Below are 139,925 nucleotides of genomic sequence, written 5' to 3' on the forward strand. Positions count from 1 at the left end.
GGTCTCTGCTCTGAGGGCAGCTATGCACACGGATCCAGGAATGTGGCCTTGCACATCTGAAATTTCTGCAGCCACTGCCAGTCATCCCAAGCCCACACTGTGATGCAATCCCACCACCCAGTGTTTGTTTCTCAGCTCAGAACCGGTGCTCCACCATCTGCAGCTACTCTGTGAACGCCACCAACCACCTTAAATTGGTTGTCCCAATGTCCCACAGCAAACCATCTTCCAAGGAATCGTCATGTTCCCTACTAGTTCAGTTCTTCCTGTGGCTCCGCAGATACTCCATGCACCCTGTGCTTGCAACACCCATGACAATAGTGCAGAGCTGTGCAGGCTCCAGGTTTCTGTCAGAGTTGGTGGACAGTGAGAAGGTCCGTGCAAGCACTCCTGGTGAGTACACGCACCACCAACACCAGGAGCCAAGTGCGGGGACAGTGTGCCGATGTACCTGAGTCACATAAGTTTGTAGTGGAGACGTGGCCTAAATTTCCGAGTGCCAGAAGCTGGGACTGGACAACAGGGAATGGATCACCCTACATTGCCCTGTTCTGTTTATTCCCTCTGAAGCATCTGGCACTGGCCACTGTCAGAAGACAAGATACTGGGCTAGATAGATCACTGGTCTGACCCAATATGGCCGTTCTTATGGAAGATGGTTGCAAATAGGCTGTTCCATGTAATGGGGAGGATGCATGAAGGGACTGGAGAGGGAGGAGCTTGAGTAGTGGCAAAGGCTGTGTGAGTTTCATAGATTCATAGATACTAAGGTCAGAAGGGATCATTATGATCATCTAGTCTGACCTTCTGCACAACGCAGGCCACAGAATCTCACCCACCCACTCCTGCGAAAAACCTCTCACCTATGTCTGAGCTATTGAAGTCCTCAACTCGTGGTTTAAAGACTTCAAGGAGCAGAGAATCCTCCAGCAAGTGACCCGTGCCCCCTGCTACAGAGGAAGGCAAAAAACTTCCAGGGCCTCTTCCAATCTGTCCTGGAGGAAAATTCCTTCCCGACCTCAAATATGGCGATCAGCTAAACCCTGAGCATATGGGCAAGATTCCTCAGCCAGATACTACAGAAAATTCTTTCCTGGGTAACTCAGATCCCACCCATCTAATATCCCATCACAGGCCATTAGGCCTATTTACCCTGAATATTTAAAGATCAATTAATTACCAAAATCACGTTGGTAGCAAGGAGCCCAGGACTGGGTAGCATGAGGGGGGCTGGGATTGAGGAGCACTGGCAGATTTTGTGGAGGAAAGGGGTAGCTGAGGGCTGGGATAGTAGGTTGTTGCTTACTAAGACCTTGTTTCGCCCCACTGTACTCCACTGGGCTGGAGATAGAACCCAGGAGTCCTGACTGAAAGCCCCCTCCCACGTCAGTTTTTGACATTTACTCCTGATCTACTCTCTCTCTCTCTCACTCTCCCTCTCTCTCTCACACACACACACACACACTGCCCCACCGGGGCCTTGTTTTTTCTCCCGTCCCCTTCCCTGCCAAAGGGAATTTTTGGCCTGCCAGGATGGAGGAGCCTGGCTCCAGGTGGGCATCAATAGCTCCAGCTGCTTCTAGCCAGCTGAAGGAGCGGCTCAGGAAGTTGGATGCACATCATAAATGGGAGCTAGGGCAGCGGAGCAGGGGGAAACCTCACATCCCTCTGCTGAACTGCCAGGAGGGGTGTCATCCATCTCTGAGTGCCTGTTGATCACTCCTTCCCCCCCGCTGCCACCATTCTTCCCTGCCTTAACCTCCCCTTATCTCTTACAGCAATGCTGACTTTTAAATCACCATAATTAGGTTTCAGAGTTAACATAATTTGTATAAATGGGACAATTTGCCTCCTGTCACTCATGGCTTCACATTTCTGCTCAGGCTGCCCCAATACACTTGGAACACTCCTCTTCACCCCTCTCCACACACACACTGCCCGCATACCCTGTCCCTGAACCCGCCTGCCTCTGAGTTGTAGTCCTGGTTGGTTTCAGGCTGTGTCAGTTGCGAGCAGAGGCCTTGGAGTTGGATTTTATTTTAGGAAGCACTACCTGGTGCCTTATTCTCTGCCCTTACTTACAAGGAGTAGAGCTACTGCAGTTGGAGTAAAGTGTTATTCCGCTTGAAACTTTAAAGCTCATCATTAGTTTTCAGAGTTAACAATGCTATTCAGATGAGCTGGGGTGGTTCACACCTGGTAGAGTAATTGGCTCAGGCTCTCTGCAGACTCAGGCAGCTGCTGCTACAATGGTTACGCTTTCCATTTTGGGGTCAGGAGACATAATTTTATAACAAAGGAAAGCTGAGATTCTGGAGCACGATTCTGCAGGGCTGTGACTTACCCACATACACAGAGGGACCTGCTTGTAGGACAAATGAAGAAGGCCAGCGACTCACGAAAGCTTATGCTCAAATAAATTTGTTAGTCTCTAAGGTGCCACAAGTCCTCCTTTTCTTTTTGTGAATACAGACTAACACGGCTGCTACTCTGAAACCTGACATGCTTTAAGTGACCGATATACTCAAAGGCCAGCAGGGGGCAGCATGACTGAAAAGGTGGAGGGGAGGGCGCTGTGTGCTTCTAGGCTGTTTCATACTCACAGACTTTAAGGCCAGAAGGGACCATCATGATCTAGTCTGTTCTCCTGCGCATTGCAGGCCACAGAACCTTACCCCCTATCCCTGCCCAGCCCCGCTCCTAACCTCTGGCTGAGTCTCTGAAGTCCTCAAATCATGGTTTAAAGACTTCAAATTACAAAGAATTCACCATTTGCACTAGTTTAAAACTGCAGTGGAAGGCGAAAACCCCCAGAGTCTCTGCCCATCTGACCTGGTGGGGGGAGGGATGGGAAATGATTTTTTTTGGCTGTGGGGCTGGATGGCTCAAGGGAATGGGACATGGGGCCTTTCTCCTCTAGGGGGCACCAGCTTCAATCCAGTTCCAAGGCCCCAGGGGGCCTTGCCCTTCTAAGCTGGTAAATCTTAGGTGACTCCATATTTTAAACGAGCTTCCATCTGAAATGTGCTCAGCGCCCGGTGAGCCATCCCCATGCGAAGCAGCTGTTCCCCAGATGTCTCACCCCAGAGGCAACTGCGTTTCTGGTCCCTTAAGCCACCAGCCTCATTATCCCTTCAATTATTGGCAGCGAGGATGCTCTGCCCTGGGGTAATCACAAGCTTCCGCTGTTGGGGAATCCACGCCCAGCGACTGATTGAGGACTCGGATATAGCCTGGCTGTTTATGTAGCCGCATGGTGTGGGCAGATACTTGTTAGCTGCCTGCACGTCAACCCTGGCAGCTGGGACACCAGCTGTCCCCTGGTGACTAAGGGCCAAGTCACAGGGATGTGATGCAGTGCAGGAGACTGGAGGGCTGGGGACTAGGTCAGAGAGCTGTCGGCTTGCCCAGCACAGCAGTTGCCCAGCCCCACAGGAGGCTGCATCTGAGTGCCTGGTGAGCCATCCCGGAGTGGTGCTGCAGTGCAGCCATTATCCAGTTGTCCCTCCCCAGAGGCAGGTGCATCTCTACGCAGGGTGAGCCATCCCTGTATGGCAGTCTTCGCTGCAACGCTCTGGCAGCAAAGGGCCAGTTCCCTGTACATAGGCTGCCCCTGGGGTGGAGGCGGGAGTCAATATATTGGCTTGGTGTGTGTGTCCGGGGGAGCCAGTCCTGGTGCTGCCACCACCTCTTGCTGGTGATGGTGAGCAGTTACACCATGGGAGGGGTGGGTGCCATGGGTCATGGGGAGTGTCACTGGGGCATTGCTACCCAGCTGGGGTGGGTGTCAGTTCCCAGCAGGGCTGAGATAGGGCAGCTGCTCCTTTTGGGGTGGGTGGGTGGGGGGTGTATATCTGTCCCTGCTGCCCCCTAGTGGCTGTGCGGGGGGGAGGGTCCACTGCCCCCTACTGCATTGGCAGGGCATATTTGTGTTTATATTCACCACTGCCCCCTAACCGACTGCAATGTCCATGCCATGCCAGTGCTGTGTGTGTTCTCTTCTCTTCTCTTCTCTGGCTTTCCCGAAAGGGCAATTTGCTCTGAGGCCAATAAATAAATCAAGCTATAAAGATTAATTAAAAAGGAAATGACTCGAGAAGGCAGGGCCTTGACTCCAATACCGGTGATAAGAGATAGCAGGAAGATTAGAAAATGTACTGAACTGGAAGTAGAACCCAGGAATCCTGGTTCCCAGCCTCCCCTGCTCTAATCCATTAGATCCCACTCCCCTTCTAGGGCCAGGGTTAGAACCCAGGAGTCCTGTACCTCCAGCTCCTCCTGCACTACCTCATTCCCCTTCCAGAAACCCCAGCCTTGCTCCTCTAACCCACTAGATCTCACCCCCCTCCCTGAGCTGGAGATAACACCCAGGAATCCTGACTCCCAGCCCCACCCTGATCCACCCCACTAGACCTCACTCCCCTCCGAGGCCTAAGACTGGGGATAGAACCCAGGCGTCCTGACTCCACCCTGCCCTGGCCGTGCGAGTTTATCCAGAGGTGACCTCTTCAGCCCCTAACCCCAAATCCGTGACCAGTTTTTCCAGCCCATAAACTCCAGCCACCAAAACTCAGAGAGGCCATGATCTGGGGCCCTGTGTGTGTGTGCCCAGCCATTGTGTGTCACCTGTCCCTGAGAAGTGCAGCAGGAACCTGTGCGCATTCATTCCCTGGCAACTATTCACACCCCCAACCCCCTTAGATAATGTCACATTCTTCACAGATCACTGCTTGATAAAAGCCACTCGAGTGCATTCCTGCCTCACTTATTAAGGGCAGCTAAACCGGCTCCAATGACGCTAACTAGTTACCTATTCACCTGTTCCAGACTTTATGCTTGGAAGCAGATAAGAACAGAGACTTCAACCTAGGGACAGTGGTCCAATAAGGCCCCAGAGTGGGGGAAGACATTAGCAGCTGGCTTTGCAGGGTGGGGAATGGGACATGGGGCCTTTCCCCTCCAGGGGCCCCTGGTTCCAATCCAGACCTAGGCTGGGGGGACTGGCTGGCTTAGGGAGACAGGGAATGGGAGATGGGGCTTTTTCCCTCTAGGGAGAATGGGCTCTGATCCAGCCCCAGTGTGGAGGGCTTGGTTGGCCCAAAGGTAGGGTTGTTAATTTATTCCTGGAGGTTTCATCACATGACGGACTCTTTCATGAAAGATTAATCTTGGATTCTTGGAGATGCCAGGACAATCCTGGAGGGTTAGCAACCCTGCCAGGGTTGGTTGTTGGGGGTGGGGGAAGGATACGGGGCCTTGTCACATATCCCCCCAGCTTTCCTAAAAGTGAAAAGCTCGTATCTAGTTCCCACACACCCCTGAGTCCAATTAGTTGAGTTGAACGGTGTTCATCTCCGGGGAAGGCGATGTTAACAGCTCATTTAACAACACTTTTGCTTGGCTTTCCCCTTACCGATCTGATCTGTGCTTTTGCCTCGTGGGCTTTCAAATTGGCTGGATGCCCTGGAAAACCACAAGCACACTCATCACACCCTTCCTGACCTAGGATAAACCCACCCAGCTCATCACACTAGCAGATTGTTTTGGTCTAGAGGAGAAATGCCACCGCAATGGGGTTGCCCCTAGCGCAATGGTTGCAGTCGCCAAAAGGAGTAGGTGCAATAGATACTGTCAAACTCTAGGGGGAGCCAGGAGAAGGCACCCAGCCTGCTCCCCGCAGCACAGCGCCCCCTAGCGCCACACGGGAGCGTTGGGGCCAGCCCTGACCTCGTAGCTTCATTCACTCCTGTCCCAGCGTTAAGGTCGTTCACACGCTCCAGCCCAAAGGAAGTGGGGTGTGGGGGAGGTCTGATGGATCCCCCTCCCCATGGATCAGGGCTTTCATCCGGAGGGCAGGTGTGAAAAGAGCCAACCCACCCCCTGCTGAGCCCAATTAACACCTTCTTTCCCTGCGCCCAGCCCAGGGGCCGTGGGAAAGGAACTGCACACATCACATACACACCGACACCAGCAGTTCCTCCCCCATCCCCCCCCACAGCATTCACACACACACACATCCCATTCATACATACACACTACATTCACAAAAAGAAAAGGAGTACTTGTGGCACCTTAGAGACTCACAAATTTATTAGAGCATAAGCTTTCGTGAGCTACAGCTCACTTCATTGGATGCATTCGGTGGAACATCCGATGAAGTGAGCTGTAGCTCACGAAAGCTTATGCTCTAATAAATTTGTTAGTCTCTAAGGTGCCACAAGTACTCCTTTTCTTTTTGCGAATACAGACTAACACGGCTGCTACTCTGAAACTACATTCACACACACACGTCCAATTCATACACACACTGCATTCATATCACACACTGCATTCACACACACCCCATTCACACACACTCGTCCAATTCATACACACACTGCATTCATACACAAACACACATACATCCCATTCACACACACACACGATTCATACACACGAAAGCCTATGCTCAAATAAATTTGTTAGTCTCTAAGGTGCCACAAGTCCTCCTTTTCTTTTCACTGCATTCAGACACACACACACATATCCAATTCATATACACATATACTGCATTCATACACACGCACTGCATTCACACATATCCCATTCGCACACATCATTCATACACACACACTGCATTCACACACACACATCCAGTTCATACACACACACTGCATTCGACATATCCCATTCACACACATCATACACACACACTGCATTCACACACACACATCCAATTCATACACACACACTGCATTCACACATATCCCTTTCACACACATCATACACACACACTGCATTCACACACACACATCCAATTCATACACACACACTGCATTCACACATATCCCATTCACACACATCATACACACACACTGCATTCACACACACACATCCAATTCATACACACACACTGCATTCACCCCCCCACTCATATTCACATTGCATTCAAACACACACACATCCAATTCATACACACACACACACTGCATTCACACACACAGATATCCCATTCATACATATACACTTCATTCACAAACACACACACCATTCATGCATACACAGTGCATTCACACACACCCCATTCATCCACACCCCCATTCATACATACACACCTCAGTCACACACGCATCCCGTTCATACATACATGCTACATTCCAGACCCGATTCGCCTGCCCACCCAGCTCCCCCCACTCCCTCCCCACAGCACAGTGCTAAGGGCCCAGCGCCCCGGCAGCCTGGCAGGGCTGCGGGAGGGGACGGAGGGCCTGACTGGCCTGTCAGTAGTGACCCTGCCCCTTCCCCTGCCCATGCAGCGGGGCCCCAGCCTTGGGGTGCTGATGAGGTGACCAGGACATGGCTCACGTGCATCAAGGCAGGAAACAATTTTTCCCTTCCGGCCCAGGAGAGTGAGTCAGCCTCACATTAATGGATTGTGAAAACAGAGCCAGGAATGTCCTGGTTCTCCCCGAGAGACCCTGCCATAACAGAGGTGTCTGATGAGAGTCCCCACAATAATAAGGCGGCATGTGCAACAGAATGAGAGACCCTACAACAATTGAGCAATGTGTGCAATGTACTGAGAGACCCTACAAATATCAAGTTTCAGAGTAGCAGCCGTGTTAGTCTGTATTCGCAAAAAGAAAAGGAGTACTTGTGGCACCTTAGAGACTAACAAATTTATTAGAGCATAAGCTTTCGTGAGCTACAGCTCACTTCATCGGATGCATCCGATGAAGTGAGCGGTAGCTCACGAAAGCTTATGCTCTAATAAATTTGTTAGTCTCTAAGGTGCCACAAGTCCTCCTTTTCTTTTTACAAATATCAAGGCAGTGTGTGCCCTGCAAGGGGAGACCCTGCAATAACAGAGCAGGGCAAGGAGAGACCCTACAATAACAAGGGTGTGTGTGCAATGGAATGAGACCCTACAACAACTGAGCAATATGTGCAGTGTAAGAGGAGACTCTACAATCATAGACTATCAGGGTTGGAAGGGACCTCAGGAGATCATCTAGTCCAACTCCCTGCTCAAAGCAGGACCAATCCCCAATTTTTGCCCATATCCCTAAATGGCCCCCTCAAGGATTGAACTCACAACCCTGGGTTTAGCAGGCCAACGCTCAAACCACTGAGCTACCCATAACAGAGCAGGGCAAGGAGAGACCCTACAATAACGAGCATGTACAGTGCAATGGAAAGAGAAACCCTACAACTGAGCACTATGTGCAGTGCAAGAGGAGACCCTACAATAACAGAGCAGGGCAAGGACAGACCCTAAATAACGAGCATGTACAGCGCAATCAGGGACCCTACAATAAAGCAGCAGCGGCGTGTATAGCGTATAAGAGCCCCGACAATAACAGAGCCGTGTCCTGAGAGACCCTACAATAACAGCGGGGGGGGGGGAGGGTGACGGGGCCGGGGGCGGGGCGGGGGGTGGATCCCTGAGCAGCAGGTTGGGCGGCTTCCCTGGCTCGGGGAGCCGTGAAGAGGGGAGGGAGCGAGCGCCGCGTCCCAGTGTCCCCGCCCGTGCGGAGACAGCGCACCGGGCCGCCGCTCAGCACCGCCCGCGGGACCCCTCGCCGCCCGCCCAGGAGATGGGGGCACCCCTGGGGGCGCTGCTCGGCCTCCTCCTCAGCCTGGGTGAGTGCGGGCGGGGCCGCTCGACCCCTGTCCTCCCTCCCCCCCTCTCTGGTTCCCCAAACCCCGCTTCTGCCTCTCCCCCAACCCCCCTTCTCTGGTTCCCCCCCCTTCTGCCTCTCCCCCAACCCCCCTTCTCTGGTTCCCCAATCCCCACCTTTCTGCCTCCCCCCAACCCCCCTTGTCTGGTTCCCCAACCCCCACCTTTCTGCCTCCCCCCCAACCCCCCTTGTCTGGTTCCCCAACCCCCACCTTTCTGCCTCCCCCCAACCCCCCTTGTCTGGTTCCCCAACCCCCCCTTCTGCCTCTCCCAAACCCCCCTTCTCTGGTTCCCCAACCCCCCCACCTCTCCCCAAACCCCCCTTGTCTGGTTCCCCAACCCCCCCCTTTCTGCATCTCCCAAACCCACATTGTCTGGTTCCCCCAACCCCCCCCCTTTCTGCCTCTCCCAAACCCACATTGTCTGGTTCCCCCAACCCCCCCTTTTGCCTCTCCCCCAACTCTCCTTGTCTGCCTCTCCCCAACCCCCCCTTTCTGCCTCTCCCCAAACCCCCCTCGTCTGGTTCCCCAAACCCCCCCCTTCTGCCTCTCCCAAACCCACATTGTCTGGTTCCCCCAATCCCCCCCCTTTTGCCTCTCCCCCAACTCTCCTTGTCTGCCTCTCCCCAACCCCCCCTTCTGCCTCTCCCCAAATCTCTTTCTCCCCCCTCTCCTCTTTCCTTTGCTCCTTCCTTCTCCAAGTCCCTCTGTCTGTCCCGGTCGCGCAGTGCAGGGTCCCAGCTTGTCCGCCCTGCACGGAGCTGCGGGGCTGGGACCTGGCCAGGTCAGGCAGACTGGGTCTCGGAGCACCCTTTGGTGCCCCAGGGCCATAGATGCTGGAACTAGGGGTGCTGGTTGCGCTGCCGCACCCCCTGGCTTCAAGTGGTTTCCATTATATACAGAGTTCAATGACGCTCAGCACCCCCAGTATGCAAATTGTTCTGGGGAGGAGCACAATATGGGGCTGAAAATCACCTGTGTGGGGGTGGACGGGGGGGGGGTTATGGGTGAGTGGATCTGTGTGATCCTGTATGTGAGGTGGGTGTTTGTGATGGATGTGGTGGTGGTGTTGTTGTTGTGTGTGTCTGTGTGATGCCTGCGTAATGTGATCCATGTGCAGTGGGGTGGGGTGGGGTGTGTTCCTGTGTGTGATGCCTGGATTGTGTTACAGGTGGTATACACTGTGTGTGTGTGTCCGTCCGGTGACATTTGTGCACTGTTCCAGGGGTGGGTGGGTGTGTCGCGCAGTGTGTATGTGCATTTCTGCAGGACGTGTGTGCGTTGTGCGGTGGGTGTGATGCGATGGACACTGTGGTTTCGGAATTCGAGTGAAAAGCACCTGCCAGTTGATTGGCTCGAGGATTTGTACATTCCTGCAGGGCAGGTTTCCCTGGTCTGAGTTATCCAGGTGTGCGTGTGTGTGTGTGTGTGGGGGGGGGGGGATTGTTAATCCTGATTTAGGAAACGGTTTTGTCTGTCTGGAAAGGTTTTCATGAAATCAGAAGCCAGCAGGGCTCCTGTGGTCTGTTCCCAGCTGTTTTGGAGGAAGTGAGCTTTTATGGTTAGAGCAGGAGGGACTAGCAGTCAGGACTCCTGGGTTCTATTCCCAGCACGGGGAGGGGAGTGGGGCCTAGTTGGTTGGAGGAGAGGGTTATGGATGAAAGGCCCCATTGCCAGACCTTCTGAGCCGGCTGGTCCGCTTTGTCTCCTTATACAAACAGTATTTGGGAGACTGCGAAACTCCCTAAGGTTCACCTGAAACTCCCTGTAATCAGACACTGTGTGAAAGGCCCTGAAACCCAAAGCACACCGGCAAATGGCCCATCAGCTCGTGCATTGTGTGAGTGTCTGTGGTCAGCTTGGGTGTCATCTGGGCTGTAAACTAAAGACATGAACATCTGACCTCCCCCTCCACCCTCCCAGCAGGCTGTCTACTCCTAGTTCTGAATGCAGCAAGCAATAGGGCTCTGGGTGGCCAGGAACAGGGAATGGGGACACCGGGTCTTGCCCTGCTAGGGGACAGTGACTCTGATCCGGCCACAGGGTAGGGGCACTGGCTGAGTCTGGGGGGCAGGGGATGGGACAGGAGGCCTTTCTTCTCTAGGGCGTGCGGGCTCAGATCTGGCCCCAAGGAGGGGGAACTGGCTGGCTCGGGACAGGGAGCAGGGAATGGGAGATGTTCCCATGGCTGAGGTACGTGAGCAAAGGTCTGTGGGAGCCTGGCCCCCGTCCTAGGGTTGCACAGAGAACCCAGCCTTCTGATTTGCCCCAATGCCCAGTGCAAGGCTGTGGCTCCCTGGGGTAACGGCACAGAACCTAGTGGAGGTACAGCCTGTTGGTTGGGTTGGGTCATGTCTAATGTTGTCCCAGGGCTGGGCCAGGCTCCCACTGCCCCTGCTAGTGCCTCTGAAGCTGGCCCAGGTTCCTCTAGCAGAAGAAGTAATGAAGTAACCTGTCCTGCAGGTGTGGCTCTATATTTAGCCTCTCTGCTCAGGCTGGAGGAATGTTGGGCGGACAGACAACCACAGATACCTATTGGTCCATGATTGGGTCCCAGGCTAATGCAGGTCACTTGAGGTGGTATTAAATCCGAAGCACCCTCTCTGTGGGGAGCGAAGGAAATGGGTGTATATGGCCCATCAAGCCCCTGGCTGAGGCTGGCTCTTGTGGGCCGGCTGAGACCTGTCAAATTCGCTTCACTGAATGGGACATCAGGTTGGGTGGTTTTAGAGCAATATGGATTCAAGCTGGCTCTCCCTAGAGGGTAAAGGCCCCGTGTCCCATTCCCCACTGCCTTGAGGCAGTCGGTCGCTCTGCCCTGGGGCTGGATCGGAGCCAGCGCCCCGTAGAGGGAAAAGTCCCCGTGTCCCGTTCCCCTGAGTCATGCAGAGCCTTGAGGAGTGAAACTGATAACTTGCCTACTCGCTGAAGAATCTGGAATGACGCTGGCAGACCAGGGCCCTTCCTCTAAACAGGGAGCAGTTCCTGGGAAAGGAGGTGGCACGGGCTGGGAGACGAGGCCAAAGGAAATAACCCTGCCAGGCGGCAGTGACGTGGCTGCCTTGGCCCAGAGGCTGTGCTGTATCACATGGACCGCTCGGAAAAACCCAGGGGCCTTGGTGTTCCCGGCTCAGAAGGTGGCACTCTTCCCTCCATCTGTTGTACTCCTACCTTCTAGCCCTGGTTCTGGGAAGGCAGAGGTATCTAGTGGGTTAGAGCAGGGCGGGCTGGGAGTCCGGACTCCTGGGTTCTACCCTTGGCTCTGGGAGGGGAGTGAAATTTAGCGGAAAGAGCTTAGCTATGACTTGATTGCTATATCAGCATCTTTATTATTGCCTACTGTGTGGGCCCTATCCTGGAAATCTGACAATCTATTCCCCCAGCAGAAATGGAGATGCCCCTTTCCCAATTATCCCCAAGATGCTTCATTTCAGTGGCCCTGGTGCTGATGCGTGTTGTCCTGGGATGCATTCCTGATGGTGCCTCTTTGTTTCCTCCTCTGAACAGGTGTACAGGAGACCTCCGGACAATCAGGTAAAGATCTGTCTGGGAACGTGGCCCATACGGGCAGCCGGTCGCTTTTCTCCTCCAGATCATTTTCCCACAACACCCCCTTCAGTCATGTATTCAGCTGGTGTCATTTTCCTTGGTGGTTATTTGTGTAGCCATGTGTCAGCATCACTAGGGGATATTTGTGTTCAGTATAACCAGCCCCCATAGTGATGGGAGGAGGATTTGAGCCCACCATCTCCTGCATTTAAGGCATGAGCTGCTACCAGTGGAGCTAAGGGAGCAGCTCCCTTGACTTGCACCTATTGTAGGCTCATTAACCTCATATGTGAGCCAGCCGCTAACAGGAATGACGGTGCCCCCAGAGGGGAAAGGGAATGAACATCTGTCCTTCCTTAGGGGTCAGGTCTACATTTAAAAAGTTAGGTCCACCCAGCTACCTCAATCAGGGATGTGAAAAATCCACACTCCTGAGCGACATAGTTAAACTGACCTAAACCCTGGTGTAGACAGCGCTGCGTCGACAGAAGGATTCTTTTATTGACCTAGCTGCTGCCTTTCGGGGAGGTGGATTAAGTACAGCAACGGGAGAGACTCTCCCATTGGTGTAGGTAGTGTAGGTGTAGGTAGCTACACCACTGTAGCGTTTCAAGTGTAGACAAGCCCTTCGTCTGGGTTACATTTGTGTTGGGAAGTTGTGGTGAAGAGGGTCTCAAAACTTTTTTGATGGCAAAAATTGAGTTTTCAACAAAACTTATTTTTCTTCAAAAAAGTCTCTTCTCTACAGAGAATGTAGATGTGTTTGTGGAAAAGCCGAGCAACCGAAACCCCAGAACAAACAAAAATATGTTTGGGGCTGAAAAGTGGGCTTCACGGATTCTGTTCCCAGCTGGGAGTGGGGTCTAGTGGGATAGAGTGGGGGAGCGGGGAGTCAGGACTCCTGAGTTCTAGCCCCAGCTCTCAGAGAGGAGTGGGACCTAGTGGTTAGACTAAGGGGCTGTTTCTGGTTCATTCACTGCTGCTCTGCTCCCCTGCAGGAACGTGTGGATTAGCTCCCATGGGCCGGATTGTGGGGGGCACAGATGCGCAGGCCGGGCAATGGCCTTGGCAGGTCAGCCTGAATTTTCAGGGTGCTCATGTGTGTGGCGGCTCTCTCATTTCCCCCCAGTGGGTGATCACCGCAGCGCACTGCTTCCCACCGTAAGTACAGGGTACAGAGGGGGTCATCTGGGCTGGGCCAGGCTCTGAGTGTTACCGGGGTCGGGGGGGGCTAGTCAGGAGGAGCCTGCACCTTCCATCCATTTCTGACCCTAAACCTGTTTGACTGGGTTTCTGTGGACAGACTCCCAGCTGCCCCCACTCTCCTACCAGAACCAGAGATAGAATCCAGGAGTCCTGACTCCCAACCCCCGCATCTCTAACCACCTAGACTCCCCTCCCAGAACGGGGATAGAATCAGAACCCAGGAGTCCTGATTCCCATATCCATCCCACTCTAACCCACTAGGCCTCACTCCCAATGTGTCTGTGTACCTCTACCCTCCACAACATAGAATCTGCCCCTGAATGGCATGTTTCCTTGTCCCTACACTGCTGCTATCTAAGGGAGATTCCCCATTAGCTGAAGCTTTCTGCAGCCTGAGGTGCTGGCTTCTCTCCTTGCTGAAAGCCTATGTCTCTCTCCCCCACCTTGCAGGGAAAACCCCATCGCCAACTATGAGGTGATGCTTGGAGCCTTCCAGCTGACCAATCTCCCAGCTGACATTGTGGTGGTTGGGGTGGAGCAGGCCATCAAGAACCCCGGCTACACAGATGAGGTCTCTGGCGGGGACCTTGCCCTGGTGAAATTGAAAAAGCCCGTCTCCTACACGCGTAGAATTCGCCCCATCTGCCTGCCGTCCGCTTCCGTCAGCTTCCCCAGCGGCATGACCTGCACCGTGACTGGCTGGGGGAATGTGCTTACTTCTGGTGAGTGAAGGGTTAATACAGCCACTTCGGGGGGGGGGGGGCGAGGCAGCTGGGTGATGATGTCGCACCTGGGGATGGCTCGCCTGGTGCGTGGAAGCAGCTGTGTCTGGGGTGGGGCAGCTGGATAACAGCTGCCAACAATTTTGGAGAGGAAGTGAAGGTGAATAGTGTGTTCAATTGACACTGCAGGGAGGATTTTAGGGCCCTACCAGCCCCTGAACCTCGCTCTGGGATCTGGACTCACATCACTCCCCCCACCCCGCTAAGCCTGGCTTAGAGCCTGGGCTGCTGTGGAGTGAGTCTCGTGGCCCGTTCCCCACACCACAGCGCCCCCTGGTGGCTCCCTTTCCCCCACCTTACTGAGGAGTCAGCTGCCCACCCTGACTTGGCTGATTTCTTTCCCCCCATGCAGTCAGCCTGCCCAGTCCCAAAACCCTGCAGCAGCTGGAGGTGCCCCTGATTGGGCTGGAGACCTGCCGCTGCCTCTACAAGATCACCGCCAACCCAGAGGATCCCCACGTGATCCAAGACGACATGATGTGTGCGGGCTACGCCGAGGGCAAGAAGGACGCCTGCCAGGTGAGCAGGGTGCTGGGTGTCCCTCTGTCCGTGGCACTAAGGGTGGGGCTACTGGGAGTCAACAGGGTCTACTGGGAGTCAGCGCTGGGTACTGTGAGCACTGGCCCAATGATTGGGCTGTAGAATTTCTCTCTCTTCTGGGCTTAGGTGCCACTCCTTGACCTTTGACCTCAAGACCCCCACTTTGCCAGGGTCCACCCACCATGGCTAAGCTTTGTAGTAACCAGCCATTTTTATCCCACTTCACCCACCAATCCCCTTCCTAATGCCATTTCCCTCTCCCCACCCTGTTCTTCCAGGGTGACTCCGGGGGACCCCTGTCCTGCCATGTGGGCAATGCCTGGCTGTTAGCTGGGGTGGTGAGCTGGGGGGACGCATGCGGGTCCCCCAACCGGCCTGGCATCTACACCCGCACCTCGGCCCACGCAGCCTGGATTAAACAGATCATCCCGGCGGTGGAGATGAGTGACGTGCGTGTGAATCAGGAGCCAGTCTCGGAGGAGGGGCTGTGCCCCAACACCACCAGTCGGCCTGGCCCCTATGATGGCATCCAGCCCCATCCTGACTGGCCCCGGCCAATCTCCCCCAACAAGCCATTGGACCACGCTACCTCCCATGTCCTCGCTTCCAGCCTGCTGTTCTTCTGTCTGCTACTTCACGTACTCCCTGCCCTATAGCACCTCTACTCTCAAGGTCAACTCAGTGTGAGACCCCACCCCCCTATGGCAGTCCAGGGGCATCCTGCCCTCCTCCCAAACTCAGCAGGATGGTCCCAAGATTTCAAAGACTTGGTTTCCCTCCCCATCCCCTTATTGTCCCCGTTTGTGTCCCGTGTTGTGCTGCTCTGTCATGACTAGGGCACCAAGCTGGCAGCAGCCCTGTTCACGGCAACGTCATTTCTGCCTCCGGTCCTGCAGACCCCCTAAGTTTGGTCAACAGGGTCCTGCAAACCTCTCCCAAGCCTCCCTCTGGGATGGAGGCTCACGCCAGCCCCTCCAGCCTCGCTCTGACCGCCCTCAAGGGCCCCACTCTGGGAGAATCAGGGCCCTAGCAGTAGGCAGCTCCCCGACCCCTGTTCCCAGGCCTGGTTCTGTCACTATGACACCGCCTAGGGCAGCCTAACAGCTCCCAATCTCCCTCTTCCCACCCTGATTTTTCCAGGGCGACTCCGGGGGACCCCTCTCCTGCCAAATGGGTAGTGTCTGGCTGCTAGCTGGAGTGGTGAGCTGGGGGGATGCATGTGGGGCCACCAACCGGCCCGGCGTCTATACCCGCGCCTCAGCCCATGCTGCCTGGATCAAGGAAACCGTTCCAGAGGTAGAGCTGAGCAACGAGAGCGTGGGTCTGGAGCCAGTCTCTGAGGAGGGGCTGTGCTCGAGGGCAGCTGCTCATCTCCTGGCCCCCTGGCTGCTCTGCTGGGCCTTTCTGAGCCTGGTCCAGGCAGGGTAACCCCACCCTCGCCAACTCCCAAGCGTAGAGATGCAAGGGGGGGGAGAGGAACTTGGGGGCATGGGATCTGCCACTGTGATCGTAGTGACTTGGTGGCAGATACCCCAGCAGAACTGGATTTTGCCCCCTACTTCCCCTCCCCACAAAGCTATTTTCAGGGTACCTACCCGGGCAGCCCCTTGCCTGTGGTTGTCCCCAAAGGATTCTGGGAGAAGGCAGATTGGCCCCAGAAGAGGGGTGCTCTGGGAAACGTTCCCCTCGTCCTTACACCTGTGTCACGCAGAAACAGCTGGGTTCCAGTCCTGGCGTGAGTCAAGCCGATGGGCTCTAACGTGACACATCTGGCAGGAAGCTCTCGGCTCCTCAACGTCAGCTGAACCCCCAGGGCTGGGCCAGGTGGCACCAGCTGAGCTGGTTTTTCCGCCTCTGGAGAGTCACTGAGTGAGGGCAGGTTCAAAGGGATCGGAGCTCATCACACGCATGAGCTAGGGACTATTAGCACATGGGACTTTTGTCTACCTGTCTTTTATCTGGGGCATAAGGCCAGACCTCCTGCTTGTTCTAAGTCAGGGGTGGGGTATGGAAGGGCTGTTTGACTCCAGATGAAAGGCTTCATAAAGAGGGTATTAGCCCTGTATTATGGGAAAGGCTCTGTTGTTTTTTTTAAAAAAGGGTTTTGTGCTGTTCTAACCACTAAACCCTGCTCTCCTCCCAGAGCCAGGGCTAGAACCCTGGCATCCAACGTGAACAGAATGCTGGGAATCATTAAGAAAGGGATAGATAATAGGACAGAAAATATGTTGCCTCTATATAGATCCATGGTATGTCCACTGAATGCATCCGATGAAGTGAGCTGTAGCTCACAAAAGCTTATGCTCAAATAAATTTGTTAGTCTCTAAGGTGCCACAAGTCCTCCTTTTCTTTTTGCGGATACAGACTAACACGGCTGCTACTCTGAATCTTGAATACTATGTGCGGATGTGGTCGCCCCATCTCAAAAAAGATATATTGGAATGGGAAAAGGTTCAGAAAAGGGTAACAAAAATGATTAGGGGTATGGAACGGCTTCTACATGAGGAGAGAGAAATAAAACTGGGATTTTTGAGCTTGGAAAAGAGACGGCTAAGGGGAGATACGATTGAGGTCTATAAAACCATGACTAGTGTAGAGAAAGTAGATAAAGAACTATTGTTTACTACTTCTCATAACACAAGAACTAGGGTTACTAAAAGAAATTAATAGGCAGCAGGTTTAAAACAAATAAAAGGAAGTATTTCTTCATAGAATGCACAGTCAACCTGTGGAACTCCTTGTCCAAGGATGTTGTGAAGGCCAAGACCATAACAGGGTTAAAAAAAACCTAGATAAATTCATGGAAGATAGGTCCATCTATGGTTATTAGCCAGGATGGAGTCCCTAGCCTCTATTTCCCAGAAGCTGGGAAGGGGTGACAGGGGATGGATCACTTGATGATTCCCTGTTCTGTTCATTCCCCCGAGGCTCCTGGCACTGGCCACTCTCAGAAGACAGGACACTGGGCTAGATGGACCTTTGGTCTGACCCAGTATGGCTGCTCTTATGTTCTCCCAGAGCTGGGCCTAGAACCCATGAATCCAAGCTCCCAGCCCTGCTTTCCACCCAGAGCCGGGGCTAGAACCCAGGTGTCCTGACACCCAGAACTCAGTTATAGGAGCCCTGCCCCACAAAGGATGGGCCAGATCTGGCTAAAGCTTGTTTGCTGGCCAAGAGGTTGGGTGTTGGGAACAGTTAATCCAGGGCTGGGCAGTGCTAATACATTCAGTGAATCCGGGTTGGACCCGCTCCAAGGAACCTGCTGGCAGAGTCAGGGAGAGGCACCTCAGTGGGGAGGCACCTGCGCTGAGCTGGCTGGGTGTGGGGAGGTCTTAACTCTTAGGGGAGTGGCTGGGTCAGAGATAGGGAGGCTGAATACCTATTCATTCAGCCCGGAATGAATTTCTGTGTGGCCTCCCTCACTGCCAGGATCCCCCCCAAGCCTGTGCTTCCCACCTGCCTGGATCCCAAGCCCAGCCTGTGTGCCCCAGTGCTAGGATCCCTTCCTGATCCCCCTTCCCCAAGCTTGTTCTCCCCACACTGTGCACCTGCCAGGATTCTCTCCCCCCGCCCCCCCCAGGGCAATCCTGCTAAACTGTGCGCCATACCCTCTGTTTTTGTCATTTGTGACACGCATGGGTTGTTCACACTTTTCCTTTTTATTTATGAAAAATACACACTTCTTAAAACAGAAAAAAATATACCTGCAGGCAGCGAGCAGGAGCGCAGGGAAGCCGTGGGGACGGGCTTGGGGGCTGTCGGCACCAACCGTTCCCCCACGCTCCAGCCCCCCGGCAGCAACGCTTACTTTCACCTCCAGCTGGTGGCACCAGCCTCGGGATTGGAGGAGTGTGAGATCGGTGCTGACAGAAGAGGCCTGAGACAGGATCCTCTGTGTATCCCTAGACTGGGGTGTCCCAGCCCTGGGAGAATCCCATACACGTCTGCCCCATGCAGTGCTTGGCTTTGTGGGGGTTCAAGAACTGAATTGAGACCAGCCAAACTCAGCAGACATCCCCACGTCCCTGCTTTTCCTCCAGTCCCTTGTGGGAATCCCAGGATCTCTGGAATCGGAGATCAAGGAGGGATCCCAGCAGTGGAGGAAGTGGGACAAGAGAACTAGGACAGAGATGCCAGAAGCAGGAGGGGCAAGTGGCAGAGGGAGCACTGGATGGTGAGGGGAATCCTGGCCTGAGGAGTGCAGGCCAAAGGGGCAGGTCGGGGGGAAGAACCCCAGCAGCAGGGTGGCAGCCAGGGCGTAAAAGGTTCCAGAGGGGACTCAGCTGAGATCCTAGTGGGGAGATGCCCACATCAAAGAGGCCTAGCAGAAGGGGCATCATCATGGCCAGAGTGGGCTCTGCCTGCAGCGGCTGGGGCACATCAGTGGCATGTGTGTATGGGGTGGTAAGTCAGGGCTATGGCATTCTGCCCCCCCCCCCCACGAGACCCTGGCTCAGGGCAGGAGGTGCAGGGTGGCAGAGCTAAATGTACATTAGAAGGGACTCACACACTGCCCCTGCCCTGTTCTAGTCTCCTGCTGCAGCTGTCCCCAGTGCCACTTCCCTATCTTGCAAGCCCAGGGGATCAACTGGGCAGGGAGTGTTTGCCCACCAGAGAACACCCAGTGCCATCCTGTCATGTTAACCCATTAGCAACTCTGGGCATCTCTTCCCCCCCCCCCAACAGCTGAGTTGCTCCTCCTGCCCCAGATTCAGATGCTGGCTACCCACCCTCGCCTCTGAAACAGCCCGCACCCCCTGACAAATTAGCCAGTCCACCAAGGTGATATTGACCAGGGTGCAGCACGCAACTGACTAGCAGGGCAGCAGACACTGGCAGTAGTGCAGGGAACCCCCTTTACTAGTGCTGTTCGGGAGGGCAAAGCTCAGCCTGGGCCGATTCTGCCATGCAACGCTCAAGGGGAATGAGATGCGACAGGACAGGACACAAGCCCTGCTCAATCGGCGCTGGTCTAATGAACGACACCCGGCCCTCCCAGCTGGTTGTTTGCGCCGGTGCTCTGTGGTCAGGCAGGGTGCAGACCAGATCCTCATACAACTGAGGGGTCATTTGGACTCCTGTATCCCACCGTTCCTTCACTTCTTGGAGATCTTGGCCTGCTTGTGTTTGGGGGGTGCCCACTTGAGACAGATGGAATCCACTGAGGAGGGAAAAAGGGGAGGGGGTGAGTTTGACAGAATCTATGAACATCCCCACCCTCCATTGCTCTCAGGCCAGAAGGGCCCATCCGCTCTCCACTCAAGCACCAGCCAGCAACTCTCAGCCTGTTACCCACCCCTGTGTCAAACCCAGTGACTAAAGCACCCTCAAGAAAAGCCCCCGGTGTGGACTGGAAGCCATTAAGGAACAGACATTTCACCACTGCCCTGGGGAGTTTATGGAGGGGATGGCATGACACTGCCTGCATGCAGCCAATCCGCGACTGCTAGCAGCAAATATCCCCAATGGCCGGTGATGGGACACTACATGGGGAAGTCTCGGAGTTACTAAAGAGAATTCTTTCTGCCTGGTGGGTCTCACTTACATGCTCAGGATCTAAGGGATCATCATATTTGGGGTCAGGCAGGAATTTCCCCCCAGGTAGGATTGGCAGAGAGCTGGGGTTTTCGCCTTCCTCTGCAGCATGGGGCATGGGTCACTTGCTGGTTTAAACTAGCGTCAATGGTGGATTCTCTGTCGCTTGAAATCTTTAAATCCCGATTTGAAAACTTCCGTAACTCAACCAGAGGTTAGGGAGCTATTACAGGAGTGGGTGGGCGAGGTTCTGTGTTCTGCGATTTGCAGGTGAGACTAGATCAGGATGGTCCATTCTCAGTGTAAATTGGTTCCAAAGGTTCATATCTGCACTGTTAAAAACTGCTTCCCTATTTCAAATTGGAATGTGTCTGCTTTTAACTTGCAGCCCTTGGTTCTTGTTCTGCCTTTCTCCACTAGATTAAAGAGCCTGTAAGCACCCGGCATTTTCTCCTCCGGGAGGTACTTTTACACCAGGATCAAATCACCGCTCAGTCTTCTTTCGATAAGCTAAAGAGATCACGCTCCTTACGCCTCTCACTTTCTCCAGCCCTCCATTCTTTTTTGGCTCTTTAAAGGCTGCTACAGGGAAGTGATGGACTCTCATTAAGGCTGCTGTATAAATGCACTTCAAGTAGAGGTTTATTCCAGTGATTTTATAAAGAACCCCAAAAATACTCTCTATACAAACCCTCAGCCAGTTACCGCAGGGAAGCAAACTGCATCCGTGGGAAAGCAGTCGGTGTTGGAACACAGTGGACACACGCACCCAGATCTGAGCTCTGGGGTGAGGCAGCTGGGTAACAGCAAAACTGCAGGGGCATAGTTCACCTGGCACTGAAATGCAGCCATCTCTGCTGTGGCAGCTGTTTAACAGCCGCTCCACAATGCTTCAATGGCATTAGAGGATTCCAGGATAATCAGTGTCTCCTGTCCAGTTTCCAAGCAAAATTCATCCTTTTCTTCCTTCTTCAATCCCACCTTATCATTGCAAGCCCAGAGGTAGCCGGGTGAGCTGTGCAGCGTTGCTGTTAGCCAGCAAGTCCCACCCCAGAGTGGTGGGATTTCAGTGAAAGGATCCCTGAATTTGCAGCTGGCAAAGAGCTTGGAGCTTTCCCTAGGAGAGAGGGAAGCAGAGAGCTGGCTTGCCGAGAGTGCCGTTTTCCCAACCTCTGATTACATAACCTGATGTGCCCGTCACCTGCCCTTGGGAAAACAATGTCCTGCTTCAGAGAAACCCGAAACCTGAACGCAGCCAAGGAATGTTCAGTGGGGTGTGTATACCCTGGCCTCCAACAGGGCTGCATTGTGTTTGGGTTTAATGCTGCTTCGCTGCTCCCTGGGCCTCCGCATGCAGAGTAGAAATATGCCAGGGACCTCAACAGCCTTTCCAAAGGGGGCAATGTTCCCTCCTGGGGAAAAGGCCCTGTGTCCCATTCCCCACCCCCAAGAGCCAGCCAGTCCCCCCAAGCTTAGGGCCGCAACAGAGCTGGTGCCCCCTAGTGGGGGAAGGCTCCTTGTCCCACTCCCCAGCCAGTCCCCCATCCTCGGGCGGGATCAGAGCCAGCGCCCCCCAGAGGGGAGAGGCCCCATGTCCCATTCCCCACCTAGTACCTGTGATGGGAGGCTTCTTGTACTGGGCACTCTTCAGATGCTCCTCCACCAGCTTGGGCGTGACGCAGATGACGTGTTGCCCCTTCCAATACTTCACCATGTTGAGGGACTGCAGCGTGCTGATGATGTCATTCTGAGTGATGCTGGTCATCTGGCTGCACGAGAAACGGGGGGGCACAGGCGTTGGCAGCAGCTGTGGCACCAGGGTGGGGCCGAGTGCTAACAGGGAGGGCTGGTTCAAGGCTTGGATAGGAGAACACAGCTGCGGGTGTGGGGCTCAGTCAGGGGTACGAGCCCCTCACAGGCAGAGCGGGCCCCAGTGCAGCGCTAGGGAGCGCTGTACTGCGCTGCAGAGAGTGGGGCGGGGTTCAGCAGGGGGCGCTCTTCCCTCTCAGTCAGGGCTGGCCCCAATGCAGCACTAAAGGGTTCAACGGGGCATGCTCTCCAATCAGAGTCCCTGGTGCGGTCTGCCCCCCAGCCCTGCTCCCTCGCTCACCTGAGGTCTTTGATGGACAGGGTCCCTCGGAAGTCCCTCAGGATCTCCAGCAGCACCCAGGACCAGTAGCTCCGGTAGCTCAGCTTGCCCAAGTCTGAGAGGGGCTTCTCTGGGGAGCCCACCGTGCTTTCCAGCTTAGACAACTCGTAGCCTACGGGCATGGAGAAGAGGGTGGGGAGAGATCAGAGCCCCCAGCCTTGGCATGCAGGGACCCTACCCCATTCCCCTCCGGGAACTGTGTGAGTGCAATGAGGTTGGGGGAGAGGGGCGATTCAGGACAGAAATCAACCCCACCCTGTGCTGCTGGGATCTCCTATAGGGGGCAACAGGGAGTTCACTCCCTGGTTGCCAAGAGGGAAGCCAGTTACTCCCATTCAAGAACGTACCAACTCATTGCATACATGGCTGACAGCACAACAAAGGCAGACACCAGGGCTACTCACTGAAAGCGATGAGAAACTTGCCATAGCCCCGTCTTTGGTAGGGGGGCAGGGTGAGGATACAGGCCACGTTGTTGCCGTCTGGAGACTCCTTCTCCTGAGCACAAAGAATGCACAAAAACAGGGTTACCGCAGAGCCACAACGGAGCTCCTAGGAGTGGGGGAGGACAGGGCAGCATACGATGTGGAATGTGGAGAGAGGCTAGGCTCAGAAGAGGGAAAACAGTTTTCCACATCTGGGCTCAGAGATGACTCACATCTGTCCAAAATCGCTGCAGAATGGGGGAGCACTGGTGCAAACTGACAAAAGGTTGTTCCCATTCCCAATGTGTTTGACTCCCATCCCAGAACTGGGGATAGAACCCAGGAGTCCTGACTCCCAGCCCCCCTGCTCTAACCCACTAGACCCCACTTCCCTCCCAGAGCTGGGGAAAGAAAACAGGAAGAACCCAGCTCCCCAGTCCTGAGATTGCTGGCCTCTCAGCATGGGCTCCAGGCTGTTACCTTGGAGAAATAGCCGACGATGTGGGCGCCGTGCCTGTCGACCTCGGTGAGGATGTAGAAGACAAAGGGCTCAACATCAAAGTAGAGGGTCTTGTGGTCTAGGAAGAGCTTGGCCAGGAGACACAGGTTCTGGCAGTAAATCTGAGCAGGGACGAGAAAAGCAATCATCAGACAGCACTGGACTCGCCCAGCTTGGGGCACCAAGGACAAACAGTGAGCCACAGGGAAGAAGTGGGAGCCCAGAATGGGGGAGCCCTGGGGAGCAGACCACTGGGGATGATCCTGTCCTGAGTGGGGACAGGTTAGGTGGGCCCTGACGGAGCGACTGCATCTCTGCTGGGGAACCGAATGTCAGGGGTGCTCCTGCCCCCGGTGGGGACAGGCTAGACAGGCCCAGATGGGGAGTTCTGATCTATAGACCTGCAGTCTTTGTTTGGACAGAGACGTACTGGGCTCCTCGGAAGAGGACGAAGGTCCCGTGGTAGCAGGGAATTCCCCACTGGCCACACATGGGATGGCCAGCAGCACTGCCTCACCTTGTGATCTTTGCCATCCACTTCATAGACAGAGATGTTGTTCTTCCTGTAGATCTCCTTCCCCGGGGGCTGCCTCCACTGGCACTGGCCCTGAGACGGAGAAACTCTCAGACGCTGGCCAAGCCAACACAGTGCTGCCGGTGCCCCTCAATCCCCACATGCAGCCCCCTGCTATCTCAGCCCCGGGTTAGTTCCCCCACCCAAAGCTCTGCCAGGGCCCCTCAATCCCAGCCCCGCCCCCACTCTCCCCAGCTGCCCCTCTCCCCAAACAGTTACGCCATTGCCCCTCAATTCCAACTCACAGCCCTGGGCTCCCCACCTCCACAGCTCCGACAATACTGGGACTTGGTCCTTACTTACTAGGTGGTATCTGTAACTCTTCTCGAACTTCATGTATTTCAGGCAGTACTCGCAGATCCACAGTTTGGGCTGCTTCCCATAATCCTCCGGGAAGGGTGAGAAATACCAGGCGTCAATCTCATAGTGGCCGATGTGGATCTTATCTACGTATTTCACCTTGGTGATCTGGGATTGGGGAGAGGGAGGGGATGACACTCCAGGTTAGCGATCAGAGCAAGGAGCCAGGGTCCTGTCCATTTAGATGCCAGGCCATGCCATTGACCCAGGGGCACTCACCGCCTCATGCTCCTTCTCCAGGGCAGCTGTGGTAGGATCCATCTCTGCGTAAGTCTGTGGGAAAACAGCAGAATATCAGGTAACTTCCATGCTGTAGCACAGACTTCAGATGAATCCTCACTGAACCTTCCACCCCTAGCACGGCACAGGGTATAGGGGCCAGGACTGACTGCAAGGGGAGAGCACCCCATACTGAGCCCCCCCAACCCCGATCCCTGCCACACAGCACCCCCTGATATACTTACCTTCTGAACATGGTTGATCTCGTCATGTTTGCGCTTCTGGTTGCGGGTGATCTTACGCTCGGGTTGCTCTGACAGCTCGTTCATGTACTGATCTGTGTTTTTCTGCACTGCATCTTTGACTGTCTTGGTGAGGGCCAGCCGGTTCTTATCTACCCACTCATCCAGACGCCGGTTGACTGTGGTTAGGGTTGGGCAAAGGGACAGGACGGAACCTTGAACAAGTCTATCCAGCCTCACGGTGTAGAGTGACTTTCTCACCATGCCCCCAAACACTCAACATCTGGTCCCTGGAACCAAGCAGTCCTGATCCCCAGGTGTTTTAGCCCTCTAGAAACCACACCCCTCCCAAAGCCAGGCAGCACAGACATACTCTTAGATCTCAGATGCTACAGAAGAAAATCCTGTAATGGGGAGGTTAATTCTGTAATGCAGGCTAGTTCTCCATCGATTTGGGGGGTATGGGTGAGACACTTATTTTAAAGGTGAAAATGAGGCAGTTACTGAACATAAACTATGGTGGGAAAGGAATTAACACTGCCACAATTCTAGGCACTACCATAGTGCGCCTAATAAATAGCCACCTACATTAATCCCTCTCCCCAGGAACAGAACTCAGGGCTGCACTCACATCCGACATAGTGCACGTAGTATTCCTCCCGAGCCTCCTGCTCGTTGAGTCGTGATTGGATGACCTCGGCGGAGTCTGCAAGGCAATCACCAGGTTAGTGCCAGCCTAGATCCTTGTGGGGAGCAGGAACAGGTTAGGTGCAATAAGGTATGCCCTCGAAAATGATAACCCCGTTGCGCTGAAGGGTAACCAAGCACTCTACTCAGGGCATGTCCCCCTGGCGGGGAGGGGGGAAGAGCATTCTTAGTGCAGAACAAGAGCGTCCACCCATGGATCTAGCATGGAATAATTGCTGTGCTTTAAATTTACACTCTGGCTTATTTTGCAACAGCTTCCCCACGAAATCTCTGCGCAGGCATGTCCTAAATCTCAGGACTGCTTGAAACAGGGGACGCTTAATATCCATTTATACTGGTGCAGTGAAACAGGGGTGGGCCACATTGCGTGGGAAAGGCCTTATGCCAGGTCCTGTGGGCACATGGCTGGGTACAGGGGCGGGGGAGGTCTGATGGCAGGTGGCACTGGGGAAAAGAGAGATCAGCGAGAAGTATCAGAAGAGGGGCTGGTCTCTCACCCCAGGTCCCCTCTGTGCACCAGCACAGGGATGGGGAGAGCTAGAGGATGACGGGAGAGGGCAGGAGGGGCTCACAGCAGGGGCCATTACCAGGGCATGGGGTGGTGCTGAGGGGAGGGGGGGCCAGGGCGAGGGTCAGGGGCTGGGGGGATTGTGAGGGGCTGCGCCGCAGGAGGGATCTGGGGAGCCGGGCTGGGGGATAGTGAGGGGCGGGGTCCGGGGTGGGTCACGGGAGGAGGGAAGAATCGCGAGGGGCGGGTCGGGGGGGGTCGCGAGGGATGGGGTCCTGGAGGGGGGGGGGCTCGCGCCGCGGGGGGGTCCTGGAGGGGGGGGGCCTCGCGCCGCGGGGGGGTCCTGGGGGGGGGGCTCGCGCCGCGGGGGGGTCCTGGAGGGGGGGGCTCGCGCCGCGGGGGGGTCCTGGAGGGGGGGGGGCTCGCGCCGCGGGGGGGTCCTGGAGGGGGGGGGGGCTCGCGCCGCGGGGGGGTCCTGGAGGGGGGGGGCCTCGCGCCGCGGGGGGGGGGGGCCGCGGGGCGGGGGCGGGTCTCTCACGCCAGGTCCCGTCCGCCCGCCGGCACAGGTAGGTCTCCCCGATCTCCACGGTGACCTCGGCCTCGCGGAGCGGCCCCGGGCTCGGGGGCCGGGGCCGGGGCCGGGCCGCTCCCCGCCCGTCGGCCTCCCGCTCCTCCTCGCCGCCCGCCCCGCGCAGCGGGTCCAGCCCGGGGGGGCTCCCGCCGCCGCCGCCCTGCTCCGCCGCCATGACAGGCCGGAATTGCGTCACCGGAAGTGGCTTAGGACAACAAAGCGCCCCCGCAGCCTGCGCGTGAGGCGCGCGCCCGGAGCTGACGTGCGGCCCGCATCACGTGATCGCGGCAGCCCAGGGGAGAAGGAGGGGCCTGCGAGGCGCCCTAGTATCCCATCATGCCCCCGCCTCCCCTCCGCCATATCCCCGCGGCCTCCAGTATCCCAGCATGCACCGCGCCCCATCCCCACGTCCCTCCTCACCCCATCTCCGTGCGCCCCAGTTCCCCAGGCTTCACCATCCCCCCCCGCCCCATCCCACAGCGGTTGCCAACTTTCTAATCCCACAAAATTGAACCCCCCTAGCCCCGCCCCTTCCCCGAGGCCCCGCCCCCACGCACGACATTCCCCACCCCGCGGTGGCTCGCTGGGCTGCGGGAGGGGGCGCAGGCTTATGTGCGGCAGCTCCTGTCAGCAGTGCCGCGAGGGGGCTAAGGCAGGCTTCCTGCTCCTCCTGGCACTGCGGACCAGGCTGCGCCAGCAGGTTCAGCTCTTAGGGGGAAGCGCGGCAGGCGGCTCTCGCCCGCAGCCCCCCCCCCCCCCCCGATCCCACTGGCCAACAGGAGCGTGGAGCCCCGTGCCCCCCGCCCAGCCTAGGCGCCGGACCTGCCGGCCGCTTCCTGGCTGCGGCATGCTGCCAGGACAGGTAGGGACTCGCCTGCCTTAGCTCCACAACACCTCCCTGCTGACCAGAGCCGCCGGGGTCCCTTTTCCACTGGGTGGTCCAGTCGAAAACCGGACACCTGCTCACCCTCGTATCTCAGCATGAATTGCTGCTTGCCCCAGTGCCCCTCCGTGTCCCAGCATGCACCACTCCCCCTTGCCCAGCCTGCGCCCCTCCCTGTCACCCCGTCCCCCTGCATAGAACCCAGGAGTCCTAGCTCCGCTCCCCCCCCCCCCCGCGCTAACCCACTCGACCCCACTCCTCTCCCAGAGCTGGGATAGAGAACCCAGAAATCCTGGCTCCCAGCCTCCTATGCTGCAACCCACTTCCCCTTCCAAAGTGCCTATAAAACACACTGCCAATCCGATAAGGATTTTGAAATATATATGATTTATTGAGGTTTTACGTCAATGGAAACGTTAGCATTTAATCAGGAGTACAGTCAACACAAGACAATCACAGACAGGGAGGAGAGAATCTAGGTTCCTTCCCCCTCCAAACATGACACAATAAAACTTTATTCCAACATAATGACTCAAGTACGTATATAAAATTGTTGGCTTCTATCCATGGACCAGTAAACAGTACATCAGAACTAGCTACAGTGAATCTTTTATATTACCGTAAGCATTGTATTTAGCCTTTGATTTGTGTAGCCAACAGCTATGGGTATAGTTTGGCCAATGACCAGAACATCTGTTTGGGTTACATTTAAATTCACAAAACTAAAACCCACTAGGCTGAAATTCACAAAACAGAATTAGGATGATCCAAGGCTATAGCCCAGTATTACTAGAATAAAAAATATGATCCTTTCCTATGTGACCAGTCAACAATGGCTCATTTGAGCACAGCACTCGGCCAGACAACACCGGACAGTACGTAACACCAGGGACATGCATCTTTTTTCCATCATAGCCTCAGATGCAAGGAGGTAGTAATTTGAGTCACTGTCTATTGACCCTAAATAACATCATAATTCATCCATATAGTGTACTGAATGCCCTCTAGTGGTAGGTGTATTTACAGTACTAATACTTATATCATGCTTATAAATATTAACTAATAAAAACTCAGCTCAGTAGTGTTATCACCCTATTTAAGAGTGGGGAAACAGAGCGAGGAAATTACTTGCCCCCTAATGGTCAGCAGCAGAGATAGCAATAGAACCCAGGCGTCCTGACTCCCAGTCCTCTCTGCTCTAACTAGACCACACACCCTTAGAGGAGAAGAGACACCAGGAATACTGGCTCCCAATCCTTCTTTTAAGACTTTGTCTATATGGGGAAACTGACCAGAATCTATGTGGAATAAGATCCCCACGTGGCCACTCTATTCTGGAATAATTAGTGAGCTTCTGAAGTGGACCACTTACTCTAGAATCAAATCCCTCTTCTCTCAGAGCAGAGAACCCACACAGGGAGCTACTGTGGTCAATTTGCCAATGCAGATAAGCCCTTAGACTCCTCCTCTCGTCTGCTGGATGGACCCTGTTACAATGACTTGGTGCAATGAGGTTAATACTGAGGAGGGAAGTTTAGACTTTAATCCCCCCCTCCCCCCGACCTCCCTGCAACTATTTATATGTCTCAACCTTAGCACCCTATCAGTGCAGGGTTGGTATTTTACCAATACACACAAACACACAACTAGCGCATACAAACCGATATAACGTAGCCAAGAGACCGAGAACACTGCCTTTGGAACTGTTTAGAGTCTACAGTCTGTTAGTTGCTATAATGGAAGCATTCTCTGTTGTATAAAGTGAAACCTACTCTAAAGATCTTTCATCTAGTGTGACCATAACTAGTGTGTAGACTCCCAGCCTGGGAGCTCTGACCCAACCAGGGGAGTCATGAACAGGTGCGTGACCACCATGGCGTAGATGGGAGGGGAATCCCAGGGCAGTCTTGCTGTGGGAAAGGTTCCAACACACTGAATTAGTATCTCTTAGGCTGGGAGCACCTTGCCTCAGCTAGATTTGAACCACTAAGTTGGAGGTTAGCTCTGGTGATCTCCTGGTAGCTTAAACCAAGGCTCACCATAACATCAGTTCTCAGCTACTCGAACCTCCTTCCCCCACACAAATTCCCAAATACACAACCACAGCTGGGAACGGAATCATTAGTGCTGACTCTTGGCCCCCCTGCGCTAACCCACTAGACCTCCCCTCCCCAAGAGCTCTGGGTAGAATCCGAGTCCTGAATACCAGCCCACCTGCTCTACCCCCAGAACTCAATCCCCTCCCAGATCCAGGAAGAGAACCCAGGAGTCCTGCCCCACCTGTTCTAACCACTAAATTCCACTCCCCTTTCAGAGCCATGGACTGAATCCGGCATCCTGACTCTCAGCCTCCCCGCCCCAGATCCCACTCCCGGAACTGCAGGAAATCAAGAGGAGGAATTCCCGTGCTCCAAAACAGGAGGCCCGAGGAATTTCCGTATTCTAAGTCAGGAGGACGTTGACCCCACCCAGGGTCAGGACGGCCACCGGCTCCTCCCCCTGATGCAGCTGCTGGTGGCGGGTGAATTGCTGTTTGTAGCGGAAGCTCTTCCCACAGGCGCTGCAGCCGTAGGGCTTCTCCCCGGTGTGGATGCGCCGGTGTTTGACCAGCTTCGAGTTGACGTAGAAGCCGCGCCCGCAGTCAGGGCAGCGGAAAGGCTTCTCGCCAGTGTGGATGCGCTGGTGCTCGATGAGGGTGGAGCTCTGGCTGAAGCGCTTGCCGCACTCCGTGCACTCGTAGGGCCGTTCCCCGGTGTGGGTGCGGTGGTGGGACACCAGGTGGGTCTTCTTCTTGAAGCGCTTGCCGCACTCCCCGCAGGTGAAGGGCTTCTCCCCGGTGTGGGTGCGCTCGTGCTTGATGAGGTTGGAGCTGAGGCTGAAGCGCTTGCCGCACTCCCTGCAGCCGTAAGGTTTCTCGCCCGTGTGGGTGCGCAGGTGCTTCACCAGGTTGGAGGTGCGGCTGAAGCGCTTGCCACACTCGGGGCAGTGGAACGGGGTCTCCCCGGTGTGGGTGCGCTGGTGCTCGGTCAGGGCGGAGCTGCGGCTGAAGCTGCGCTGGCACTCGGGACAGGTGAAAGGCTTCTCGCCCGTGTGAGTGCGCTGGTGGCCCAGCAGCGTGGAGCTCTGGCTGAAGCGCTTGCCACACTGGCCGCAGACGAAGGGGCGTTCGCCCGTGTGGATCCGCATGTGCTCGATCAGCACTGAGCTCTGGCCGAAGCTCTTCTCGCACTCCGTGCAGCGGTAGGGCTTGTCTGCTGTCCGCCGGGCGGAGCTGGGAGGTTCCAGGATGCCAAGAAGGTTGATGAAGCCCGGCTCGGTGCAAGCGTGTTTAATCCGTCTCCTCCTCGGAGGGTCTCTCTGCTGTTGTCCCGGGACACAGACATTGGGGGACGTCCCATGTGGCTCTGCTGTACTTGCTGTCCCGACACCTGCCAGAAGAAGGATTAACAGATTATCAGGATAGAAGGGACCACTGTGATTATGTCTTCTGACAGCTAGCAAAGCGCTTGGATTGTCAGCTCTTTGGGGCAGGTACTCAGTTTGCTCTGTGTCTTTACAGCATCCAGCACAATGGTTCCTAAGCACTACTGTAATACACAATGTACTGCACCTAGCACGGGGGGTGGGAGGGGGCACACCCTGATCCATGACTGGGCTCATAGGGGCTATCGTAATACACCTAATAAATCATCATCATCATCGGGGATTGCTTGATTCAAGAATGATCTACATCACCTGCTCAATGGCTGGGGAAAGGAATTCCTACCCTGCACCAGGAAGAAAGGGGGTGGCAAAGGGGTAAAAGAGCTTGATCAACAGGGACCAAATCCTTGATAGACCTTTCCCCATAGGAGAGGCTGGTTCTGCCCCAATATCCCATCTGAGCTCGGGGGGCGGGGCGGGGGTCCTCAGGACAGGCAGGAGCCTACCCTAAGGTCCTGAGCCAGACAAAAAGGGGGCGGCGGAAGCCTTGCTGGGGTCCCAGCTTTTTCCTTCCCCCGCCGGACGCTGTGAGCCGGTGTCACTGATTCATCACCTGGACTCTCCCTTTCCGCAGAGCCCCGCCGAGCCGGGCCACGCGGCTCAGCCCCGCGCTCCATGGGGGCGACCGGGGCAGGCTCCGGGAATCCCGCTCCGCAGGCGAGTCAAGGCTCCAGCCGGGGCTCCCTGCAGCGAACCGCCCATCGGCTCAGCCCAGCGTTCCAGGGGGAACCCAGTGATGATGTCATAGCCCCAGGGTCACGTGACGAAGGGGAAAGCGGGCGGGGGGGGGAGAGCAGCTGTTGCTAGGAGACAGGCCTGGAGGGCCTCTGGGTTTTGGTTCCTGCAGGATACACGGTTATTAATAAAGATGAGCTGTTGCCCCATAGTCAGCTGGTATCCCAGCATGCACCATTCTCCCCCCCCCCGTGTTCCCTCCTCCCTGTTACCCCTTGGCGGCATGATTTGCCCCTGATCACCAGCTCCCAAAGCTGGCAGGGGAAATCATGTATCCAAGCCCCCCATTTCTTTAGTTGTGAGCCCCTACCCCCCTCCTAGAGCTGGGAGAGAACCCAGGAGTCCTGGCTCCCAGCCCCCCCCGCCTCTAACCCACCAGAGCCCGCTCCCCTCCCAGAGCTGGGACGAGAACCCAGGAGTCCTGGCTCCCAGCCCCCCCCCCCCGCCTCTAACCCACCAGAGCCCGCTCCCCTCCCAGAGCTGGGACGAGAACCCAGGAATCCTGGCTCCCAGCCCCCCCGCCTCTAACCCACCAGAGCCCGCTCCCCTCCCAGAGCTGGGACGAGAACCCAGGAGTCCTGGCTCCTAGCCCCCGCCTCTAACCCACCGGAGCCCGCTCCCCTCCCAGAGCTGGGACGAGAACCCAGGAGTCCTGGCTCCCAGCCCCCCCGCCTCTAACCCACCGGAGCCCGCTCCCCTCCCAGAGCTGGGACGAGAACCCAGGAGTCCTGGCTCCTAGCCCCCGCCTCTAACCCACCGGAGCCCGCTCCCCTCCCAGAGCTGGGACGAGAACCCAGGAGTCCTGGCTCCTAGCCCCCGCCTCTAACCCACCGGAGCCCGCTCCCCTCCCAGAGCTGGGACGAGAACCCAGGAGTCCTGGCTCCTAGCCCCCGCCTCTAACCCACCGGAGCCCGCTCCCCTCCCAGAGCTGGGACGAGAACCCAGGAGTCCTGGCTCCCAGCCCCCCCACCTCTAACCCACCAGAGCCCGCTCCCCTCCCAGAGCTGAGAACAGAACCCAGGTCTCCAGACTCCCAGGCCCACCCCAGCTCTAATCACTAGGCACCACTCCCCTCCCAGAGTGCACCACTTTCACAACACACTGCAAGACAAAGCTGACATTTCAGGGACTTTCACATTTATTTTCGGTGACAGTCTACTGATGTTTTACAAGAAAGAAAGAAAACAGTAGGAGTTAAGCAGGAATACAGTCAGTACAAAACAACCAGACACAAGAGCAGAGAACCTGAGTTATGTCTGCCAAAACAAAACGACACAGTAACATTTGATTTAATGAATCAAGAGCATCTCTGACACAGAAGTCCTACAATGGCCGAGGCACAGAGAGATTAGCCCTAGTAGTATTGACAGTTAAAGCTAAATGTCCTGTGTTGTTATCATAAGCATCTGAAGTGGTTCTGGAGTTAGACTGGTTTTAGATTCATATAGTGGATGTTTCATGTATGTAGTGTTGTCATCTCTTGTGATTTTATCACAAGTCTCACAATACTTATTTTAGCATCTCAACTCCTGAACCCAACTGACTATGTGAAAAATCTCAGGTTTCATTCCAAAAAAATAAGTTTCTAGCCCTTGCGGTTACAGAGAAAAGTGTGAAAAGGCGGCCTCTAAAGGTTCAAAGAAAGCAAAGAAAACGAACCACAAATGTTTCATGTTTTAAAAAAGTCATGATTTTTAAAGCCCATCTTTTGGAGGATGGGGGGAGGGAGGACACTGATTCACGGACTTTGAACACTTAGGGTTGGCAGTACTGCATGTGCAATCTGGCTAGCCAACAAGAAGTCAGCATAGTTTACATTAAAATTCACAAAAAGAAAATCTGTTACATTTAAATTTACAAAACAGAACTGGACAGAATGACCCAGACTGATGTGGTCCGGTAAGAGCTCCCTATTATCAAATTAAACAATATGATCCTTTATTACATAATCATTCAACACTGGGTCATTTCTCATGGCATTCTGCTAAATGATACTATGTGCTAAATCATTACCACAATGGATATGCGATGTTTCCCCGCTTCAATATCAGGTTGCCATTTGCGTCACTGCCTATGGACCCTAAGTAATGTAGCAATTTGTCCATGTAGTGTTTGGAATATCCTCTAATGGTAGGTCTATTTACAGTACTCTTTAGTTTAGGAAATGCATGTTGGACTGTACTACCCAGAATATTTAGTGAGGAACTGGATGTTCCTGTGATTTGAGAATGAAATATAAAGAACTGTGCATTGCATGGATCAAATCTCAAGGTCTCCGCGTCTGATACTGCTCTCACTTACACGAGTGTAAATCAGGAATAACTTAGTTGAGATAAGTCCTCTGAAGTCACACTGCAGGTCAGTAACAGAACTGGAAATACAACATAGGAATCTTTATCCTGCTACCACCTAGCTCTAACCACCAGACTCTATTTCCTTCCCAGAGCTGGAAATAGAATCTGAGGGGCCTGAATTCCCATCTTTCCCTCACCCTTCCAATTCTAGTCACCACACCACTCCGAAAGCCGGGAACAGAATCCAGGGATCCTGATTTCCAATTCTCCCTCCTCCCCACACTGTAACCTCTAGATCCCACACCTCTCATCAAGCTGCGATCAGAACCCAGGAATCATGACATCCAGTCCTCTGCTCAGACCACCTCTCTTTTCAACATGTTAACGGAAGGACCCTATTCTAGTGTCTATTCATAATGAGTAGAGTTAATATTCAGGATCAAAAGCTTTGCTTTGAATGTAAACCTGGCTTCTGTGCAAGAATTAAAATCTCAGCTCTAACATTATCTCAAAGTAGGGCTGTTAAAACACATGAGAAGTAGTCTATATGGCAATGTAACACCACAATCAAGTGCCTAAGAACATTGTCTTTATAACCATGAAGAGTCTAATATAGTAATCCCTCTTAATACAGGGGTTTGAAACCATATACAATAAAGCCTACACTAAGAGTCACCTCCTGTCTATCTACCTACCTACCTACCTCTGCGACCATCACTCCAGAATCACAGGGCTAACTCTTGTCGGAAGCAACCTCTTTGAATTATCCCTAGTTTACATTTTGCTTTATTAAAAATAATATTGAGTTTATATTTGGGTGTGAATTTAATCCCAGGTAAAGGTGCCCTGGGAGATTGGATTCTCTAGGCACGTTCATAGGAGCCTGGGAAGTGGGAGATGGAGCTTGCCCACTACACACACCTTGTGCCCCTCCCACTGTGCCTCACCCTGCCCTGGAGATTGGATCCTCTGTGTACTCCCAGAACGGGTTCAGCCCTGCCTGAAGGGATTTCTTGGGGGGGGGGGGAAGAAGGGTGGAAGAGGGGAGAAAGAGAAAGGAGCTTAGTCCCGGTGATCCATTCAGTCCTCAGCCTTTCTGCTGGGGCTAAGTATTAGTGCTGATGATTAAGGGATGTGAATGCTCGCCCACTGGGAAGCAGACTGAGGCTCAACAAACTTGTTTCATACAGGGGTCACTGGCATCCTAACTGCAACTGTCTTAGGCTGATTTGCAATAGTGACCTGCAGGCTGAAGATCTAGGAAGACAGCTAAGAGAGCCAATAGGTGACCTCAACATTCAGGCACTCCCCACTACAACCCTTCCCCCCATTCAAATAGAGATTAATTTCCAAGCTTTACAGTAAAAAAAAAAAAAAAAAAAAAAGGAAACTAGAGAGACGTGCAAATCCATCTCCCCATAGTTCACAGGCTCCCTTGGCTCTCACACGGCATCAGCATCCTCTGCCTAGTCATGCACCAAGTTCTTAGCCCGGTGGGACACAGAACCAGTGCAGTGTACAGGCAAAAACCTTTATATTTGCTCCATCTTGGCAGGTGCCTGTGGGTTTGTCCAAAAAAAAAAAAAAATTAGAATCATAGAACCCCAGGGTTGGAAGAGACCACAAGGGTCATCTAGTCTAACCATCTGAGACAGGAAGATGGTTTATTTCCCCCAGTGGCCCATGTCTAGAAGACAAGAGGACACTTGTCCTAACACATCACTGCATCCAATTTCCCAGAAGAAGCAGTGAGTCTTCTGGCCTCTCCTGAGCTCCTGGGGATCCCAGTCCAAACTGGAATCTGAAACGCTCCTTCCGCCCTCTGCCTCGCTCCCCGCAGCTTTTTGAGCCATGGCCACATCCTGCTCCAGCCCCATGTTTGGATGAAACAGGACGAAATGGAGGGCACCAGACCGAAGCTCTTGGCATATCCCCCCGAATGGGTAGCACAGGAACACACAATTCCCTTGCGCCTCATATTGCAATACCACCTCTGTAAGGGGCAAAGGTGAGTTCGGCCCCTTTTCAGTCTTTAGCCTTACTGCCAACAAGGGAGCGGTTAAGTGCCAATGTATATGATTTTGTGGCAGACACACCCACCCCGCTAAGAATAAGACCGAGACCCAATCGACTGGTTCCATGTAAGGGACTCCGACAACATCAAATGGTGATGGCTTCAGGCCATGCTACCTATGCAAGGTCCTCACCTTTTGCAATAACTAGAATGTCCATTTCACGGATTTTTTCCCCACTCAAGCTCTGATCTTCCAGACATTTGCTCCTTTTGCAGTAGCATGAGGCCTCAAATGCCAGTCCAGATCCTGCAAGAGCTGGGGCTGCCAGCTTTAGGACTTGCTGTTCACAGTCTAAGGGTTTGTCTACACAAACATTTAGTTTGTGGCAAGCTGAGTTGTGAATCGACTCCACACTAGCCTGCTGCAGACTAAATGTTGGCAGAAAGTCTTCTTTGAAATTGGACTAGATCAAAGTGCATTAATGAACTGTTAATACGTGTCAGTAGGGTCCACAGGGACAGCTAGTCTGTGGCTGGCTAGCACAGAGTGGACTGACACCCCGCTTGCCGCAAACTAATTGTAGTCAAGACCTAAGAAACAACAGCCTTCCAATGGTCTTACCCTGCTTTGTGGGATTTCCTCCGCTGTATTGCCAGGGAATGGCAATAGAAAGTGACATTGTTAACCTGTGGAATTCCCTGCAGCAGGATATTATGAAGGAAAGTATCTCACTAAATCATAAAAAAAAAAACGGATTTGATGTTTGTAGGAATAAGGTTAGCACCTGCAGTGACACTGGACAGGATAAACACTGAAACGTCAAGGACATTTGACCCTCATGATCCATCATGGAAGCCGAGAGCCAGCTGCAGTCTGGAAGGATCTACTTTCTCCCTCAGTGGTACACAGCACAGTGAAGTGCGTTCAACATTTCCTTTGCAGCATCTAGCATTGGCCACTCTTGGAGGTAGGATACTGGACCAGATGGACCATTAGTCTGAACTGGTGCCACAGTGACGGGTGTGGGAAATATTGGGCTAGATGCGTCCATTAGTCTGACCCAACATGGCAGGGAGTAGGGGGGATATTGGGTTAGACAGTCCCATTGGGCTGACCTGGGGCAGCAGGGAGCTGAATGGGAAACTTTCAGTTATTCTGATCCACTGGGAAAAGGGGATGATACGGGACTAGACAGATCTATTGATCTGATCTGGAGAAGCAGGGAAGGGGGCATTATCAGGTTAGATGGGCCCATTAGCCTGATGTGGAATAGCAAGGAGTGGGGATACAGGGTTAGATGTAGGGAAGCAGGAGGAGGAATACCACGTTGGTCTGCACTGGAGTGGCAGGGAGTGTTGGGGGTAGAATGCTGAGCTAGACGCGCCCATCAGGAATTCCCATATTCTTAAAACAGGAATCAGAGAAACTCCAGCTGCAAGTGAAACAGAGCTGGGCCGAACAGCTTAGAGAAACACACGTCAATTCCAGCTCTGCGCTCGGCCCAACAGAGCTCAACCACACGCTGGCTATAGTCCCTGATCCCCCTCATCCCCGGCGTGGGCGCTTGCCTGCTTTAAACAGTCTCCGTGATCTGTATGAGTGGGGCTGCCGCAGCCCACGGCCCCAGGGTCAGGACAGCCACTGGCTCCTCTCCCTCCCCCTGATGCAGCTTCTGGTGGCGGGTGAACTGGGGCTTGTAGCGGAAGCTCTTCCCACAGGCGCTGCAGCCATAGGGTTTCTCCCCGGTGTGGATGCGCTGGTGCTTGATGAGGTTGGAGCTGACGCAGAAGCACTTCCCGCAGTCGGGGCAGCGGAAAGGCTTCTCGCCAGTGTGGATGCGCTGGTGCTCGATGAGGGTGGAGCTCTGGCTGAAGCGCTTGCCGCACTCCGTGCACTCGTAGGGCCGTTCCCCGGTGTGGGTGCGGTGGTGGGACACCAAGTGGGTCTTCTTCTTGAAGCGCTTGCCGCACTCCCCGCAGGCGAAGGGCTTCTCGCCGGTGTGGGTGCGCTCGTGCTTGATGAGATTGGAGCTGAGGCTGAAGCGCTTGCCGCACTCCCTGCAGCCGTAGGGCTTCTCGCCCGTGTGGGTGCGCAGGTGCTTCACCAGGTTGGAGGTGCGGCTGAAGCTCTTGCCACACTCGGGGCAGTGGAAAGGGGTCTCCCCGGTGTGGGTGCGCTGGTGCTCGGTCAGGGTGGAGCTGCGGCTGAAGCTGCGTTGGCACTCAGGGCAGGTGTAGGGCTTCTCGCCCGTGTGGGTGCGCTGGTGCTCAATGAGAGTGGAGCTGCGGCTGAAGCTCTTCTCGCACTCACTGCAGGTGAAGGGGCGTTCGCCCGTGTGGATCCGCTGGTGCTCGATGAGATTCGAGCTCTGGCTGAAGCTCTTCTCGCACTCCGTGCACCGGTAGGGCTTATCTGCCGGGCGCCGGGGCTCCAGAATGCCCAGCAGGTTGATGAAACCCCTCTCACGGTGGGCAGACCGGCGACGCCTCATCTTCGGAGGGTTCACACGCAACCTCCCTGGTCCACCCTGGCTCTGGCAGGCTGGAACAAGCCCCGGGACTGTCCCACACGGCTCCACTTCCTGCTTAGGATTCTCCTCCTCCTCAGTTGCCGCCCTGTCACCTGCCAAGAGAAGAAGAGAATTAAACCACAGTAGTAAGCGTGGAAACCAGGACTCAAATCCATCCCTGCAGACTGTGAATTCTGCTCCAATGTCACTTAAGGAAAGGATGGGACAGGCTCCTACCTGGGATCAATCTAGATGGGCACTGAAAGCCATCACTTTAAATTGCCCCAGGCCTTGGCCTGCTGTGAATTCCATTCCTACTTCCACTTGCCAACAGCCACTTTTAAGAATCATTGTGGAAAACCAGAGCATCCAAGGTATCATCTATTTAATGAATCCTTTAAAGTGGTTTTCTATAGTCCACATAGAATCTGGTGTTGCCGTGTTTATTTCTTAACCAGCATTATTGGTGAGGCCCAAGAAGTGGTTGAAGGCTCAGTTATATCTTCCTGATACATTTCTTCAGTGGCTTTTAAAACCTCTTCCCTTTTTGCTTCTGGTAAGTGGTTAGGGGCTGTTAAATGTCAATCTTGTGGTGGACCAAGGCAGTACAATCTATATCTTTATAGAATCAGAACAATTTGATTCCTAACCAGAAAGTCTCTTAGACCATTCTGCTGCTAGTCATTAAAATGTACAGCACTGCATTGGAACAAGGTCAACAGAAACTCTGGGAAGGTCTACACTTGAGCCAGGATCAACAAGATCGATCCACCAGCTGTCGATTTAGCAGGTCTAGTAAAGACCCACCAAATCGACTGCAGATCGCTCTCCAGTCGATTTCTGTACTCTACCCCAGTAACGATGGGAGATTTTCTCCTGTTGACTCCCCGCAGTGTAGACCCCATGGTAACTTGACCTAAGGGACGTAGCTGGAGTTGCATAGTGTAGGTAGACTTACCACGGTAGTGTAGACATAGCCTCTGGGAACTCACCTTCACCCCTTTCTACCTATACTAGCATTTACTCGATCTACATGTTCTCATTTTGACACCGTGGGTCCCTTTTTGTACTATTTGCTGTTTGTCTGAAACATTCAGCAAATGAACAGAGATCCATTCCTGCTTCAGTTCCACAAGAACTACAAAAAGAAAAGGAGTACTTGTGGCACTGTAGAGACTAACAAATTTACAGTCTAACACGGTTGCTACCCTGAAACAAGAACTACAGCAGCTAGAATTCCCCCTGGGTCTCAAAGCAGGTCTCACTACTCCCTATCTTCCCCTTGCTGGAAAGCTACCACCACATGTAGGTGTTATTATGGTTTCCACCCCCTCAAGGTAGGACAATTTGCTCACAGCAAACCAGTTGCTTACAAACAATTTGTTTCACCTGGGCCACATCTTTCAAGGGAATTTCTACAAAATGAATTTGTACGACAGCTTTCCTGGTATTTATTATAGTAGTTAGCCATAATGAAATCCAAACCAACTGACAGATTATTCACTCTATTGGCTATTCACTTCTTGCTTAAATTCCCAAGGTCCAGTTTTCAAACCCAATTTTCCCTACTTTTGGACTAGTGCATGTTCCCCAGTCTCTGTCTCCATTTGGGACCACGTAGCTGGTTCAGTTTTGGATCCTCTATTCCGTAACATGGTTAACACGTTTGGTCTAACAACTGTTATCTTTGAGCCAGTGTCCATTATTCTTATGCATTTCACAGATCTTATTACATATTCATATGAATATGTAATAGGATTATATCACACGTTCATACTCCCATTATTGTTGCTTAACTGCCCAAATCTTAGCAAACACTCTGGAGCTGATCCTTGTAGTTCCAAGCATTGCCCCTTCATCTTGGTGCTTCCCGTTTCCCAGTTTGGATGATGGACTTTCACGATGTGCTTGGGACGCTAGTTCCGTCTTGCCTTAAATTTATAACGCTTCTTTTTGTGGATAATTTTTTTTCAAAAATTCAAGCATTTAAATGAACTGCTACTCTTCAATTTTGCAGTATTAAACCCTTCATTTTTGCAGTATTACCAATTTCCATTGGTGTACAAACTGGATTAAACAACTTTTCCAATCACTCAAAAATGTCATGAACCAGATTAGAATCCTCTGTTCCAGCAGGCACATTAGACACACAGCTGTACTTTCAAAGCTCATGGGAAGCATCTTCCATCTTCCGCTCTATGGCTGCTTCCTGGTCTGCTGCAAGGAAAGATTCAAATTCTATGGCAAATTCCACAGCCTCTCTGAGCGTCCTTGGCCTCCTTTTGCTGATCTTGATCTGCAAGTCCAAGTCCAGCTGAACATCTATACATCTGTCCATTGCTAATGTATCCTGGAAGGCCTCACTGGTATCTGGGTAAGCCAGGCACACAAATCTCTGCAAGTCCTCTGCCAGTTCAGGTGGAGTTTCTTCTTTCCCTCTTCTTCTAGCCCTTAGCTATGCCCTGGCTGGCTCAGATGGATGGCTAGCCCCAAACCGCTTACCAAGGGCTTGTATCAAATCTGGATAACTCAGGCTCTTCTCTGGGGTAAGTTCTGCCGCACCATCAGAGCTGGACCACTCAAGTCCTTGCTGTAGTTCATCTCTGTTAGCATGTTCCAAGCTGGCCGTAACTTCCTTGGTCTCCTCTATTTCCTGGAAAACCTTTTGGTTTATGATAGTCAGTTTGCTGGTCACCTAACTGATCTGTCTTGCCAGTCCGGAGTGGATGTTTGGTAGCTGGGCTTTGAAATCTGCTCAAACACGTTGTAATGGCTGTACCAGCAAAGATACTATCTTCTAATGCAGGTCATTTCTCAGTCCTTTCTGGGAAACCTCTAGATGTTGCTTCGATTTCTTTTGAGAAGTCTCTAGCTCCTGTTTTAGGTCTTGTTTTAATTCCTTCTAGACATTTTTGATTTCTGCAAGCACCTCCATTATCTGTTCCATCTTGGTTTTACAGGAATACAACTCACAATTTCTCTCCTGGAAAATTCATCCATTTACACCTGTGTGGCCCCTTTGGCCTGACCAGATAGACAATATTCAAGGTTTTGCCAGGTTGTTTCCATTAGGAGAAGAAATTGATCATATGAGTCAGGTATATTCTTTAGTTCAATCCACTTTGTTTACAAAGAATACACACAAAGTTTTGTTTCCCTGAAAACAAACAACAGTAGGCACTTTCCTTGCTCACTACTTCCAAGTCTGCTCCTCTAGTCCGTTCAGTGTCATGCATATAACTTCTTCTCTCCCTGTCAGCTGGCTTTCCACCTCTCTCTCACAAAGCTAGCCAAACAAACCCCTGGCCACGGCGTTTGCCACCAATCCCAGGGAACTGCTCAGACCACACGGCTCAGCCCTGCTCAGGCTTCTCCATGTGCTCCAGTGCATGCAAAATTCATTATTTATTTTCTTAATTTCATTAATTTTAAAAGGACTTTTTAAAAAAATGCATTAGCTATGAAAATAAATAATCTAATCCCCCTGAGTTGTTTGTTTAATTCCACTTTTTTCAGTGTGGGAAGTAAGATTGCAGGCTATGGTAGGTGGGTAAAGGCAGCTGCAGCTTTTGGAGAGTCAGGTACAGTGGAATAAGAACACTAGCTGGATGTTTCTGTTAAAATGATCAGCAGTGAAACGGTGAACAGTCTGAATAGTTAAATTGCCATTGTTCGGTTTCAGAGTCAATGCCCCTTTGTAACGAATGGGGCAATACACAAACACACAGTTGTTTCACGTTGTTGACAGGGTCAGGTAGACATCACCGCATCAGTACAACGGGGTTTGTTTTTAAGAATTTCTTTGCAACTATACGAGTGAAAAAAAAAATTGGAACCAGAAGCATGATTTTGTGTCAATGCATGGATGTCATGGCAAAGTAATATACAGGGGCCTATGCTGTGAGTGCCAGGAAGCTAGGACACCTGCTTGGATATACTGAGTGAGATGAGATGAGAAAAAAACAGTACCGGGGAGGCACCCAGTGGCTTTGCTGGGATCCCAGCTTTCCTCTTCACTCCTGGACAGTCTCTGAGCCAATGTCACTCATTCCTCACCTGTGTGTCTCTCTCTCTGGGTCTCCCTTTCTTCGGAGCCCTGGAGATCCAGGATGCACGGCTCTTCCTCTTGCTCCATCCTAGGAGATCACAGGATGTTCGAGGATTGGAAGTCCTGCTTGTGGAGAAGAAAATAGGTGAAATCCATATCCATCGAAAGCTGTACAGGAAAGGAAACAAGCTCTACCAGAATAAGGACTTTAATACTGGTATAACTTCATTTACCCTAGAGGGTATACGGATATAATTATTTCAGTTAAAAAAAAAAATCACACTGCAAACCACAATAGTTACATCAGTACAAAATCTGTATGTAGGCTAGGCTTTAGACAGTAAGTTCTTTTACTATATGCATGTACAGTGTCCTGTACCATGGTGCCACATTCTCAGTTGAGGCTTCTAGATGTTACTGTAATGCAAATAATGGTGATGATAATAATAATTCACTAACAAAACTAGCTGGCTAATTTATCCCCGATCAATTAGTGGAAAAAAAATGATTGCCCACTCTTTGTTTTTCATTGTGTGACTAGCCTTCAAATATCCAACCAATTTTCTTGTTCGCCACCACAGAAATTGCCGAATTCATTTCAATTTCACGTATCAGATTTACCTTCCTTTATTGATTCTGGGTCAAATGAACCGTGTTTTTCAAGTCAGAGGAGCTAGACTCTGGCGTTGGGATAGGATACAGAGATAGCCCAGCATAATAAGATCTGGGGATGGATATGGAGCGAGGTAGAAAGAGAGAGATGTGTATGGGCATAGAGAGGGGTGTATGGGAGAAAGTGGTTTGTGGGGGTCAGAGAGTGAGATGTATGGAGCTATATATAGAGAGGGGTGTGTGTGTATGGGAGAAGGAGTTTGTGGGGGGCAAAGCGTGAGATGTATGGAGCTATATATAGAGAGAGAGAGAGAGAGAAGGTTGTACGGGAGAAGGGGTTTGTGGGGGGCAGAGCGTGAGATGTATGGAGCTATATATATATAGAGGGGTGTGTGGGAGAAGGGGTTTGTGGGGGCAGAATGTGAGATGTATGGAGCTATATAGGGGGGAGTGTATGGGAGAAGGGGCTTGGGGGGCAGAGCGTGAGATGTATGGAGCTATATATAGAGAGAGAGAGAGGTGTATGGGAGAAGAGGTTTGTGGGGGGCAAAGCGTGAGATGTATGGAGCTATGGGGGGGTGTATGGGAGAAGGGGTTTGTGGGGGGCCAAGGTGAGATGTATGGGGCTATATATGGGGGGTGTATGGGAGAAGGGGTTTGTGGGGGGCCGAGGTGAGATGTATGGAGCTATATATGGGGGGGTGTATGGGAGAAGGGGTTTGTGGGGGGCAAAGCGTGAGATGTATGGAGCTATATAGAGAGAGGAGGGTGTATGGGAGAAGGGGTTTGTGGGGGGCTGAGGTGAGATGTATGGAGCTATATAGAGAGAGGAGGGTGTATGGGAGAAGGGGTTTGTGGGGGGCTGAGGTGAGATGTATGGGGATATATAGAGAGAGGGGGGTGTATGGGAGAAGGGGTTTGTGGGGGGCTGAGGTGAGATGTATGGGGATATATAGAGAGAGGGGGGTGTATGGGAGAAGGGGTTTGTGGGGGGCAAAGCATGAGATGTATGGAGCTATATATGGGGGGGTGTATGGGAGAAGGGGTTTGTGGGGGGCAAAGCGTGAGATGTATGGAGCTATATAGAGAGAGGAGGGTGTATGGGAGAAGGGGTTTGTGGGGGGCTGAGGTGAGATGTATGGGGATATATAGAGAGAGGAGGGTGTATGGGAGAAGGGGTTTGTGGGGGGCTGAGGTGAGATGTATGGGGATATATAGAGAGAGGGGGGTGTATGGGAGAAGGGGTTTGTGGGGGGCTGAGGTGAGATGTATGGGGATATATAGAGAGAGGAGGGTGTATGGGAGAAGGGGTTTGTGGGGGGCAAAGCATGAGATGTATGGAGCTATATATGGGGGGGTGTATGGGAGAAGGGGTTTGTGGGGGGCAAAGCGTGAGATGTATGGAGCTATATAGAGAGAGGAGGGTGTATGGGAGAAGGGGTTTGTGGGGGGCTGAGGTGAGATGTATGGGGATATATAGAGAGAGGGGGGTGTATGGGAGAAGGGGTTTGTGGGGGGCTGAGGTGAGATGTATGGGGATATATAGAGAGAGGAGGGTGTATGGGAGAAGGGGTTTGTGGGGGGCTGAGGTGAGATGTATGGGGATATATAGAGAGAGGGGGGTGTATGGGAGAAGGGGTTTGTGGGGGGCCGAGGTGAGATGTATGGAGCTATATATGGGGGGGTGTATGGGAGAAGGGGTTTGTGGGGGGCAACGCATGAGATGTATGGAGCTATATATGGGGGGTGTATGGGAGAAGGGGTTTGTGGGGGGCAAAGCGTGAGATGTATGGAGCTATATAGAGAGAGGAGGGTGTATGGGAGAAGGGGTTTGTGGGGGGCTGAGGTGAGATGTATGGAGCTATATAGAGAGAGGGGGGTGTATGGGAGAAGGGGTTTGTGGGGGGCTGAGGTGAGATGTATGGGGATATATAGAGAGAGGGGGGGTGTATGGGAGAAGGGGTTTGTGGGGGGCAAAGCGTGAGATGTATGGAGCTATATGGAGAGGGGGTGTATGAAGATGGGGGGTAGTATGGAGCGAGGGGGGGCGAGGGAGAGAGAGAGGGCCTGCGGGGTGTGTAGGGGGCTGGAGGGGGAAGGGGGGGTGCACGGTGACAGACAGACAGACGCACTAGGACCTGGGGACAGAGGAAGGGGGGGAGGGACAGGCGGACACAGAGGGTTCTGCGGCCTCACAGACAGCCCGGCATAAACTCTGCCCCCCCCCGCCGCCGCCGCCGCCGCCGCCTCCTGCCCCCGCCCCGCCCCCCGGGGAGCGAAAAGCCTCGCGCCGCCGCTGCCCCTCCACCCGCCGCTCCAAGGGGGCGCGGGGCCGGCCGGGGGGAGGGGACGGAGAGCGGGGGGGGAGGGGGCGCGCGCCGGGGAGACAGACACGCGCGCGCGCGCCCAGCCCTCCCCGCCCGGGGCCAAGGCGTCTCTCACCCGGGCGCCCGCAGCCGCCGCTCAGCCCCGCCCCGGGGACCGGGCTCGGCGCCGCTGGTGCCCCAGGAAAGGCCTCCCCGGGAACGTTCCCCGGCCCCAGGGTTCCCGGGCGGGCCCGGCCCCCCCCCCCGCGCTCTGCGGGTTTCGTCGGGGCCGGGGCGGGTCCCGGACACAACGCGGGCCGAGGCTGCGGCTGCGGCCGCGCCTGCCCCCCCCCCGGCGCCCGGCTTTCCCTCCTTGCCGCGGAGCTGCGCCGTCCCCGGCCGCCTCTGCCCGCGCCGCCCGCCGGGGCCCCTCCGCCGCCCGCCTTGGCCGGCGCGCGCAGTCGCTGCGCCAAAGCACAAAGGGGCCCAAATCTGCCGGCAGGCCCCCGACCCTTCAACCCCCCCGGCGGCCAGCGCTGGACACGCCCCGCGGGGCGCTCAGCGAGAGCCCCGATCGCGGCTGTGCTGCGGCCGCAACCCCTCAAACGCAGGCTCCAAGGAGAAGCCGCGGAACTGGCATCATTGGCAAACTGGACCCCCTTCCGTCAGGCTCCAATGAAGCCTGGGAGTGGCGCGGTCATTACACGCACGAAGGACAGGAGGACTTGCGGCACCTTAGAGACTCACAAATTTATTAGAGCCTAAGCTTTCGTGAGCGACAGCTCACTGCATCGGATGCATTCGGTAGAAAATACTCTGAAACCTGTCAATACCCACCCTGAAAACTGTTTCCCCAGGAAGAAGAAAAGGAGGACTTGCGGCACCTTAGAGACTCACAAATTTATTAGAGCCTAAGCTTTCGTGAGCGACAACCCACTGCATCGGATGCATTCGGTAGAAAATACTCTGAAACCTGTCAATACCCACCCTGAAAACTGTTTCCCCAGGAAGAAGAAAAGGAGGACTTGCGGCACCTTAGAGACTCACAAATTTATTAGAGCCTAAGCTTTCGTGAGCGACAGCTCACTGCATCGGATGCATTCGGTAGAAAATACTCTGAAACCTGTCATTACCCACCCTGAAAACTGTTTCCCCAGGAAGAAGAAAAGGAGGACTTGCGGCACCTTAGAGATTCACAAATTTATTAGAGCCTAAGCTTTCGTGAGCGACAGCTCACTGCATCGGATGCATTCGGTAGAAAATACTCTGAAACCTGTCAATACCCACCCTGAAAACTGTTTCCCCAGGAAGAAGAAAAGGAGGACTTGCGGCACCTTAGAGACTCACAAATTTATTAGAGCCTAAGCTTTCGTGAGCGACAACCCACTGCATCGGATGCATTCGGTAGAAAATACTCTGAAACCTGTCAATACCCACCCTGAAAACTGTTTCCCCAGGAAGAAGAAAGGAGGACTTGCGGCACCTTAGAGACTCACAAATTTATTAGAGCCTAAGCTTTCGTGAGCGACAACCCACTGCATCGGATGCATTCGGTAGAAAATACTCTGAAACCTGTCATTACCCACCCTGAAAACTGTTTCCCCAGGAAGAAGAAAAGGAGGACTTGCGGCACCTTAGAGATTCACAAATTTATTAGAGCCTAAGCTTTCGTGAGCGACAACCCACTGCATCGGATGCATTCGGTAGAAAATACTCTGAAACCTGTCAATACCCACCCTGAAAACTGTTTCCCCAGGAAGAAGAAAAGGAGGACTTGCGGCACCTTAGAGACTCACAAATTTATTAGAGCCTAAGCTTTCGTGAGCGACAGCTCACTGCATCGGATGCATTTGGTAGAAAATACTCTGAAACCTGTCAATACCCACCCTGAAAACTGTTTCCCCAGGAAGAAGAAAAGGAGGACTTGCGGCACCTTAGAGATTCACAAATTTATTAGAACCTAAGCTTTCGTGAGCGACAACCCACTGCATCGGATGCATTCGGTAGAAAATACTCTGAAACCTGTCAATACCCACCCTGAAAACTGTTTCCCCAGGAAGAAGAAAAGGAGGACTTGCGGCACCTTAGAGACTCACAAATTTATTTGAGCATAAGCTTTCATGAGCTGAAAATGCATCCGATGAAGTGAGCTGTAGCTCACGAAAGCTTATGCTCTAATAAATTTGTGAGTCTCTAAGGTGCCGCAAGTCCTCCTTTTCTTTTCACACCTTGTTGTCAGCTGTTTGAAATGGGCCATCCTGATTATGACTACAAAAGTGGGGTTTTTTTTCTCCTGCTGATAATAGTCCACCTTAATTGATTAGTCTCTTAAAGTTGGTATGGCAACCCCCATCTTTTCATGTTCTCTGTCTATCTATCTATTGTATGTTCCACCTCATACATCTGATGAAGTGGGTTTTAGCCCACGAAAGCTTATGCCCAAATAAATTTGTTAGTCTCTGAGGTGCCACAAGTACTCCTCGTTCTTTTTGCCTCATCTAGGTGGCTGTTACCCCCCCAGCCCTGTCCCGATTTTTCATCTTTGCTGTCTGGGCACCCTACCTATACTACAAAATTAAGTCAGCTTAATTTAAGGCTGTGTCTACACTGCTGCAAGATCTACCCTGTAGCCGGCGGGAGAGGGTGCTCCTAGCCACATAATTAAACCACCCCCTACGATCCGCATTAGCTATGTCTGCGGGAGAAGCTCTCCTGCCAGTATTGCATTGTGCTCACTACCTCTTATGCTGGCGAAATGTGCGTCGCTCGGGGGTGTAGGTTTTTTCACACTCCTGCGTGACATACGTTTTGCTAACATGAGTGGTAATGTAGACATGAACAGGAGAATATTCAGTAGGAGGATGGGGAAGCACTGGCATGGGTTACCTAGGGAGGTGGTAGAATCTCCATCCTTAGAGGTTTTTAAGGCCGGGCTTGACAAAGCCTTGGCTGGGATGATTTAGTGGGTGTTGGTCCTGCTTTGAGCAGGGGGTTGGACTAGATGACCTCCTGAGGTCTCTTCCAACCCTAATCCTCTATGATTCTATGATAAGAACCTAAGAACAGCCCTATGGGGTCAGACCAAAAGTCCATCTAGCCAGTATCCTGTCTTCCGACAGTGGCCAGGGCCAGGTGCCCCAGAGGGAATGAACAGAACAGGGAATCATCAAGTGATCCATCCCCTGTCGCTCATTCCCAGCTTCTGGGAAACAGAGGCTAGGGACACCATCCCTGCCCATCCTGGCTAATAGCCATTGATGGACCTATCCTCCATGAATCTGTCTAGTTCTTTTTTGAATCCCTGCCTAACATTCCGCAGTAATTACATCGTTTGTGTGTATCTACTTTTTGCTTCTTGTGTCGGCAGTACGCGTCCTCACTAGGAGCTCTTGTATTGATTAAACTGTCGGGGGGGGGGGGCATTGTGGGACGGCTTCTGAAAGGCAGCAACAGTTGGTGTAAGCAATGCAGTGTCTACATTGACACCGTGTCAACCTAACTACATTGACATTGACTCTATGCCTCTCATGGAGGTGGAGTTACTAAGGGTGTGTCTACAGCACAAAATTATGGTGACCTAAGTTACGTCGACATGCAGCCACTGCAGTAATTACATCACTTTTGCATGACCACACTATGCTCCGTGTGTCTGCGGTGTGCGCCCTCACCAGGAGCACTTGTCTCTATTATACTGTCAGTGTGGTGCATTTTGGGACAGTTTCTGAAAGGCAGCAACAGCTGATGTAAGCAATACATGGGGGAATATTGGGGGTCCCTCACTGGGGATATTGGGGGCATCTTTGAGGGGTTGGGCACTCAGGGAGCTTTTGAGGGGGGTCTCTGAAGCAGATATTAGGGATCCATGGAGGATTGTTGGGGGTCCTTAGTAGGGCTAGGAGGTCCCTGAGGAGAGCTTTCAGGAAGCCCTCATGTGGGTATTGGGGTGGTCTTTGATGGAGGCACTGGAGTCTCTGAGCGGAGATATCGAGGGCCACTCAAGATTCCTATCATGAGGTCTCCCAAGGTTGTATATTGGGGTGTTTCTGAGGGGGATATCTGTATGCCAGAAGCACTAGACCCACACAGTAGTGTAAAGCATAGGGTCTGGAGGGGAGCAGGGTGCAGTAATAACAGCAGGGGGCTGGGAAGGGAGGGAGTTGGGAGTCAGGACTCCTGGCTTCTACCCCTGGCTGTGTCAGGGGAATGGGGTCCAGTGGTTAGAGGGAGTCACGACTCAGCCTCAAAGATGAGACTTGTGGCTTTGTTGGACAGAGCTTTCTCCCCAGCCATCCCATGACTGTGACACTCACACCCTGACCATGAACCTCACTGTATGCAAAACAAAATGCAACTCAGTGGCTTGATTTAGCAACCATGTGAACCACCACAACAAAATCTGAGGCGACGAAACGTAAAATAGGTAAGTTGTCTGGGAAAAAAAATATACACACTTGTATTGTGTTCAGAGCTCAACTGCCTAGGTGAGTGTAATATAAAAACTCTGGGTTCCATTCCTGCCTCTGAAAGCCAGCCTGACCCCGCCAGTCCCTGCAACATCTAGGAGATATGGGGATTGGGAGATGGGGCTCTTCAACTCTAGGGCACTAGTTTTAACCCAGCCCCAGGTTGGGGGGACTGGTATGCTTGGAGGGGAGGGGGAATGGGCTATGGGGCTTTTCCCCTATTGCGTACCAATCTACCTACAGGTTGGAAGGGCTGGTTGAGGGAGCAGCAAATGGGATACGACCCATTCGCCTGTACATCACCAGCCTCTAATGTAACTCCAAGCTGGGAGACTGGTTAGCTGGCTGGAGTAGGCAATGAGATAAAGGGCCCTTTACCACAAGGGCACTTATTCCAGTGTTTCAAATCTCCCATACAGCAGTTGGGGACTGAGAGCTGTTCCCACTGGGAAGTCATTTGCTGTGAAATGAGTACAGCGGGGCCTGCTTCCTAGCAAAACAGGAGTCCACGTCTCTATTTCCCCCCTACTTGCAATCAGGCTGAGGCACTGAACAGGCCACAAGCGCTGAACTCCCCTTTCCCATGATTGATGGCCCTCAAGGGCAGGCCTGAGGCGTGGTGGAGCAGAAATTTTCCCTGCTGCTGCCAGGCTGTATTCTCTCTGGGCGTACACACAGGACTCACTCTCCAGGGTCTGCCTTTCCCCTAAGCGCTAAATGGACCAGAAAAATAACAACGGTAAGTAACAACTATAAAAATATCTCTTTATTTGTTCAAAAATAGGAATGGTGGATATCTGTGGTCATCCCGAGCAGGGAAAGTCAAAAGCCGTAAGATGCCAAGACAGGAATTGGAGCAAGGCAGGAGCGGAAGAGAAAGGTGTCTGCGGTGCTTCTGTGATCTTCATCGTTGGCCATGGATATGTGCAGAGAGACCCAGGTGGGTGGCAGGATCATGAGTTTTCTTTCTGTCTCTGTGTGGCAGGATTTGGAGCTCTTTAGAGGGGAAAGTGCATTTTGTTGTCTGGGATGTTTTCTTTTTCATTAGATTCCCCTGTAGGGAGAATTTGGTAGGAAGTGATTAGCAAAGCATTTTTCATTGTGCAAACCACGAAGCACTTTAGAGTCATAAAGTCATAGAGTTTAAGGCCAGAAGGGGCCACTGGATCATCTAGTCTGACCTCCTGCATATCACAGGCCACCAACACCACCCAGCACCCAACAACCATCATTAGACCAAAGTATTGCAGCCCTCAGGAGACTAGACTATTATATGCCAGAGGCAGAGAATAGAAGGGACCGAGGTGCTCCAGTGCCCAAGGCCCCTGCAATGACAGGGAAATGATTTAAGTGAGATATACCCAAATAATCAGATGTATCCAGAACGATCAGTTGCACGCATAAAAAATGGACAATGACTGCCTAGGAAGAAATACTGCAGAAAGGGATCTGGGGGTGTCACAGAGTCCCCGGGCGATGCTCTGGAACTGCTCCCTACAAAGCCAGTCAGGACTCTGGGGAAGTCTCCTTTCTGTGAGCAGCCTGTCTGTGGGACACACAGCTTCCACCTTCCTGGGCCTGACCTCTGAGCATTCAGCATCCTCTGCCCTTCTGTGCGCTTCCCACAGCGAGTCCGCCCAGGCGGGGTCCTGGGGAAGCCAGAGGGTCCTGCACCCCAACTTTGCAGCCAGATGTGACTCTCAGCCAGCCAGTAAAACAGAAGATTTACTAGACGACAGGAACATGGTATAAAACAGAGCTTGTGGGTGCAGAGAACAGGACCCCTCAGCTGGGTCCATTTTGGGGCCAGTGAGCCAGACAACCATGTCCGCACTTCACTCCACGTCCCCAGCCAACCCCAAACTGACTCCCCCTCCAGCCCCTCCTCCTCTGGGCTTTGTCCCTTTTCCGACCCAGAAAGTCACCAGATTCCTTTGTTCTCCAACCTTTAGCTCTCACCTTGCAGGGCCCAGGCCATCAGTTGCCAGGAAACAGGGTGTTGGCCATTCTCTGTGTCCAGACTCCTGCACACACCTGCCCTCTAGGGCTCTGCAATGATTATACACCCTTATCCCACCACCTAGATACCTAAGAACTGCCTAGGGGAAACTGAGGCACCCCCACACTATTCAGAGGAAACATTAAGAACAGTCCCGCTTCGTCACAGGGGGTCATAGTGGATCGCAAGCAAACAAGTCAACAGTGTAACATTGTTGGAAAAAACAACAACAAAAACCATAATTCTGGGATGTATTAGCAGGAGAGTTGTAAGCTAGACACGAGAAGTAATTCTTCCACTCTACTCCGTGCTGATCAGGCCTCAGCTGGAGTATTGTGTCCAGTTCTGGGTGCCACATTTCAGGAGAGATGTGGACAAATTGGAGAAAGTCTAGTGAAGAGTGACAAAAATGATTAAAGGTCTAAAACATGAGCTATGAAAATTGAAAAAAATTGGGTTTGTTTAGTCTGGAGAGGAGAAGACTGAGGCGGGGGGGGGGGGGAACACACAATAACTGTTTTTAAGTACATAAAATGTTGTTACAAGGAGGAGAGAGAAAAATTGTTCTCCTTAACATCTGAGGTTAGGACAAGAGGCAATGACTTAAACTGCAGCAAGGGAGGTTTCGGTTAGACATTAGGAAAAGCTTCCTAACTGTCAGGGTAGTTAAGCACTGGAATAAACGGCGTAGGGAGGAATCTCCATCGTTGGAGGTTTTTAAGAGCAGGTTAGACAAATACCGGTCAGGGATGGTCTAGATAATACTTAGTCCTGCCTTGAGTGCAGGGGTCTAGACCTCTTGAGTTCTCTTCCAGTCCTACAATTCTATGATAATCCTGGCAAGTCACTTGTACTCACACACTGCAGAGGAAGGTGAAACTTCCCCCAAGGTCCCTGCCAGTCTGTCCTGGGGGTAAATTCCTTCCCAACTTTCTCTATGGTGATCAGTTAGACTCTGAGCATTAGAGCAAGAACCAGCCAGCCAAGCACCTGAGAGAGAGAATGCTTGATTTTACCCCAGACCCTGGGCCCTCCCCATTCCATTTTCCATCTCCAGCCTTGGCCATCCCTGATGCTTCAGAGGAAGGAGATAAAAAAACAACAACTCCAGAATACATTGGGATGGGGTGCGGGGGAATGTCCCTTCATGACCCTTGAGGAGACCATTTGAAACCCTGAAGCATGAGCTTTTTAGGAGCCAAAAGTTAGGGAACTGTACTGAAATGCAGCCACCTCTGGGGTGGGACATGCAGCTGTATACCAAGTACACAGCAACGCTACACAGGGATTGCTCATGCAGTGCTGAAATACAGCCATTTCTGGAGTGAAACCGTTTAACAGCCACATGGCAGTGCTATAGGAAAGAAGTGAAGGAGAAGCCTATATTTCGGGGTAACTGCAGGAAGAGTTTAAGAAGTCAGAATGAAAATTCCTGAGCTGGGATCTGACTGGGAGCCTGGGCTTTCAAAAAAGTGTTACAGGATTTTTGTCTGGCCATGGGTGATCAAGGCCTTGATTTTAAATCTCATCACACAAACACCTGCAGAAGCAACCAGCCTTTAACACTAAAGGAGTATGGTCCTCAAGAGTGGGTAAGAAAATAAATTTTTTGGGGGTCCATTCAAAAGCATCTGGCGGTCCAGATTTGGCCCATGGTCCACCTATTGACTACCGTGGCACTAGAAGCTTGAACTAGGACAACCTAAGCATTTTCTCACCATTTCCAAAACTTCACCTGCGAATAACTTTCAGAACTAACAACGGGCTGGCTTGGAACTTGTACCACCTTGAGGGGAAATACCCCGGTATCCTATTCCCCAACACCCATAGCCACATATTCCCCCTGCCCTGGGGCAGGATCAGAATTGACACCCCCTAAAGGGAAAAAGCCCCGTATCTCATTCCCCAACCCCCGTAACCAGCCAGTCCCCCGATCAGGGGCTGGATAGGAACTGGCAACCCCTAAGGGCAAAGACCCAATATCCCATTTCCTGCTAAGCCAGCCAATACCCCTGATCTGAGATTGGATAGGAGCCGGCACCCCCTATTGGGAAAAGATTCTCAGAACCCAGCCAGGTTTCAGAGTAGCAGCCATGTTAGTCTCTATTCGCAAAAAGAAAAGGAGTACTTGTGGCACCTTAGAGACTAACAAAGTTATTTGAGCATAAGCTTTTGTGAGCTACAGCTCACTTCATCGCATCCCATGAAGTGAGCTGTAGCTCACGAAAGCTTATGCTCAAATAAATTTGTTAGTCTCTAAGGTGCCACAAGTACTCCTTTTCTTTTTGCGAACCCAGCCAGTTACCCTGCTTTTAGCAGAGATGGTCCCTGGAGCAGGGATCTGCTTGACAGCATCGCCCTCTTGAGGTCTTCTTCCTCCCTCCCAGAAATCGAAAGCAACAAAGCCCTTGATGAGCCAGAGGTGGGCAGAAATAACGGCTTGTTGTGGGCCCAATCCGGAGTCAGATCCCCTCACCTCTTATACCCCCTCCAGCCTGGCAGCCAAGTGCCTCTGGTTGATGTCCTCCAGCACCTGCTTGGCCATCCGTATGGCCCCCGTCTCCAGGTAGTAGCTGATCATCAGGCTGCAAACGTCTAGATAGTCTGCCCGCTCCAGCCGACCCCGTGGGATGTTGCTGCAGCCTGAAGGCGGCTGGGCCTGGTTCAGCTTCACCTTGAACTTTTTGAAGTCCATCTCTTCCAGCTCCTCCAGGACATTCTCCAGCCGGTCCCGCGCGCTCATTCGTATTGCAGTGGCAGCCAACGCAGCTTTGAAACTCTCCTTTTTCCTCTTCCTGTGTCTCCTCCCCTGTCTCCTCCCCTAGCCACAAGGCAGGGCTGCACTGAGAACCAATGCTCTGTAAAGCAAGTGACTTCCTGGAAACCAGGGCTGCCAGGGAAGGTCTAGATAATACTTAATCCTGCCATGAGTGCAGTAGATGACCTCTCGAGGTCTCTTCCAGTCCTATGTGTAAGCGGGGGAATAGTCCCGCTCTTGTGGGGAACTTTCCTGGCTTCTGCATACCCCGGTGAAGTGGGCTAGCGAAGGATCTGAGTCCTCACTCTCACTTCCTTTACCCAGTGGCCTCCCTGCCCTTGAGGGCTCTCCCCTTCCACTCTCCTGTCGGCAGAGTCCTCGTAACCCCAACAAGGCTGGCCCAGGATTCCTGGGGGGCTCGACCACCAACCCTGCTGCGGTCACCTAGGACAGGGGCTAGGGTGTCCCCACTCCTGGGTCCTCTCTCTGCACTGGGCACTTCTCTCACCCACTGACCATTACATACAAGTTAAAGCAAATGCAAGTTATTTAATCAACAATTCATTTTAAAAAGAATAAGGAACAATGGGAAAGGTTAAAGGAAACACATCACCCTGCTCGGTGGCAGGGAACATCACAAACAGTGTCTCTGGAACGTCAGGGCAGTTCACAGTCTGTTCCTTGCAAGTCCCAGGCTCCTTCTCAGGCCCGGATGTGCTGCAGGGATGCCGTGGGTTGGACACTTGCTCTGGTGGTGGCCACACGCCCTCAGGGTCTAAGTGGTAGGACCCTTCTTCCAGTGTTGCCCCCCGCCCTGTCAGGGTTACGATCCACACCTGGCCTGCAGAGCCTCTTGGCTGAGGCATCTCCCTGTGCTGGGCCTGCTGCCCAGGGTCCCCCCTCGGTCTCCTCAGATGCTCACCGCACCCAGCTCCAGACTCCTCCAGCCCCAGCTGCGCCACTCGGTCTCTGCACTGCTGCTGCTGCTGCTCTGCCTCCAGCTCCCTGGGCTGCTTCTCTGGCCCCTCTGCCTCTGGTTGCTGCAGCTCTGCTCCGGGTCAGGTCTGCTCTGCAGGCTGCTTCTGTGACTCTGCTCCCAGCACTGACCTGCTTCCGGCTGCTTCTCTGGCCCCTCTGGCCTCTGGTTGCTGCAGCTCCGCTCCCAGGGCAAGTCTGCTCTCTCTGGGCTGTGCCTCTGGCTTTGGGGCTGCAGCTCTGCTCCCAGGGCAAGTCTGCTCTCTCTGGGCTGTCCCTCTGGATCTGGCACAGCTCTGCTCCCCAGCTCAGCTTGGGCCCCTGCTTTCCTCCTTAGCTCAGCCCCACTCTGTCTGACCCAGGCAATTCCAGCTCACACGGAGCACGGGACCTCCTTGGCCTCCTGACTCCCTGATTAGTCTGCCCGCCCTGTTATTCAGGCTGACCTGGAGCATTGGCCTCTCCCCATTGTTCCTGGGGACTGTCAGTCTCAGGGTCCTGATTCCCCATCGACCCTTCCCTCTTTTAGTACTGGGAGCTAGCCAACCAAAACACCCCCACTGAATGTTAGTAAGGGGGCAACAGTCCCCTTACATATGATTCTAATCCTTTCCCCCAAACAAAACCACCTTGCCAAGAAAACAGGCCCCTGAATTCTTGGCAGCTGGTGAGGAAGGTGGTAAGACGAAGTCAGAGCCTTGGCAGGAATTCTGAGGTTGAATTTGGTCCAGCACAGCGATCCTTTAGGTAGATATTTGAATGAGATCTTCTTGTGGAAAAAGACCGATGTTCTATACACACCGCAGCTTACGTCTGTATAAGTTATGTCTCTCAGGGGTGTGAATAAACCACCTCCCCGAGCGATGTAAGTTGCACTGACCTAAGTGCCGGTGTGGACAGTGCTATGTTGGCAGGAGAAGCTACTGCCGCTAACTCCTGTCCACTTACAGCATCTACACTAGCCGTGCTACAGTGGCGCAGCTGCAAGCTCTGTAGTGTAGCCACAGCCGAAGTGTCTGTGGTGAGATGCAGGGGTGGGCGCTAAAGGAACGTGTGGAGGTGTATGATGGCTGGGACGCTGGCTGGAGTCCCAGCAGTTCTAGATACTAGAGCAGAGGTGCGCAGCTTCCTCAGCCACGGGCTGCTTCTACGTTGCAACCAGGCTGCCCTGCTAGGGCAGGGCCCAGGGTTGGCGAAGGTGTCTGCAGCAGAGCCAGTGCTAGGGGCGGAGGCTGCTGGGGGCGGAAATTGGCGCAGCACACTGACCCCAGGCTGGGTGGCCTGCTGAGATGATTGGGGATGGAGGTGGCAGAAGCCACCCGGTGTCACTACTCATCTGCCCACATGTTCCTCCGTGCCCCCCTAGGGAGGTGTGCCCTGCAGTTTGCGCACCACTGTGCTAGAGTACAACTCCCCCATTATCCACATAGCCTCACACCATTTGTTGTGAGGTGTTGGTTTCACTACAGTGTCACGGTCTCATAAAACCAGGGCATATAACCCACCCGCAGAGGCAGCTGCATTTCAGGCATAGATGAGTGATCCCTGTACAGCATTGCTGTGCATCTGTTAATCAGCTACCGTGCTGCACCCCAGAAGTGGATGCATTTCAGCACTGTGCGGCACTGGCTGTTAGGGCTGCTGAGCAGTACCCCATTTCATAGCCTGGCAAACATCCCTGTGCCACCTTTAAGCACCCTCTATCTCTGCTCCATTCTCTGCAGGGCGAAGGGCTCAGCTGGTATCCTAACCATCAAGTACTTCACTTATTTTCATGAGAGCAATAGTTCTCAACCAGGGGAACGTGTACCACTGGGGGTATGCAGAGGTCTTCCAGGAGATACTCAACTCCTTTAGATCAGTGTTTCTCAACCTGGGGGTCATGAACCCCACCGGGGGTGCAGGTTGGGTTTAGGGAGGCCGGAAGTGCAGGCCCAGCATCAGGAGGTGCCAAGCAGGGCAAATGCCTGGGGCATCATGCCACAGGGGCCCCTGCAAAGCTAAGTTACATGCTTCAGCCCCGGGTGGCAGGACTCTGGCTTCAAAGTTCACAAGTGAAATACAGGCTCAAGTATCACACTGAAATGTAAGTACAATATATTCCAATCAATTTATTTTATATGTATATGGTAAAAATGAGGACGTACTAGTGTGATGTGACACTTGTATTTTTAGGTCTGATTTTTTGTAAGCAAGTAGTTGTTAAATGAGGTGAAACTTGGGGTATGTGAGACAAATCAGATTCCTGAAAGGGGTCCAGTAGTCTGGAAAGGTTGAGAACCATGGCTTTAAAATGCAACTACGCTGCAGTTAAACTTATGGTTGGCCCATGTCAGCTGACTCAGGTTTGCAGGGCTTGGGATAAGGGGCTGTTTAATTGCAGTGTAAACATTTGGGCTCAGGCTGGAACCTGAAGCTCTGGGACCCTCCCAGCTCCTGAGCCCTGCGAGCCTCAGTCAGCTGACATGGGCCAGCCACAGGTGTTTAATTGCAATGTAGACATTCCTGAATGACCACCTCACTGGTGCATCATATAACAGGCTTACCCATTCCACCAAAGGGAGCTCTGGCAAGAGGTCTCTTACCCTGGAGCAATGTTAGCAAAGGGATGAAAGCACCATCCTACCAGAAAGCCATGTGGAAACTGGAGCTAGGGTTGCATGCTTGAATGTTTACAGGGAACATAACTTCTTGGCTGCCTTAACTTCTCTCAAGAGCTTCAATGAGGAACCTATTCTTGGTTTTCAGTGCCTCATAGAACAGGTCCTTGAACTCTGTACTCCAGCTTGGCATTAGCTGATACAGCTTCTGCATTTTCTTCTGGCTGGTGCTCCTGGATCTAACAATCTCATATTGCTCGTCATCCAGAACATTCCCATAGAGCATGTCCAGGATGGGCTCCACATGGGCGGTATGTTGAATCAGCTGCTCTCTGTGTCGGTCGACAAAATGTTGCTCTGGGTAGACCACACACACACATGTAATGAATAATTATTTGCAAATGTACTGTTTCATAATTCCAACCTTTACTGAAACACAGCTGGCCAGGGTGAGGCATGGCAACGGGTTAACAGCCACACAACATAGCTGTCCTGCAAAGGAGGGCCATCACTTGTAATGCCATTCCCTTGGGTGGTAGCAGGGCATGACTCTGGGGCTTCCTGACCTTAAAGCGTGAGTCCCTGCCAGGGCCGGCTCTAGGATTTTTGCCACCCCAAGCAAAAAAATTTTTGGCCGCCCTTGTTTTTTTTTTTATGCCGCTCCGCCCCGACTCCGCCCCTTCCCCCCTCCCCATTGCTTCCTGCGGCTCCCCCACCCCCCGCAACCCCCCACCCTAGCTCACCTGAACATGCTGCCGCTCAGGCGAGGGAGAGGCCGCGCGTTCGGGGAAGCAGGCGGAGCGGAGGTGAGCGAGGGTGTGAGGGGGGGGAGCGCAGGAAGTAATGGACAGGTGTTAGAGGAACCGTTCCCCGCCCCAGCTCACCTTCGCTCCACCACCGCCGCCTCCCCCGAGCGTGCTGCCGCTCGGCTTCTCCTCCCTCCCTCCCAGGCTTGCCGTGCCAAACAGCTGTTTCGCGCACGGCAAGCCTGGGAGGGAGGAGGGAGAAGCGGAGCGGTGGCGGTGCGCTCAGGGGAGCAGGCAGAGGTGGAACGGAGGCGAGCTGGGGTGGCGGGGGCACATTTCTAAGGGCGGCATGGCCGGCGCCAGAATGCCGCTCCGAGAAATGTGCCGCCCCAAGCACCTGCTTGTTTTGCTGGTGCCTAGAGCCGGTCCTGACCTCTGCTACCTGAGCGGAAAAACCCAGCTCTTAGCTAAGGTTATAACAGATTTATTAGCCTCCATCTGCAGCCCAGCCACCACTAGAGGGGAAGAGAGCACCACACTAAGTGGATTACAGTTGCATATGCATCTGGGATGAGGCACATCAACTGCTTGACAGCTACAAAGCCATGCTGCACAAGAATCTCTCACCCAGTGCTGAAAAGCAGCTGCTTCTGGGCTGGGGTCTGTTGGCATTTTAAATGGCAGGGGGTATTTAGGAAAAGTAGACTGCAGTCACCTGAGTTAGGGTTTTGCCGGGACCCCAAAATTTACATCCCAACTTACGCAAAGTGCCTGGAAGGTGGGGTGGGGTTAAAGGCCACAAGTAATCAAAGCTTTGGTTCAGTGCCTTCTCGCTCTGTGTTAGGCATTAGGGATCAGTACTGATACAAGGTGACAGCACTCTGCTCCCCATAGTGCAACACCCGCTCATGCCATGCTGGAGCAGTGAGGTCAGCAGTGACTGCAAGTGGAGGGCACATCCTACTGAGCCCCCCCTTCCCTACGGCACCCCCATTAGCACTGGGGTCAGCACTGACACAAAGGAGACAGTTGTCCTGAGTGAATCACCCACATTGCTCCCTGCAGCACAGCGCCCCCTAGTGCCATGATGGGGTTTGGCGTCAACACTAACAGCGCGGGGCGAGCGCCCCCTACTGAACCCTCCACCGCCTCTCTGTAGCAAAGTACTCTAGCACCACACTGGGGAATTGGGGTCAGCTCTGTCTAAGGAGAGAGCACCCGTAGCAGCACACAAACCCAGTGGTTCTCAACCTGTGGTCCATGGACCCCGAGGGGCCTGCGGACTATGACTAAGGGGTCCGCGAGACACTTCGCTTGAAAACTGACTGAACAGAATTCAACTATAGATACAGACAATAGATGTCCAAAGGGGTCTGCACCTCCCTTCAAAGCTTTTTAGGGGTCCGCAAACGACTGCTATAACAACTGTACACGCTAAAGAGACAAGGAGGCTGAGGTAAAAACTTTTATCACTCCCCTTGTGTCTCTCATACACTGGTACCAACACGGCTACCGCAACACTGCAATATATACATGAAATACTCCAGTCTATAACTATATACACAACAGGAATTTTGAAGTGCTGGCTAACTGAAGCACGTGCTGTGGGAAGCTCCAACTCTCACCATGGGCGGCAAGCAGTGGAATATACACGTGCACAATCACTTGAAGGAGAACTGACCTGTGCAGTGCTCTGCTGCTGATGCATCATGTTTAACATCCCCTGGAAGAGGGGGGAAAAGGATGAAATGAACAGAAACATCACAGTAAAAAGTTAATGCGGCTCCAGTTACTACACAGGGCCTATTCAGGTATAATTGGTTAGGCCAGTCACATGACAGTGTGATTATCTTTATTGCTGAGAGAACACAACAGTTAATGACTTATTCAGATTTCACCTCTTTGGCACCTGCCTCTGAAGCATCTCTTACTAGCTGTTCTCAATGACTGTACTCAGATACTGAACTTGACAGGCCCCTGGGCTGATCCAGCATGGATCTCAGATGGACAGCTGCACTGGGTCTCTCCTCATCCCACAGAATACCCAATAGTGGAAATGTAAAAACACACACACTGATCTGGCATCAAATGAGTGCCTGTTATGCTTGCTCATTTTTAAAATCTTTTTTCTTACGACTTTTTCAAGAAAACAACAACCAAAACTAAATGCAACAACCATAAAACAGTCTCAACTGTTCCTGCTGTCAGGACCACAGGTGAATACTTAAGTGTCCCCACTGATTTCTGATGGTCCTGCAAACACTACTTCTGATGGTTGCCTTTACCACCACTCAGCCCCATAGGATGTTGTTTTCGTAATGACATGTGAAACCCATTGTACCGCAACTATAGTAATACCTTAATGGATACCAAATTGTAGCATATGATCAAAAATTTTATTATTAATTATCTAAATTGTGATAACTCTTTATTAGATGTATTATGGTAGTGCCTAGGAGTCTGGTTAGGGACCAGGACTCCATTGTGCTAGGTGCTGTACAAACAAAAAGACAGCCTCTGCCTCAAAGGGCTTTGTTAAAGTCTCCAGTGAAGTGTGGTTAGACAATTCTTTCCATGATTTGCATGGCTCGCTCTTGAGAGACATACAGAGCTCCCTGCATCCCGGCATCCTGTATACTGATGTTTCCCAGGGCCATTCCCAAAGACAGCTGTTCAGGCAATACGATGCAGGGCAGCCCCGATTTTTCTGGACATCCCTCCCTTCACATCCCTCATTTGCACTGACTAAGGCCAAGTCTACACTACACACTTGGTATAACTATGTTGCTCAGAGGTATGAAAAATCCACATCCCTGAGCAATGTAGTTATACTGACCTCAACCCCCTGTGTAGACAGTACTGTGTCGGTGGGAGAGCTTCTCCCATGGACATAGCTACCGCCTCTCGGTGCGGTGGAGTAACTAAGCTGAGGGGAGAGCTCTCTCCCATTAGCTCAGATCATCTTCACCAAAGTGCTACAGCCGATGTAGCGTTTGCAGCGTAGACTCACCCTCAAGCTCTGCTCCTGCAGAACTCTCAGCACCACAGAAAGTTTCCAGCTTCCACCATTTGGAGCTGCCGAGCTCTACAAAGCACCTAACCCCCCCAGGAGTGCATCTCCCTTGCAACAGCAGCTGGGCAAAACCATTTCTGCTGAATAGAAATGTCACTGGGCAATGCACTCTTTGGGTCTCTGAAATGATTTGTGACTGCAGGTTGAGTTTGGCAACTTGTTTCTGGTTTAAAAAAAAAACGGGGGGAAAAATTCAAAATAAACCCATGTTTGTTTGTTTGTTCGGTCACCAAACTTATCGAATAGTCACTCAGCTCCATTTGCAGCTTCCCTCTGCAGGAACTTGCTTCAGTCCTGGAGGGCTGTAGCACTCCACAGGGCTAAAGTTTCTGGTTAGCAAAGCCCCCTAATCTTACAAAGGTTTCAGGCATCCTGAGAGCCCTTCATAAAATCAGGATCAGCCTGCCCTGCCCTAGTGCTTTGTGGGCTGGTAATAAAAGCCCACAAAAGAGACACTTAGGCTCTGGATCATCACTGGCCAGAGAGTTGGGTGGCAGCTGGTTCAATCCACTCCTCATGAAATGCTCTGGCTGGGCTTTGAACCTTATTACCAGGAACTCTGAGAGGGTTTTATGTAGCTTTACCCTAGAAGAATCGTGTCCCACCTGGTCTCAATGTGGCCTCCCAGCGAGGTTCGGCAGACGCACTCTCTGCCATGCTGAGCTGCACACTCCTCTTCATCTCTTCGATGTAGACTTCAATGTAGGGCTGGTGATTCTCACGGTTTGTATAGGAAAATATCAGTTTCTGAGGTAGAGACAAGGAGTTACGTCAGGGGTGACCCCACCCGAGCCAGTAGAATAGGAATGAATGACGCACATGGGTCCTAATCAGTGAGCCAGCCGGACCCCCCAGGACAGCTTTACTGTCTTAATGAGGTGTTTATGAATTATTAATATCTATCACTGCATTTAGAGCTTTAATCCCAAATGAGCAGGGATCACTCACTCAGCACTGAAATGCAGCTGCCTCTGGGGTGGCTCATTGGAGTTTCACAGCCACTCAGCTGTGCCCTTTTCCATCTGTGTTTGTCCAAAGATTGTTTGGTCCTGGCTCTTTCAGCTGGGATCTCTCTCCTTAGGCTGCCACTCAGTGGTTATTTGCAGAAGGGAGACCATTTGGGATCAATTGGGTGGATGTGCTGAGAGTGTCGGACAGGGCTCACATTTGCCAATACTATATTTTGTGGTTAATTAGATCACACCTGGAGCTAGGGAGTTCCTAGCTGGGCAAATGTTTTATGAAGCTCAGAATAAATAAGGCCAGGTCTATGCTAAGAAGCTACCTCAAGCCAGCTGCGTCACTCAGGGTGTGAAAAATCTACGCCCCTGAGCAATGTAGTTACGATGAACTAACTCCCATCTGGGCAGTGCTAGGTTGACAGAAGAATTCCTCCATTGACCTACCTAACACATCTCGGGGAGGTGGATTAAGTAGTCTCCCAACACTGCAGTGAGTATCTGCACTGAAGTGCTACAGCTGCGCCACTGCAGCATTTCGAGTGAAGACACAGCCTTTGTCATGTCACCTACTTTGGGTGTTATTTCTGCCTCTGAAGAGCAGGACGCAGTATAATCAGTGCCAAAGTAGAGGGGCTCATTGGTTTGAGGAGATTTGTCCACAAAAAATGGCCGGTGCTTCTCATGTTCTTCGATTGCCTGAAAAAATTCAAGAACCATCAGTTCCCCCTGTGGCCTGAGGGGCTGGTTAGGATCCCCAACTGCACCTGGAGGGAGAGCCAGGCCTAACTGAACAAGAAGCCCAGCTGGGTAGGAGTAGGGTGCATTATACAGCCAGGACATTTGTAGCAGAAAGGGGCTGCAGAGAGAGAATCTGCAGAGAGGAGGGGAGGAAAAAACCCAAGAGGGAGAATGAGCCCCAGGGTTCTAGCCCTGGAAGAAGAGTCAATCCCAGAGGAGTTGTGTGGGGAGGAAACCTGAGAGGGCTAGCTCAGAAGAAGCCCAGGGAAACAGCAGCAAGGGGTAAGACTGTGCAGAGCATTGCTATTGGTTATAGCATAGGTGCCGACTCCATGGGTGCTCCGGGTCTGGCAGCCCTGCCGATCAGTGCCTCCCCCTCCTGCCCAATATGATCAGCTGTTCCGCGGCATGCTAGAGGTATTGGGGGGAGGGAGGGGGAGGAGCAAGGGTGGGGTGTGCTTGGGGGGAGGGGGCAAAATGGAGTGGGGGTGGAGTGGGGCTGGGGCCTGAGTGTGGGTTGAGCACCCCCCCTCCCCGGCACATTAGAAAGTTGGTGCCTCTGGGTTGTAGGGTCCTGAGTGGGCCTAGAGGGTGGGGCTAGGTTCCCCTACCACCCTCTGAGGAGTGGCACAGGAGTGTTGGAGATGCCGGCCGGACAGCTGGTCTAGAGAGACTTGGTTACCCCAAAGGGGAGAACAATATAGTGACTTGGCCAGAGGGTCGAGTCATGAAGAGGGAGCACCCTGAGTTGTGAGGGGTCAGGGTCACAGCTGGAGTAACTGACAGAAGAAGGCACCAGACCAGTTGAGAGCTGATTCCCTCAGCAGCGGCTATTTTTGACAGAAAATGGGTTTTCAACTATATGAAAAATGTCATAAAACACACCTGCTTTGTTTAAAAAAAATTGATTATTTTGGGTCAGAAAACTGCATTTTGTTCAGCCAAATGGTTTCCAGTTGCCAAAGAAGGAAGAAAAAAAACCACATGGTTGATTGTGTTTTCCAAACAAATCAAATTTTCCCCCCAGGACAAAAGAAAAAATGTTCAGGTTAGATCCTCTTGGCAGTCCCAGTTCTCGTTGCCCGGCAGCCCTGAGAGAGGAGGTGACTGAACTCCGGGACTCTGGCACAAGGCCCAGAGGTGTAATGGCATTTAGGCGTTGTTCTGCTCAGCCTTGCCATGATTTAGGGGCCTAGCCCTCATTTTCAAAAGGGATTTAGGCACTCAGAAGCCTTGATTCCCATCGACTGTCAACAGAGGGGTGGGGAAGAAACAAGTGTGGACTGGGGGAGCGAACAAGGAGCCCAAACAGCCAAAGCATTGAGTTGATTTAGGATGCGAAAAGCGGCTGTACAGCGCCCTGCACAGTGATGGGCTGCAACCCTTCCACAGTATCATCCGATGAAGTGAGCTGTAGCTCACGAAAGCTTATGCTCAAATAAATTTGTTAGTCTCTAAGGTGCCACAAGTCCTCCTTTTCTCCTTCCACAGTAGGTTTCTTAAATTTGAGATCTCTGGGCACAACACCTAAATACCCTAAAAATGTGGCCCCAGAAGCTTAGAGAGCCCTGTGCCCTGCCGGGTGACTGCCACTGAATGATACTGAGTTCCTGTAAAGGAGAGGACCTGTGGGACATGTGGGATTTTCTGGCTCTGGGACAGTCTTTGCCCTTATGTCTCCATGCAACTGAGGCCCCAATCCTGCTAAATGCTTACACACATGCTGAGTATTACTGCCATTAGCAGTTTCAAGGGCACCATTCACAGGTGTAAAGCACATGCAGCAGTGTTTGCAGGAGCGGGGCCTCGGCCGAGTCGACCTGTGATTTTACAAGTCCGGGGGATTAATGGGACCCATTGTACAGTCACGTCATTATCCGTGTTTTCTTTTGGTGTTTTTACATTCACTGATCTAGGGATGAAAAAAGAACTTTCTCCTAGAAATGGAAGGAGGGGGCTGCCAGACAAAATCAGAATATAAAGGCTCGCAAAGGGAATATAAAGGGGTTAAAGAAAAACACTTCTGAGGCATGAACGCTCAGGGACTCATAGATATTGAGGGAGGGATTAATACCAGGAGAAAGATTCTTTAACCTAATGAGCAGGTAGGAATAGCTCAGTGGTTTGAGCATTGGCCTGCTAAACCCAGGGTTGTGAGTACAATCCTTGAGGGGGCCATTTAGGGATATGGGGCAAAAACTGGGGATTGCCCCTGCTTTGAACAGCGGGTTGGACTAGATGACCTCCTGGGGTCCCTTCCAACCGTAATATCCTATGAATGAGGCTAAGGCACTGAGTTGGTTTAGGAGGTGAACGGCCCTGCACTCTGAACAGGCTGTGACCGTTCCAATGCAGAATTACCACATCAGATTGTACTCCGGCCTCACCCTGCACTGGAGGCTCACTTATCTCACAACAGTCCCCTGCCCTGAGATTTCCCCTTCTCTCTGCTCCATGGTGGCTGGTGAGCATGACTCACCTCAGTGCTGTTCAAGGTTCTCCTTTACTTTTTCTAGCGAGCGGTCATTGGGGATCAGGTAGATGTGGAGGGTTGTGTCTGCAGCCCAGAGTGCCTGGTAGATCAGCACCAGGGAGTAGACTGGAATTGGCAGGAATCCAGAACAGATAAAAATAAGTCCATACAAGGAGAAGCTGGGGTTCTCCAGCACAGCATGGGACGGCCTCACCCCCGTTGGCTCTTCCAGGGTCAACTCCCAGTCCGTGAAATGCGCGATTTGCATCTGGGAGATGTCAGCCTGTCCCCCTGTCAGTGGATACAGAGAATTATTGTGATTACATGCTGTTCAAAATGCCGTTCACCATTAAAGACACTCCGCAAATCCACCCAAACATAAATCTATGGAATCACAAGCTAATGTGACACACAGTCTTGACACCAGCTTTAACACCCCATTCATCCACACAGGCCATTAAATGGTCACACACAGTCTGAGTGACCAGCTGCCAATCACCCTTAACTCTGCCCCCTGTTAATAACCTTTTAAATTAAATATGATATTTTGGAAAGATCTTATTTTATAAATGTTTCTAGTCCATTAGCTGGTGTCACAGCTGCAGGATAAAATAGGCTTCATCTGAAGAAAACTATTTTACAATGTAGCCCCATGTAATTCTTTCCTGCAAGGCACAGGAAATGCGGGAGGTGTACGGCTGCCACGGCCATGGCTGGTTCTGCCTGGATGTTGAACAAAGGGCTGGCCACTGACCATTCATGGGTGCTCCTTTCTCTCAGATGCTCAGACCAGGAGTTGTACCTGTATTGGACGGTCACAGCTGCCATCACCTCAAACCCCAGTTTGGTTTCAGAGCAACGGAAGGAGCCTGCCCCAGGGAGGTGAACCCTGCACGGCACAGGGAGAACGGGAGAGGGCAGAACAGAGATAAACAGTGCTAGATGGACCCCGTCCAGCTCCTGATCTAACTCAAAACAGGGGGCATCACGTCTATTTATCCTAGACTTTCTAATTGAAAGGGAAATGGGTGAAATTAGTAATACCCCTCTCCCCTGCCTAGCACCCGCCATTAAAGGATTTAAGGGCTTTATAGCTGTTAACAAACTAAGATCATAAATCCTGGTAGGGAAGTAAAATTATCCCCATTTTGAAGATGGGAAACTGAGGCACAGAGTGGGGAAATGACTTGTCACCAAAGCCACACAGCTAATCAGTGTCAGAGCTTTGTATGTCCCCCAGCCCTCTTGCTCTGACTACTAGACTCCACTGCTCTTCCAGAGCCAAGGATTGAACCCTGGTGTTCTGACTCTCCCCCACACCCCCAATTCCACTCCCACTAACTTGCTGGACCTCACTCCCCTCTGAGAGTCATTAGGAGAATTCAGAGTTCCCTCCTGTAACAAGTGAAGGCTCTCAACCCCACCCTGGCACTGTCTGGGTGGGTACAGCCCTGTGTTATGGGCTGGCAATATGACCTGAAGTTTCTGTCCCAGTAAACTAGTCAGGTCGTCTCCAATGCAGGAGCACCCTCATCTACACACTCTGTAGTGCTTTGCTCAGTCTATTGTACTGGCTGTATTTATTTACATGGAGCCCATGCCCATGGGATGCTGCACATGTGTGATAGGAGCTGGCTTGGGCTCCCAGACACGGACGGCTGCAGAGGGGTTGACACCAAACTCCCAGCCCTGCTCTCACCTGTATGTCTGCTCATTCCCAGCTGGGTTCCCTAACAGTCTCAGGGCATATTTCTTCTGGAGGATCCTAACACAGGAACAGGTGTTAACGCAGCTCCACTGGGGATTTCCCACTGGAGAACGAGGTAACTGGGCAGCTGTGGCCAAATGTTTGCTTGGGGCTATTTCCATGGCCTGGGACCCTGGCAGAGTGGCTGGCAGGGGGGACTCTGTGATCAGCTGGATTCCAGCCCCATGGTCAGTCACTCCTCTGGGGTGTTCCCGAGACATCCTAGTTTGGGGGGGCAGGTGATTAGCAGCACGGCCAGAAGGACTGTGGGGATTATATAGAAGGAGTAATGGATAGATGGATAGGCAGAGATTAGGGGCGGATGGATGTGGATGAATCTAGGGATGGAGATAAATAGTCAGATACCTCCTCTGTTGGACATAACTTGCATGTGTCCTTTCTTCCTTGGTCTGCAGTGGAATCTTCTCTGATGCTCCCATCTCCTCCTCCTACAAGGGAAAATATTCCATCTAACACATCCCAAATGTAACTTGTTTTCCTCCCATGCAATCATTCTTTGTGCTGGTGAAACGTGGGTGAGCTTCGTGAATGTGTGCTGTGAGAGTGGGTGTTTGAATCTTTAACAAAGACTTCCTTTCTGTCAACTGTTTATTAGGCGTTGGAGTTAAATAGGGATTAACAAAAACAGTCGGCAACAAATTATTTCAAACAGTCTGAAAATTCCTTCCTCTATTAAATTCTGTCTTGCCTCTTGTGATTCTATTCTGTTCTATTCTAGTAGAACCCTAATTCTATTCTATTCTATTCTTATTCCCCTTATCCACCATCTGGGGTCAAAGTCATGCAAGCATCCACCATCTTTGTCTGTGAGAGGCAGCACTAAGGTCAACCTGCTTACCATCTTCTTTGATTAAATCCATCCATTGCTTCTTCAGCTTTTCTTTCATAAGAATGACCAGCCTGGGTCAGACCAACGGTTCATCTAGCCCAGTATACTGCCTTCTGATAGTGGCCAGTGCCAAATGCATCAGAGGGAATGAACAATTATCCTGTGATCCATCCCGTTATCCTGTTCCGGCTTCTGACAGTCAGAGGTTTAGGGACATGCAGACATGCGGTTGTGTTCCTGACCATCTTGGCTAATGGCCATTGATGGACCTATACTCCATCAACTTCACTCTTTTTTTAATCCGGTTATACTTCTGGCCTTCACAACATCCCCTGGCAATGAGTTCCACAGACTGACTGTGTGTTGTGTGAAGAAATACTTTTTTCTGTTTCTTTTAAACTTGCTGCCTATTAATGTCATTAGGTGACCCCTGGTTCTTGTGTAACGAGATGGAGAAAATAGCACTTCCCTATTCATTTTTTCCACACCACTCATGATTTTGCAGATCTCTAGCACATCCCCCCTTAGTTGTCAAATTTCTAAGATGAACAGGCTCAGTCCTTTAAATCTCTCTTTGTATGGTGACTGGTTTCAGAGGGGTAGCTGTGTGAGTCTGTATCAGCAAAAACAACCAGGAATCCTGTGGCACCTTAAAGACTAACAAATGTATTTGGGTATAAGCTTTTGTGGGCTGAAACCCACTTCATCAGATGCATGGAGTGGAAATTACAGTAGGCAGGTATAAATATACTATCACATGAAAAGATGGGAGTTACCTTAGCAAGTGGAGGACCAGTGCTAACGAGGCCAATTCAATCAGGGTGGATGTGGCCCACTCCCAACAATTGAAGAGAAAGTGTGAATACCAAAAAGGGGGGAAATTACTTTTTGTAGTGAGCCAGCCACTCCCAGTCTCTATTCAGACCCAGTCTGATAGTGTCAAGTTTGCAAATTAGTTCCAGACTTCTCTTTGTATGGAAGTTATTCCACATCCCTAATCATTTTAGTTGCCTTTCTCTTTACTTTTTCCAATTTATATATACATCTTTTGAGATGGGGCAACTGAACTGCATGCAATATTCAAAGTGTGGCATACCATGGATTTATATAGTGGCATTGTGATATCTTCTGTCTTATCATCAATCCCTTTCCTAATTGTTCCTAACGTTCTGTTAGCTTTTTTGACTGCCACTGCAGATTGAGTGGATGTTTTCAGAGAACTATCCACAATGACTCCAAGATCTTTTTCTTGAGTGGTAACAGCTAATTTAGACCCCATCATTTTGTATCTGTTTTCCATTACTTTGCATTTATCAAATTGAATTTCATTTTTCATTTTGTTGCCCAGTCACCAGTTTAGTTTGTAACTTTGTATCTCTTCGTAGTCAGGTTTGGACTTAAGTATCTTGAGTAATTTTGTATTGTCTGCAAATTTTGCTCCCTCACTGTTTACCCCTTTTTCCAGATCATTTATGAATATGTTGAACAGCACTGATCCCAGTACAGATACTTTTGGGACCCTGGTCCTTAGCTCTCTCCACTGTGAAAACTGACCTTCATTCCTACCCTTTGTTCCTATCTTTTAACATAAAGAAAAGGAGTACTTGTGGCACCTTAGAGACTAACAAATTTATTAGAGCATAAGCTTTCGTAAGCTACAGCTCACTTCATCGGATGCATTTGGTGGAACAAAATCCGATGAAGTGAGCTGTAGCTCATGAAAGCTTATGCTCTAATAAATTTGTTAGTCTCTAAGGTGCCACAAGTACTCCTTTTCTTTTTTGCGAATACAGACTAACACGGCTGCTGCTCTGAAACCTATCTTTTAACATGTTACTGATCCATGGGAGGACTTTCCTTCTTATCCCATGACTGTTTACTTAATTTATGAGCCTTTAGTGAGGGACCCTGTGACGGGTTTGGTCACAGAGACTCCCCTTGAGACTGTCACTCGATGTGCTGGGATACCACTGAGAACAACTTTCCTGCCAAAACATGCGCCCCTCCATTCCTGTCTTGCTGAGTTAGATCTTTCAGTCAGTTCCAGCACAGACACAGAGGTTGGGCCATGCCTCTCTGAAGTTCACTGAAAATGAGATTCACTCAGCCCAGGGGTTTCTCAGTTAACAGGGACTTTCCCAGCACCCAGTGTTCAGCCTTTCTGGGAGCCTGAATCCCAAATAAATCTGTTTTACTCTGTATAATGCTTATATATGGTAAATTCATAAACTGTCTGCCTTCTATGACACTGATAGGGAGATATGCACAGCTGTTTGCTCCCCCAGGTATTAATCACTGACTCTGGGTTTATTAATAAATAAACGTGATTTTATTAAGTACAAAAAGTAGGATTTAAGTGGTTTCAAGTAATAACAGACAGAACAAAGTAAGTCACAAAAGCAAAATAAAACAAATTCACAAGTCTCCGCCTAATACATTAAGAAACTGATCACAGGTAATATCTCATCCTCAAAGATGTTCCAATAAGCTTCTTTCACAGACTGGACTGTTTCCTAGTCTGGGCCCAATCCTTTCCCCTGGTACAGTCCTTGTTAGTTCCAGCAGACATCTCAGGTAATAAGCAGCGGTTTTCTCATGCCCGGCAGTCCCCTTTGTCCTGCTCCACCCCCTTTGATATCTTTAGCACAAGGCAGGAAACTTTTGTCTGTGCTTGTCCCCACCCCTGCCTCCTCCATGGAAAAGTACAAGGATTAAGATGGATTCCAGTGTCATGTGACATGGTCACATGTCTCTGAAACCTCTAGTCTCCATTCCTCCTGGGCAGACCCTCCTGTACACAGGGAGGCTTGCAAGTAAACAGAGCCATTCACAGGTCATTGATGTCTGAAGCACCCTTAATGGCTTCCACTTAAAATGTCTACATCAGTGCTACAGGTTTATATCTTATTCTCCTAACTCCAGACATAGAACTAATCCCTGCAAACAAATTGGATGAACACACTTTGTAGATTACAAGATTTCTAATGACCCCATACAAGAGACCTTTTGCATAAAGCATATTCCAGTGACATCATATTCACATTCATAAGCATATTTCCATAAAATATATGGAGTGCAACATCACAGACTCTATCAAAGAGTCCTTCTGAAAGTCCAAGTACACTGACAGGTTTCAGAGTAGCAGCCGTGTTAGTCTGTATTCGCAAAAAGAAAAGGAGTACTTGCGGCACCTTAGAGACTAACAAATTTATTAGAGCATAAGCTTTCGTGAGCTACAGCTCATCCGATGAAGTGAGCTGTAGCTCACGAAAGCTTATGCTCTAATAAATTTGTTAGTCTCTAAGGTGCCACAAGTACTCCTTTTCTTTTTCCAAGTACACTATATCCAGTGGATCATCCTTGTCCACATTTGTCCTCAATGAATTCTAATAGAATCCTCTCCTCGGTGTTAGCTTCATCAGGTCCTCTTCATCCTCTGTATGTGTCCGAACCAGTGAAGCTTTCTGGATTTTGTCTGCCACATCACAAACGTCTACTTCTATCCCAATGCTTTCAATTCAAAATCTGTCTCTTTGTAGACCTCATTTTAGAGTGCAAAGACGTCTCATCGTGAACACCTTTAGGCATTGAACCTGCCGTCTCTTTACTGCCTATTCTTCTGCAGCATTGTGGGGCGCACTGCAGTTCTGTACAGCAGGACTTTTAGTCTCAGTGGTGTACGCTTACCAGACACAGCGCCTGACATGTTAGTCTGTACCCTGCTGCCAAGGTACTTGAATTACAAGGGGGAAGGGATAGCTCAGTGGTTTGAGCACTGGCCTGCTAAACCCAGAGTTGTGAGGGGGGGCCATTTAGGTATCTAGGGCAAAAATTGGGGATTGGTCCTGCTTTGAGCAGGGGGTTGGACTAGATGACCTCCTGAGGTCCCTTCCAACCCTGATATTCTAGGATTCTAATAGGGTACAGAAATGGGGAAAGAAAAGGTCCTCTTGACTCACCTCAGTGGGCTGCCTAGCCTGACTGGGTTGGGGGGCACAACCGAAAATTGCAGTGTTCCTGCAGAAGAGTGATCTCCCCCTGCCATCAGAAGGGGCTGCCTCACAGCTGCTGATTTCATGAGCAGGCAGCAGCTAGCCAAGGAGGCACATCACTGCTCTGCCCTGCCACATCAGCACTTCAGGGAACAGGGCTAAATGGAAAGCAGAAATCTGGGAGGAAGGCATGTGACCCCACCTGTCCTCCCCCCCACTGAAGTTGCCACAGGGTCTGTAGGTTTGTCTATTTAAGTTTAGGGGTCCCTGGGTAAGAAAAGGTTGAGAACCAATGCACAAAGTGGCTGGTGGAGGCACAGCTGGGCTCTGGATGGCTTGGTGGTGATCAACTAGGGGGGAAGGTTGGTCCCAGGAGCTGGGAGGTAACTCTGGTTGGGAGGGGGCAGACTGCAGGAGGGTCAGGTTGCTCTGCAGAGAGACCACACTTCTGAACACCCCTCGGACTGCCTGGGGAGTGCAAAAGAGCCCTCAGGTGCTTAGGGACTCACCTTCTCCTCTTATGGCACCACTGGATGGTCCTGGTTTCTGCCCCTTGCCCCCAGATCTTGCAGGAGAGAGAGGGATAGTCAGTGAGTGTCTGAGTCACCCACATTGTTCTCTAGCACCTCACAGGGGCAGTGGGGTCAGCACTGACTGCTAGGGGAGAGTCCCCCCTTCTGAGCCCTGCCTGCTCCCTCCCCAAGAGAGAGACCTAGACTAGGAGGGACAGACATTGAAAGAGAGACACACAAACGTACACACACAATGAGAGACCACGGCAGAGAAGCAGAGAGCGATCCAGAGAGAAATGGAGACACTTCCACTTAGACAGGATAAAGGTCCTTTTTCTAGCTAGTTTCCTGTACATAAGCAGGAGAGAGCTCAGGACAGAGAGCGTCTAATGCAGTGGTGCACAAATGTTTCCATTTGCGCCCCCGCCCCCTTAGCAGTAAAGAAATCGGTCCCCACCTCGCCTCCATTACTGCGCAGCCTAGGGTTCAGCAGCAGCAGAGCTTGGGGTGATGAAGGCGGGGCTGGGGGCAGAACTGGGGATGGGGCAGAGTGGAGCTAGGTCTGGGAGCAGAGCTGGGCTGGAAGCGTGACACTCCTTCCCCATCCCCCACATGGGGGCTGGCCCAGGTCTGGAGGCGGAGCAGGACTTATGGGGGGGGCTCAACGGGGTTCAAGGAGGAGCAAGGCTGGGGGCGGAGAGGAACTGGAAGCATGGTGCTCTCTCCCTGCACCCCCTTAGCAACTGGCCCCGGCCCTGCTGCGTGGCCCCCTAACATTCCTCCGCTCTTTTTCAGTCTGAGTCATGGTGCACTTGGACTGAGTTGTTGTGCACAGACCAGGACTTAAATTCTCAGATTGGGGCTCCTGTGTGTTTGACAATATTTGGTGGGCTCTGCCTGAATTTAAGCCCTGGCAAGGACCAATTAATAAGCAATTAGGAGTCATCTTCAGTGGGTATAAAGTGGTGTAGCTCCGTGGAGCTATGCGGAATGACATCAGCTGAGAATCTGGCCCTAGATTTTGAAACAAAAGAAACTGTGGGCCAGTTTCTCTGCTGGGGTAAATTGGTGCTGTTCCAGTGAAGTTCTGTGGAGCTGTGCATGTTTGAACCAGCATAAAGTTTGGCCCTCATTCCACAGGCCAAGTAGCAATGAGGGGAAATCAGCGGCAAAGCTAACAAACTGCAGAACTCCTTCCAGCAAGATCAGGCAGGGACGTAGAAGTGATTGTGCTTGAAAGTGAAAACAGATTTCCAGCACTTAGAAGAAACAAAATTTAAAAAATGATACAGAAAATGGAAGATTTGTTTTCAAAAAATCTCCCCGGAATAATATAAGATCCCCCCCCCCCCGCCCACCTCTAACTGTGTGTGATGTTAAGTCGTAGAGAGAAAGGAGGAGATAGACAGCTAGTGTTTGGACAACAGATTTTCAAAATAGAAATCTGGTCTTTTGTGATCATGTATATTTGTTACTCCTTCTGTGAAAAGGTTGATGGGACAGTATCCTATTCAATGTATTCACAAATGATCTGGAAAAAGGGGGAAAACAAAGAGGGGGCAAAGCTAGAGTGGGGTTCAAAACAGAACTAGATAGGGTCCTGGAGAATGGGTCCATTAATGGCTATCAGCCAGGATGGGCTTGGATGCGACACCACACTATGAGTGTCCCAAGCCTCTGTTCGCCAGTAGCTGGGAATGGGTGACAGGGGATGGATCACTTGATGATTTCCCGTTCTGTTCATTCCCTCCGGGGCGCCTGGCACGGGCCACTGTCAGAAGACAGAACATTGGGCTAGATGGACCATAGGTCTGACCCAGTATGGTCGTTCTTAGGTTCTTATGACCGGGGTGTGGGGTGTGGATTTAAACACAGACTAAAAGGCAGTGAGAGCCGATGTGGGCCCCAGGGGCAGGCGAACCCCCGTAGGCATAGTTTGACTGTATTGGGGTGGGGGGCAGCAGGCATGCACACTGAAGCCAGTTCCCTTGGCTCACTGGCTCTCCCCCCACCTAGAGTGGTACCTGGGCTGCTGATGCTGGGGGAAAGAGGGGCTGGCTTAATGGGGGAGCCCCAGCTACTGCTGTGGTGACCTCTCTGGTGCCTCCTGGTGCTGCTGTGGCTGTCCTCCTGCCGGGGATACTTCTGCTGCAGAAAGGATACTTCTGCTGCACGGTGGGCTCCCGCTTCCCCCTCATTCCCCATCCCCTCCCCCTTCCTCTCGTCCCCTGCCCTATCTCCCTCTGCCACTTGCCCTATCCCATCCCCACTATCCCACTCCATCCCCCTTCCTGTCCCCACTCTCCCCTGCCCCATCTCCCTCCCCTTCCCCTATTCCTTTCTTTTCCTCCTGCCCTATCCTATCCCAATCCCCACTGCTTCTTCCCCCACCGTTTCCCCTCCCCACTACCCCCTGTCCCTCCCCACTCCCCATTCCCCTTCCTCTCCCCACTGGCCCCTGCCCCCATTCCCCTTCCCCTTTCACCATTTCTTCCCCTTGCCCTATTCCATCCCCCATCCCCACTGCCTCTCCCTCCCTCCCTCCCCCTCCCAGGCCAAGCAAAGCAGCTTGGTACTCACAAAAATCAGGGTGTGTGTGTGCACACAACAGTGGCACATGTCCCCCCCATGCGTAGCCCCTTTTTCCTGGGTCTCCAGTGCCCAAGGTCACCTTAGGGCTTAACCCCCTTCCTGCCCCTGACCGTATTGCAGCCGGGGGACAGGAGGTGGCTGGGTTATGTGTGTGGTCAGCAGCCACCTGAAGGCGTTAGCTGCATTTTGGCACTGTGTGGGCAGGAAGAGAGGGGAGCTGCTTCCAGCCCTGGGGTGGGGGGATGAAAGGGGAGGAGAATGGGTTGAGCTATGAAAAGACACTGCTAGATCTTCCTTTCCTCCCTCCTCCCCTCTGGAAGCAACTCCCCTCCCTTCCTGCCTGCACAGTGCCAAAAGGCTGCTGCTGGCCACATTCTGGTGTGAACCCTGGCCAAATCTGGGGGGGCAGATGACCCCACATGACCCCTCTATGCATTTTTATCCATATAGCTCACAGCACTTTACAAAGAAGGTCAGTATCATTATCCCCGTTAATGATCTCTCGCTGTCCCGATCCTTACCAGTCCCTGTTGCTTTAAAGAGTCTGTCTGCCAGGTCCCTCTCATTGATATCTGTCAGGAGTGCCACAGTCACCTTCACCGCATGGTCCTCCCCAAAGTAGCTGATCAGCATGTCGCACACATACAGGACATCATCTTTTTCCAGCCGGCCCCAGGGTATGTTGCTGTAGCCCTCCTTCACTGGGAACATGTTCAGCTTGTTCTTGAACCTCTTCAACTCATCCTGCCCCAGCTCTTCTAGGGTGTCTATGAGGTGATCCCGCACCGTCTCCCTCTTAACTGTGTGTGACGTTAAGTTGTAGAGAGAGAAGAGGAGATAGACAGCTAGTGTTTGGACAACAGATGTTCAAAATAGAAATCTGGTCTTTTGTGATCATGTATATTTGTTACTCCTTCTGTGAAAAGGTTGATGGGACTGTATTTGTGTATTCTGTGCAGAGGTGCTGCAGGGATGGGAGTGTTAGAAACAGGCAGAATAGAAGCTGTACACACAAAGAGAGCGATACAGTAGGTGGTAGAAAAGAGAGACCATCCTACAAGCTCTTAGGGTTTCTGTCGCTTCCTCTTAGATGGGGTAAAGCTCCTTTTTCTAGCTAACATCCTGCACATAAGTAGGAAGGAGAGATCAGGGACAGACTCAGTGGTACCTCCCTAATACCAAATGACTGGAGGATAGCTAATGTGATGCCAATTTTTAAAAAGGGCTCCAGCGGTGATCTCGGCTATTACAGGCCAGGAAGCCTGACTTCAGGACCGAGCAAACTGGTTGAAATGATAGTAAAGAACAGAATTGTCAGACCCATAGATGAACATAATTTGTTGGGGAAGTGTCAACATGGTTTTTGTAAAAGGAAATCATGCCTCACCAATCTACTTGAATTCTTTGAGCGGGTCAACATGCATGTGGACAAGGAGGATCCAGCAGATATAGTGTACTTAATTTTTCAGAGAGCCTTTGAAAAGGTCCCTCACCAAGGCTCTTAAACAAAGTAACCAGTCATGGGATAAGAGGGAAGGTCTTCTCATGGATCAGTAACTGGTTAAAAGATAGGAAACGAAGGGTAGGAATAAAGTTTTCAGAATGGAAAGAGGTAAATAATGGTGTTCCCCTGAGATCTGTACTCAGACCAATGGGCATTTCGACTTCCCCTACAGTGATCTTCTGGTCCAGGAAGAAAGTGCCTGCTTGTAGCTTCCTGAACAGGCCTGCGTCATGCACCTTTCTGGACCAGCCTGCGTTAATGTCCATGAAACACCCATGGTGATCCACAAGCACCTGGAGAACCATCAAGAAATACCCCTTCCGATTTATGTACTCAGAGGCTAGGTGGTCTGGTGCCAGAATGGGAATATGTGTGCCATCTATCGCCCCTCTGCAGTTAGGGAAACCCATCTGTACAAAGCCATCCACAGTGTCATGCACATTGCCCAGAGCCATGGTTCTTCTGAGCAGGATGCAATTAATGGCCCTGCACACTTTCATCAACTTGAGTCCAACGGTTGACTTGCCCACTCAGAACTGGTCAGTAACCGATCAGTAGGTGTCTGGAGGAGCAAGCTTCCAGATTGCAATCGCCACGTGCTTCTCCGCCAGCAGGGCCGATCTCAATCTCGTGTCCTTGCGCCACAGGGTGTGGGCAAGCTCCTCACACAGTCCCATGAAAGTTCCTTTCCTCATCCAAAAGTTCTGCAGCCACTGCTCATCATCCCAGACTTCCATGAAGATGTGATCCCACCACTCGGTGCTTGTTTACCGAGCCCAAAAGCAGCGTTCCATGGTAGTCAGCATGTCTGTGAATGCCACAAGCAATCTTGTGTCGTATGTGCTATGCATGTTGACATCATCATCAGACTCCTCATTCTCACTTTTGTAGTTTAAGGAGTGACTGGACTGCCATTCATGATGTGCTGGCGAGATCCATCAGCATATTCCTCAACAGTTCAGGATCCATTCCCGCAGACAGAAAGGGAAGACAGAGTGCGCTGTATATAAACCGTTGAAAGATGGCACCAAATGCGGAAGGAAGCAAACAAACTGCTGGGATGCAAAGTGATGCATGCCGGAGCATTGGGACAGGACCCAGGATGCCCTGAGCCCACCCTCCCCCTTCCCACAAGCCTCAGCATCAGAATGGGAAGAGCTGCTCTGTGGGATAGCTGCCCATAATGCACCACTCCAAATGCCACTGCAAGAGCCACAAATATGGCCACGCCACTGCGGTTGCAGTTGACAGTGTGAACACAAGGCAGCGCTTTCCCAGCTGCTGTCTCTGAGGGCTGGTTAAACTCCAGGCACTCTATAGCTGCAAGTGTAGACTTAGCCTTAGTCTTTAAGGTGCCACAGGATTCCTCGTTTGTTGTTGTTGTTTTTTTAAATATGTTTCCCAAGATTTTAGGCATAACAAAGGACTTTGTATCTTACTAAGGTACTGATCTGCTGGAGGGTTCTTTTAAAACCAATTCATCTAATAGTCAGAAGTAAAGTAAGGGAAACTCGTTTGTCCAGCTGTCTGTAAGAAAAGGGGTGTTGTCCCTTTAAGGGCTCTTCAACAGGGGGTGAAGGGAGAAAGATTACAGGGAAGGAGAGAAAGGACAGGAAGACTTTGAAAGCAAGTTTTTTCTACTATAGTAATTCAAATTAAAATGTGTAATTTAGATAAAGGTGGTCTTTTGAAGGATTTATTTAAAAAATTATATGTCTGAGGAACCAAGCATTTAAGGCTAAAGATGAATACTCAAATTGTGCATCTAAAAATCTGTGCAAGGATATTTTAGAGATAGTGATTTTATAAACTTCAGCCACACACATTTTTAAAGCAAATTTTAAACAAAGGTCCTGTAGACTAACATGGTCTGAATAAATATTACAGCAAAGCTCAACTGGTTTTGCCAATAAATTCAGAAACTGACAGTATATAGGGGTGGGGTGGCAAATGCCTGTTAAATGGCTTCATTACCACTTGAATGGCTCTTTAACTGTTTCAGTGGTGTGCTAACAGGTCTCCCAGGCTGGAGGCTTTGTCACTTTTAAGTTACTAGATCCCCTCCGGAGGAAGACTCACCAGGCTACAGCAGCCAGCTGTGGGAACTTGCAGGAGGGGCCAGAACAGGGATAGGAAGAGTTGGGGAGCTGGGCACAAAGACCCAGGGGGAGGCAAAGCCTTCCCTTGCCTCTTATAACGGCTACCTGTGCCTCCTCCCCTCTGTAAGCTGCTCCCCTCTCTTCCTGCCTGCAGCCCTACACAGTGCCAAAAGGCTGCTGCTGGCCACTTTGTGGTGTGAACCTTGGTAAAAATCTGGGGGGCAGGTGGCCCCACATGACCCCTCTATTCATCGTTATCCATAGATCTCAAAGCACTTTACAAAGGAGTTCAGTATCATTATCCCCGTTAATGCTCTCTCCCTGCCCCGATCCTTACCAGTCCCTGTGGCCTTGCAGAGTCTGTCTGCCAGGTCCCGCTCATTGATGTCTGTCAGGAGCTTCACAGTCACCTCCACCGCATACTCCTCCCTATAGTAGCTGATCAGCTTGTCGCACACATCCAGGACATCAGCTTTCTCCAGCCGGCGCAGGGGGATGTTGCTGTAGCCCTCCTTCACTGGGAACGCGTTCAGCTTGGCCTTGAACCTCTTCAACTCATCCTGCCCCAGCTCTTCCAGGGTGTCCACGAGGTGATCCCGCACCGTCTTCCCCATCCTACCTCCTCAGCAGCTGAGCAAAACTGCCAAGGGGGCAGGAACAGGGCTGGGGGAGCAGTTCTTTGCCCTGAGAAGCGATTGGTGCTCAGAAATGGGGCAGGGCGCAGGCAGCCGGATCTGCTTGCTAAAAATGGTCCCGGCTCTTTCTCTGCTTCGTCCTCATTTCCTGGGAATGATTTTGTCTCAAGGCGCAGTCACAGATCTAAACAAAGTAACAACAAATCTCACCAGCTTCCTGGCTGTTTCAGATGTTGCGTGCACACAGATGGCCACACTTAGGATTTATGGGGCCCTACGCAAGATTATAAAATGATGTCCCACTGACTACGGTGTGTTGAGGGGGCACAGCCCCTGGACAAAACCTGGCTCAGGGGCCGGGTTGCTCTACGCTAGCCCACCCGCTTGCCAACCCCACAGGCAGAGCCCCTTGGCTGCTGACCAGAGCCAGTCCCATGCAGCATGTGTGGAGAGGGAGCTAGGCCAGGTGAGCGGAGTGAACCCGCCGTGACTCACGGCCATTCTCCCCTCCCTCTTGGCCTGTTGCGGCTCCTCCATCCGCTGCTACCCACCTGCTGCCAACTGACTTTTGCAGGGTCGTCCCCGCTGACAGGCCGGCGGGGAGCAGAGACGTGACAGGCAGTTGGCAGAACACACACAGACAGGCCTGCTCCCCTCCGGCGCCCCTAATCCCTGCACCCCTTCACTGCTAATCCCTGCATCCCCCTCCTGCACCGTGTGGGGAAACTGACCTGGCTGCACAAAGCAGCCGGAATTGCTGCTCACTCCCCCGGGACTGCTGGTTGTCTGCCCTGCGTACCCCTAGAGGGCTTTGAGGGGGGTCTGAGGAGCAACATCAGGGCTCCCTGCATCCAGGTCAGTTTCCCCGCCTGGGCTGTGTAAGGGGAGAACACAAGAGCAGTAACTCCTGATGCTTCACAGCACAGCCCAGGTGGGAAAAGTGACCTGGATGCAGTGAGCCTTGGTGTGTGTGTTGTGGGGAGAGGGGGGGACTGTGTGAGGGAGACTGTGTGAGTGTGTGTGTGTATGGGTAAAAACAGAGACTGAGGAAGAGAGACTGAGGAAGCTGCAATTTGAAAGCGACATGACTGAGTTGCTGACAGATCTGGAAGGGTCCGAGGAACTGGTGGTATGGCTGGCAGGATGGTCTGTTCATACAGACGTGCTTTGTGGCAAGCCAGACCTTTTAAGCTACTGTGAAATCTGGGCCTCCCTGGTGTTGACAGCTTGCATGATGTTTATAGTCGCTTTCCGTGTTTTCAAGGTGGTCCTTAAATTCCTCCTGGATATAGTGAATTTGTTGGACTCAGTGAGCAGTAGTTGGGTTCGGGGAGATGGCTGGCAAAGCCTGGTGGAAGTGAAGTGGAAACTGTAACTGGCAAAGAAGGAACTCTGTCCCGGGCAGGTGTGGTCGGCCTTTCTATAGGAGAACTCGGCATGCAAAAGGAGGGAGAACCAGTTGACTTGATGGTAGTTGACAAAGCACCTCAGGTATTGCTCTATTACTTGGTTCACCTTGTCCGTCTGTGACGGGGATCACAGCAGAGTGGGTGTGTCAAGGCTGATTCCCCACTCTGGCATTTCGAGAGCAGAAGGTGGGGGCCTGCAAAGGCCTTAAAAAATTCTGTGCCACTCCAGTCTTGTATTAAACTCCCAAGGTTACAGGTTCCCTGACCTTGGGTTGTAGTGCTGCCCAAGCAGGGATAGATGAACCTTTTGTGGGCCCGGTCCCAAGCATATTTGTGGGCCCCCATGTGGTTATGATGGGCCCCTTCCAAGAGTGGGCCTGGCATGACAGCACCACTGATGCCATAGTAAATGTGGAATTGCCGGGATAGGGATGAAAACATTCATTCAAAAACAAAATAAGATATTTGAAGCCGCATGGAGACCTCCACTTAGTCCATAGAGAACAAACTGGGCTAACATCAATGTACCCAGAATACCACTGAATTTGGTTTGTGTGGATGGGGGTTGTTTGTTAGTTTTGTCTTTTTTGTTTAAACGCTCAGGGCCTGCTTAGGGGCCTGAACACAAGTGCTTAATTAGCACCCATATGAGCCATATTAAACCTGGATGTAGCAGTCAGGGGTGTCACACATGCATCTCCCCACCACCCCCTCCTCCACCCGACGTTATGTTTCGTAAATACATTTTTTGAAAGCTGTATTTTCTACTTTGGTACAATAATGTTTACAAACCTTTGGGGCGGAGTGTGGGGAGGAAAATTGCTGGTGCCCATCTTTTGCAGGGAGAAAGGACCATTTTGAGAGAAAACACATACTTTACCACAAAGGCTATGACAATCCAGCCTCCAGCTCCTACCCCAAGCTTCACACCTGGGATCTCCCCCTCCACCCCCCCATCCCTCCTACTGTCCCCATCCCATACAACTAACCCCCTATCAAAGGCTCTCCTCAATCTCCCTGCTATTGCCCCCCCCCACACACATACACTTTCACCCCAGGGCTGTCCCTCCCTCTCTTCTACTGCCCCCCCACACTGAGCCAACCCCCACCTTCAACCCAGACTCTCTCCTCCCTTCCTCTGACCCACCAACCCCCACCGTTAACACCCAGCTTCTCCTACACCCCCCACATGCCAGCTCCCCCATCACACCCTGACTTGCCCCACAACTGCCCCTTTCCCCCAAAACTGGGCTGCACCCCCTCCCCTCCCTGGTGTGCAGGGGGCAGTTTCTGAGCATTCCCACTGGCAGGGGGCGCAGCAGCCAGCACTGACAAGCCCCGTTGTCACCGTCCCCCCTGCTCCCAGGGACCACAGACAACCACCCCCTACCCTGAAGTGCAGGGTCGAGACAGTGCCCAGAAGCCTCTGGGCATCACGGTTGCTGGGGGGGGCTGCCCCCAGCTCCCCACCACTGCAGGAGAATGGGGGAGCCTCGGGGGTAGGGGGATCCAGGAGCTCCCACCCCGTGCCCCAAGGGAAGTCAGGGCACAGCTAATTGGCGCTGGGAATCCTCTCCCTGCACCAGACCATTTCCTTGCTTGGGATTTGTAGCCTGACCCAAAGTTGGGTAAAAGCTCAGGCCCCGTAAGATTATTGTAAAATTATCATATAATTTGGGAACCCCGAAGTGCACAGGTGCAACACTCACACTATAGGAACTCTCTCTCTCTCTCTAAATATATGATTTATTAATAATTTAGCAAAGATTATACACACACTTAACAAGGCAGATAGAGATAATACAGAAAGTACATTTGGATGTCCATACTTACACCCTCATCTTTCATACTTAACCATTATCTTTCTCATCGTCCTCATCTTCCCCGGTGGCCATCGTTCTGGCCCTTCCCAGAGTCTACATCTCTCCCGCCTGTCTGCTGCCCCTGGGATGTTACTTTTATAGTAGGTGTGGATGCTGGGGAATTTCCATACTTGGTCCCGAGATTCTTACAGCATACCTGTTGGCTCTGTCCCCCCAGCTGAAAAACAAAAGACCAGCCAACAAAGGGGAAGTTTTTCCCAATTTGAAAGTTTCTGGTTTTCCCATTGGCTCTTTTTGGCCACGTGCCAACTCATTTCCTCTTACCTAAGCATTTCCGTGAGACTTCTTAACCCTTTACAAAAAAGAAAAGGAGTACTTGTGGCACCTTAGAGACTAACAAATTTATTTGAATATTTATTTGAATATTGTATATTTATTCAAATATTTTATTATTTATTTGAATGCATCCGATGAAGTGAGCTGTAGCTCACGAAAGCTTATGCTCAAATAAATATGTTAGTCTCTAAGGTGCCACAAGTACTCCTTCTCTTTTTTGCGAATACAGACTAACACAGCTGCTACTCTGTAACCCTTTACAGTAAGGCAAGTAGTCAACAATCCTACTGAGAAGGATTTTTATAGCTAACTGACTGGCTGGGTGTCCATAAAAGGGAGCTACCCCCGCTCATTTACCACATTTACCGCAGCCTGGTTTAGGTTGGGTCCACAGTGGCTGTGATTTCTTATAGATTCATAGATACTAAGGTCAGAAGGGACCATTCTGATCATCTAGTCCGACCTCCTGCACAGCGCAGGCCACAGAATCTCACCCACCCACTCCTACGAAAAACCTCACCTATGTCTGAGCTATTGAAGTCCTCAAATCGTGGTTTAAAGACTTCAAGGAGCAGAGAAGCCTCCCTCAAGTGACCCGTGCCCCCTGCTACAGAGGAAGGCGAAAAACCTCCAGGGCCTCTCCAATCTGCCCTGGAGGAAAATTCCTTCCCAACCCCAAATATGGCAATCAGCTAAATCAGCTAAACCCTGAGCATATGGGCAAGATTCACCAGCCAGATACCAAGGAAAGAATTTTCTATAGTAACTCAGATCCCATCCATCTAATATCCCATCTCAGGGGATTAGGCCTATTTACCCTGAATATTTAAAGATCAATTACTTACCAAAATCACATTATCCCATCATACCATCTCCTCCATAAACTTATCAAGTAGAATCTTAAAACCAGATAGAGCTTTTGCCCCCACTGCTTCCCTTGGAAGGCTATTCCAAAACTTCACTCCTCTGATGGTTAGAAACCTTCATCTAATTTCAAGTCTAAACTTCCTGGTGGCCAGTTTATACCCATTTGTTCTTGTGTCCACATTGGTGCTGAGCTGAAATAATTCCTCTCCCTCTCCTATATTTATCCCTCTGATATATTTATACAGAGCAATCATATCTCCCCTCAATCTTCTTTTAGTTAGGCTAAACAAGCCAAGCTCCTTAAGTCTCCTTTCATAAGACAAGTTTTCCATTCCTTGGATCATCCTAGTAGCCCTTCTCTGTACCTGCTCCAGTTTGAATTCAGCCTTTTTAAACATGGGAGACCAGAACTGCACACAGTATTCTAGGTGAGGTCTCACCAGTGCCTTGTATAACGGTACTAAAACCTCCTTATCCCTACTGGAAATGCCTCTCCTGATGCATCCCAAAACTGCATTAGCTTTTTTCACAGCCATATCACATTGGCAGCTCATAGTCATCCTATGATCAACCAATACTCCAAGGTCCTTCTCCTCTTCCGTTACTTCTAATTGATGCGTCCCCAACTTATAACTAAAATTCTTGTTATTAATCCCTAAATGCATAACCTTACACTTCTCACTACTAAATTTCATCCTATTACTATTACTCCAGTTTACAAGGTCATCCAGATCCTCCTGTATAATATCCCGATCCTTCTCTGAATTGGCAATACCTCCCAGCTTTGTATCATCTGCAAACTTTATTAGCACACTCCCACTTTTTGTGCCAAGGTCAATAATAAAAAGATTAAATAAGATTGGTCCCAAAACCGATCCCTGAGAAACTCCACTGGTAACCTCCCTCCAGCCTGACAGTTCTCCTTTCAGTAGGACCCATTGCAGTCTTCCCTTTAACCAATTCCTTATCCACCTTTTGATGTTCATATTGATCCCCATCTTCTCCAATTTAACTAATAATTCCCCATGTGGCACGATATCAAATGCCTTACTGAAATCTAGGTAAATTAGATCCACTGCGTTTCCTTTATCTAAAAAATCTGTTACTTTTTCAAAAAAGGAGATCAGGTTGGTTTGGCACAATCTACCTTTTGTAAAACCATGTTATATTTTGTCCCATTTACCATTGACTTCAATGTCCTTAACTAATTTCTCCTTCAAAATTTTTTCAGGACCTTGCATACTACAGATGTCAAACTAACTGGCCTGTAGTTACCCGGATCACATTTCTTCCTGGAGGTCTAAGAAAAAACAGAGTTAATAAGATAAATGCACCTCTAATTTTACTACTAATTACATGAAGAACTAAACAGTATTTTCCACATTTGCTGTTGGGTTAGTTATTCCACCTCCACGAGAGGCAACAGCTATGTTGAAGGGAGAAGCTCTCCCAGAGACATGGCACTGTCTACATGGCAGGGGGAGGGTTTTTTTTAGCTAAATATAACTACGTTGCTCAGGGATGTGGATTTTTCACACCCCTAGCGACGAAGTTATACCAAAGTAAGTGTATAGGGTAGACCTGGCTGGAGTCTGCACTACAAGCTGGGGGTGTGATTCCCAGCTTAGAATCATAGAATATCAGGGTTGGAAGGGACCCCAGAAGGTCATCTAGTCCAACCCCCTGCTCAAAGCAGGACCAAGTCCCAGTTAAATCATCCTAGCCAGGGCTTTGTCAAGCCTGACCTTAAAAACCTCTAAGGAAGGAGATTCTACCACCTCCCTAGGTAACGCATTCCAGTGTTTCACCACCCTCTTAGTGAAAAAGTTTTTCCTAATATCCAATCTAAACCTCCCCCATTGCAACTTGAGACCATTACTCCTCGTTCTGTCATCTGCTACCATTGAGAACAGTCTAGAGCCATCCTCTTTGAAACCCCCTTTCAGGTAGTTGAAAGCAGCTATCAAATCCCCCCTCATTCTTCTCTTCTGCAGACTAAACAATCCCAGCTCCCTCAGCCTCTCCTCATAAGTCATGTGCTCTAGACCCCTAATCATTTTTGTTGCCCTTCGCTGTACTCTTTCCAATTTATCCACATCCTTCTTGTAGTGTGGGGCCCAAAACTGGACACAGTACTCCAGATGAGGCCTCACCAGTGTCGAATAGAGGGGAACGATCACGTCCCTCGATCTGCTCGCTATGCCCCTACTTATACATCCCAAAATGCCATTGGCCTTCTTGGCAACAAGGGCACACTGCTGACTCATATCCAGCTTCTCGTCCACTGTCACCCCTAGGTCCTTTTCCACAGAACTGCTGCCGAGCCATTCGGTCCCTAGTCTGTAGCGGTGCATTGGATTCTTCCATCCTAAGTGCAGGACCCTGCACTTATCCTTATTGAACCTCATTAGATTTCTTTTGGCCCAATCTTCCAATTTGTCTAGGTCCTTCTGTATCCTATCCCTCCCCTCCAGCGTATCTACCACTCCTCCCAGTTTAGTATCATCCGCAAATTTGCTGAGAGTGCAATCCACACCATCCTCCAGATCATTTATGAAGATATTGAACAAAACGGGCCCCAGGACCGACCCCTGGGGCACTCCACTTGACACCGGCTGCCAACTAGACATGGAGCCATTGATCACTACCCGTTGAGCCCGACAATCTAGCCAGCTTTCTACCCACCTTATAGTGCATTCATCCAGCCCATACTTCCTTAACTTGCTGACAAGAATGCTGTGGGAGACCGTGTCAAAAGCTTTGCTAAAGTCAAGAAACAATACATCCACTGCTTTCCCTTCATCCACAGAACCAGTAATCTCATCATAAAAGGCGATTAGATTAGTCAGGCATGACCTTCCCTTGGTGAATCCATGCTGACTGTTCCTGATCACTTTCCTCTCCTCTAAGTGCTTCAGGATTGATTCTTTGAGGACCTGCTCCATGATTTTTCCAGGGACTGAGGTGAGGCTGACCGGCCTGTAGTTCCCAGGATCCTCCTTCTTCCCTTTTTTAAAGATGGGCACTACATTAGCCTTTTTCCAGTCATCCGGGACTTCCCCCGTTCGCCACGAGTTTTCAAAGATAATGGCCAAGGGCTCTGCAATCACAGCCGCCAATTCCCTCAGCACTCTCGGATGCAATTCGTCCGGCCCCATGGACTTGTGCACGTCCAGCTTTTCTAAATAGTCCCTAACCACCTCTATCTCTACAGAGGGCTGGCCATCTCTTCCCCATTTTGTGATGCCCAGCACAGCAGTCTGGGAGCTGACCTTGTTAGTGAAAACAGAGGCAAAAAAAGCATTGAGTACATTAGCTTTTTCCACATCCTCTGTCACTAGCTTGCCTCCCTCATTCAGTAAGGGGCCCACACTTTCCTTGGCTTTCTTCTTGTTGCCAACATACCTGAAGAAACCCTTCTTGTTACTCTTGACATCTCTTGCTAGCTGCAGCTCCAGGTGCGATTTGGCCCTCCTGATATCTTTCCTACATGCCCGAGCAATATTTTTATACTCTTCCCTGGTCATATGTCCAACCTTCCACTTCTTGTAAGCTTCTTTTTTATGTTTAAGATCCGCTAAGATTTCACCATTAAGCCAAGCTGGTCGCCTGCCATATTTACTATTCTTTCGACTCATCGGGATGGTTTGTCCCTGTAACCTCAACAGGGATTCCTTGAAATACAGCCAGCTCTCCTGGACTCCCTTCCCTTTCATGTTAGTCCCCCAGGGGATCCTGGCCATCTGTTCCCTGAGGGAGTCAAAGTCTGCTTTCCTGAAGTCCAGGGTCCGTATCCTGCTGCTTACCTTTCTTCCCTGCGTCAGGATCCTGAACTCAACCAACTCATGGTCACTGCCTCCCAGATTCCCATCCACTTTTGCTTCCCCCACTAATTCTACCCGGTTTGTGAGCAGCAGGTCAAGAAAAGCGCTCCCCCTAGTTGGCTCCCCTAGCACTTGCACCAGGAAATTGTCCCCTACGCTTTCCAAAAACTTCCTGGATTGTCTATGCACCGCTGTATTGCTCTCCCAGCAGATATCAGGAAAATTAAAGTCACCCATGAGAATCAGGGCATGCGATCTAGTAGCTTCCGTGAGTTGCCGGAAGAAAGCCTCATCCACCTCATCCCCCTGGTCCGGTGGTCTATAGCAGACTCCCACCATGACATCACTCTTGTTGCACACACTTCTAAACTTAATCCAGAGACACTCAGGTTTTTCCACAGTTTCGTACCGGAGCTCTGAGCAGTCATACTGCTCCCTTACATACAGTGCTACTCCCCCACCTTTTCTGCCCTGCCTGTCCTTCCTGAACAGTTTATAACCATCCATGACTGTACTCCAGTCATGTGAGTTATCCCACCAAGTCTCTGTTATTCCAATCACGTCATAATTCCTTGACATCACCAGGACCTCCAGTTCTCCCTGCTTGTTTCCAAGGCTTTGTGCATTTGTATATAAGCACTTGAGATAACCTGTTGATCGCCCCTCATTCCCAGTATGAGGCAGGAGCCCTCCTCTCACAGACATTCCTGCCTGTGCTTCCTCCCGGTATCCCGCTTTCCCACTTACCTCAGGGCTTTGGTCTCCTTCCCCCGGTGAACCTAGTTTAAAGCCCTCCTCACTAGGTTAGCCAGCCTGCTGGCAAAGATGTTCTTCCCTCTCTTCGTAAGATGGAGCCCGTCTCTGCCCAGCACTCCTCCTTCATGGAACACCATCCCATGGTCAAAGAATCACAGATTCCTTGCACAGATACACACTAGCTTTCAGCAAGCTAGCGTGAGAATAGATCCCAGTGCAGCTGTGGCAGCGTGGGCAGCAGCCATAGAAAAGCTTAGCCGTGCTGAGTGGGTACCAATTAGGTTCAGGCAGGTTTGTACTTGGAACAGCTGAGCGATGCCTATGCTGCCCTGACTACACTACTATTTGTACTCCTGCTCGCCTGGTGAGCACTCGTGCGAGGGTGTATGCGCCAGCTGGGAATCACCCCCCTAGCTCAGGGGGTCGACATCGCCACTGAGTGCCTAGGCGAATGACAGGATGTCTTTCAGGTACAATCTGCAAGCCGTTGGGGCAGTGAGCCTCGCCAAAGGCCACGTGTGTGAAGCTATGTATTATTCCCTCCCCGTTCCTATAAATGCCACCATGTGGCTCAGACCTGGATGGAGACTCGGGGGCTCAGGGGTTCTTCCCTGGGAAATAACCACTCAGTACAATTTCCTGCTCTGAAAAAGATTTTAAGACCTTTCAGGAGAGGGATTTTATGCAGCACATACGTACTACACACTATTATTGGGCTCTCCCTGTGAGGAAGGGACACAGGTTGGGGAATCCTGGCTAAGGCCTCTTCCCCTATTAGGTCTGGCTCTTGCTGCTCCACCTACAGAGGGGACAGGTTAGGAGCCACAGTAACAAGCCCTCCCAGAAACCACTTCCACCTGCCGCTCCCATTTCATTTTCCTGTCTGGTGAGATTTCATTTCGAGCCTGAAGGGGGAGCTCTCCTTGTGCTTTGTGCAGAGGAAGGGGAGCTGAGGGTCTCTATGCTACACATTGCTTTAACTCCTGATCTCTTCCCCTCCCCTCCCCTGGGTCACTCATTCATCCATAGCACGCACGCACCCTCTGAACCATGCCACTCATCCAGGCCACCCAACCAGACCATCCACCCATCAATCCAGGCCACCAAACCAGTCTGTCCATGCCAGCCAACCAGTTCATCCACCAACCCCACCACCCATCCATGCCATCTGTCCTCCTCCACCATCCTTTTAATCCATGCTCCTATTCATCCATCTCCACTATCTTCTTTCTTACAGACATTTTGAATGAAAAACAGGGCGGCATAGAGCAGACAGTATATTATCTCACACAGACTGAGTCATCTGGGAGGCACTTCTAGCTTTATTTGTGGACATAGTTTCTGGTTTCCCATTTTATGAGAAAATACAAATGTATATATATTTTTTAAAAATATAGAGTTTGGGCAAAATCACCTTTAACCATGTTACAAGGAGGAGGGAGAAAACCTGTTAATCTTTTAAGGACAGGACTAGAAGCAATGGGCTTAAATTGCAGCAAGGGCAGTTTAGGTTGGACATTAGGAAAAACTGCATAACTGTCAGGGGGTTAGACACTGGAATAAATCGCCTAGGGAGGTTGTGGAATCTCCATCACTGGAGACTTTTAAGAGCAGGTTAGACAAACACCTGTCAGGAAGGGTCTAGATCAGTGGCGTCCAATAGAAATTTGATGCTAGCCACACTGCTAACCACATTTGTGGTTTAGAATTTTTCTTATTAGTCATATTATAAAAAAGCCACATTAAGCCACATTATAAAAAAGTCACATGCATTAGCCACAATTCATAGCCTATTTGCCACATGCGGCTAGTGGCGAACGCTGGTCTAGATAATACCTAGTCCTGCCATGAGTGCAGGGGACTGGACTTGATGATCTCTCGAGGTCTCTTCCATTACTGTGATTTTAATTCCGCTCCCCCCCCCGCCCCAATAAAAACACAAAACCACCACACCAAGAACAGGCCCCTGAGTTCTTGGTAGCTGGTGAGGAATTAGTAAGACAAAGTCAGAGCCTTGGCAGGAATTGTGAGGTTGAATTTGGTCCAGCACAGTGATCCTTTCGGTAGATACTTGAATGAGATCTTCTTGTAGACAAAGACAGACGCTATGTACACACTGCAGCTTATGTCAGTATAAGTTATGTCGCTGAGGAGTGTGCATAAACCACCCCCCCCCGAGCGATGTACTGACCTAAGTGCTGGTGTGGACAGGGCTGGGCCAGCAAGAGAAGCTACTGCTGCTTGTTGGGGCTGGAGTAATTAAGTTGACTGGAGAACTCTCTTCCATTCTGCTTAGTGTCAGTGCCACAGTGGCGCAGCTGCAAGCTCTGTAGTGTAGCCACAGCCGAAGTGTCTGTGGTGAGATGCAGGGGTGGGCGCTAAAGGATCATGTGGAGGTGCATGATGGATGGGACGCTGGCTGGAGTTCCAGCAGTTCTAGATACTAGAGCAGTGGTGTGCAAAGATTTTTACGGTTGCGTCCCCTACCCCCTTACCATTAATGGAATCGTGTCTTCTCTTCGCCCCCCACACCCCGCCGCCCCTGTTACTACCCAGCCAAAGCTTCCTCTGCCGCGGGCTGCTTCTACCTTGCAACCAGGCTGCCCTGCTAGGGCAGGGCCAATACCTGCCCCTCTCCGCTCAGGTTTTCAGGGTTGGGGAAGGCGCCTGGGGGAAGATCCAGTGCTGGGTGCAGAGGCTGCTGGGGCTGGAAATTGGCACAGCACGCTGACCCACAGGCTGGGCGGCCTGCTGAGATGAGTCAGGGGGTGGACATGAGCCACCTGGCATCAATACTCACCTCCCTGCATGTTCCTCCGTGCCCCCCTAGGGGGGTGTTCCCCCCCCCCCCCCGTTTGTGCACCACTGTGCTAGAGTGCAACTCCCCCATTGTCCATGTAGCCACACACCATTTGCTGTAAGATGTTGGTTTCACTGTGGTGTCCAGTTTTCATAAAATCCAGCACATATAATCCACCCCAGAGGCAGCTGCATTTCAGGTATACATGATTGAGCCCTGTGCGGCATTGCCATGCATCTGTTAATCTGCTGCCATGCTGCACCCCAGAGGTGGATGCATTTCAGCACTGGGTGAGTGATCCCTGTGCAGAGCTGCTGAGTAATACCCCCATTTCAGAGCTTGGCAAGCAATCCCCGTGCAGCCTTTAAGCACCTTAGAGCTCTGCTCCATTCTCTTACTGGTATCCCATCCATCATGTACTTACCCTAAAGCCAATAATGGATGTCTACACTGCAATTAAAAACTCGTGGTTGGTCCATGTCAGTTGACTCAGGCTCATGAGGTTCAGGCTGTTTAATTGCGTTTGTAGATGTTTGGGCTCAGGTTGGAGCCTGAGTTCTGGGACCCCATGAGGAAGGAGGGTCCCAGACCCCAGACTCCAGCCCAAGCCCGCACATCTACGCTGCAATTAAACAGCTCCTTAGCCGGAGCCTCGTGAGCCTGAGTCAGCTGATACGGGCCAGCCGTTGCAGTGTAGACAGTCCTTAGCGACCACCTCACTGCTGCATCACGTCACAGGCTCATCCAGTCCACCAAAGGGAGCGCTGGAAAGAGGTTTTTTTACCCTGAAACAATGTTAGCAAAGGGGTGAAAGCACCACCCTGCCCAGAAAGCCATGTGGAAGCTAGAGCTAGGGTCCCGTGCACCTGGAATGGATGCATGTTCACAAGGAATATAACTTCTTGGTTGTCTTAATTTCCCTCAAGGTCTTCAATGAGGAACTTATTCTTGGCTTTCAGTGCATCATAGAACTGGTCCTTGCACGCTTTATTCCAGCTTGGCATTAGTAGATACAGCTTCCGCATTTTCTCCTGACTGGTGATCCCGGATCGAATGATCTGGTACTGCTCGTCGTCCAGAACATTCCCATGAAGAAGGTCTAGAATGGGCTCCACTTGGGTGGTACGTTCAATCAGCTGCACTCGGTATCGATCGACAAAATGCCCCTCTGGAGAGACGACACACACAAGTTATGAATAGATATTTGCAAACATACTGTTCCATAATTCCAACCAGTACCTAAATACAGCAGACTGTGGGGGCCGGCGTGGCAGGTAGTTAACAGCTACACAACACAGCAGTACTGCACTTGTAATGCCATGCCCCTGGGTTGGCAGTAGCAGGGGGACTGAATCTGGGACTTCCTGATCTTAAAGCATTGGCTACCTGAGCTGAAAAACCCACCTCTTAGTCAAGGTTATAACAGGCTCATTAGCCTCCATCTGTGGCCCAGCCACCACTAGAGGGGAAGAGAGCACCACACTAAGTGGATTACAGTTGCAGCTGCATCTGGGATGAGGCACATCAACTGCTTGACAGCTACATGACAGTAGCTACACAGTCATGATGCATAAGAATCACTCGCCCAGTTCTGAAATGCAGCTGGTTCTGGGCTGGGGTCCATCAGCTGTTGAAATGGCAGGGGGCATTTAGGAAAAGTAGACTGCAGTCACCTGGGTTAGGATTTTGCCAGGACCCCCAAAATTTACACCCCAATTTATAGAAAGAGCCGGGAGGTGGGGCGAGGTTAAAGAGCACAAGAAGCAAAGCTTTGGTTTGGTGCCTCCTAGCACTGACACGAGGTGGCAACACCCTGCTCCCTGCAGTGCAGCACCCCCTTATGCCACGTTGGAGCACTGAGTGGAGGGAACACCCTACCGAGCCCCCCTTCCAGTGCCCCCATGAGCACTGGGGTCAGCACTGACACAAAGGGGACAGTTGTCCCAACTGAATCACCCACATTGCTCCCTGCAGCACAGGGCCTCCTAGTGCCATGCTGGGATGTTGGAGTCAACATTAACTCCAAAGGGAGAGCAGCCCGTACTGAACCCTCCACTGCCTCTCTGTAGCAAAGCACCCTAGCACCACACTGGGGCATTGGGGTCAGCTCTAGCAGAGGAGAGAGCACCCCCTCCTGAGCCCCCTGACCCACTCCCTCCAGCAGAGCACACTCTAGTGCCACACTAGAGTGGCTGGTGGTGGCAGAGCTGGGCTCTGGATGGCTTGGCTGTTGGCCAGCAGGGTAGGTTTGTCCCAGGAGCTGGGAGGTAGCTCTGGTTGGGGAGGCCGATTGCAGGAAGGTCTCAGGTCACTCTGCAGTGAGGCCACACTTCCTAACACCCCTCAGACTGCCTGGGGAGTGAAAAAGAGCCCGCGAGTGTTTATGGACTCACCTTCCTTTCCTGTGGCACCAACGGATGGCACTGGCTGCTGCCCCTCGCCTCTGGAACCTGCAGGATTGAGAGGGATAGTCAGTGAGTGTCTGAGTCCCCCACGTTGTTCTCTAGCACCTCACTGGGGCATTGGGGTCAGTACTGGCTGGTAGGGGAGAGTGCCCCCTACGGAGCCCTCCTTTCCCAAGAGACAGACACACAGACTAGGACTGACACACAGAGGCCCACACCGAATGAGAGTGACCGAGAAGCAGAGAGGGATCCAGTTAGACATGGAGACACTTCTGCTTAGACCGGGTAAAGCTCCTCTCTCTAGCTAGCTTCCTGTTTGTAAATAGGAAAGAGCTCGAGTCTAACCGCTGTGTTGGAGTCTGTGCTACTGGGGCTTCACTGCTATCGCTCCTTGAGCGAGCTCGATTAAAACTACCTCAGGTATATCTACACATGCTGCAATTACACTTCCCCTGATTGCAGTGCAGCTATACCCACAGAAACACAGCGAGATATGGAGGGGAGAGTGAGGGACAGACACACCGAGCCCAAAAAGCGCCTCCAAAAGGATCCAGGGAAACTGAGGATAAGACAGATTCACAGGTTGAGCTCTTTAGTTGGGATCTGGGATCAGATTTAAACTTTAAATTCCTCATTTCCTGATGCTTTAATATTTCACAGCACTCCTCTCTGCCTCCTGCCATTTCCCCCCCACCCATCTGCTTTTAATGGCAGCCATATAAAGGTGTGTTCTCTTTTTCAGTCTGAGTCGGGGGGCATTTGGACTGCATCCTTTGTATTCCACCATACAACATTGTGCACAGACCAATTAATAAGCAAAGCAGGGCCAGACCCTCAGTCGGTATAAAGTGGTGTAGCTCCATGGAGCGATGCTGAATGACCCCAGCTGATAATCTGGCCTTAGATTTCTAAACAAGAGGCCTCGTGGGCCAGTTTCTCTGCTGGGGTAAATTGGTGCTGCTCCAGTGAAGTTTGCCCTCCTTCTGCAGGGCATGTAGCAACGAGGAGAAATCAGATGCAAAGCTAACAAACTGCAAACCCTTCCAGCAAGTTCAGGCAGGGACGTGGCAGTGACTATACTTGAAAGTGAAAGCAAATGTCAAGGGCTCAGAAGAAAAGAAACACATTTTAAACAAGGAGGCAGAAAATGGAAGATTTCTCTTTAAAAAAAAATGCCCTCCCCCCCCCGGCCTTAACTCTGTGTGATAAGTTGTAGAGAGAACGGAGATGGCCAGCTAGGATTGGACAACAGACTTTCAAAATAGAAATCTGGTCCCTGGTGAGCATGCCTATTTGTCTCTCCTGTGGAAAGGGTTGGATGGGACTGTATTTGTGTTGTTCTGTGCACAAGTGCTGCAGGGAGGGGAGAAACAGAGAACAGAGGCCGGACGTACAAAGAGAGAGCGATGCAGTTAGGGACAGGAGATAGAGAGTAGAGATCCTCCTGCAAACTTGGTGTTTCTGTCATTTCGTCTTAGCTGGGGTAAAGCTCAGGTTCCTAGCTAGCCTCCTGCACATGAGTGGGGGGCGGGGAGCTCAGGGGCAGGCTCAGGGGAACCTCTTTAATAATAATACTGTGCTCTTCTATACAGCTTCTCATCCACAGATCTGAAAGCACTTTACAAAGGAGTTCAGTATCATTATCCCCGTTAATGCTCTCTCCCTGCCCTGATCCTTACCAGTCCCTGTGGCCTTGCAGAGTCTGTCTGCCAGGTCCCGCTCATTGATGTCTGTCAGGAGCTTCACAGTCACCTCCACCGCATACTCCTCCCTATAGTAGCTGATCAGCTTGTCGCACACATCCAGGACATCAGCTTTCTCCAGCCGGCCCCGGGGGATGTTGCTGTAGCCCTCCTTCACTGGGAACGCGTTCAGCTTGGCCTTGAACCTCTTCAACTCATCCTGCCCCAGCTCTTCCAGGGTGTCCACGAGGTGATCCCGCACCGTCTTCCCCATCCTACCTCCTCAGCAGCTGAGCAAAACTGCCAAGGGGGCAGGAACAGGGCTGGGGGAGCAGTTCTTTGCCCTGAGAAGCGATTGGTGCTCAGAAATGGGGCGGGCTGCAGGCAGCCGGATCTGCTTGCTAAAAATGGTCCTGGCTCTTTCTCTGCTTCGTCCTCATTTCCTGGGAATGATTTTTGTCCCAGGGTGCGGATCTAAACCAAGGTTTCAGAGTAGCGGCCGTGTTAGTCTGTATCCGCAAAAAGAACAGGAGTCCTTGTGGCACCTTAGAGACTAACAAATTTATTTGAGGTTTCAGAGTAGCAGCCGTGTTAGTCTGTATTCGCAAAAAGAAAAGGAGGACTTGTGGCACCTTAGAGACTAACAAATTTATTAGAGCATAAGCTTTTGTGAGCTACAGCTCACTTCATCGGATGCAAGTAACAACAAAACCACCCACTTCCTGGCTGTAACAGATACATGCAGAATCGAAACTCCGGTGCACCTGAGATCCCCTGTTAGCATGAGAAGAGGGTGGTGCATTTGTAAAGCATGTTATCTGCTCCCTTCAGGAGAGCCCCTGCTTGCGCTGCCATTTGACAGTGGGAGGAAAAGTTGAAAGAATGGGGCATGTTTAGCCCAGAGAAGAGGAGGACTGAGGGGGAACATAGCAATCTTAAAATACGTAAGGGTTGTTATAAAGAGGCCGGTGATCATCCGTTCTCCATGTCCACTGAGAGTAGGACAAGAAATTGGCTTAGTTTGCAGCAAGGGAGTTTCAGGTTCGATATTAGGAAAAACTTGTTTTTTAATTCTCCGGATAGTTAAGCTCTGGAAGCAGGGCCGGCTCTAGGCACCAGCCAAGCAAGCAGGTGCTGGGGGCGGCACATTTCCAGGGGCGGCCTTCCAGCCACGCTTTTTTTTGGGGGGCAGTCGCGCTCTTGGAGGTGCGCCACTTTGACGGGGTGAGGGCGCCGCGCCCCCGACCGCAGCGGGAAGGGGAAGCCCCAGCCCCGGGATGCTGAGCTGCCAGGGCCCAGCCGCTCCCTGGGGAGGAGAGGGCGAGTTCTGCCGGGGAGCCGGGGCTGCGCTGCCTTGTGCCCAGGGCCGGTGCAATCACTAGGCGAACTAGGTGGTCCCCTAGGGCGCCAAGTGGTTGGGGGCGGCCAAAAGCCCAATCCGGGGAGGCGGTGGAGCAGAGGTGAGCTGGGGCGGGGGGGCGCGGGGAGGGCCGCCTGCAGCAAGTAATGGGGGGGCGGGGAGCTGCCGCGGGGGGGCGCCTCAGGGCAGAGGGCGGAGGGTGGGGAGCTGCCGCAGGGGGGGCGCCTCAGGGCAGAGGATGGGGAGCTGCCGCAGGGGGGGCGCCTCAGGGCGGGGAGCTGCCGCAGGGGGGGCGCTTCAGGGTGGTGGGCGGGGAGCTACCGCGGGGGGGAGCCTCAGGGCGGAGGGTGGGGGCGGGAAGCTGCCACGGGGGGGAGCCTCAGGGCAGAGGGCGGGGAGCTGCTGCAGGGGGGGCGCTTCAGGGCAGAGGGAGGGGATCTACCGCAGGGGGGGCGCCTCAGGGCGGAGGGCGGGAGCGGGGAGCTGCCGCACGGAGGGCGCCTCAGGGCGGAGGGTGGGGAGCTGCCACAAGGGGGGAGCCTGAGGGCGGAGGGCGGGGGTGGGGAGCTGCTGCAGGGCTGGGGGGGGCGCGGGCGTAAGGTGGAAGTTTCGCCTGGGGTGCGAAACATCCTTGCACTGGCCCTGCTTGTGCCACCCCTTATATCCGGGCTTCTCTGTGCAGGGGAGGGGGGTAAAGCCCCTGCAGGCGCTGGGAGAAGGTGACATCGCTTCCAGCGCACCTGCGAGCCCCAGCCCCACCTGAGCTTGGGGCGGCAAAAAACCTAGAGCCGGCCCTGACTGGAAGAGGTTACCTGGGGAAGTTGTAGAATCCCCATCCCTGGAGGTTTTTAAGAACAGGTGAGACAAATAGGGGTGGTCTAGACTCGAGGGTTACTTGGTCCTGCCTCTGCACGGGGGTCGTGGGGGGACAACTCTAGGAGCTCTTGAGGTCCCTTCCAGTCCTACATTCTATGATTTCACTTAAAAATGTTTGGGTTTTTTGGTTCAAAACAACTTTAGGGTTTTTTTTAAATTGTTATTGATTTTAAAAAATGGTTGAAGCTGAAATGAAACATTTCAGTGTTGTCAAAACACAGTGTTTCACTTGACCCAATATGGATTTTTTTCCCCAACGTTTCGGTTTGCCAAGAGTTGCACTTTTGCTTTGACCGGAATTTTTCCCTCCCAATTTTTTCAGAATTGCCCGTGAATTGACAAATCCATTATTGGCCCAGTTCCTGACATAATCAAATATTATGGATGGAAAAACAAACGCAAATAAAATACAGAACCAAGAAAATAAAGAGGAAAAAGAACGAATAAATCATAAAGTCACAAAATAAAACTCCCCAAAAGCAAAACAAACAAATACTCACTCCTGTGAAGAGGCCCCCAGGGCTGGAGCTTTATGCCTGTGTACTCTGGATATAGCTACATTTTGAGCTGGGGGTGTGATTCCCAGCTCGAGGAGACCTTCTGAAGTGACCAGGGTGTTGGTGGTCTGGCCTAGCAGGCTGAAGTCTGTGTCGTTGCCCAGACAACTTCCTAGGGCAACCCCTGAAATTAAGTAGGAGCACTTGGCCCATCAGAGGTCCTCAGGGTACTGTCACTCTGGGTTTCTTGGTCAGTAATTCCTGCAGTGCCTACTTCCCACAGTGCTCCCCAGCTGTGCCTCTGCAGACCTGGGTTCTAGTCCCTGGATCCTTATATTTACCCCCTATCTTCCCCCCTCCATGCACCTTCAGGGGCATCCCTCCTCTGGGGGGTGCCAGGCTGGGTTTAGTTGGGTGATCCTGTTGAAACTTTTCTACCACGTCTGGGGCATGGAGATTCGTAGCAGGTTCCCAGGAGTGTTCTTTAAGACCATAGCCCTGCCAGTTGACTAGGCAGTACAGTCTCCCGGTCTGCCGTTTAGCGTCGAGGATTGCGTGGACAATAGATTTCTCGTGTCCTTGGATCTGGATTGGCAGAGGCGGGAAAGGGGTCCTCTGTATAAGGCTTCAGGAGGGATACGTGGAAAACAGGCTGTACCTTAAGAGATTGAGGGAGCTGCAGTTTGAAGGTGACCTGGTTGATTTGCTGACAGATCTGGCAGGGTCCGAGAAACTGGTGTCCTGGCTTGCAGGATGGTCTGTTCATATGGAGGGGCTTTGCGGCAAGCCAAACTGTTTGGCCTATTGTGAAAGCTGGACCTTCCTGGTGTTGACAGTCTGCGTGTCGCTTATAGTCCCTTTTCACATAGTTGCTGACTTCCCTTCTGCCCGGTGGATGCTCGACCGCCACCCCACCCCTGACCCCACCCCGGCACCGCCTCTTCCTGCCCCTGCACTGCCTTCGCCCTGCGCCCATTCCGCCCCTTTCCCAGTAGCGTAGGTGGGGGGGAGCCTTTTTTATCTCCGCTCCCCTTGTTTTCTCCACCTGGCTATGCCGGGAAAGTCCTAAGTGCTGCCAAACAGCTGTTAGGTGGTGTGGGGGGGGAGAGCTGGGGGGGAGGAGGCGGGGCAGGGGGAGCTTGGCTGCCAATGGGTGTGGAGCATCCGCTAATTTTTTCCCATGGGTGCTCCAGCCCCGGAGCACCCACGGAGTCGGCGCCTGTGCCTTTTCATTTCTTTGAGGTGGTCTTTAAGTTCTTCCTGAATATGGTGAATTTATTGGACCCAGTCAGCAGTTGTTGGGTTTGGGGAGGCTGCTGGCAAAGCTGGGTGGAAGAGAGGGTGGAAACCGTAACTGGCAAAGAAGGAACTCTGCCCTGTGCAGATATGGTCGGCATTTTTATAGGAGAACTCGGCATACAAAAGGAGGGAGAACCAGTTGACTTGATGGTAGTTGACAAAGCACCTCAGGTATTGCTCTATTACTTGATTCACCCTCTCCGTCTGTCCACCTGTCGGGGGGTGATATGCAGGGGTGGGGTAAAAGCATTAATCTCCATTAGCTGGAATGTTTCTTGCCAGAAGTGTGAGACAAAGTGTGGGCCTCGGTCTGAGGTGATATGGTCTGGAAGCCCATGCTGCAGGCAGACCACATGAATCACTAGGAGCCCCACTGTTGTTTCAGCAGAGGGCAGTCTGTTACAGGAGACAAAGTGTGCCATTTTGGTTAGTTGGTCTAAACCAGTCAAGACCATTGTGTGGCCATCAGAGTCAGGAAGTTCTACTATGAAGTCCAGGGTCTGGACGGGGTCTCCAGGGGAACTAGGGGACTGAGAGGCTTAGCACATGGCATCTTGGTGTATGCACACAGATCACAGGAGTTAATGTAATCCTGGACATTGGCTCACATACAGGGCTGCGAGAAGAAATAGGAAGCCGTGCGGAAGGTCTTGAGGAGTCCCAAGTGGCCTGTCAGCTGAGTATCATGGAGGAGATAAAGCGCTTCTAGCAGGGGGCACCCTGGTGGCACGTATATGCATCCATTGCGGAAGGCGATTCCATCCCATGTGGTACATTGCATCTTGGTTCTGGCGGTCGTTTGCTCAGGTTGTTCCGTCATCTCCTGGGCTAATGGATTGCCTTGTGCAGCAGACCAGATTAGATCAGATTAGGTCTGGTGTGTTGTGGTACTGAGGAAGTTGTGAGGTTTTAGTGGATAGGGTAGTTCTTGGCTAGGCTCCTTGCCTTTCCCATTCCTGGCTCCTGGGTGATAAGTGATGAAGTCAAACCGAGAGAAGAATAACGGCCACCAGAGCTATCTTTGGTTCAAGGCTCAAGCCTTCTGCAGATATTAAAGGTTCTTTGGATGAAGCCTTGGCCAGGTTCTCCTGGATGTATTCATGAAGAGCTGCCAGTTCAGGCTCAGAAATCACATAGATAAGGGACCTTAACCCTGGGTTTCAGATCTATGGGGCAGTCATAGTCTCAGTGTGAAGGTAGTGTGTCTGCGTTCTTCTTTTCAAAAACATCCGTGTAATCCCAATACTTTTCAGGGAGATGGGGATTCAGGCTTGGGAGTGATTGCTTCTGACTAGCTGTTATCAGTGGAGGCCCCTCAACAGTGCAGTTGCTTCTGATAGGCCACAGGAACCTGGGACCAAAAGTTTGAGGCCAGCTGCACACAGGCAGACCCTTTGGCAGTATTCAGAGGGAAAGTTGATCCTCGTCTCTCTCCAAGAGATGCAAGGGACGTGCTTCTCCAGCCACGTGGCCCAAGAATTTGGGGGAAATGTGGGGAATGGATTACGTTGAATCTCCAGATGGCTCCAGATTACAGCCTCAGGGGGTACTGTTTCCTGAGACACTGGCCCCGGGGACAGGAGACACCCATCTATCATTTCTATGAGAACTGAAGTGGGATTTAAGTGGAGGGGTTTCATAGTGCTCGAGTGGCTTTAGCATCTATGAAGTGATCAGTGGCCCTAGAATCAATGAGTGCCCACTTGGCTTGGCCCCATTTATCGTACGTAACTCTATTTATACTTGGAAGTGTGGGGAGGATCCACCTGTCCTGGATGGGGTTTCTTTTAGGGCTGGGGGGTAGTTCCAGAGCACGGTGTCCAGACTAGTTCCCCCTGTGTGGGCTGGGCATGCTCATTTCCCGATTCCTTGCAGGCCAAGGTTCGCAATGGGCACATGGCAAGGGAGTGTCCTGATACTCCACTACAAAAACCTAGATTGTTGCACCATCGCCGTTCCTTTTCTTCTGGGGTCAAGTATCCGTGGCCCCGGTCAACCTGCATTGGTTCGTGGTTAGCCTTGGTCTTTAACGTGAGGTGTGGCTGAAAGATAGCAGGGTGCCCCTACACTCTTCCTTTCACTCACAGCTGGTTGTCGATGAGGAGAGAGAAGGGTAATAAATGCATCCAAGCTGGTTGGGGGGTCTCAGTGTGGGGCTAACTCGTCTTTACTTCCTTGCTAAGCCCATGCCAAAAAATGATGCCATTGGTCTTCCTTGTTCCACTCAACATCAGCGGTGAGTCGCCGAAACTGGGCAGCGTGCCAGGCTGCTGGCCCTGGAGCCTTTGTCGAGCCGCTTCCACTGAGCGAGTGTGATGCAGGCTGTCGGGTTGCAGAAAACGTTCGCAGGAAGGCGAAGTTCCAGTTCGTTAACACCAGGCCACCTTGTTCCGGCAGAGGGGAGGCCCAGTCCAGTGCTTCTCCAGTAAGCAAACTGATCACGAGTCCCACCTCCGCTGCTTGGTGGGATACGCTCGAGGGTGGAGCAGGAAAGGGAGACTGCATCGGTTCAGGAAACAGTGCAACTTCCGGCAGTTCCCATCAAAAGGTTTGGGTAGTGATACTGCGGGGCTCAGTTCAGAGAGCAGGGGCCCAATGTGGGCCCAGAGCAAGGAATTTTCCTCCTGGCATCTTGCTAACTTTTTATGGCATGTCTGACTTTCTGCAAGGAGCTGTGCCCCTTGGGACTGCAGCAGATGGTTCTCAGTTTGGAGTTGCACAACCTGCTCCTGGGGGTCCAGTACCCTATGGGGGCCAGTCGGTGGTGGTAGACCCAGCGCTTCCACTTCTGGGAGCCCCTTACCGGGCTGGGAAAACCGTAAGGGACTGAGCTATAGGTGGTCTGGCCTAGCTGTCACAGCTGGGCTGAGGTCTGCCCACCGGGGACGGGAGTCACAGGGCAGTAGCTGGAGGAATCACAAGGCCAGGTCCTGTGAACAAGAGGAAGGGTCAGAATTAGGCTGGTGTCAGAGATCAGGAGATGAGGTGGAGTCTGGCATTGCAGCAAGCCGAAGTCTGTGTGATTGCCCAGCCAACTTCCTGGAGTTAAGTAGGAGCACTTGGCCAATCAGAGGACCACAGGGGGTCTCTTGCGCAGAGGGTCACTCCGATACTCTTGCGCAGTACTTCCTGTGGTTCTTAAAAGTGCTCCCTGGCTGCAAATCTGCAAGGTCTCCCGATAGCACTGTGGCAATATCAGCCCCTGTCTCCCTCTCCTGCCCCCAGCTTTGCAGATCCTGGTTCTAGTCCCTGGGTCCTTGCAATAGCTCTGATTCAAGTGTAGCCACATCAGTCTGAGTGGCAGTGGGACTGGCCACTCAGTACGTGCCTGTCTGAGACATTATGCATGCCACTTACTTGCAGCGCGATGACTACACTGTGTTCTTAGTGCATTAGCTCAATGAAAGCTCACATGGGTTTGTCTCCTCAACCTGGGAATTACACCTCCAGCTCAAAACATAGGCATACCCTGTGTTTGGATGCAGAGGTCTGTTCATATTGATCCCTTTGCAGGATGCAAATTGCATCCAGTTGCCTCAGTATCTGTCTTCTGGATTGTCAGAGATCTGGGCAGGGGCTATTTTTACCCTTGAGACTTTTACAGGGCCAGACCTGAACAAATAATATTGATTTGTTACTCTTATATAGCACTTTACCTCTGTAAAGTACATTGATATGTATTGATTAAGAGTAACATTACTTATTCCATTTTACAGATGAGGAAACTGAGGACAGGGAAGGGACTTTCCCAAGGTCACACACAGTTACCAATAGAGCTAGGAAGAGACACCCAGGAGTCCTGACTCCCAGCCCCCCTGCTCTAACCCAGTAGACTCCCCTCCCCTCCCAGATCTTGAGATTGAATCCAGGAGTTCTGACTCCTCGACCCCACTCACCTTCTAAAGATGGGAATAGAACCTCACTGCCCATTCACAATAATAATAATAATTAATAATAACCAGAGGGGATCAGAGAAACAGAATGGGTATGCATACACACATACCTACTGGGACATTAAGATTGCAAAAGTGAAATTAAGGTAACTCTTATAAATAAGAGTCAGAATATGGCAAAGTTAAAGGATAACTTTGACTCTGTCCCTTTGTGAGCCTGCACTATGATACAGGGCAAAATCGAAAGGTTATTTTGTTCTTAGTAAGTAAGTGTAAATCCAGAGTGACTGCACTGAATTCAGTGGCATCCAAGCTGGATTCTGATTGCAGTGACCCCAGTGTAACTCTGGAGTCTCAAACCTGTTTTCATTTAGTGTTGGTGTAAGGGATATATGGAAGAGAAGACAATAATAAAAAAAAAAGTTCACATCATGTGAGACACTATCTATGGACCCACAAACCAGCCATTCAGTGGCAGAGCCAGGAATAGAACCCAGGAATCCTGAGCCCTCCTCCAGGGCTTTAACGATGAGGAACTCGCTCTCAGCTCAGCAGGCACTGAAATTGAATGGAAAAAAAAACCGCTTTGTTTGCATAACGGCAAGACAAGCGGTTAATTTACTTCCCTGTACAAAGGGAAACCATTATTTTGAAATCCAGCCCATCAAATGCTGTGGCACCTTCAGCATGGCAGATGGGGTGAAGGAGCCTGCTAAGCTGGCAACACTGGTGGGGCACAGCAGAGAGAACCTGTGGCTAAATCTCTTTAGTTAGCCCCCAGAGTCCTGCTCTGGCCCCAGCTCCCTCCCACCTGTCTGTGCCTCTTCATTACACTCAAGGGCCCAGTCCCTCAACTTCTGGACACCCGCCATGCACACGGATTCGCTGCCTCCATAGCAGTGACCCCCAGTTCACTAGCTTCACCTCAGTTCAGCGCTCTCCTTAGCCGACAGCACTCAGGTGTCTCTAGTAAAACCAAATAGTTTATTTGATAAAGATTCACCTAGACGCAAGTATAAGGCGTACAAACATGATTACAGATCAAAGAAAAATATAAAATGCATCCTAGAGCCTGTCCTTATTGGCAAGTTCCTTTCTCGTGTCCTGAGCTCGTCCAGTCGAGAGAGCTGGGAGACACTCATGCTGGCAAAGTGCTGCCTCCCTCATGGGTGCTGTCTTGTGCCTTTCTTTCTCCTATTATACCGTTCCTGACCTTTTGTCTCTTTTCATAAACAGGGTGTTTCCTTAACTTCAGTTTGTCCCTGGTGGTCCCCCTATTCAGGGTCTTTTTCCTGGACTCTTTTGTGCTGTGTCAAGGCCCAACCCTTCACCTTGTCGACACAATCACCTGTTCTAATCCTATTCCGTTGCACTGCACGCTGAAGCATCAGGAATGGAAAGTGGGAGTCCTGGTTTCCAGTTCCCAATCTCGTCTAACTCACTAGATTGACTCCTCCCCAGAGCTGGGAATGGAGTTAATGAGTCATAACTCCATCCCTTCCTCTCCCTGAATTGAGAGAGAACCCAGCAATGAAGTTGCTGACTGGACTGCTGAAGTCCTGGCTCCTTCAGTCCAGCAGGGAGACAAGAACCACTTCACGTCCTAATTCCAGATGAGTCACCTGACTGCATGAGGATATGATTTCACTACAAACACTGCAACGGCACTGCTGTAGACATCGGTGTGGACACACATTACAGCGACGGCAGAGGTTCTTGTATGGCTGTAGCTAATCCACTTCCCTGAGAGGCGGTAGTTACGTTGATGAAAGAATTCTTCCATCTACCTAGCACTGTCCACACCAGGGCTTAGATTAATTTAACGGTATTGCTCCGAGAAGTGGATTTTTCATATTCCTAAGTGACATCGTTGGGTCGACTTAACTTCTTAGTGCAGACCTGGCCTGAGTCCGTCACCTGACATTAAGGACTGTTAAAATCTTCTACCCTTGACGCTCCTGGGTAATCTGTCCTGGTGAATGTTTGTGTAGTGACAGTGGGTGGCAGCAGGACTCCTGGGTTCCACCTGCAGCTCTGACTGGGAGAGGAGTACAGTTAGAGCGGGGCGGGGGCGGGGGAGTCAGGACTCCTGGGTTCTATTTCCTGCTCTGGGGAGAGGAAGGGTGTTTAGTGGTCAGAGCAGCCAGCGAGAAAACAGATATTGCCAAATCAACATACTCCCCCTCCACCCAGTTCTCACACCTCCCTACTGAAACCCCACATCCAAGACTTCCCCAAATGTCTGTTCAGAGATGGACTTTGCAGTGTGAGCTGAATATAAATGGATTCCTTCAAACCAAGCTGAGCAGGAGTGAATTCCAAAGTCATAGATTCCCCACCAGAGATTGCTCTGCTGGCAGCTTGGTCTCTTTAACACCTCTACCCCTCACAAACACAGGGTTTTAATAACAGACATTATATTCTTCTGCCGTGAGGAGGACATAGTGGGAATGAGGCCTGCCGCTGGGAAAAATGAAGATCACCAGCTCAATGTAATGCATTTAGAGTGCACTGTTGGCTACTAGTGTATTAATATTTTTGCCTTTTGATCTAAGGGCTTGCTGCCTATCAATCTTAAGGACTTACAATACCCCAGTTTCCATAGTGTCTGAGCACTTCCTAATCCGTTCATCCTCAGGTAGGGAAGCACAGCTTTCCCCATTTTACAAATGGGAACTGGGGCCCAGAGAGACTAAGTGACATGCCCAAGGTCAGACAGGGAGTCGGTGTCAAAGCAGGGAAATGAACCCAGGTTTTCCAAGTCCCAGGCTGGACTGGGAGCAGGAATTGAAGCCCAGAAAGACAGTTGAGGCGTCCTAAAGTTTTTCAGCCTTTCTTAGGGGCTCTCAGCCAAGCCGCTACTGTGGCACACAGGCTGCAGACTGCCACTGACCACGGTTCCCAGACCTACCTAGTGGGAGCTGCTCAGATGTCATGAAGTTTGACCAATGAGCTACCTTTCTGGTCACAGATGGGCGGAGTTAATTCAATCTCCCGCTCCAGCTTACTGGACCTGCTGCTTCTCAGACTGCCCAGTGGTGTCCTGGGTTGTGCTTTGCTCAGGATTTTTCATACCGCTGCCCTATATTTCCTTGGAACACAGGTGCTCTCTATTGGCAAAATCTTCAGTCGGGGTTGCTCAGGTGTTCTGCTCTCTTGCATTGCTTTGCCAGCTTCTTTCGTGGAGCGTCCATGTTATGACTCACCCTCACCTTCGTCTTTGATGGCCTGCAGGGATCGCTTTTTTTGTCCTGCTGAATCAAAACATCAGGCAATTTCTGCTGAGCTAGAGTTTGCCCTCATGGCCTCAGGACATCAGCTGTCTCATCTCCAGCTGGGGTGCCATTTCAGATTTTGGTAGGGGTGGGGGGCAACTTTAACCATGATTCCAGGGCTACTTAGAAATTAGCTGACAGGAGCAATGTGTCTAATTTCTATATTTTTAAAAAAGAGAATGAAATAAATATTAGACCCACTCAGCTCTAACAGTAGTTCTTACATCTTGCATCCGATGAAGTGAGCTGTAGCTCACGAAAGCTTATGCTCAAATAAATTGGTTAGTCTCTAAGGTGCCACAAGTCCTCCTTTTCTTTTTTTGCGAATACAGACTAACATGGCTGCTACTCTGAAACATATCTTGTGTCAACTCACTTAAGGGACACTGGTTAGGTTTAAAATTTTAATGTGTATTCTGACTTTGTTACTAACGCTTGAAGACAACAATTGAAACAACTGTAGAAAAATCTAGATGACTTTCTATCCCTTTTTTGCAGTTCACCAAGCGTGGAACAGATCATTTAACTTTGGAAACAACCTACTAGGGCAAGGCCCTGTGAGTTTATACTGCCTCAGGCTCTCGGGGTGTTACCCCACTGCAAATAATAGACTAGAAACTGACCTTAAAAAGGAGTGAAACTGACACTTTCGAAAAAAGAAAAGGAGTACCCGTGGCACCTTAGAGACTAACAAATTTATTAGAGCATAAGCTTTCGTGAGCTACAGCTCACTTCATCAGATGCAACCATTGTTGTGGCCCCTTGTGGCATATAGTAGTTTAGATAGCTTAGTGTCCTTTTTCTTTTGTAGAGAAGCAAAGTGTGTTTTGTAAATGGCTTGTCTAGTTTTTGTAAAGTCCAGCCACGAGTAAATTTGTGTGGAAGGTTGGTTCTTTATGAGAGTATCCAGTTTTGAGAGCTCATTCTTAATCTTTCCCTGTTTGCTGTAGAGGATGTTGATCAGGTGGTTCCGCAGTTTCCTTGAGAGTGTGTGGCACAAGCTGTCAGCATAGTCTGTGTGGTATGTAGATTGTAATGGATTTTTTACCTTCAGTCCTTTCGGTATGATGTCCATCTGTTTGCATTTGGAGAGGAAGATGATGTCTGTCTGTATCTGTGCGAGTTTTTTCATGAAGTTGACAGATTTCCACTCTATACGGTTAAATTCAGTGCCTTGCATAATGACAGGTTTCAGAGTAGCAGCCGTGTCAGTCTGTATTCGCAAAAAGAAAAGGAGTACCCGTGGCACCTTAGAGACTAACAAATTTATTAGAGCATTAGAGCATTAGTTGCATCCGATGAAGTGAGCTGTAGCTCACGAAAGCTTATGCTCTAATAAATTTGTTAGTCTCTAAGGTGCCACGGGTACTCCTTTTCTTTTTGCGAATACAGACTAACACGGCTGCTACTCTGAAACCTGACACTTTCGAGTCACCTTTACAGTATTGCCAATCCCAAATGTTCAAAACCATGAATCAGGCCCATCAAAAATCATGAGATTGGCTTTGAAATCATGAGATTATGTAAAAATAATAGCTTTGCAATTCTTTTTATTTGCCTTCTGCTCTTTGAGCTTTTAGGGTGCACTGGGGTCTCATTTTGAAGCTTTCTCCACAGCCACGTCGACTAGAAACTTCATTTTTCTTTAAGACTGAAGGTTGAACTCACACATCCACCTGACTCCAGGAGCTGGGGCTTGAAGGAAAACAATCATTGTCATGAGACTCATGACAAAATCATGAGAGTTGGCAATGCCGCTTTCACTTCTGTTTAAAGGCTAGTTACTTTCCAGCAGGCTCTTAAACACAACACTCCAGTGACTGAGTTGCAGTTCTCACAGGAGAATATTTAAAACCAAGCACCAAGAAAATTCCACATTTTAAAGTTGAGGAAAAAATGGAGACTTCTGCAGTATTTCAGGGCCACCGCATGCAGGAAAGGAAAATAAACAGGCACAGGAGATCTGGGCAGCTCTTTGTCGTGAAAGAAAGTTGGAGGGTCGAATCTTCTAATTCTTAATCAAGTAAAACTTCTATTGCCATCAGGCTCCACTCACAGATATCTACATGTACTCAATAACTATACACTTCATACTTAAATATCTGAGCCATCTTCTCCAGGACAAATCGGTTAGACATTGTGAGGCACTCAGATGCTAGGGTGATGGGACCACATAAGTACCCCACGTAGAGTGGGAACCTCTCTATACCACTGCTGGCCCTTCCCTGGGTTTTGGCCCCTTCTTTTCACTTACCCCCTCAAATCTTCCTCTTTTCAGAATATAACCTTGGCTCTTCTGAGTCCCCTGCGTTCTCTCTCCAACATCCCCACCCCCCTGCAAAGGGATTCCTGTTTTACAGGCAATTACCAGCCCTTTCTGATCTTAAATCACCCTGCCTCTGTTTGTAAACAAAATACTGACTCCCTGCCCCAGGAGCATCTGTCCTCTGCAGAACTCACATTAACGCCTAGGCTGTAGTTAGGAGCTCTGCCTGAGCTCATACCTCCTGTATGAAAGTCGCCTGCCTGTGCCCCAAATGGCGCCCCTACAGATAGCTTGCAATTCCTCTCTTGTTATGCATTCCTGATGCAACAAGAAACTGTTCAAAAATACCCGACTTTCAGGAAACGCTGACTAACCACTGCCCTACAGCTCTTCAGTTACAAGCTCTCTGGTTTAATTCCCCTCCCACTGCTAGGTCTTCCTTTAAGGCAGTGTGGCTTCTCTCGCCCCACACAGCCCTTTCCCCAATCTCCAAAATGCGGCTGTGCCTGGCTTTGGGTTTGCAGCCCTGTTTCACTGCAGAGGCACGTCCCAAGGGACTTATTTTGTCTCCCTGTACAGGCTGGAGGGGGATTTCATACCAGATTCACAAAGGTGCTAAACTCCCACGCAAGTCAGTGGGAATTAGGTGCCTCAAACCTTTGCGGATCTGGGCCTTCCTCTGTCTTCTTTCTGCTTAACCTGTTCTGAGAGCTGCTTGGGTGCTCAAAGGTGAGGACTATAAACCTTCACACTGCAGAGGACTCTCACTTCATCTCTCCTCCTTTATTCTTTTTCCATTAAGAAAAGGAGTACTTGTGGCACCTTAGAGACTAACAAATTTATTAGAGCATAAGCTTTCGTGAGCTACAGCTCACTTCATCGGATGCATTTGGTGGAAAAAACAGAGGAGAGATTTATATACACACACACAGAGAACATGAAACAATGGGTTTATCATACACACTGTAAGGAGAGTGATCACTTAAGATAAGCCATCACCAACAGCAGGGGGGGGAAGGAGGAAAACCTTTCATGGTGACAAGCAAGGTAGGCTAATTCCAGCAGTTAACAAGAATATCAGAGGAACAGTGGGGGGTGGGGTGGGAGGGAGAAATACCATGGGGAAATAGTTTTACTTTGTGTAATGACTCATCCATTCCCAGTCTCTATTCAAGCCTAAGTTAATTGTATCCAGTTTGCAAATTAATTCCAATTCAGCAGTCTCTCGTTGGAGTCTGTTTTTGAAGCTTTTTTGTTGAAGTATAGCCACTCTTAGGTCTGTGATCGAGTGACCAGAGAGATTGAAGTGTTCTCCAACTGGTTTTTGAATGTTATAATTCTTGACGTCTGATTTGTGTCCATTCATTCTTTTACGTAGAGACTGTCCAGTTTGGCCAATGTACATGGCAGAGGGGCATTGCTGGCACATGATGGCATATATCACATTTCCACCAAATGCATCCGATGAAGTGAGCTGTAGCTCACGAAAGCTTATGCTCTAATAAATTTGTTAGTCTCTAAGGTGCCACAAGTACTCCTTTTCTTTTTGCGAATACAGACTAACACGGCTGCTACTCTGAAATCTTTTTCCATTGCCTCTCTCTGTCGGAGACATGGGGGTCCAATCAGTTCCAACCGCCAGTCTTGTTGTGGCGCAGGCAGGAACAAGGGGCACAGAGATCAGAGCTTTATTACAGGCAGCCTGGTACTGAGTTAGTATAGTTAACTCTTTCAGTGCCTTACAACACCCCCCCACCATTGCACCCTGTGAATCCACACACTAGCTAATTCTCCCCAGTGTCTCCCCGAGTGTAGCTTAGTGCTCAGCGACAGAGACAGCATCTGAGCCGGTAGGGTGGTCCATCGTTTTTAAAAAGTTCTCCAAAACAGAGACAAATGTGGTGCTAGGAAGCAGGACCTCTTGGATTCGAAGACCAGCTCTGTTACTGATGTGCAGTGTGACCTTGGTCACTTCCCCTCTCTCTCTACCTCAGTTTCCCCATTTGTAAAATGAGGTTAATGATATTGATCTACCTCAAAGGGGTGTAGTGTGGGCCAATTAACTAGGTAACTTATGCAGAGCGCTTAAAAAATATGCAGTTGTCACGAATCTGATCTCAGTGACCCTGTCGTAAATCCAGACTGACCCCGCTGAAGTCAATGGAAGCAGGGCCCGATTCTGATCTCAGTTACTTCAGTGTAAATCTGGAGTGACTCCACTAAAGGTAATAATCCCAACCTGATTATGGTTTCAGTTACCCAGCGGTGAATCCAGAGTGACTCTAATGCAGTCAGTACAGTCAGGGCTGGATTCTGATCTCAGTGATCCTGATGTAACTCCAGAGTGACTTCTCTGCTGAGGTTAGAATGTGTCCCACAGTCTGCTGATTAAATCCCCATATCTATAACGGCACAGTCAGTTAAACAGCAGTGATCCAAACCAGGCATATTTGGGAGAGAGAGAGAAACACCACACTGATCTCTGGACAAGCGATGTCAGATGTGAGTAAAGTCACAGGCAATACAGAGGCGAAATTGCCACCGAAACAGCACCCTGATTGGACAGTGTGATCTCACTAAAAGAGCAGGAGTCAGGAAGTGGTGGAGGGTGTGTGGTGTAATGGGGCGGTCTCCTGCAGCCTGAGTCCTTCCCGCTTCTCAGGGGGCAACAATCTCTTTGCTTCCCGTGGCGCTCAGCACTGAACTGCAGTTTCCTGACTCTCTCTGCTGGCCAGGCTGATCAGGAAGCTGCATGGAGGCCCCTGGGAGAAGTGACCTGCTGAGGAAGCTGAAAGCCCTGGGCAAGGAGGAGTTGGAGGGATTCAAGGATAAGCTGAGTGAAGTCCTGCTGGAGGGAGGATCTGAGCCCATCCCCATAACACCAGCTGACCCAGCAGCATTAACCGACCTGCTGCTCAGGCACTGCAGAGGGGACTCAAAAGTGGTTCTGAAAGTCCTGGAAGATGTTGAAGCCAGACTGCGGAAAGGTAAATCCAGAGCTGACTCGATTGCTCTTCACTTGAGTTACAACACATGCACATACATCTTTTACAGGGTTTGCTGATAGGCCCCCGTGGGCCCAGGTGCAGTGGTTTATGGGCAAGCATCCCAGACAGACATGCCAAACCCACAAAAAAAAAATGCAGAAATTTGGCTTGTTTTTGGCTTAATTGGCTTGTGAGTTGCTTGTTAGCTAGTTTTTGGCTTGTAACTTGTTGCTTGTGGCTTCTTCTTTTTTGATTGGCTCCCGGCAAGCAGGGGCAAGGGGGGGAGAGAGTCGGGGTGCACAGTAGGCCCACCCCAGTCTCAGACTGCACCCTGGGGGGATCTAGTCACATGGAGCGTTGGGGTTCTTAGGGATTGGCTTGTTTTGGCCTTGTTTTGAAATGGGATTAGCTTGATTTTTGGCTTATTGTGAAAGTTGGGGTGCTTATTTACCGCATGAAAGTTGGCAACTGTGATCCCAGAGTGCCCTGGGTCTGGCTGACTTTTTTTTTGCATGGCCTTATGGGAGAACTTGTCTGCTCAAGGGCAGAGAGTGGGAGAGCTGTGGATGGAAAGGTCAAATGAGTAACAGCTCCCATGAACCCTGATGGAGATTGGGGGCAGGGTAGTTGTGCCGGACCCTGGACAGACACGCTGAGAGACCGTCCCTGTCCCAGAGAATTTCCTATCTAAACAGACCGGGCAGACAATGGGAGGTTAATAATGGGGATCGGAGGCCCAGACAGTCAGTGACTTTCCCCAAATGTCACATGGGTCTGTGGCCAAACTGCAAATGTAACCCAGATTTCGTGGGCCCTTTGCTAGTTCCTTAACCACAAAACCAGCCTGCCGTCCTATCAGGATAGGGGCCCTGCATGCAGGGTGGATTTGATTTAAATCAAATTGATTTAAATCACTAGTCAGGAAGACTCCATTTAATCATGGTTTTCTACACAAAAGTGCATTCTGGTTCGTTGTTATAACCTTAATACATATTCTTCACAACTCAGAGATAGATGTAGGTTTCATTTTTAGAAGGTACACACTATACATTTTTTAAGTGCTTTATTTTGAAAACTTTTCAGATGAGTTTGACATCTATATGAGAAAATGAATGATTGTTTGGTTATTTCATTTACCAAAGGTAATTGAAGCAGATATTTATGAAGTCATTGGGAGGTGAACTATCTCCAATTCAACAGGTTAATCATTAATATTTGGAGGATTTTTTTGCCATGCTGTATTAGGAGGAGAACACCACCAGACAGACATTTAAATTGTTTTATTTAATTAAAACAACAAAGTTAAGTATTCTGGATTTTTTTCTTCAACAGCAAACATATAATATTTTAACAAAACAAGCATATGTCCCTCGCTTCTCACATTTATCTCCTTCTCCTTGTCCAGATCTATTCTGCCCCCAACAATCTTCTATTCATTGAACTTTTTGAAACTTTGCACTTTTAGAGAGAGGTAAGGGATTGACTCTGTGTACACAAATTTGCAGAGAGACAATAGAGTTGAGGTCTGTTATTTCTCACCTCTATATATTTATTTATTTTAAAACATTTTTGCCATTAACAAGCATGTTACTCCTGGAGACACAAATCCACAGTTTGAGAACTGCAAAACTAAGCATCTCTGACGGTATCTTCCAGACTGAGCACTGAGTCCCAGTGGGTAAATAGAAAGATTAACCTAAATAATCTATACAGAAGCCTGTGGAACCCCATAAAATTGGTTCCCTAATCCATGAAATATTGGAACTCATTTACAAAACTTTTCTAAAACATTATATGAATATATTGTCTCATACTATAGAATTATAATTTATAATCCCTATTCCATGATAAGATACATTATAGCTCAAAGATATTTCAATTAAAACTATCTTTAGATAGGTTTTTCCTCAAAAAGCATTTTATCAAAAAATCCAATTTAAAAAAAAATTTTTTTTTTTAATAATTGATTTTTATCCATCCTGCCTGCATGTATAGGAGTATTTCCTCTTTTGTAGCAAATATTATACAAGTGAGATTTCAGTTCTAACTCTCATTTTGTTCAGTCCTTTTTCAGGCGAATCCCAGTGGAACTTAGTAAAGGGAAGCTACTGGTCTAGTGGATTGTGGGGGGCTGAGGGTCAATGGAACTTAAATATAGCCTGCCAAAATTATATGACCACAGTGAGCTGTAGCTCACGAAAGCTTATGCTCAAATAAATTCATTAGTTTCTAAGGTGCCACAAGTACTCCTTTTCTTTTTGAGAAACTATCTGCTGTATCATCATCAGCAGTGTAAACAGCTGTTATCCATGTGAATGGAGAACTGATTTGACAGCACCAGGCAGCAAGGAAGTTTCCCTTCTTTCTCCTTGCAGAGCCTTGGAAACATAAATGATATAAACCAACTACTAGGGGCAGACTTGATCTAGTGTTATTCCTAAAGATCTCAGGTTATTCTGGTCCTGTGTGGAAAAATAGTTTTTTTTGCGGGGGCGGGGGAGGTTGCTGAAAAATTCTGAAAAATCGGGGGGGGGGGGATTTTGCATCAAATTGAAAATTTTATACATTAATGGCAACCCCAAAAATGTAAAAATGTTCATTTTAGGTTTGTTTTAACTTGAAACTTTGTTTCACTTTTGGCTGTTTTAAAGCGTTTTTTGATTGCTTTAAAAAAAAAAAATTAAAGGACACCTGGAAACAAATAGTTTTGTTTTGAAGTGAAAAATCAAAATGTTTCCAATATGTCAACGTGAAATATTTCAGATTTCTTTGGAGTTTCCTTTTAAAGATTTTTTTTCTAAATGAACAAGTCAGCCAAACTGACACCAATTCACAGAACATTTTGGTGTGGCCTGAAGCTGAATATATATACATATTTTTTGGGGGTCGACAAAAAGTCATATGAAAATTTTTTGTCCATCTCTAGTCCTGGCCTGTTTTTACCTTTCAAGTTCACTCTCTCCTAAGTCTCTCCCACAGCTTCCAGCCATCCACAACAAGCGTGGAAGCCGTCCACTTGCACTAAAGCAGGAGATTCAGGTGACTTGTGCTGAGCACATGAAAATCTGGCCCTGTGGTCTGGTGTAGCTCTTTATCCCAAGCTCATGGTGGAGGTACCTGAGTATCTTACAGAGCTGTGTGTCTGTCATGTAATGCTAATCTTTGGCTGTCTCCCTCTCTGTCTATCTGGGTGTCAGTGCAGAGGCTAGAAGAGCGTCACTCCAGGGTTACAGAGTAGCAGCCGTGTTAGTCTGTATCTGCAAAAAGAAAAGGAGTACTTGTGGCACCTTAGAGACGAACAAATTTATTTACTGTATGCATCCGATGAAGTGAGCTGTAGCTCACGAAAGCTTATGCTCTAATAAATTTGTTCGTCTCTAAGGTGCCACAAGTACTCCTTTTTCTTACTCCAGGGTTACTTACAGGGTTACTTACTCCAGGTGCTCTCTCTGATCTGGGAAGCCAACTTGCTAGTACCTCTCCATGGAGAACACCTATTCTCTCTCTTATCTTTAGGACCGAAGAGCCACTTCACGCATTCAGGCGATGAGATTCCCCCTGGTGAAGGAGGGATGCTAGCATCTGGTGAGTTGAGAATCGCTCAGGGTGATGGCAGAAATTGAGTTGAGAATCGCTCAGGGTGATGGTGAAATTCACTGTTGTGATGGACCGTGACAGCCTCAGGGCTGTATGTCGGACCAAAGTCATTGCAGGGGTTTGGGCCTGTTTGATTTTTTTCCCCTCAGGGAGGGGCCACATGGGGGTTGTTGCCTGATTTTAGGAGGTTAATATTATTAATTTGGATAGTATGGGTTATAGGCTCGCTAATCAATCTGATCAGAAGTTAACAAGGTTCTTGTCCCAGAATCTGGCTACACAGAATATACACATGACCCTCGGGGCATGACAAGACACTCACACCGAGACCAATATAGTCTTAAAGACTTTTATTGAGATAAAAAGGAATTATAATCAAATGGTAAAATAATCAGTCACAACTGCAATACTATTATTTTAAATATACATATGATTTTATATACTATAAAGTTTTTGATTAATATACTCACACCCTTCCTTGATGACCTGGTTATAAGAGACCAAGGACCAGCCTCGCCTCGGGTTCCTCAATTCTTTTGAGTGGGAGGTGCAGATCTTAGAAGAAGGTGGAGCTAAGAGCTATTGAAGCTGACTTAGAATTTCACTTAACTAACAGACTAATAAACTAAGAAAGATGCCTGAAGCTTATATTCTTAGACACTTAGATTATATTGGATAATGGTGTATTGTAGCATGGTGTGTCATCCGTCTTACAGGACATGGGTGCTTGAGCCCTCCTATGTCCAAACTTAGTTTCCTCACCTACCAAAATGTTGGGGTACACTTACTCCGTAGGCTGGTATGTGTGTACATATTGATGACATTTACTTACATATTAATGATATTAGATCATTCACACCTTTGTTATTTTTGTTCTCCTGGTTATTTCGGTTCTTTCCTTGTGGTGTACCTGTTTGGAAAGCCCTATGCCCCCCTGCTTCCACGCATCCTTTATCTATCTAAGTTAAAGGTCGCTGCCATATATGGACTTTATGCTTTAACTTATCACTATCTATCTAGGTGAAAGCATACATATGTCTGGGACCTAACTTTGCCTTCGCGTAACATAATAGGGTATGGCCTGTAGGTCTCTTGTGTTACAGCCAACCTACTTTAATATAAATCTATAAACTTATTATAATAAAACAAACAATCAAAACCATAAGAAAGGAGATAAAGGCAAGCAAGGTAGCCTTATAGGCTACAGGGTTGATAGAGGAAAGCAAAACCTGGGGTTGGCTTCCTGGAGTAGGTGCTAAATTTCATTCCCCTTTTCCTTCCAAAACATGCAACTTAAAGAGCATTTCAGTGTTGGGTAGATGATCTCTGTGTGGAATGGCTGCTATCCAGCTGCTGTGCCCCACCCCAGAGGTGGCTACATTTCAGCGTATGGGTGAATAATATTTTCTGCATGCACAAGGATCATAGTTCCTTCACATATACATATAGAGAGGCCTCTGGAATACTGTTTTACTGCATGTTCACTTTCTTTTTTCTTACTGTAACAGGTTGGTGAGAGGCCCTCACAGGAAATAAACACTTCAAGCCAGCTTCTGATCTCTGTTACCCCAGTGTAAATCTGGCTTTGGCTCCAGTGAGATCAAGATAGTTATTCTGGATTTACACCTGGATAAGTGAGATCAGAAGCTGCCCCTAACCTCATTAATTTCAGGCAAGTCCCTCTGGATTTACACCAGGGTTGCTGAGATCAGAATCTCTCCCTAACCCCATTGACTTCAGTGGGGTGGCTCCAGATTTAGCCAGATTCAAAATGCCTTTATATAAATCAATGGTGTGGCCTCACTGGGGGTACTTTGTGCAGTCCTGGGCACCCCATCTCCAAAGGGATATTGCAGGAGTAGAGGGGGGTCACAGGAGGGTGATAATGATCAGGGAGCTGGGAAAACTCTTCTATGGAGAGAGATTGAAAAGACTGGGATTGTTAATTAGAAAGGAATTGAATAAGAGGGGACATGATAAAAATATGTAAAATAATGAAGGGCATAGAGAAGAGAGATCAGGAGCTTCAGTTCTCCTCTCCTCCTAACACAAGAACAAGGGGCCATTCGATGACATTGGAAGGTGGCCAATTCAAGACCGATGAAATGAAATCATTTCCATATAAGGTGTAATTAGCCGGTGGAACTTCCTGCCACAGGAAGTCACTGAGGCCAAGAATTTAACAAGATTCAAGAAGGGATTGGCTATTCATATGGATCACAAGAATATCCCGAGTTAGCATAATTCTTAATGATAAAGATTTTGCAGGGGATATTGAGCCTCCTGCTTCAGGGTTTAAGCCAGTCTCTATTAGAGACCCGGATGAGACCTATGTGGGAGACAGATTATTCCACATCTGCTACTACAGGGTTCCTACACTTGCCTCCAAAGCATCTGGTGCTGGCCACTGTCAGAGGACACTAGACTAGATGGATCCTGTGTTCCTACCTATGAGAAGTGCTCTGGGCCAAAAAGGGCGAGGGAACTGTGTTAGATATTTATATTGATTTATTCATACTATAATTCCACACTCCCCAGCAATTGCCTTCATGAAGAGGCATCTTTCCTTCACTGGCTCCAAGGCCAAAGCTGCAGGTGAGTGAGGCTGAAATTGACCAGGCGAAGTGGGGTAATTTGAGGGGCCTGAGTGGATAGAATCCAGATGCTACTTTGGCCTGCTGCTTGGACCATCCGCACAATGTCCCCCTTTAGCCGCACTGGATTTAATCTGTTGATTGCTGGCACTGTCATCAGGCTGCCTTTCTTCCCTGCACTGATTGGCTGTTGGTTCTGATCTCTCCCTCACGGTCTCTTCCCCTCCACACCTGCTCCTCACCAGGGTTGAAAGTAACTTAAAGGACTTAGCGGTACTCTGGAGTCCTGAGCGGGGGGGGCATGGCCTCAACCAGAAGAGGCGGGGCCAGGCCCTTTAAATCAAGATTTAAAGGCCTCAGGGTTCCAGCTGCGGCTGGGAGCCCCAGGGCCTTTAAATCACCCCCAGAGCTACCAGCTGCAGAGGCGGCTGGGAGCCCCGGGGCTCAGGGGCAATTTAAAGGGCCCCAGGCTCTGGCCACTGCTACCGCAACGGAGCTCCAGGCCCTTTAAATCACTGCCGGAGCCCTGCTGCTGCTACCCCAGGGGCTCCAGCAGTGCTTTAAAGGGCCAGGGGTTCCGGCTGCTGCAGGAAGCCCCGGGCCCTTTAAAGCAACAGCGTGGGGAAGCCGGTCAGGTCCCGTCACGGCGTACTGGCTCTTGACCAGTATGCCAGACCTGACTGGACCAGCTTACTTTCACCTCTGCTCCTCACACCCTCCTCCATCACTCTCTCCCCTGTTCTCTTTCCCTTTGTCTCTTTGTTTAGCTAATCTCCACCTACATTTTTTTTTAATTTTTAATATCCTCCAGACTACAGAATCTGCCTCTTCTCTGGTCTCATTTGCTTTTCACCAACCCAAAAAAACCCAATGGCACTTAAAAAATAATCTCCTGGAGAATGTGTTACTTGAAATAATATCTCCCTGTCTGCTGCAGGAAAACAAAGCAGGAAGGAGGATCCCACTGGGGACAGCTGGGGAACGGACAAATGCAAACTGTGTCCCAGGGAGGAGGTAAGGAATTAGGTGTAATTTTTTTCCCTTGCTCATTGTCTGTCAGTCTCTTTCCCTTCTCTATGGTTTCTGGCTGTGATTTCACCCTCGGAGCTGAGCCGGGGTATTCTAACATCTCCACTGTTTAGATCAGAGAAAATTTATTTAGGCGGGATTGTGCCTGGTGGGCCAGTCAGCTGATGGCAAATGGAGGAATCGGAAACTATTTAAGGCTATGTCTTCACGGCAGAAATTCTTAATTACTGTTATTTATTAGGTGTCTTATGGTAGCCCATAGGAGCCGCGGTAATGAACCAGGACCCCATTGTGCTGGGCTCTATATATTATTTATTAGGTGTATTACGGTAGAGCCTGGGCGCTCCAGACGTGGACCACAGGAAAAAGAGCGTTCAGCTCGGGTTAAAATAGCAGTGTAGATATGGCAACTCAGCTTTTGATTCAGATCAGCAGCTCACGTTCAACCCTGGCTACCCTATAGGCTTTAACGTGAGGTACTAACCTGATTTAAAAGCCGAGATACGGTGTGTTTGCTGCTGTTTTTACCTGTTGGCAAACCCAAGTTAATACAACACCTTGTATTTGTAAGGAAGACGTGTTCCCCGTGTGCCTTTGTCAGTGTCTGTCTGTTGGGGTACATCTACACAGCAGCTGGGCGGTGTGATTCTCAGCTTGGGTGAATGGACGCATACTGGCTCTGCTTCAGCTCATGCCCCAAAATGGTCATGTGGCCACGGAGCTTGGGCGAGATTGTATTCGGGCTAGCCTGAGCCACCAGCTGTGTTGCCACAGTGTTACTTTTTAGGCCTCCGCTGCTGTGTAGACTTAGCCTGAGTCTGTAATATCATAGATTCATAGATTTTTTTTTTAAGGCCAGAGAGGACCATTATGATCATCTAGTCTGACCTCCTGCATAACCCAGGCCAGAGACCCCTAACCCAGTAATTCCTGCATCAAGCCCATAACTTCTGTTTGCACTAGAGTGTAGTTTTTAGAAGACATCCAGTCTTGATGGAAAGATTGCAGTTGATGGAGAATTCACCATATCTCCTAGGTCAGTAGTTATTCCAGTGGCCTTACGTATAGTCTGAATTTGTCCAGCTTCAGGTTCCAGCCACTGGATCTCATTGTGCCTTTGTCTGCTAGATGATCAGAATGTAGACTGGGGAGAGCGGGATTGGAAACCCACCCTCCCCTTCAAGCATGTCTAAAGGGATCATGTCAGTTGCATTTATTAAATGCTGGGTCTCAAATCTCTCTCGTAATGCATCATCAGAATGGGCAGTGTACATACCATTTCCCTTCATCTTTTGGTGTCTGCTGTGCTATTTGTAACAGAGCCTGTTTATACATCAGGAGTCTGGCCAAATGCAGGTCAGAGGCCTAATCAGTTGTTTACATGCAGCTCTTAGCTTCAGTGGGAGATATTCATGTAACTAAGGGAATAGCTGAGTCCTGGATTGAATGACTGAATCGATCCGGAGTAGTCTCATCTCTCCTGGCAGAGGTGTTTAACTCTCCCACCTCAGTGCAGCCGGTAGCTTAGAGAGATGATTCATGACTCCACAGAACCTCTCTTCCTGCAATCCAGAGTGTGATCACACCTGACAGTTGTCAGAGAGGATCCTACCTCAACTAGCTAAAGATAACCAGGCATCGTAGTTGTGACCTGGGGCATCTTGGTCACCTGGGAAGCATCCGACCGTGGAGCTGGAATTCAGCTGATCACTGAGTCCTCTCTGCCAAATGCACTGCAAGGGTCCCAGGCCATGGAAACAGCCCCCAGCTGACCACTTGGCCACAGCTGTCCAGGTTCCCTCTGCAAAGAGCTCTGCAATGGGAAATCCCCAGTGGAGCCACCTTAACGCCTGTTCCTGTGTTTTAGGATCCTCCAGAAGAAATACACCCAGAGATTATTTGGGGCCCAGATGGGAACCAGGAGACGTACAGGTGAGAGCTGGGGCTGGGAGGTTGAAGTCACCCCCTCTGCAGGCGTCTCTGTCTGTGTGCACAGGCCAGCTCCTATCGCACCTGAGACCTTCTCCATGCTAGAGAATTTATAGATTCATAGATTCATAGATACTAAGGTCAGAAGGGACCACTCTGATCATCTAGTCCGACCTCCTGCACAGCGCAGGCCACAGAATGTCACCCACCACTCCTATGAAAAACCTCACCCATGTCTGAGCTATTGAAGTCCTCAAATCATGGTTCAAAACTTCAAGGAGCAGAGAAGCCTCCCTCCAGTCAACCATGCCCCATGCTACAGAGGAAGGCAAAAAAAACCTCCAGGGCCTCTCCAATCTGCCCTGGAGGAAAACTCCCTCCCGACCCCAAACATGGCAATCAGCCAAACCCTGAGCACATGGGCAAGATTCACCAGCCAGATACCCAGGAAAGAATTTTCTATAGTAAATCAGATCCCATCCATCTAATATCCCATCTCAGGGGATTTGGCCTATTTACCCTGAATATTTAAAGATCAATTACTTACCAAAATCACATTATCCCATCATACCATCTCCTCCATAAACTTATCGAGTAGAATCTTAAAACCAGATAGATCTTTTGCCCCCACTGCTTCCCTTGGAAGGTTATTCCAAAACTTCACTCCTCTGATGGTTAAAAACCTTCGTCTGATTTCAAGTCTAAACTTCCTGGTGGCCAGTTTATACCCATTTGTTCTTGTGTCCACATTGGTGCTGAGCTTAAATAATTCCTCTCCCTCTCCTATATTTATCCCTCTGATATATTTATAGAGAGCAATCATATCTCCCCTCAACCTTCTTTTAGTTAGGCTAAACAAGCCAAGCTCCTTAAGTCTCCTTTCATAAGACAAGTTTTCCATTCCTCGGATCATCCTAGTAGCCCTTCTCTGTACCTGCTCCAGTTTGAATTCATCCTTTTTAAACATGGGAGACCAGAACTGCACACAGTCTTCTAGGTGAGGTCTCACCAGTGCCTTGTATAACGGTACTAAAACCTCCTTATCCCTACTGGAAATGCCTCTCCTGATGCATCCCAAAACCGCATTAGCTTTTTTCACAGCCATATCACATTGGCAGCTCATAGTCATCCTATGATCAACCAATACTCCAAGGTCCTTCTCCTCTTCCGTTACTTCTAATTGATGCGTCCCCAACTTATAACTAAAATTCTTGTTATTAATCCCTAAATGCATAACCTTACACTTCTCACTATTAAATTTCATCCTATTACTATTACTCCAGTTTACAAGGTCATCCAGATCCTCCTGTATAATATCCCTATCCTTCTCTGAATTGGCAACACCTCCCAGCTTTGTATCATCTGCAAACTTTATTAGCACACTCCCACTTTTTGTGCCAAGGTCAGTAACAAAAAGATTAAATAAGATTGGTCCCAAAACCGATCCCTGAGGAACTCCACTGGTAACCTCCCTCCAACCTGACAGTTCGCCTTTCAGTAGGACCCGTTGCAGTCTCCCCTTTAACCAATTCCTTATCCACCTTCTGATGTTCATATTGATCCCCATCTTCTCCAATTTAACTAATAATTCCCCATGTGGCACGGTATCAAATGCCTTACTGAAATCTAGGTAAATTAGATCCACTGCATTTCCTTTATCTAAAAAATCTGTTACTTTTTCAAAAAAGGAGATTAGGTTGGTTTGGCACGATCTACCTTTTGTAAAACCATGTTGTATTTTGTCCCATTTACCATTGACTTCAATGTCCTTAACTAATTTCTCCTTCAAAATTTTTTCCAGGACCTTGCATACTACAGATGTCAAACTAACTGGCCTGTAGTTACCTGGATCACTTTTTTTTCCTTTCTTAAAAATAGGAACTATATTAGCAATTCTCCAATCATTCGGTACTATTCCTGAGTTTACAGATTCATTAAAAATTCTTGCTAATGGGCTTGCAATTTCAGGTGCCAATTCCTTTAATATTCTTGGATGAAGATTATCTGGGCCCCCCGATTTAGTCCCATTAAGCTGTTTCAGTTTCGCTTCTACCTCTGATATGGTAATATCTACCTCTATATGCTCCTTCCTATTTGTCATGCTACCATTATCCCCAAGATCCTCTTTAGCCTTATTAAAGACTGAGGCAAAGTATTTGTTTAGATTTTGGGCCATGCCTAGATTATCTTTAACCTCCGCTCCATCCTCAGTGTTAAGCGGCCCCACTTCTTCCTTCTTAGTTTTCTTCTTATTTATATGGCTATAGAACCTTTTGCTATTGGTTTTAATTCCCTTTGCAAGGTCCAACTCTACTTGACTTTTAGCCTCTCTGACTTTATCCCTACATCTTCTGACCTCAATTAGGTAGCTTTCCTTGCTGATCCCTCCCATCTTCCACTCCCTGTATGCTTTCTGCTTCTTCATAATCACCTCTCTAAGATGCTTGCTCATCCAGCTTGGTCTACAACTCCTTCCTATGAATTTTTTCCCCTTTCTTGGGATACAGGCTTCCGATAGCTTCTGCAGTTTTGATTTAAAGTAATCCCAGGCCTCAACTGCCTTTAGATCCATAAGTTCTTCAGTCCAATCCACTTCCCTAACTAATTGCCTTAATTTTTGAAAGTCAGCCCTTTTGAAATCAAAAACCCTAGTTGCAGATTTATTTTTGTTAATCCTTCCATTTAGTTTGAACTGAATTAGCTCATGATCACTTGAGCCAAGATTGTCCCCTACAACCATTTCTTCTGAGGTCCTCGCTACTCACCAAAATTAAATCTAAAATGGCATCCCCTCTAGTCGGTTCAGCAACTACTTGATGAAGGAATCCATCAGCTATCGCATCTAGGAAAATCTGAGCCCTATTATTATTACTAGCACTGGTCCTCCAGTCTATATCTGGGAAGTTAAAGTCTCCCATGATCACGCAGTTTCCATTAGTATTTACTTTATTAAAGACATTAAAAAGGGCTCTATCCATAACCAAATTAGATCCCGGAGGTCTATAGCACACCCCAAGCACTATCGCAGGAGAGGCTTTACTAGTTTTCTTCTCCAATGTAATTTTTGCCCAGACAGACTCTGTCTTCTCCATTGCATCGCTTCTTATTTCTTTACATTCTAACTCATCGTTGATATACAATGCTACTCCACCCCCTTTACCTTTGTTTCTGTCTTTCCTAAACAGCACATACCCTTCAATACCTGTAGTCCAGTCATGACTACTATTCCACCATGTTTCTGTTATCCCTATAATATCTGGTTTCACTTCCTGCACCAGTAGCTCTAGTTCCTCCATTTTGTTACCTAGACTCCTCGCATTGGTGTATAAACATCTTAATTTTTGCTGTTTGGCCTCGCTCACATTTGGTACCCTATTAAGTACAGTCATTCTACAGCCAGTATAACCTATTAGACTAGTATCCACACCGCCCTCGCTCCTTATATACATTCTCCTACCCATGGCTGTATCCTTTCTTACTTCATCTTCTTCCCTCTCAATGCTAAAATCTGGCGTGGAGATTTTCTGGACATCTCCCATCCATCTCCCCCCAATTCCTAGTTTAAAGCTCTCTTTATCAGTTGTGCCAGCCTCGATCCTAGAAGTCTATTTCCTTCCCTACTCAGATGAAGTCCATCCCGAGAGAACTGACCTCTGTCCGTGAATGCCTCCCAGTGGCCATACATCCCAAAGCCCTCCTTATAGCACCACTGCCTAAGCCATCTGTTGACAGTCATAATCTTGTCACACCTTTGTTGCCCTTCTCTAGGAACAGGAAGGATCCCGCTAAAGATCACCTGAGCCTCAATTTCCTTAAGCGTCTTCCCCAGCCTAGCATAGTCTCCCTTGATACTTTCCAGCGAGAATCTGGCTGTATCATTTGTTCCCACATGAAGGATAATTAGGGGATTCTTTCCCGCTCCCTTGAGGATCCTTTTCAACCTCAGGTCTACATCCCGTATCTTAGCACCCGGAAGACAGCACACCCTTCTATTCTCAGGATCAGCTCTAGTTACAGGCCTGTCTATTCTTCTCAATAAAGAGTCCCCGATCGCATAGACCTGCCTTTTCCTGGTGACAGTGCTATTCTCCAGTCTCTCCCCTGTTCCCTCTGGCTGCAAGTTCTTTCCATTCCTATTTTCCCTTACAATTCTCTTCAACCCATCCTGTATCCTCCTGGGGCTCGTATTTGGTGTAGTCTCCCTTGACTCTTCCCCTTTTTCTATAGGGCTAGCCTCTCTTCTCTTCTTCCTTACCCTTCCACCTTCAGCGACTACCTGCTGAGCCCCTTCATTTTCCAACTCTGCAAACCTGTTCCTAAGCTCTATTTCTCCTTCACTAGCCCGTCTTTTTCTCTGCCTGGTTCTTTGAGTCACATGTTTCCACTGACCACTTTCCTCATCCAGTCTCTCCTCAAAATTCCCCAGCCCTGCTTCCATCTGTGAGTCTGAGCTTTTCCCTTCAGATACCTCATATCTTTGCTCCATCATCTGCTCAAACCCCTTCCTAAACTCAACCAGACTTTCCACCTGCATCTCCAAACCTCGGATCTTTTCCTCCATCAGCTCTATCAGACGGCATTTCATGCAGACAAAACTCTTACCGGTTCCCCCCTCCAGGATCATGTACATACCACAGCTTCCACATCCAGTCATCCTCAATGTGTCTTTCACTGCAGGAGTCACTCCCACAGCTTCCTCTGTATCTGTCATCTCCTTCCCACCTAAATCCTGTTAATCTGGGAAACAAGCCACACCAAAAAGACCACCCCCCCAGCAAAAGCAAACCCCAAACAAGCACAATCCAAACTCCCCTTGCAAACTCCCACTCAAACTCCCCTGTTTAGAGCTCTGTTTGCTAGCTCCTGTGCCGCTGCAGCTGTCTGATTATTGTGAATGTAATTTCACAATAACATTCTCACTGGCGCTAAACCCCATTTATTTTGCCCCCGGGGGGAACGGTGACCTAGACAAGGTTCTTCTGGCTTTCAGTGTGTCAATTAAATAAGCAGTGAAATTGTCTAGGGATACGTGGCAATAACCACAGGAATGGTGACCACGATTGTGAAAGGCTCAGGCAGATTAGAGAGGCTACAAAGGCAGAAAACACAATAATAATGGGGGATTTCAACTATCCCCTTACTGACTGGGTACGTCATTTCAGCACAGGAGGCTGAGATAAAATTTCTAGACCCCGTAAATGACTGCTTCGTGGGATGGACCAGGGGAGAGGCAATTCTTGATTTAGTCCAAAGTGGCGCACAGGATGTGGTCCAAGCTGAACTGCTCGGTAATAGCAACCATAATATAATTATATAATTAAATTTAACATCCTTGTAGGGGGGGAAATGCCAGAGAAACCCACCACAGTAGCAGTTAACTTCAAAAAGGGGAACTACACAAAAATGAGGAAGCTAGTTAAATTAAAAGGAACAAGGGTAAAATGCCTACAAGTTGCATGGAGACTATGTGAAAAACATAATAATAGAGGCTCAAACTAAATGTATACCCCCAAATAATAAAAATAAAAAAACCCCAAACAAACAGACAAACAAAACCCAGAGGACCAAAAATGCCACCATTTGTAAACAGCAGAGTAAAAGTGATGGTTAGAGGCAAAAAGGCATCCTTTAAAATCTGGAAGTTAAATCCTTCTGAGGAAACTAAAAAGGAGCATAGACTCTGGCAAGTCAAGTGTAAAAGTATAATAAAGCAGGCCAAGAAAGTTTTTGTGTCCTTAGCTAGTTGCTCTTCAAATTCTAACAATAAAATTGTTTTTAAGTACATCAGAAGCAGGAAGCCTGCCAAACTGTCAGTGGGGTCCCTGGACGACCGAAGTGCTAAAAGAGCACTCAAGGAAGACAAGGCTGTTGCAGAGAAGCTAAATGAATTCTTTGCATTGGTCTTTACTACAGAGGATGTGGGGGAGGCACTCACCTCACAGTTATTCTTTTTGGGTGACAAATCTGAAATACTGTCCCAAATTGATGTGTCAATAGAAGAGGGTTTAGAACAAACTGAAATCTAAACAGTATTAAGTCACTGGGACCAGGCTGTATTCATGCAAGAGTTCTGAAGGAACTCAAATATGAAACTGAAGAACTACTAACTGTGATATGTTTCAGAGTAGCAGCCGTGTTAGTCTGTATTTGCAAAAAGAAAAGGAGTACTTGTGGCACCTTAGAGACTAACAAATTTATTAGAGCATAAGCTTTCGTGAGCTACAGCTCACTTCACTTGAATGCATCCGATGAAGTGAGCTGTAGCTCACGAAAGCTTATGCTCTAATAAATTTGTTAGTCTCTAAGGTTCCACAAGTACTCCTTTTCTAACTGTGATATGTAATCTATCGAAATCTGCCTCTACCAGAGGATAGCTAATGTAACACCTATTTTTAAAAAAAGCTCCAGAGGTGATCCTGGCAATTTACAGGCTGGTAAGCCTAACTTCAGTACCAGGCAAATTGATTGAAACTATAGTAAAGAGCAGAATTATCAGATACATAGATGAACATGATATGTTGGGAAAGAGTCAACATCGGGAAATCATGCCTCACCAATCTGTTAGAATTCTTTGAGGGTATCAACAAGCATGTGGACAAGAATGATCCAGTGTTCTTGGACTTTCATAAAACCTTAGACAAGGTCTCTCACCAAAAGCTCTTGAGCAAATTAAGAAGTCATGGGATAACAGGGAAAGAGCTCTCATGGATCAGTAACTGGTTAAAAGACAGAAAACAGAGTAGGAATAAATGATCAGTTTTCACAATGGAGAGATAAATAGTGGGGTTCCACAAGGATCTGTACTGGGTCCTGTACTGTTCAATATATTCATAAATGATCTGGAAAAGGTGGGTGGTGGCAAAATTTGCAGATGATACAAAATTACTTAAGATAAGTCCAAAGATGACTGCAAAGTTACAAAGGGATCTCACTTGACTGGGTGACAAAATGAGAGATGAAATTCAATGTTGATAAGTGCAAAGCAATGCACATTGGAAAACATTATCCCAGCAATACATACGAAATGAAGGGGTCTAAATCAGCTGTTACCAATCAAAAAAGAGATCTTGAAGTCAGTGTGTGTAGTTCCTTGAAAACATCTGCTCAGTGTGCAGTGGCAGTCAAGAAAGCTAACCGAATGGTAGTAACCATTGGGAAAGGAATAGATAATAAAACAGAAAATATCACAATGCCACTATATAAATCCGTGGTAGGCCCACACCTTGAATATTGCATCATGCAATCTTGCAGTTCTTGTTGCATCATGTCAAAAAAGATATATTAGAATTCAAAAAGGTATGGAAAAGGGCTACGAAAATGATGAGGGGTTTGGAACAGTTTCCATCTGAGGAGAGATTAAGAAGACTGGGCCCTGTTCATCTTAGAAACGAGACGACTAAGTGGGGATATAATAGATGTCTGTAAAATCCCAAATGGCGTGGTGAAAGCGTTATTTACCCCTTTACATAACGCAAGAACCAAGCGTCATTCAATGAAAGTGATGGGCAGCAGGTTTCAAACAAACAAAAGCAAACTTCTTCACACAACGCACAGTCAACCTGTGGAACTTGTTGCCAGGGGATGTTGTGAAGCCCAAAACTATAACTGGGGTAAAAAAAAAATCAGCTAATTTCGTGGAGGATAGGTCTGTCAGTGACTATTAGCCAAGAGGGTCAGGGACACAGCCCTGCTCTGGATGTCCCTAAACCTCCAACTGCCCAAAGCTGGGACTGAGTGATGGGATGGATCATTTGAAATTGCCCTGTTCTGTTCATTGCCTCTGGTACAGGTCACTGTCGGCAGACAGGACACTAGGCTAGATGGACCATTGGTCTGACCCAGTGTGTCTGTTCTTATGTTCTTGTAATGGTTCTGCCTTGTCAACCTTGGAGGGAGGCCACTCCGCCTTGCTACGCCACCCAGTGGCTGATAGCCAATTGACAAGGGATTAGTGTGGTAAGGGTCAGAAAAGAGTCTAGGGCCCTGGCCCCTTTGGCAGGGCAGCAGAGCTGGCACTCTTTTAGCCCAGCTCCCTGGCTGGGGCAGACAGCAAACAATCAGGCTCAAGCCCTCTGAGTGGAGAAGAGCAGTAGCAATCTACAATAAACACAGACAAGCCATCTGGCCTAAATTGAGTAGGCTGCCACCCCAGGGGTGGGGTTGGCAGTAGGGGGACCCGGGCCCACTCTACTCCACGGGGTCCCAGTCCAGCACCCTACCAGTGACGAGTGGTCCCTCCGGTGGGTCAGCGGGGGTCCTAATGAAACATGCTGACTGTGGTTTCAGCAACACAACCAGACTAATGTCTGGTTTCAGAGTAGCAGCCGTGTTAGTTTGTATCCACAAAAAGAAAAGGAGGACTCGTGGCACCTTAGAGACTAACACATTTATGAGAGCGTAAGCTTTCCGATGAAGTGAGCTGTAGCTCACGAAAGCTTATGCTCTCATAAATGCGTTAGTCTCTAAGGTGCCACAAGTTCTCCTTTTCTTTTTGCAGACTAATGTTTGGTTTTCCTGGGCTACTTCCTACCCCTACCTGTTTGTAGGGCTCAATTGCTTGCAGGTCCTCAGTCTCTTTGGGGTACTTGGCAGCCGGCAGTTCCGGCGGCTCCTGGGGTTATTCCTCCAGTGGCAGTCCTGACGGCTCCTCAGGGTATTCAGCCGACGGCAGCCACCGCAGTTTTCCCTCCCTCAGGGTCCTGCTCCAAAGGCAGGGGTTGGCACAGCTTTGTCCCTGGACCCGGGCCCAGCAGCAAGTCCGACTCCTTCCCTGGCTCCAGCCAACTGAGCTGGAGGCCCCGGTTCTTATGCTTCCTGTTCTGCCCCTCTGTTTCTGGCGTGAGGGGCCAGCCCGGTCTGGCTCTGCCCACCAGAGGGTGGGGAGTGGTTCCTCCCTATCAGCCTTGGAGGGAGACCACTCCGCCTCGCTACAGTTCTTATGACAGCAACCGAGTTAGTCCAGGAAACGTGGGATGGTTCCATCTGGCGCTGCTTAACCCTATTCTTTTATTTTTTCCCTCCCCGCACTGTGCAGGGTTCACCTCCCCGGGGCAGGCTCGTTCCGTTGCTCTGAAACCGAACTGGGGTTTGACGTGAGGGCAGCCATGACTGTCCAGTACAGATACGGCTTCTGGGATCAGCATCTGAGTGTGTGGAGCACTCCTAAATGGATGATCGCTGGCCCTCTGTTCAGCATCCAGGCAGATCCAGCCGGGGCCGTGGCAGCCATTCACCTCCCGCACTTCCTGTGTCTCAGAGGTACGGTAGCCAAGGGCAATAACTGGACTTGAGACCTTGACTGAGAACTGGAAGGTGGAGCCCAAACCATGTGCCCCAGACAGAACTGTTCGTCTCTCTCTTTTCATGTGTTTCAGATGCAAGGTAGGAAAGTAATAATTGTAATCCCCAATCATACCTATCGCAAATATAGGCGTATTAATATTAATTGGCTATTCATCTCAGTTACAGCGGGGCAAAATTCTGTGCATTAACCTTTGTAGATTTGGCAACACCAAAAAGTTTCACTAATCTTTGTCCCCCCTCGCCCGCCCCGAATTATTCTTTTTTTGTGTGTGTGGGGGAAGCCCAAAACAAAAAATTATGAAAAAAATTGAAATTATTTATTTTAACATTTTTGAAAATACTTATTTTTTTGTTTTTTGGGTGTTTTTTTTGTTTGTTTCCAAATTTCCTTTCATTTTATTTTTAAAAGGTCAAAATCCTTTAAAAATGGTTGAAACTGAAACAAAATGTTTCATTCCATCCAAAACAATTTTTTTTTTTAGTTTCAAAATTCCAACAAACTAAAATATATGTTTTTTGCCCACCTTTAATCACAATGCATAATCGCTATCGTGACGAGGGTCATAGTTGTAATCCTACTATCAGAAATATTACTGCAATCCCAATGTCTGTGTTAATCATATTTACAACCATAGTTGCAGTCCTAATCAATCACAATTATAATCAAATAATAATTTTTACTGGAATTTTAATCACACCCATAATTATAATCTTAACTGAAACAACAGCTGTAATCAGAATTTTAGTAATTATTGCAATCTTAACTGAAATGACAGCTGTAATTACAATTATAGTCATTGCCAAAATCTTAATTGAAATTTCAGTCCTGATCACAGTTATAGTCACTACCACAATTGCTGTCTGAATCAGGATTGTATTGATTGTTACAATTTTAATTTTTAGTGTAATCTATTTACACTGATGGCTACAAATTTGACTAGTATCATAGTTGTGATCATGATCATGAATGTGGTACTGAGCACTATTAATACAGGGCTTTTCATCCATAGATCTTTGAGTCATTTACCAAGGCAGATTGGAGTAGAAATGACTGGACTGTGAGTTTTGATTTAGCCCTGGGAGTGTAGATTCTACAGGACTCTTCTCCCATTTCAGGGATCTGTACATATGGACCATGCTACACTGGACAGCAGCTGCTTGGCTGTCCAGGAGTAAATACAAACCCAGGCTAGCAGGAACTAAGGGAGCAGGCTGGGAGCTCCCTGGGAGCGGGGTCAAGACCGAGCATAGGGAAGGGGGGACATTTGGCACCAGCATCAGAATCCAAGCAGCCCCCAGAGCTGCTTCCGTAGAGGGGACAGGAACAGGTGTTTGCAGAACTCAGGTGGATATGTGGCCTCTCTGACAGCAAGAAATCACAACAAGCTAATGGAGCATCGTTTGCTTTGTGTCCTACTGACAGGGGCTGACACCTCCCGGATGCAAATCGCCCATTTTATCGAGGAGGGGATGACTCTGGAGAAGCCAATGCAAGTGAGGCCGTTCCATGCTGTGCTGGAGAATCCCAGCTTCTCTCTGTATGGAGTGGTCTGGGGTAATCGCTCCAAACCATCAATTCTGATCCACTCCATTGTGCTGCTCTACTGGGCACTCAAGATGGCAAAGACGACTCTTCACCTCTACATCATCCCTAACGACCACTCCCGGTTCAAGGTAACTGAGAATCAGCTACAACCTACAATTGGTGTGAGCCACCCCATAGCAGAGAGCATGGAATAATTCACAAGGCATGCAGCTGGTGTGATAGCAGTGCACTGAAACATGTTTCTAAAGCCCAATTTCTGCCACTGTGCATTTCACTCCAACAATTCCTTGCTCTAACACTAGTGTGCTGGCTGACCTTGGGCAAGTCATTTCCCTGCTCTGTGCCTCAATTTCCCCATATTTTTAAAATGGGGATCATGATGTAGACTTCCCTGTGTAATGCACTTTGAGATCTACTGATGAAAACCATTATATAAGAATTAGGTATTATTATTAATAATATTTTGTTACATCACCCAGAAAATGACCTAATAGATTATCAGTGAAAAAATATAAGTTACTTATGCACCTTCTGTTTTGGTCCCAGATTTATTGTGTTCAGATAACCTTAAACTAGACACTTCAAACTTGGCTTGTTCTGTAGATCTCACTGAGACTGAAGCATCAAGCCGATTTTGAAATAAACCAGTTCAGGAGCTTTAAAAATGATAGTTGTCTAATGGAAAATGATGATGATAAATTAATAAATGTGGACTTCTGGGTTGGTGTTCTTGTTTCAGCAGCCTGGGTTATCCAGAAGTTCTTGCTGATCCTTAGTAGTATAATCTTATAGGTTCACAAATGGAGTCTCAGGCATGGTGGAACTTCTGCATGGATTGTGAGGCTGCTGCTATCCTCATGGAGAATCTGGAGCTGTATGTTGGCTATGTCTACCTTTCCATGGCCTACTACTTTGATAGTCATGAAGTGGCCTCAAGGCCCATAGCCCGGTTCTTGAAGAAGCAGTCCCATGAGCTGGGGGAGCATGCAGAAAAGTTCCTGAAATGCCAGAATAAGCAATTGTGCTGCAAGCCATCAAGAAGCCAGAGCAGGGTGAGTGGGGGAAGAGAGTGGAGGCTCTTCATGGTTCACTGCAGTTGGAGAAGACTGGGAACAGGTCCTGCTGCTCCTCAGTGTCTGAATACCTGGATGAGCAAGTGAAGATTATCAAGCGTCTGGGAGACAATCTCATCAACCTGTTGTCAGGCTTCCTGGGAGTACCCTGGTTTGTGAGGTATCTCACTACAATGTGCCCTTAGCCTGAGGAAGTCTTGTCTGTGCCTGCCAGGGTCAGCTCCCCAACTCCACGAGCAACACAAGCACTGCCTTTCAGGCCTACATGGGCCACACGCTCTCTCTGCAGGTTAGCTATAGGCACACTCCACTCTTCGAGCCCTCCAAGCATTCTCCTGGAATGTCCAGCCCCTGTTCCAATGAATACTTGCAGTATTCAGATTTGCTGCTCCCAAAGAAGCACTACGCCCCAGCTGACCAGTTCCACTTCAGATCACCGCTCCACTTAACGCACAGCGCTGAGATATGTTCATAGTGAAAATGAGTACAAGTTTATTTAGCAAAGTAGAGAGATTTGAGAAGTATCAAGTAAAAGTATTGGAGACAAATGGTTACATGTGAGGCAAAATCATTACCTGGCTTCTAGAGCCTAGACTTAATTAACAAGATACTTTGCTGTCCATTGAAGTTTAGCTCACCCATAGTTTTCGCAGCATTCTCCTGCCAGGTTGGCTGTGACCCTGCTTTTATATGACCAAACACCCTGACCATTCCTCTCCTCAGTGAAGGATCCATGCTGTACCTCTGTACCCCTAGTTATACCCCCCAAATCTGTTGTCTTTACTCGTAAACAGTCTACCCCCCCAGCTCTTTTTGTTTTTCCCCTCAGCTTCCTCTCTTCCTCCATGGCTCAGTAATGAAAATAGGCCTCCACTGTGAAGCAGACTAGCCAGAGAGAGAGAGAAACCTGACTTGAGTATGTTTATTACCTTCTGGTGACCTGCCTTAACTTGCATACCTTAAAAAAGGAACTTTTAGTACAGATGCTTAATTCCTGAAGCATTGTCCGTGCATACATTGCCTGACGATTATGATGACCAATGGGCTTCTGGCTCTTGGTAGAGACCTCACATGCCACCCTTTGGTAAACTAAATAGGCATACATCTGACCCAGGGGGTTCCTGGAAAACTCTATGCACCTGCTGTGTCTTCTGCCAGTTGGCACCAAGAGGTTCCCGGGTCACACTTGAGAGAGTTCCAGAATGGCGTGGGAGAGCACCTGTTTGGCAAGCACATACTGGAAGAGAGCAGCTCGTCTCTCCGTTAGGAAGTTTTGTCCATCGCAGAGACTATGACACACCTATAAGCTCTTGTTCCTCTGCATATGGTTTGCTGAGAAAATGATGATCTGCAGTAGGAAATTTCTGATCAGAAAAAGAGGTGTGCCCTGGGGTGGCTGGCCCTTTAAGAGGAGATGGATCTCAGCCCCATCTGTGACACTGTTAGCGCCTCTCCCCAAATGGGGAAAATGAAGATACTCATGATGTGGGTCATGTGACTCAATTAGGCCTCTGGTGTAGGTAACGTAGTGGCATGGGAGTGAACCAAAGGTTTGTCTGTTGGTGTCTCCAAGCCACAGAGAAGACCAGCCCAGGGAGCGTTTTGGATCTTTTCCTGGGGGCAGCAAAGACTTTAGCTAAAAAGGGCTGGAAATTGCTGCGCCATAAAGAGCAGAGTTGGGACTGTAATGTGTAAATGTTTAAGTATGAGGATATCTAACCCCTGGGACAACTTACCAAGGGCTGTAGTGGATTCTCTCTCACTGGATGGAGAGGGTGATGTTTATCTAAAAGATCTGCTCTAGGTCAAACAGTGTAGTTGTAGCCGTGTTGGTCCCAGGATACTAGAGAGACCAGGCAGGTGAGGTCATATCTTTTGTCCAGTAAAAGATATTACCTCACCCACCTTCCCTGCTCTAGTTCAAACAGGAATGATTTTAGGGCAGTTCTGTGTATTGCAGGCCACAGGAGGTCAGACTAGATGATCAGAGTGTTCCCTTGTGGCCTTGGAAGCTATGAATCTGTGCAATAAACCAGCTCCAAGCAGGGGTGTTAGTGGCCATGAGAAAGCGGCAGTGGAGTTCTTGAAGAGAGGGAACTGAAGGCGGGGTGCCTACAGGGCCACCCCATGCCATGAAGGCATGTTCTGGGGGTGGTGTCCCTGTTACAAGGGGAAATTAGCTCCTTGGGACAGGGATTGTCTTTGTCTTTGTACAGCACCTGGCACAATGGGGTCCTGGCCCATGATTGGGGTTCCTGGGTGCTACAATAATACAAATAATTAATCCTAATAATATATGAAATTAATGGATGCAAATTATTCGCCAAGTTCATTATAAAACTAACCTTTCCCCAAGAGGAGTCTGCCCTCCTAATGCAAGATACAGCTTTTCTCAGTATTAGTAACAAAGACCCTTCTTTGGGAGAGCGGCTGTGTGGGAGGGAAAAGGGAACTTGGCAGCCGCTGTTGTGTTTTCTCTGTGTAGCTCCAATAAAGGATGGTGTTTGTATGTTACAGGCCATTGATGACTATGAAAAGAAGTGCCCATCAAGGCTGGTGTCGACATCTCTTCAGACCCATAAGCCCCTGACCTTTGATTCTCGTTACGTTGTGTCCAGTCAATCAAACATAGAGGTGACACCCAAGGTAAGTGAGATGATGCTCTTTTCTTCCATAGAGGCCGGAAAAACATCCTGGTTCTCTGTCCTGATGGGGAGTGGTTAGAGCAGAGGACTGGGAGTTAAAACTCTTGGATATTGTTCCTGCCCCTAATAGGGGATTGTGTTATAACGATTCAGAACAGGGGGCACTGTGAGTCAGGACTCCCTTCTAGTCTTAGCTGTTGATGATAATTTGTCTAGTCAGTTGCTTGACCAGGCTTGGTTCATTATTTCGCTATGAAATATACTCAAGAGACTAAATAAACCACGTCAATCAGGCTTATTAGTATGGCACAGGAAAAAGGTTCTGTACGATACCAGTCTTCGAGGAGCTGGTCTGCGCAGCGATGTTACGTTCACCTGACACAGAAGATGCGCTCCTCAAAGTTACACATTTCAGCTGGTATTGTTTATATGATCTGACAGGCTACACATCTCTTTACAGCTCACTAAAGTCCAACCCATCAGTTTGTTCCAGTCCCCTAACTTCTTTTCCTTCCTTATCTTGGTTTTGGATACTAGCATTCCAGGTACTGGTCGGTGAAGGTCCTTCCCTAACTTGTATTAAGACATAGAACAAGGTTATCTTGATCCTGACAAGTTTCCTATCTGTTTGTGCCAAATGCTTACTTCAGCTACTGCAAGGTATTATGGGACAGTTAGCATAAGTGAACACGATTATGGTATAGACCAGTTTAGGCTACATCACTGTTGCAATATTTGTGCTTAATGTTATTGGTGCGTAATGCATACTAATATATATGGTATGGATAATACATATTATTATGATTATTTTTTTTATGCTAGCCAGCATATATTAGTCAACACCACTCTGGAAGAGGAGTGAGGCCTACTGTTTAGAGCAGGGGAGCCTGGGAGTCAGGACTCCTGGCTTCTTTCCCCAGCCCAGGGGGGAGTAGGGTCTATGGGGTTACAGCAGGGGCCCTGGGAGCCCATACATGTGTGTTCTATTGTCAGCTGTGGAAGAGGAGTGTGGTCTAGTGGTTTAGAGAAGGAGATTTGGACTCAGGACCTCTGGGTTCTATTCCCAGCTCTGCCATTGTCTGCTGTGTGGACTTTGTGCCTCAGTTTCCCCAAACACAGGACTGGCCGGAGAATGTTTTTGCAATTCAAAAATTTTCTTTGGCCTGCTCTAACAGACATACCTTATCCCCTTTCTAAGCCATACTGGCTCAAGAGGGGGTTGCCCTGAATGCAATTCATTTGTTTTCAATCAGGAGCTGGAGTTTTGTAACATCCAAGCAGAGTGTCTGCAGTCGTATATGGAAATCTACACCAAGGACATTCAGTGGGGACTGGAGTTCAGCTTAATAGAGAAAATCAACAAGGAACCCATCTGGGAGGCACATGTGAGACCAGGTAGGCTCAGCTCAGCAGGAGATCACGGCAGGGGGAGAGGTTTGTGCCTGGTGCCCCAACTGTTCTGCTGATGGCTAGTTCAAAACCTTGGAATAGGATCTTAGTTTTTCGCCTACCTCTGCAGCATGGGGCACGGGTCACTTGCTGGAGGATTCTCTGCACTTTGAAGTCTTTAAATCACGATTTGAGGACTTCAATAGCTCAGACATAAGTTAGGGGTTTGTTACAGGAGTGGGTGGGTGAGATTCTGTGGCCTGCGTTGTACAGGTCAGACTAGACCGGGGTCTCAAACACGCGGCCCGCGGGGTTATTTTCTGCGGCCCGCCAGCTCCCCGTGGCCCCCCCCGCCTCCCCCAGCACCCCTCAGGTTCCCCGTTCCCGGCCAATGGGAGCTTCGGGGGAGGTACCTGGAGGAGCGGCCAGGGGAACACATAGATCCTGTGCCCCCGCCACTCCCTCAGGTCTCGGCCGCTTCCCGGAGCGGCGCGGGCCAGGGCAGGCAGGCGAGGAGCCTTCCTTGCCCTCGGTGTGCGCCGGGCCGGACCCGCCCCCTGAACCCATCCTGCAGCCAAACCCCCTGCCCTGAGCCCCCTGTTGCACCCCACACCCCTTCGGCACCCCGACCCCCTGCCCTGAGCCTCCTGCCACACCCCACACCCCGACCCCCTGCCCTGTGCCCTCTGCCACACCCCACACACCTCCTACCCTAACCCCCTGCCCTGAGCCCCCTGCCGCACCCGCACCCCTCCTGCACCCCCTGGGGTCAGGGAGGGGGCGGAGTTGGGGTGGGGATTTCAGGGAAGGGGTTGGAATGGGGGCATGGAAGGGGTGGGAAGAGGCGGGGCAGGGGCGGGGCTCATGGAAGGAGTTGAGTGGGGGCAGGGCCGGGGCAGCGGGCGGGTGGCGGTGGTCAGTGGTACGGCCCTCAGGCCAATGTACTAGCCCTCATGTAGCCCTCCATTTGAGTTTGAGACCCCTGGACTAGACGATCATAATTGTCCCTTCTGAACTTAAAGTCTATGATTCTGTGATTCTTTGGATCCATCTCCTGTCTGACTTCCCATTTCTCTCTCTCTCTCTCTTCCAGAGGATGCAACGCTTTCTGTGTCATCTGCCCAAACTCAAACAGGTCAGTAGAAATGTACTCCACCTCTAGTACCTACGGCCATTTCTTCTCTCAGACAGAGCCCTCCAGTGAGAAGCCCAGAAAATGGAGCGTTAAACCCCATCTAGTCCATGGGTTGGGTGGCATAAATGTGCAGCTGTCAAACAGCTGTCAAGATCCACAACAGAGGTGGCTACACTTCAGCGCTGGAAAAGGCATCTCTGTCCAGCGCTGCTATGTGGCTACCAGCTGTTGCACCCCACTCTAGAAATGGCTGCATGTTAGCACTGGGTGAGAGGTCCCTCTATATCTAGCTGCAAGACTAAATAAGGTGACATTCATTTGGGAAATGTAAGATTATTAAAAGAAGCATGATAAACCTCAGTTCCTTCTCTCTCTCCCCTTCCTCCTCCTCACCTAGATGAGCATTTTGTCAGCCAGCACCAAGAACAGTTGATCCAGCGAGTGATGGCAGTGGATAGCATCCTGGATTCATTGTATGGCCCCGTTCTGGACCTGGAGCAAATCCAGAGCATCAGAGCGGAGAGATCCAGCATGGAGAAGATGAGGAAGCTGTACGAGCTAGTGCCTAAATGGGACAATGACTGCAAGGACCGGCTCTACCAGGCAGTGAAGGAGAAGCACAGACATCTAGTGGAAGAGCTTGAGGGGATATAGATTGTCCCTTGGGGGCAGCAACATTCTAGTGGGGGGACAGGATGTGGTTCAAGATCTCCTCCCAATTCCAAATGACCAGCTCAACAGCCAGAGTCCATCACCTGACTGACACTGTTACGGGTTAAGGTCTTCTGCTTCTTAACACACCCAGCTTATTGTGCTAGGGTGAATATTTGTCTCGTGATGAGAACAGCTAGGATGTGGGAGTTGGGATTCCTGGGTAGTGTTCCCGGCTCTGGAAGGCGAGTGGGGTTTAATGTTTGGTGAGGGAGTCAGGTTGCCTGGGTTCTATTTCCTGAGCCGAACTGGGGGGAGGGAATTCAAAAGTCAAGGTTCCCTCATGGAAAATGCTCTGCTGGCTTCTCACTTATTTAGGCTCCACTTCTTCAGTTGTCTGGTCTGCTGTGCTTTGAAGTCGCCTTTGAGACTTCCACAGGGGTCTGCGTAGGCAAAAGTATCCACCCGAACAGATCCAACTCCCAAAGAGCTCAAGTGCCTTCACTGACCGCAGGGGAATGTATAGAAATGATATTAAATCTCTCCTGTG

At 50.1% G+C, this 139,925-nt stretch overlaps 7 protein-coding genes across 19 annotated transcripts in view; 2 read left to right on the forward strand and 5 right to left on the reverse strand.

Moving 5' to 3' along the window:
- Positions 1-7,149: 7,149 nt before the first annotated feature.
- LOC119856546 (prostasin) lies at positions 7,150-17,338 on the forward strand. 6 transcript variants are annotated; one of them, XM_043517316.1, is made up of 7 exons: positions 7,403-7,555; positions 12,166-12,192; positions 13,206-13,368; positions 13,864-14,135; positions 14,548-14,714; positions 15,876-16,056; positions 17,328-17,338. In XM_043517316.1, exons 1-7 carry the CDS (start codon positions 7,507-7,509, stop codon positions 17,330-17,332), a joined length of 864 nt encoding a protein of 287 aa, XP_043373251.1. In that variant the 5' UTR covers positions 7,403-7,506; the 3' UTR covers positions 17,333-17,338. The 6 variants fall into 6 exon arrangements, with proteins under 6 accessions (XP_043373248.1, XP_043373251.1, XP_043373250.1 ...); XM_043517314.1 differs by lacking the exon at positions 17,328-17,338 and adding an exon at positions 15,014-15,407 and having other exon boundaries at positions 7,405-7,555; positions 15,876-16,009; XM_043517313.1 differs by lacking the exon at positions 17,328-17,338 and having other exon boundaries at positions 7,150-7,555; positions 15,014-16,810.
- A 1,036-nt stretch (positions 17,339-18,374) lies between these two features.
- KAT8 (lysine acetyltransferase 8) lies at positions 18,375-26,716 on the reverse strand. 2 transcript variants are annotated; one of them, XR_005293331.1, is made up of 12 exons: positions 26,494-26,716; positions 25,371-25,445; positions 24,743-24,918; positions 24,498-24,551; positions 24,222-24,386; positions 23,862-23,951; positions 23,326-23,466; positions 22,825-22,918; positions 22,382-22,532; positions 21,886-22,040; positions 20,963-21,388; positions 18,375-19,897 (listed from the first exon to the last, which is right to left on the reverse strand). XR_005293331.1 is itself a non-coding variant. In XM_038404134.1 (11 exons), exons 1-11 carry the CDS (start codon positions 26,699-26,701, stop codon positions 19,833-19,835), a joined length of 1,374 nt encoding a protein of 457 aa, XP_038260062.1. In that variant the 5' UTR covers positions 26,702-26,716; the 3' UTR covers positions 18,375-19,832. The 2 variants fall into 2 exon arrangements, 1 of the variants encoding a protein (XP_038260062.1); XM_038404134.1 differs by lacking the exon at positions 20,963-21,388.
- A 3,135-nt stretch (positions 26,717-29,851) lies between these two features.
- Positions 29,852-50,591, reverse strand: LOC119856569 (zinc finger protein 271-like). Its single transcript, XM_043516096.1, has 4 exons — positions 50,404-50,591; positions 42,502-42,619; positions 37,512-38,561; positions 29,852-30,837 (listed from the first exon to the last, which is right to left on the reverse strand). Exons 2-4 carry the CDS (start codon positions 42,578-42,580, stop codon positions 29,852-29,854), a joined length of 2,115 nt encoding a protein of 704 aa, XP_043372031.1. The 5' UTR covers positions 42,581-42,619; positions 50,404-50,591.
- Positions 50,592-54,349: 3,758 nt separating this feature from the next.
- Positions 54,350-54,712, reverse strand: LOC119856572 (pyrin-like). The gene has a single exon (XM_043517343.1). It carries the CDS (start codon positions 54,614-54,616, stop codon positions 54,353-54,355), a length of 264 nt encoding a protein of 87 aa, XP_043373278.1. The 5' UTR covers positions 54,617-54,712; the 3' UTR covers positions 54,350-54,352.
- A 25,036-nt stretch (positions 54,713-79,748) lies between these two features.
- On the reverse strand, positions 79,749-80,284 carry LOC119856564 (pyrin domain-containing protein 1-like). The gene has a single exon (XM_038404207.2). It carries the CDS (start codon positions 80,106-80,108, stop codon positions 79,749-79,751), a length of 360 nt encoding a protein of 119 aa, XP_038260135.2. The 5' UTR covers positions 80,109-80,284.
- A 10,162-nt stretch (positions 80,285-90,446) lies between these two features.
- Positions 90,447-110,370, reverse strand: LOC119856563 (apoptosis-associated speck-like protein containing a CARD). 2 transcript variants are annotated; one of them, XM_038404206.2, is made up of 4 exons: positions 110,320-110,370; positions 96,029-96,576; positions 94,338-94,394; positions 90,447-93,112 (listed from the first exon to the last, which is right to left on the reverse strand). In XM_038404206.2, the coding sequence occupies exons 2-4, from the start codon at positions 96,303-96,305 to the stop codon at positions 92,856-92,858; spliced, it is 591 nt and encodes a 196-aa protein (XP_038260134.1). In that variant the 5' UTR covers positions 96,306-96,576; positions 110,320-110,370; the 3' UTR covers positions 90,447-92,855. The 2 variants fall into 2 exon arrangements, with proteins under 2 accessions (XP_038260134.1, XP_043373271.1); XM_043517336.1 differs by lacking the exon at positions 110,320-110,370 and having other exon boundaries at positions 90,447-93,122; positions 94,339-94,394; positions 96,029-96,595.
- A 760-nt stretch (positions 110,371-111,130) lies between these two features.
- LOC119856522 (NACHT, LRR and PYD domains-containing protein 1b allele 2-like) overlaps positions 111,131-139,925 on the forward strand; it is a 30,281-nt gene continuing 1,486 nt past the window's right edge. The window contains exons 1-12 of one of the 6 annotated variants that reach the window (XM_043517260.1): positions 111,131-112,484; positions 115,452-115,523; positions 116,001-116,069; positions 118,620-118,676; positions 119,613-119,689; positions 121,572-121,636; positions 130,668-130,891; positions 132,360-132,610; positions 136,073-136,201; positions 137,454-137,595; positions 138,683-138,724; positions 139,122-139,925. The exon at positions 139,122-139,925 is cut by the window's right edge and continues 1,486 nt beyond it. In XM_043517260.1, coding sequence (XP_043373195.1) covers positions 112,250-112,484; positions 115,452-115,523; positions 116,001-116,069; positions 118,620-118,676; positions 119,613-119,689; positions 121,572-121,636; positions 130,668-130,891; positions 132,360-132,610; positions 136,073-136,201; positions 137,454-137,595; positions 138,683-138,724; positions 139,122-139,378 — 1,620 coding nt within the window. In that variant the 5' untranslated portion in view covers positions 111,131-112,249 and the 3' untranslated portion in view covers positions 139,379-139,925. The remainder of the gene's footprint in view (positions 112,485-115,451; positions 115,524-116,000; positions 116,070-118,619; positions 118,677-119,612; positions 119,690-121,571; positions 121,637-130,667; positions 130,892-132,359; positions 132,611-136,072; positions 136,202-137,453; positions 137,596-138,682; positions 138,725-139,121) is intronic. The other 5 variants (XM_043517261.1, XM_043517262.1, XM_043517263.1 and 2 more) reach the window with 5 other exon arrangements.

Source organism: Dermochelys coriacea, chromosome 6 (assembly GCF_009764565.3).
Source record: "Dermochelys coriacea isolate rDerCor1 chromosome 6, rDerCor1.pri.v4, whole genome shotgun sequence".
Taxonomy (NCBI): Eukaryota; Metazoa; Chordata; order Testudines; family Dermochelyidae; genus Dermochelys; species Dermochelys coriacea.

Coding starts and splice junctions, on each gene's coding strand:
- KAT8 (XM_038404134.1), bottom strand. CDS start 26,701: ATGGCGGCGGAGCAGGGCGGCGGCGGCGGGAGCCCCCCCGGGCTGGAC. Junction 25,446..26,493: donor GCGGGCGGACGGGACCTGGC/GTGAGAGACCCG, acceptor ATTGCCTTGCAG/ACTCCGCCGAGGTCATCCAA. Junction 22,919..23,325: donor TCGTCGGCTATTTCTCCAAG/GTAACAGCCTGG, acceptor CTTTGTGCTCAG/GAGAAGGAGTCTCCAGACGG.
- LOC119856564 (XM_038404207.2), bottom strand. CDS start 80,108: ATGGGGAAGACGGTGCGGGATCACCTCGTGGACACCCTGGAAGAGCTG.
- LOC119856563 (XM_043517336.1), bottom strand. CDS start 96,305: ATGGGGAAGACGGTGCGGGATCACCTCGTGGACACCCTGGAAGAGCTG. Junction 94,395..96,028: donor CTGCAAGGCCACAGGGACTG/GTAAGGATCAGG, acceptor TCAATCCTGCAG/GTTCCAGAGGCGAGGGGCAG. Junction 93,123..94,338: donor TTGGTGCCACAGGAAAGGAA/GGTGAGTCCATA, acceptor CTTGTGTGTGTC/GTCTCTCCAGAGGGGCATTT.
- LOC119856569 (XM_043516096.1), bottom strand. CDS start 42,580: ATGGAGCAAGAGGAAGAGCCGTGCATCCTGGATCTCCAGGGCTCCGAA. Junction 38,562..42,501: donor CCAGAGAGAGAGACACACAG/GTGAGGAATGAG, acceptor TTCTTCTCTTGG/CAGGTGACAGGGCGGCAACT. Junction 30,838..37,511: donor ACAGATCACGGAGACTGTTT/AAAGCAGGCAAG, acceptor TTCTTCTGGCAG/GTGTCGGGACAGCAAGTACA.
- LOC119856572 (XM_043517343.1), bottom strand. CDS start 54,616: ATGAGCGCGCGGGACCGGCTGGAGAATGTCCTGGAGGAGCTGGAAGAG.
- LOC119856546 (XM_043517313.1), top strand. CDS start 7,507: ATGTGCAACAGAATGAGAGACCCTACAACAATTGAGCAATGTGTGCAA. Junction 7,556..12,165: donor AATTGAGCAATGTGTGCAAT/GTACTGAGAGAC, acceptor TCCTCTGAACAG/GTGTACAGGAGACCTCCGGA. Junction 12,193..13,205: donor GGAGACCTCCGGACAATCAG/GTAAAGATCTGT, acceptor GCTCCCCTGCAG/GAACGTGTGGATTAGCTCCC.